The 142,902-nt window shown below is 45.3% G+C and overlaps 7 protein-coding genes across 8 annotated transcripts in view; 3 read left to right on the forward strand and 4 right to left on the reverse strand.

Moving 5' to 3' along the window:
* Positions 1 to 362: 362 nt before the first annotated feature.
* On the reverse strand, positions 363 to 13,300 carry LOC311195336 (uncharacterized protein; the record flags this gene model as incomplete). Its single annotated transcript, XM_084268717.1, has 10 exons — positions 363 to 998; positions 2,065 to 2,095; positions 2,328 to 2,422; positions 2,575 to 2,653; positions 3,269 to 3,324; positions 4,943 to 4,999; positions 6,369 to 6,458; positions 7,471 to 7,890; positions 8,941 to 9,285; positions 13,252 to 13,300. The coding sequence occupies 9 exons, from the start codon at positions 13,298 to 13,300 to the stop codon at positions 2,072 to 2,074; spliced, it is 1,215 nt and encodes a 404-aa protein (XP_084124843.1). The 3' UTR covers positions 363 to 998; positions 2,065 to 2,071.
* A 5,216-nt stretch (positions 13,301 to 18,516) lies between these two features.
* LOC311195337 (hepatitis A virus cellular receptor 2 homolog) lies at positions 18,517 to 23,480 on the reverse strand (the record flags this gene model as incomplete). Its single annotated transcript, XM_084268718.1, has 6 exons — positions 18,517 to 18,789; positions 19,135 to 19,174; positions 19,756 to 19,870; positions 20,612 to 20,668; positions 20,921 to 21,000; positions 23,234 to 23,480. The coding sequence occupies 6 exons, from the start codon at positions 23,478 to 23,480 to the stop codon at positions 18,696 to 18,698; spliced, it is 633 nt and encodes a 210-aa protein (XP_084124844.1). The 3' UTR covers positions 18,517 to 18,695.
* Positions 23,481 to 28,474: 4,994 nt separating this feature from the next.
* MED7 (mediator complex subunit 7) lies at positions 28,475 to 30,366 on the reverse strand. Its single transcript, XM_084268665.1, has 2 exons — positions 30,279 to 30,366; positions 28,475 to 29,783 (listed from the first exon to the last, which is right to left on the reverse strand). The coding sequence occupies exon 2, from the start codon at positions 29,762 to 29,764 to the stop codon at positions 29,072 to 29,074; it is 693 nt and encodes a 230-aa protein (XP_084124791.1). The 5' UTR covers positions 29,765 to 29,783; positions 30,279 to 30,366; the 3' UTR covers positions 28,475 to 29,071.
* A 10,559-nt stretch (positions 30,367 to 40,925) lies between these two features.
* ITK (IL2 inducible T cell kinase) lies at positions 40,926 to 72,083 on the forward strand (the record flags this gene model as incomplete). The annotated part of the gene is made up of 17 exons (XM_084268663.1): positions 40,926 to 41,081; positions 55,090 to 55,194; positions 58,116 to 58,197; positions 59,640 to 59,768; positions 60,424 to 60,464; positions 61,264 to 61,415; positions 61,884 to 61,949; positions 62,135 to 62,189; positions 64,399 to 64,478; positions 65,129 to 65,265; positions 66,050 to 66,124; positions 66,779 to 66,950; positions 67,663 to 67,879; positions 68,472 to 68,536; positions 68,625 to 68,743; positions 71,323 to 71,480; positions 72,012 to 72,083. Exons 1-17 carry the CDS (start codon positions 40,944 to 40,946, stop codon positions 72,081 to 72,083), a joined length of 1,863 nt encoding a protein of 620 aa, XP_084124789.1. The 5' UTR covers positions 40,926 to 40,943.
* An 11,966-nt stretch (positions 72,084 to 84,049) lies between these two features.
* On the forward strand, positions 84,050 to 127,018 carry CYFIP2 (cytoplasmic FMR1 interacting protein 2; the record flags this gene model as incomplete). Of its 2 annotated transcripts, XM_084268852.1 has the most annotated exons (30): positions 84,050 to 84,166; positions 86,158 to 86,247; positions 86,328 to 86,405; positions 89,187 to 89,288; positions 90,268 to 90,449; positions 90,779 to 90,875; positions 91,535 to 91,663; positions 92,613 to 92,717; positions 95,319 to 95,410; positions 98,261 to 98,378; positions 99,237 to 99,356; positions 99,962 to 100,087; positions 100,478 to 100,644; positions 100,899 to 101,046; positions 101,367 to 101,520; positions 102,081 to 102,237; positions 102,988 to 103,084; positions 103,650 to 103,726; positions 104,662 to 104,770; positions 105,130 to 105,249; positions 105,928 to 106,127; positions 106,598 to 106,685; positions 115,568 to 115,711; positions 116,961 to 117,051; positions 117,720 to 117,850; positions 120,813 to 120,885; positions 121,400 to 121,494; positions 125,412 to 125,650; positions 126,139 to 126,286; positions 126,851 to 127,018. In XM_084268852.1, 30 exons carry the CDS (start codon positions 84,050 to 84,052, stop codon positions 127,016 to 127,018), a joined length of 3,762 nt encoding a protein of 1,253 aa, XP_084124978.1. The 2 variants fall into 2 exon arrangements, with proteins under 2 accessions (XP_084124978.1, XP_084124979.1); XM_084268853.1 differs by lacking the exon at positions 86,328 to 86,405.
* FNDC9 (fibronectin type III domain containing 9) lies at positions 107,492 to 108,154 on the reverse strand (the record flags this gene model as incomplete). The annotated part of the gene is made up of 1 exon (XM_084268806.1): positions 107,492 to 108,154. One exon carries the CDS (start codon positions 108,152 to 108,154, stop codon positions 107,492 to 107,494), a length of 663 nt encoding a protein of 220 aa, XP_084124932.1.
* Positions 127,019 to 136,195: 9,177 nt separating the features above from the next.
* NIPAL4 (NIPA like domain containing 4) overlaps positions 136,196 to 142,902 on the forward strand; it is a gene marked incomplete at its 5' end in the record, with an annotated part of 7,780 nt that continues 1,073 nt past the window's right edge. The window contains 4 exons of the mRNA XM_084268733.1: positions 136,196 to 136,232; positions 137,870 to 138,118; positions 140,713 to 140,769; positions 141,812 to 141,902. Of these exons, the coding sequence (XP_084124859.1) occupies positions 136,196 to 136,232; positions 137,870 to 138,118; positions 140,713 to 140,769; positions 141,812 to 141,902 (434 nt within the window). The remainder of the gene's footprint in view (positions 136,233 to 137,869; positions 138,119 to 140,712; positions 140,770 to 141,811; positions 141,903 to 142,902) is intronic.

The following is a 142,902-nucleotide window of genomic DNA, read 5'->3' on the forward strand; positions in this document are numbered from 1 at the left end:
GGCCCTAAATGAGGCACCCTGGGGCTGCATGGTGTAGGTCTGCATTGCAAAGCAGGCTTCACCACAGGAGCTGCTGGTTTTTGCAGGTGGTTGTTAGGACCAAAAGGAAACTGCAGATGACTGGGAATGCCCTATGTGCATTGATGGGGGACATACGGATTTACAAATAAGTGGCAGGGGGGTTTGTGAGGGCAGATAGAAACCTTTCCCCACAGGTTGGTCTTCTGGGCATTTTCCCACCTCTGGAAATGCTGCAATACTTCTTTGGAGAGCTGAGACAGCACACCAGTCATTTCAACACCTGGGAAATAACTAATTCCTGTCCAAATAGCTTCAGCTCAGATCTGGCATAAAAAGTACAATTGCCATGGGTAAATTACAAAGTTTATTAACATAGTCTCCAAGGGTCATTGAAACATGTTGAATCACAGGCAGCATTAGTACCCCTTAAGAAATCTGCATTTTTGATTTATACTTGCAGCATTCTTGTAGTTTATTTTTGTCTTGATTGTATCAAAGCAACAAGAACTGTATTTTTCTTTTTCTTTTGGCAATCTGAAGTCAGGCAGCATTCCATGCTATTTCTTCTCTCTTCTATTCTTCACAGTGTAAGTTGTATTCAAGGAAGAGCATTAGTAAAAATGGAGAAAACCACATTCAATTCTGTAACACGGAGTTAGTAAGAAGGCAGATTCCAGAAACATCTATGAATAATGCATGAAGCATCTTCTCAAAGAAGCTTCTGCAATATGTTTTAAAGGTGACATGGCAAAATTTGCACAGAGATTTTTAAATTTTCACAGTTGAAGCTTTGGTCTTTGGTGTACACCTATTGATATTTTGATGGCTCATAAGCATCTCTCAAAGCAGCACGAAACAGGCCCTTTGTGTTTTCCATGGCGTCTCCGGGTGATGTAGGAGCTCTTCACAGGGAAAACATGCTGTTTTCTCCGTCAGCACCACTGAAAACTTTTTCAAGGTCTTCTGCTGGTCCAAGTCTGCAGTGAGAGGCACAGATCACTATGGATGGGGCGAAAGCCCATTGCTACTTCAGAGCATCCTTTATTTGTAACATTGGCAAATTCTCATTGAAACAGAGACCAGAAGCTACCAAGTCCACTGACTTCAATGATGCAATGCCTACTTTCTACACCACAGAAGTATTTACTTTGCTTGCATTCTTCTAGAGGATAGGAAAAGGCTGTTCAGATCTTACAATGACAGCCATAGGGTAACCACCACAAGATTCAGAAAAGAGTCCCTCTTTGATCCCCAGTCCTTACCTCCTAGGTGGGGTATGCAGTGAGGGACCAATCTACTGGTCCTTAGCAAAGGGATAGTGCTTCATTAGGCTACCCTGTGGTTTGTCTAAAGAAAATCTTTTCAAGGTAAGGCAAAGACATTAATTTATTGGTTATACCTGGACAGGATGACTCAGCATGTTCCCATATTTCTTATCTACCTCAAAATGGTCACCTCAACGATCACCTCAGATACTTCAGCGTGACCCAAGGAGGAAGTGAGAGGAAGCAGTGGCCCCATGAGAGCTGTAAGATTTATCTAGCAGCGGAAAGCTCGATTTGCTGCACTGCTGCAGTATAACCTTCATGGGGCCCATTCTTTGTGGATTGTCATGAATTGCCACTTCATAGAGGACTGTCCATAAATCCCTAATCCCTTTCTGAGATATTATTTTGCTTGTTGATCATCATAAATATTTATCTCTTCATTTATTTAGAATAACCCTACCAAGGTCATGCCCTGGTATTTGATCAAACAATAACGCAGATTAGGTACTTCCTTAAGCTGGGGTCAGTACATAACAGTAAGTACCAGTTACTGAAGTTCTCCAGTTCCCTGAATGTCTGTTCATCATGACACAGAAGCAGCATCTGGGATCCTCTCTTTGATTTTTCTGGGGTGAAGTTATCTGAAACTTGTTCATCACACAGCTTTGGTAGTCAGCACCACAAGCCAATACAATTACAATCAGTGGCCAATACCTTCCTGCCTCTAAGAAAAATTACATTGGAACTTTTAATAGGAAATTACAAAATTGATTACCTTTTTATTATAAACTTCTTTGTGTGTTTACCTAGAAGCAAAATAATATTAATGTCACAGTGGCAAAAAGAAATCTGCAATTCTAATGATTCCATCAAATGAGTTCAGAAGCAAAGATAGCAAGTTGCAAAGTTTCTGTGGGCTAAGCAGGAAAGAAAGAATCTCATTCTGATTTAAAGTTACACCAGTATCTGTCAGGAGCAATTCCAGGAAGCTACAGGACCACTTTATTATAAAGCAAGAGCCAACAAGATGAGCCAGACCTGCAACAAGTGAGTGAACGGGTTCTTTGCACAGGGTTCCTCCTGCTGCATCCCCACCAACTCATGGTCCCTGGTCTCCTTATGGTGACACAGTCCTGGAGTAAGGACAGCAACCCCCATAAAATGAACTGAGTGCTGTCACAGGGGCCATGGCAGATTTACAGAAGATTAACCAGAGATACAGATGGACATCTGCACTAGGCCACCATTAGAAACATTAATCACTTCTGTGCTTAGGGATACTTACGTTTCCAAAACAAGAGCATCATTGTTAAAAGAACGGGCACCACTGCAAGACAGGCAATGAGAATGGCATAGCTGGGAAACTGGAAGAGAGAAGAGAAAAACTGAAAAGGCTTTAGAAACGTGGTTACTTCAGACCTACTCATGTAGGAGTGGGTTGCCCTAGTCACTAGAGCTCTGAAATATCTGCATTGGGCTGGAGTTTCCAGAGGTTTTCTGAGATTGCCTGTGCTAATATGGAGAAGACACATCAGGTTGATGATGATAAACCACATGAATTAGCTGTTAAGTATTTAATACATGTTTTTCTGAAGCCTAGATTTATCCCACTTAACATTAGCTACTTAATAAATTGTCTAAAGTAGGAGGTTAGCCACATTCATCCTCTTGATTAGAGACAGTGAAGTGTAGCAACCCTCCAAAGTTGCTTTTTCCCTGGTCACACCCTGAGGATGCCACCTCTGCTCCTCTTACAGGATGTCAGGGAGGTGAGGTTTTTCTCAAGTGTTCAAGACAGATGGGATAGTCACAGCTTTGGCTCTACTTGCTGGAAAGATGACTAGATACAGTTCCCGAGCTTCTAAACAAAAATTCAAGCTGCTGTTTGTAAACCCTGTCCCTTTAGTATGAATACATTGAAAATCACTAGCATATCTGGCTTCTAGTTAATCACTCTTGAAACTTAGAGGAAGTTTTACCTTGAGTCTGTTATCACCATCGCTCCCAACCTCCCTCTCTGAAGTTGCTGAAATCCCTGAAAATAAAGGAGATTGAAATTATTACTGGGACTATCACCTGAAGGAGTAAAGACCATTGCTATTGTCACCACTCTAGTCAAGGAGTAATGAAATCCCAGGGAATGAGAAGGGCAATGTTTGGTCCTGAGAAGGAGAAATAAAGCACCTTGCAACCAGAAGGACACAATCTGTTTCTGCCACAAATGGTGGATCAGCCAGTCATTGGGAAATGTCAGTCTTCATCAGGGAAAGAGGCTTCCCAGGGGTAGTCCATGAAGCAAGATGGTAGAAATTTCTTGGGTGTGAAGGATTTTTCACTTCTGCAAGCATGACACGATGCCATAGAGACCAAAGGTAGTAAACAAAATACAAGTCTAAGTGGAAGAGCTGCCTCAGTTTAATTTGGGTCAGACGTGTGATTGCAGTTGGTGAAAGATGCAATTAGTACAGAAACCCACAGGAACTAACTTTACATTCAGATAACTTACCACAGATGTAAGAAAGCTCTATGAAGATGATGCAGGTTTTTCTATCTAGGTACATTAAGGATAATTCAGTTCTAGTTTTCTATACTTTGGAAATAAGGATGAACTAAATGACTGCTCAAGAACTCTTTCAGCACACTCCTCTGTTTTCACCCTACAATCCTATTCTCTTACTTTTGCTAGTGAATTTAAAGCCATAAAAAGTTAATCTGGGCTTGTTAAGGTAATCATGACCTCGTGCTACAAAGTACTGATGTATTTTAGTATTTGGAGCACTTGATCTGTCACAGGAAGCACCCAATGTTTAGCAGCATCTTTAAAACAGGAGACCCTCAGCTTAGTAAATCAAAACCTCAGCTTATATGCTATGACAAGAAAAGTTCTATGACTTCGGTCATGCCCTAATGTATAGAGAGACTGTGACGAGTAGTGGTTTCACAGGTTTGACAGAAGAACAACCACAGACCATCCATCTGAGCAAAAAGTACCAGGGACCAGATGAGTCATTTGTCAAGGCATGTATATGCCTTGGCTGCAGCCAATGGAAACCTTATATACCTGAGACACCCAGAATGTCATATGGTGATGGGGGTGATAAGATGGTCACAAATAGTACCGTTAGAAAAAAAAAAAAAAGCTTTTAAAAATAATTTTTTAAAGCTTTTCAGAATATGTTATTCAGTGAGTAACCTAATCACCCTCAAAATTTTCAGTTCTGACCAGGTCTCTGTGAGAACTGAGTTACTTGTCTCCCTGAACCAAATAATATGCTTGCATTTTATCAAAACCACAGACAAGGCACAGGCAGCTCATAAGCATGCAACCCTAGCTAGAAATTTGCACTGGAGTAGAAAAAGATTATGGCTAATAAGGACTAGAGCTAAACAAATACAGGTAATAAAACCCTAGCAAGCTCTGAAAATCCATGGGATACATGAACGCTGCATTTTGCCATAAGTCTGTTTTATGACACCCCTCCTTTCCTCTCAGGGAAGGGAAGGGGAGCAGTAGTTCAGCAGAACTACCCCCAAATACACAAGAAGTGCATATCTCACTCTGACATGCATGTCCCACAAGTCAAAATTAAACTTTCTGGCAGCATGCTGCAGCCAGGCTGGTGAGGGCAACCATTGTTCCTTACTCTCCATACCTGAAGGAGGGAGAGTGCTCTTCTGGGTCCAGAGTGTTGGTGCAGGAAAGGTTGTTGCTGGGCAGAAGGGGGTGGAGACAGAGGAGAAACTAAATCAGCAACTGGTCAACAGGAACCAACCACCCCAGTTAACCCAACCTATCTGGCAAGAATTGTAGTTGGAGATAGAGCGCTGTCTGAACCACGGGTCTCTCAGCCACAGTGCTAACATCAGTAGAGTTCAGCAACAAATTAATCTTCCCTTACGTTAGAATAAGGCTGAAGTTAGTCCATTTAGTGAATTATTTTAGAGTAAAAGGAGACTGAGTCAAGAACTTCACTTGGTGGATAGCTCTCACTAGACTACTCAATTATGCATTTTCACACATTATGACGGTTTGGCTCTTGAAAATAGCATGACACAAGTTTTTGCATAGGTGGGAATGTACATGACTCACATAGGCATGGTACATTTTCTGTTGATACTGCCTTTCTGGTGGATCTTTCTAGCCAACAACTTAAGTTGCCCTCAGAATCCCAGAGGATTCTCTCACATGTGCACCAGAGACCAGTTAAGTCCCTTCCATGACCCATCTCCAGGATCATTCAGGAACAGTTTCCTAATCTCTATTTCTGTAAGTCTCTAGGCCTAGCAAAAGAAGACCTGCCAAAATCCTAATACTGTGTTTTTCAGAACAAAGAGATTCTTGACACTAGTGGAAACAAAAAGGACTCTTAACAGCTAAATATTGACAAGTCATCTTTGAATTTTAGCCTTTCTTTTTAAGTCCACATTTGAGGGCATCTGGTGGGCAGGCTATTGCGTCTCAGTAACCTTGGCCACTCTACTTTTATACTTGGTTAAGAGACTCAAAGTGCAGACTTCATGCAAGTTTGTTCAGTTCTCAGATATGGTATGATCTTCTGCACCAGTTCCTTTTTTCTTGAAGGAATGGCTGATAGCTGTGGTAATTGCCTGCTGCTTGCCATGATGACCAAGAGCACATGTTGAGCACTGGAGAGCTGAGCCTGCAGCCACATATGAATATATATTCAGTGAGGTTCAAAGCTCACAACACTAGGGAGGATTTAAAATTGAAAGGTCAATGAACTCACAGAGATGACAAATCAAGTATCTGACATTTCACCTTGGATGGTGACAAAGACCAATTCTTAACTTCTCTCAGACCTGAGATACCCAACAGTAGCAAGTGACTCAAAATCTGCTTCCTTTGGAGGCTTAAAAACATGTTTTTCTCAGCTGTTGTAACTTCCTGATTTCAAACAATTTCTGTGTGGACCCCAGATACCTGTTACTTCCAGATGCAACGAACAGCTACCAGTACATGTTGGAACACTCTTAACAATAGTCTATACTTTTGTTTATGACAACTTCCTAATTTCTCTGCACACACAACTTCTGACCTTGCAGCGTTACTCTACTCACCTGCAGCCGTCACTTCTTCAGCCACTGGAGAAGTGTCAGGACTTTTAGTTCCCTCTGCAGTTGGAATCATAGTTGGGAATTCAGTAGTCACTGAAGCAAAGTAAAATGTTTGTAAAGATTACAGACCAGGTGGGTCTTCCTATGGCATTCGAAATCGCTTGCACAGTTCTGCATCTGCAACTACAATCTGTATTTTGGTTTTGGCTCATCCTACCCAGATAACTGATGTCCTTTGGACTAGATGATCTTTCAAGGTCCCTTCCAACCCCTAATGTTCTGTGATGCTGTGATTTACTTGCATGGCCAGTGGTTAGATGTTGTAATAGTTCAGCTAGAGGTGCAATCAATTGGTGCCAAGTTTAACTGGGGTGCATTGTTATGGCTGGAAGATGAGGGATGATACAGAAAAACTGCCCTCAGATGTTCAACTCAGAAAGAACTTCAAGTGACAGGTGACCTAAAAAATGTACAAAACCCAGCCTTGTGTGTAGACATCAACTTTTGGAAAAGTCATTGATATGGAGTAAGTAGCAACCTATGAGTGGTTAGGATGCTAATAGGTCACCGATTAACTAACTGTGAATAATAACAGCAGCCTTCATATGGAGCGGCAATGTAAGTACTAAATTTTAAGCATTTTGTTAATTTTAAATGCCTTTATTGCTCAAGCAGAGCATGCTCTAAATTAACCTTTTCAGCAGACCATTTCAGTGGTCTTTTTCAAATCAAGAAAAAAACATCAGTGCATAGTTAAGTGAACATCTTAACTGCATCCTAGGTGCAGGGCTTAGCATTTATTTTTGTTGTTCTTCATGAGGTTGTCACATTATCCAACCTGTAAAAATTCCTCTGAATGCAAGTCTGACCCTTTCCTGTCTTGGCCATTCACCCCAGTTTGGTATCATCCACAACATTCGACCTGTGTTTCCTTAGACTTAGTGAGACACACATAAAGGCATCTCAGAGAAAACTTCCCAGATATAAGTATCTGGAGACTCTCTAGACTGGACTAGAGTTCATTAAGTATCTGGAGATGCCAGAGTCAGACTAAAGCAGACCATCTCCTGCTATGCAAAGAAAAGAAAGGATTAGTGCTGGTTACCCTCGGGACCTCCGGGGAGAGGGACAGACTCTGTTGAGCAGAACATGACATCATCTTCAGTCGTCACGTCAACTTCTTGGAAACCAGTTGTAAAATCTGGGAGAGCACTGGTTTCTAGAAAAGTATCATTTACTGTCACAGCAAATGTTGTGGGATCAACAGTCGGCAGTGTAACTGCTGCTGGAGACTCGGTGGTTGCATTTGTTGCTGGAGGGGCAGTGGTTGTGAGGAGAACAGCAGTTTCTGCTGTTGTATGATTGGTAGTTGCAATTGTAGTTTCAGAGATGGTGTCTGTCAGGACAACAGTGCTTTCTGCTGTGGTTTGATTATCAGATGTTGTTTGGGGAGCAAAAGTTGTTTTTCTAAAACGTCTGGTGGAAATGGGAGCCCTTCTCGTGGTGGGTCTTATCACTGGAGGGGCTGCATGGAGAAAAGATAGCCAAGGGAAAAGCTTGATCTGAGGACTCACAACAGACCCTGAGGAGACCCAACCCAGAAACAAATGAAACCTATCTGGTGGCTAAAATACCATGGATTAAGGTGGAAAGTTGCTATTTTAAAAAGTTGTGTGATTAGCAGAAAACTTGCCCCAGCCAGAGTAATTCCCAAATTTACAGATTTGTGGAGTTTTTGGTCTCAAACACCCCCTCCTCAACCCTCTTACAGAAATTGAAGGACCAGACCTTTTTGGGTAGATCCTGAAAGCTGGCAAATGTGATTTTGCTTTTCAGTGTCCTCATTAAAATAAATACAACAGCTTGATTTTCAGCCACAAGCTTCTTATTAAACTTTTCAATGAGTTCTTTTATGTCAACTCTGGTCCCCTCAAACTCAGGGATAGAAATGGGGTGGTAGCATTTTTCCCCCACTCTCCCATTACATTGCTTTAGCACAGGCAGGCAAGAGACCTGAGACCTCAGCACCAATTGTACCTCTGAACACCCTGTAAAAGTTAGGAAGAAATTGTCATTCTGCAGTGTGGGCACCATCTTTTCCTCTGCTTTGTAGTGCTTCTTCTCAACTATTACTTTTCCTGCAGCTCAGCAAAATAATAGGAAGGGGAAAAAGTCCTTCAAGACTCTGACACATTTCTAAACACACCGGTCATGAGCCAAAAGAAAGTCTTTTTGGTGTTGGGGTGAACCCCAAATAAAACCTGAATTTCATTCCAAGGGTTCTTCAAATGATAAATCCCTTTTTATAATTCAGTATTTCTTTAAAAGATCAAACAGAGCTACACAATAAGAAATCAAATATTTCATCTGGAAGACAAAAAAAGGGTAAAAGTTACTATTGTTTTTCATCAAAACTCCTCATTGAACTGGCAACTGGTTGCAGATCTCCCATGAAAACTATTTGTTTTAGGAAAAACACTTTTTGCCAAAGCAAACAAAAAACCCAACCAAATCACACATACAGTCAGATTTTCAACTCCTAACCTGGCAGTATCAGAAAAGTTCCACAACTCACCTCTCACCACCTCCAGTCGCATGTTCCGTTTGATGTCATTGAACCAGCCCGGGATTTCCACGCGGCAGCAGTATGTACCTGCATCTTCTGCCTTCACTCTCCCAATTGTGAGAGACACATCTCCATAGGAAATATATCCCTGGAGACTGTATCTCTGGGATTTTCTGAATGTTACCCTGTTCCCAGTGGTGTGCAAAATTTTGTTGTTGCACTTTGAATTGGGGCACGGTCCTCTGCCCCAGCACATATCGGAGACGCCCTTACTTTGTGTCACCTGGTAGAAGCAAGGCAACTGAACAGATTTCCCTATTACTCCTCTAACAACATCTTCAGATGCGGCGTGTGCTGTCAAGGAAGAACAAGGAAAGACAAGTGTTGGCAATCTCCAATGCATAACTCTGCCTATGCAACATAATGAGGCAGGGAAAGAAACACTCCTGCTTGCAGACAGGCCACAGTTACTGATCCCCCAAGACTTCCCTTGGATCTTGTGGCAGCAGGCAACATCCAAGAGCTTGTAGACATTGGCTTGCTGCTTGAGAGCTCCATGCTCTGGCCTCAGCCAGCTGGTGGAGGGCTCCTCACAATATACATCACTCAAAGCATGTGGTGAGTGAAGCTGGGTCTGTTGCCGGCAGTATAAGTGTGGGCTAGACCTGTGAAAATGGAACTTGGGAACTCTTCTCCCATCCCATCTCCTCTGCTAAGAGACGGTTTGAAATTTATTCAGAAACCTGGTGTGAAATACATCTGGTTTTCTCAATCTAACAGCATCTCCTTCCAAAAGGAAATGCTGTCATAGTTGCCCTTCACTGACAGACTCAATACCAGGGTCCAAAATACCCATTCACATGTGAAATTAGGTCCTAATTAAGATGGCAGAGCAGTGGGATCTGTCTATGGGAACCTGTTCTCACAAAGAGTACTATTTTTTTTGGTTCTGAGGAAGCCCTGCCAACTGTCCCACTTACCTTGCAAAGCACACTAGCTTCAACTGTTAGCATTGTACTGTTAAAAAGAGCATATGCATGCTTTCCCTGAGCTCTTAATGACCAGAGTTACTTGGTGTTTGCAGCCAATGCCCAAACCCTGGTTTGAATCTCTGCTACCTATTGTTCCCTCTTGGCTGTTCACGCAGTTCACAGATTACACTAAAAGGGATTTAATGAAAAGCACTATTCAAAAAAAGGTTCCCATACAGGAACAAATAATTCCTAGTTTACATTCAGCTAGCCTGTGTCAGTCCTCCTACCTTGCTGTGTTTTTCTCCCTGTTATTATTTACATGTGGTGGAGCAGGAACTGAGGGACCTGGGGAGTATCCAGATCTGGTCCTCTGCTGCAGCAAGATCATCCCGCATGTCTGATGTCTGGTGGCCAGCTTGCCTACCCAAAGAGGACTTACAGCAGTTGGTGCTATTATCACCAGCTTCAGCCCTGGTTTGCCAAACATTTCTATTTTGCCAGCTGTTTGAATGCCTTTTCTTTTTGGCATGACTCCCAGATAGCAAACAGATGCTTCCAACTGTGTCCATGTCTCTTTTGTTTTGTCTTTAATGGACTATTCCCCAGGTGAGGTTTTAGTCTGTGGCAGGCTGCCTCATGACTTGTTATTGGGATGACATTTCAGCTTCATTATCGCTTATCCCATTGGCAAAGATAAGCCAACTTGTTCAGGTTTCCATAGCTCCAAATGCTAAAAGAGTGGAGACAGACAAAACAACATGCAATATGGTGTGAAGGGCAGAAGCTTTTGCAGTGAAATGAAGGTAGGATGTGCCAAAAAAATGAATTCCTGAATACAGGATAAGGCTTTGCAAGATGGTTGTTTGGTCTAGTCCTCAGAAAGGGTAGGTTCACCAGCAGTTTACAGCAAAACAAAGAGAGTAAACAGCCTCTTTCTGTGACAACAGAACAAACCAGTTCATCCAGGTGATCTCGGAAGTATCCCTAGGGGAACAGGGGGTTAGTCACTGAGTGAGTAAACTCATAGTCTTAAGTGAACCGAACACGATGTGTGTAAAACCAAGACCAGCTTTGACCTGTCCCTGGAGTTAAGGTCACTACTGATTGAGGAGAAATCGGCTTATCGTCTGTTCTTATTTCATCCCAGTCCCACATGGCACAAAAGCTTTAACAAATGAAAATTCTCGTTCTTCTCTTTGAAAGAAGCAGAACCCTGAGCTTATTTTTTAAATAAATAAATAAAAAGAAAAAGAGGGAAGACACAAGGCACCAGAATGTCTCCAGTGCAGTTTCCTGCCAGTTTTGGTGCTAGAAAATTACAGGTTTTGCAGTTTCAAATCCTCTTTTGATTTATGAGAAGCTAATGTTGGTAACATCTGCCTGCACTACAGGTTTCTGTGGAAAGCTTCAATACCGCAGCAGCCTTGATTCAACAGTATGAACCTCTGCAAGGACTAAATAACTTGCTTCTCAGTTGCAGCCTCTTCTACAGAGGCTACTACTATATTCAAATACATTACTATTTTCCAAAGAAATAGTAATATGATTGAATTAACATTTATTTGAGATTACGAGGCTCCTGAGACAATTATATTGTGATCCTAGTCTTACTGAGAAAGAGGTCCTACACTTGCTCATGCTAGTGATCCTCCTAGGCATCCAGATTTGACCCAAGGCATGCTGATCATCAACTATGCCTGGGTAGTCCCACTGATGTCTCACTGAAGAGGTTTGCCACTCTAAGTCTTTAATCTAAGCGAGAGGAAAATTAACTGCACGTTTAATATATCTTCTAAAACAGAAAGGGGCATCCATAATTGGTTGGATCATACAGACATACAAGTACTTATATACAGTATCTCTTGAACCAACTCTCAGTGACAACTGGCATTGAGCACTATGTCCAATACTTGTAGTCACACTCTCTTCCACAGGTTGGGCAAAAATATACATCCTCCAGCCAAGACAGCTGGTTGAAAAATAAATGTTTTTCTTAATCTATTTCTGGAATAATTTTCCTTCTTTGTAGAAGACACTTGGCAGCATTTCCTTAACAACCCTATTTTTTGTTATTTTTTATTTATTTGTGATGAATTTTCCTCCTTGAAGCTTCTGTACTGATGAAATTGTAGAGAAAATTACTGATAAACAAAAAAGAAGCACTTCACTGCCCATTCTGCTTGTTTCCCGAATCTCAAGACTACCAATTCTCAGCACCAGACCAAGTTCAAGAGAAGGTAAGGAAAAGCCATTGTCACCCTTTAGCAGCTCTGCATGTATGTTTTTGAAATTAAGACTAAATGTAGGTTAGGACCTCCAATTTATTTTGAGGATGAAGACATGCTATGGAAAGAGCCAGCCTGTTTCTTCTGCTGAGACTGGAAAAACACAGAAAATGCTATGGAATTCCCCAGGCTAGAGGCAAGGTGATGGTGACGCTCTGCTTGTGCAGCACAGACCGTGGAGGTTGTGTTATCTTTCCTCAGCACAGCACAGATCACCTCTTGCCCCTCTGTGTATTCCACCACTGACCAAACATTTCCACTACTTTTCAGATAGATTTCTCCTATAGATTTAATACTAAGTATTTCATCCAGTATTTTAGCCAATTAATATTTATTCATCTAAGAATTTCCTGAAATGCCTACAGGATTTAAAAGCACAACTCCTGATAGGAACTCAAGCCTCACAACAAGTGGGTGAGCCCACTGAGTTCCTGAGCAATTTGGAAACTGCATGGCTGATGCCTAAAGGCACACGCAGCAACGTAGCCAGTATCAACCACGCTTGCAAGACCCAGTCTCCCAAGTTACTCTTCTTGGAGTAACTTCCATCTTCTTGATAGAAGTCATTCTATCTCTTTTAGGATTTAGATTTCAAATGGCTGAACTGAACATGTGGGACTAAAAGGAGAGGAATCTCCAGCTGTGTTTTCCCATGCTCAGTTCACAGTAGCAGACAGCCCTCTTTATCATGTACACACATTCATTATTCTGTCAATATTTCAATTCCCTAGTTTAGGCTGTGTCAGCACTATAGCATAGCGGAGAGACAGATGAAGAAGCAAAGCCAGCAGAACATGTTTAACAGTAGTAAAGGAATTAATTAATTTGGGTGGATTTGGGAACTAACCAAGTCTATATACAGAGAAAACCCATGTTTTTTAAAAGTCTTCAAAAAAATCTCAATCAGTATTAACTCAGTAAGACTAAGAAAACTTTTGAAGTTCTGTATAAAGTTACAACCCTTTTCACTGTTTTATCTTCACAAAGCAAGTGTTGATGGTTTTAACTTTCCAAAATTTTTGTTTTCTGAGCAAGCACAGAAAAAGCAGGTGAAGACTCACCTATAAAGATCTGCATCATAATCCAGTGAAACAGCACAAAATGGGACATTTTAGCTGATGGAGACTCCAGAGCAGCTAGTGGGAAGAGAGAAAACTAGATCTTATACTTCCCATGGAGTGCTGAGTAAGCACTACTGAAGTCTCACTTCTCCATTTCCAGATACTATGTACTGCTGCTGTCCTGCGCTTCCGGAAGGAGGCGGTCAAAAGAGGTGATTATCCCGCTGTGTTCAGCACTGGTGTGGCCTCACTGTGAGTGAGTACTCTGTGCAGTCCTGGGCCCCATAGTTTAAGGAGGATATTAAGGTACTTGAATGGGTCCAGAGGAGGGCAAGAAAGCTGGTGAAAACTCCAGAAGGTATGTCCTATGAGGAGCATCTGAGGACTTTAGCTTTGCCTAGTTTGGAGAAAAGGAGGCTGAGGGGTGACCTCATGGGTCTCTACAGCTTCCTGAAGAAGGGATGTGGAGAGGCAGGTGCTGAGCTCCTCTCCTTGGGATCCTGTGCCAGGGGAGGTTTAGATTGGACATTAGGAAGCATTTCTTTACTGAGGGAGTAGTCAAACACTGAAACAGGCCTCCTGCAGTCAATACCCCAAACCGGGCAGTGTTTAAGAAGCATTTGGACAATGCCCTTAATAACATCCTTTAACTTTTGGTCAGCCCTGAGGTGGTCAGGCAGTTGGACCAGATGGTCATTGTAGGTCCCTTCCAACTGAACTATTCTATCCCATTCTACCTTCCTCTTCCAAGACACTCAGAGTAGTACAACCACCAGAGATTTCAATGCACTATTTGTTTTGCCCTCACGAGGAACTCTTAGACCCATTACAGTTCTGTAGTGCAGAGCAGCAAGAACAAGCTCTGTATGCTCTTACACTCCTAAACATTTGGCTTAGTCTCCACCTCTGACTTCATCTTCACTCACATTGTCTTGGAAATGTTTTCTTGCCAAAACAATGTCCTTCCCAAAGATCTGCAACACCAGCTCCAAGAAATATTTTTTACTCTTTTCTTTTTTTTTTTAACTTTCTGATGACCTGATAAACAAATTCTCTGGAGTTTTTCTGGAAAAGAGGAACAAAGCAAAACTAATTCAGGGAATTAAGTTCAGGAATGAAGAATTGCTGATAGACAAAATTCTGTGCAAATAAATGTTTCATGGTGTAAACAGGAGAGCAATTTCAAGTTCAAGCGATAAGATGATAAAATCTCAGTAGTGAGATTTTTGGGCTTATCATGAGTAGTCAATCTCGTGAAAATATTGCCCCTCTGCTTGGTAGCATTGGAAAAACCAATTCAAACTTTAGCAGTTATTAGTAAAGCCATAGAAAACAAAGCAGAAGACAGAATCACAGAATCGTAGGAGTTGGAAGGGACCTCAAGAGATCATTGAGTCCAACCCCAAAGATATCATTGGGCCACTGTTCAAATCTACCTTGGACTCTCTATATATTTCTAGTCCCTTCAAAATCGTATCTTAGATTTAGAAAGGGTCTTAGGATGGTCAAAAAGAATGTTGGAAAGTACAGAAGAGCTTCCACAGAAGGATGAGGTGGTAGCTCAAGATGAGTCAGTCTCGAAAAAAAGATCACCTATGGGGGACTGTGAACAGGTTTACAAAACCCTGAATATCACAGGAAGCTTGGAAGAGATTAGTTGTTGATATAACCCCCCCAGCATAAGAGAAGGACAGTTGTGCTTACACACCTGTTGAACTCAGTGGCACACTGGAGTAGGAGGCTACCCCTCATTAGCATCCTCAGCCATCACAACACTATGTTGCAGTGGCAAGAAGTAGACCTTCAATAGACTAGGCTCCAGCAAAGCCAGGGCACCTCATTTCTTTTCAGTTGAAGCTGCTGTAGCCAACTCTGTGGCGGATACAAGTAGTGAGAAGGTCAGAGACCTATTCTGAGTTTATTCTGAATTACAGTGATGCTGCAATGCTGCTCCATGCCTTTGCATGCTTCTGTCCAGCATAACCAGCAACCAGTGGGCACAGACACAAGTGTACAGCAGTGTGCTGTACAATGGTGCAAGGCAGGTTAATGAGCAACCAGTAAAATACCCAATTTGCTATATTCTACCAGATACAGTTCATACAGCACCTTGTCTGTACGGCCCCAACAGCTCTGCAAACAGAATCAATGAAACCTAATGTGTCCGATACCCTGAAGACCTCTTCTCTGCAACAATCCCAGTTTCTCCTTTGTCTCCTACCCCTCACTGTTGAGCAGAGGCTGTGAGCTGACACCCAGCTGATGTCAGTGCAGGGAGCAGCTGAATCCCATTTGGGGCTCAAATCTGAGTCCTTATCCAGCCACCAATTTCCATGAAACTTCTCAAAACAGTATGTTGCAGGTGACTAGAGGAGGAAAATGATGAACAGCATCATGCTAGTCTTGTTTCTTTCACAAGACTGGGCTAAATTCAGCAGAGTCCATCGGAAAAGGCCACCCAAAATAGAAGCGTGCTGGGAAGAACCAGAAAACCATTGCTTGCTCTGTGTTTCTGTACTGCTATCTAGTGGCTTTTTGCAAGCAGAGAAGGAAAGGCAGAGAGCTCACTCTCTCTCAAATAAAGCCAACAACTGTTGTTTGCAGCTCATTAGCCTTATCACGCTCAACTTGCTGCCAGTTTGTGTGCAGATGGATAATCTCTTAATGGGTGAACTGGCACCAGGTGCCACCTGCACAAGTCCAGGACTTTTTGAAACATCTGTTCCAAGATCCACTGACATGGGTGGAAGGAATGATAAAGCACAGGGAGCTTCTGCCCACATGTATTGGTATGTATTCTGCTGTGCATCCACGACAAAGGTCTTCTCTCCATGTGACCTCTGTGGAGTCTGTTACCAAGTAACCACAGAGCAGAAAGGAAACTTTAATCAAGACTGTGGCTATCGGATATTCCGGAACTTTAATTTACATGGAAAACTCCCTGGTAAAATAATAGACTGAACTAGTCTGTAATATTAAGAAAAAAAAGTCCTTATTCACAGAATCACAGAATTGTAGGGGTTGGAAGGGACCTCCAGAGATCACCAAGTCCAACCCCCCTGCCAGAGCAGGTTCCCTAGGACAGGTCATACAGGTTAGCATCCAGACAGGTCTGGAATATCTCTGGAGAAGGAGACTGCACACCCCCCTGGGCAGCCTATTCCAGTTCCTTATGAGCAAGCAGTTTTTATGATTAGCAGCCTTCAAGGATAGTCCCCAAACTCCTGAAGAGTACAAGTGGGTGGAATCAGATAATTTTGGAAACCCCACACTTGCCTAAACCTGATCTCAGTAGAGATTGATTTGGTAAAAGCTGCAGAAAGCAGAAATTGCTGAAGATGTTTTCTGAGGTCTAGTTCAGAGACCAAATCAGACTTCTTTCGTTTCTGGTCAGGGCCCCAGAGCCCACTGCAGTGACATGCTCAGCCGGGCAGAAGGAAAGCAATGTCTGCAGCATAGGCAGTAATTTTAGCTCAGTAAAAATACAGTCTAACACCAGTAGATCCTTTCTAGTTTCAGTATCTTCTTACACAAGGCAGCATGTGATGTGAAGACAGAAATGGCAGAGCCGGTTTCCTCCACTGCCCAGGGATCAGCAATCACCTAACGATGCTCCCACACTGACCCCTCCGGTCAGCCATGAATTCCCCTCCGCATTTTCAGCCTTCTAGCCCTGCTGCAATAGCCAGCCCCAGGGCAATGCACAGCGCCAGTGAGAATACAGAGCACCCCAGGCTTACGGATCCCAACTTACTTCCAGTTTCTTCCTTCAACAAGATGAGGAGAATTTCCCTCCTTCACAAGCCTTTGCACACACACTCACCAACTGCACTCCACCTTAGCCAGGCTCTCCAGGACTCCTGGGGTAAACCCTCCTCTCCCCAGCCAGCTCAAGCCCTCCCATCTCTACCAGCTGGTAAAAGATGGGGAGTTGCTCTTATCTTTACCAGCTGCCCTTAAAGCACAACCAGACTATGGCCCAAACTGTCTCAGCTGTTTACACAAATACCCACTGATTTTATTATCGTGCCTTTATGCCTCATTGGCTAATAAAGCTTTGTTCTTTGCACAACTTCCTTGAATATGATGAGCTCAATGATGGAAAGCTTGCAGTAAGTCTATGAGCCTTCTCTGTGGCAACAACATCTGCTTTACGTATCCCACACTGCTGCTTGGGATGAGCTTCAGGGTAAAGCTTGTACTGAGCAGTATCCTGTCTCTCTCCTGCCTGTACCACTTCTCTGCTCTTTCGGGAAGTCCCCAACCCCTGTTTACAAACGTGTTCTTAAAAGCAATTGAGGAAATAATTTTTTTCCACTTAAAGCTGATTTGGGTGTGCTGTAGCTATTGCTCAACAGTACATAATGTTGATTCAGAATCATGAGGCTACCTCCATTTATTTAAGTAAACCAAAGTGTTGCAGAGAATATAAGCAGAGCACCACATCTAACTGTGGAGCAACAGAGGAAAGGCACTAGGCCACAGACACTCCCTATTTACAAACTAAAAGCCAGCAAACAAATCCAGCATAATACAGTAGAATTCTTTGGTATCTAGAGGGATCTAAATTCAGGGCAAATTTTTAGCCAGTATTGCATGCAATGTCTGTGACTTCTCCCCTAGCTAAGGAAAGAACTTAACTCCAAAAAGTAGGGGTTTTTTTGTTCAGTTGTTTTAGAGGCATGGAAATGAGACTTCCCACCCTGAGGATTTCTCAGAGCATAGGTGGGCCCTAGAAGAAAGCCACAGAAGTGATGTACTTTGCAGGGTAAGCCATGGTTAGTAACAGTTCTCTGAAAGCAAGCTGTGAACATACAGCACATCAAAGTGCTGATCCCGTAGGCTCATGCACATCCCATGAAAGGGTGGGCATCAAGAGCTCCTCCGCATTTAATTCGGGGGGGGGCAAGAGCTTGTACATCGCATTCCTGAGCTGTTACCATGGCTGTGTATACCCAACTTCAACAAAAATTCAACTAAATGCATACTGAAATGCTAAAACTACAAAGTTGTTCCATTGTCATCTTTGCTATGACCTTGCTTTTGCCCTCGGACGGCACGGACTGCTTTAGGTGGCAGATGCAATACACAGTGACACCAAACATTTTAAAAACGGGTGGCTTTCCTTTAGTGCCATTCTGGCACTCACTTCCTCTTTTTTTTCCAAAAAGGAAGAGAGAAATGGAAACAGATAATAAATATAGCACTAACTTTTCTTGATAAGTGTATTCTGGAAACTTCCACTCAAGCCAGTAGGGTTTCTGTTTCTGGAACAGGCTGATGAAGTCTTTAATTAGAAGTGTAGCTTTTATTTGTTTTATTAGAATGATGTGAATAATGCTCCAGTAGTCCAGTCATGGTTAGCTGCCAAGCAGAGGGAGCAGCTAACATTTTGCAAACTATTTACTGTCCCAGCAAATGACAAAGGCGAGTATGCACAGTCCTTAGTGTATTACATAAATGTTTTCCTCTGCATGGACCTCATCTTCCAGGACACTGTGACTCCTTTCACTTTCTGGTCTCCAATATGCAATGAAGCTGCAGAAAAGAGTAAAAAGCATGCTGTTAAACAAAAAAACCCCAGACAATAGAAATGCAGAAGAGCAGAAAGGTGTATCAACTGGCTCACTGGAAAAAAGTAAAATATGCAAACCCACTTGTTTAAACATGACTGATAATGAATCATTTTCCACTTATGAGACAACCCACACCTGAAGTTTGCAAATTCCCTAGTGCAATGAACTGAGTTATAACTCCTTTTTGCTAACTAATGATAAGTAGCAGGATTTATTAATTACTTTTTGCAATGTTTCCTATTAACTGAAGATTTAAAAATGAAGTCAAAGTTTCACCTATTAGGTAAAGCAGAAACAGAATACTTACTTTGAAAAGCCACCCGTCTTGTTCTTGTTGTATAAATACTCTAAGGATCATCCAGAATGAAAATGAAAAAAAAAAGAAAACAAATAATTTTCTTAACACCATCAGAAGCAATGTAATGAGTTAAAAAAAAAAAACCCAACTTGTGTAAGAAACTAAACAAAGGAACTTCTAAGCAGATGCTTTCAGTATAACAAATCCCCATTATTTCCACAGGATCTGATCTCTCTCTCAGGAGAGTCTGGCACACAGAAAGAATCTTGGATCTAGTTATATGAAGCCAATGCCTCTCCCATCAGGAAAGGCTGGAACAACACAGTAACTGAGGAATGGGTAGGAAGAAGTGAGTGGGGCAGAGGAGATGGACTCCTATCACTCATCTCCTTACCAGACCATGAGTCGGCTGGTTGGTAAGCAGTCTCAGAACATAAAATGAGAAGACCATATTGGCACCTTGCTGTTCTGTGCCCCAGAACTGAGCAAGCAACCGCAGCACAGGATGCAGAGTGAGGCCATCAGAGACGTTAGCTCACTTCCCTGAAGCAGAAGGTATGTGGCATCTGCCACAGCTGTGATTTGACATACCTGACCCATCTATGAATGGGTCCTGTGAAAAGTACTTACTTCTGGTGAGGAACAGAGTCAAAGTAAGGATGCTGAGAAGTGCCAAACATAAACCAATTCCAATGTACAGCCTAATTTCTGAATATTCCTGATTGGGAAGCGAGAGAGACGTGTTCTGTCAAACACAGAACAGATGAGCATTAGTGGCACTGACAATAAGAAGTTCATACAGTACCCAAAGGCCATTTGTGTGGTTTGCAACCCTGCAGTAACAGTATACCTGAAAGCAAGAGCTTAATTTGAGATACAGGGTTAGTTTCAAGCAGTGTCACTGCAACAGTTGTGTGAACCATGCTGTGAAAGACATTATTTCTTGACACAGTCAAAGGATCTGAAGTTTTTTCAAATCCTGAAACTGGTTCAAGTCTAATACTATTTGATGAATATTTATTTTTTATTAATAAAACATCTTCATGTGTCACACACCACCCTTCTGTCAGCTTATTCAGTAGCTATTCAAGGCTTTATATCAATAAGTACATACGCTGCCTTCTTGCATTGGTCTTTATTTATGCAAAACTTCTTCTGAAGCCAGCTGTTAGCTATCTAACCCCTCGTTAGGAGCTCAGGCCTGGGAAGATGCTGAAGCACAGTGTGGTCTTAGACTTACCACCTTATGAGAGCCCACAGCACATACTGCATTGCAGTATATCACAGGAGACTTTCCCAAAGCCTGACATGGCTGATAAAATCTAGGTGATGTTCCTGCCTGTCACTCTGCAACAAGTGCTGTGGGGCTCAGCAGGAAAGACACAGAGCAGCCAGTTTGAACCCCACTGCAAGGGGAGTGCAGAGGCACTGCTCTGCTGTCAGGTACTCCCCCCACATCCCCGCTCTTCCCCTCATCCTGCCCTACCTGCAGGTTTGAGGTTACGTTCAAGCAGTCTGAGGTGCTTGAGCAGGGACCAGAGGCCTGAAAGACAATACAGATGTTGCTAAAGCTCTTCCTGCATTAGCAAGAAGTACTTTAAGCATTTAAAGCACCGTTTTTAATCCCTTTAATAATGAGCACATGAGCATTCTTCCATAAGCACTAAACATGCAAACTACAATAAAGAAAAAAATGTTCTTTTGCAATCAAACTAAACCAGTACAAGTGAACTGTGGGGATGATGCAACATCGTCTTATTGCCTAGGTAGGCTATAGCACAACAGAGATGCTTACAGTCTGAGCAGCTTCTGAAGCAGAATCCGACAGCCACGCTCCTGTGATGGTAGAGGATGATTCAGTGGTGCTTCCAGGAGCTGAGCAAAAGCAAGACAAAGATGACGTTTGCACAGTGAACCATTCTGCCTTGACAGAGAGGAATTTCTACTGTTGCACTGAGACCACCAAATTTAAATGTCCATCAGGAGTCTTGGCTTTGCACATCACAAAGAGACTGGTGCCTTCAGAGGGCATCACAAAACTCTGAGGATTGGAGCTCTGCTGCCTTTCCAGAGCCTTGATTTCTACCTAGGAAACACCTAGCTCTTGCATTTATCTTAACACGGGGCCTAGAAGGAAGGAGTTACCAAGGTAGGCATCTAGGTAGTCATCTGTCAAGAAAAGGCAGTAGATGCCTAAAGCAAATTTAGGTTATCTGACAAAAACTGATTGTTAGCTCAGGGATGTAAGAGAGCAAGTGGTGCAGAGTTAGAGAAAGCAAATGATACTTTGGAAGTCCCAGGCAGCTGTACAGTAAAGACTAAGCAAAGTGTGGTATGTTTGCATTAGGACCCACAGGATATTTTGAGGTAATTTCCCAGAGCAAAGCTGTTTGCAATATTTAAAATTAAGAGCTGCCAACACATCTCTTCCATATCATCAGTCTTGGTTTCTCCACGTGTTGTCAGATGACATACCACCCTCCTGAAAACAAGATCTCCTGTTCACATTATGACAAGCCCAGCTGGTTCCTTTGATGTTTTTAATTGTTAGCCTTATGTCATAAGCTTTATTTGGAAGAAGACAAAATTATCTGCTTCATTGTTCTCTTCCATCGGAGATGCCAGAACATGAGCACACACGTATTGCATTCTGAAAACATATAAAAATTGTTCCAGCAGTGGCTAAGGAAGATGTCACACGGTTAAGAAAACCTCAGAGGATTAAGATGAGAGGCCGTGTTTGCAACTGGAACAGAAACAGTATGAGAAAGTTTTCACTTCTTCTTCCAAAAAGGAAATGTGACTGTTCTGAGTTGCTTAGCTGAAAACATTTGAGATGGAAGGAGAAATCCAAACAGCATACCTGACTCTTCATTCAAAATCCAGGAAATAAGCTATCGTTACCCTATGAGCTCTTTTTCCAGACTGAAAAGTACCTGACTGGGAATGAAATAGAAATCTATAAACTTCTGAGTGGAATGGAGAAACAGAGAGGAATAGCCGTTCACTGGCTCTTCCACCAGCACCAAAGCATTCTTCTACCCTGCTGTATCACAAAATTACCACCATGTTTCTATGATCCTCCTTAATCACCCTCTCTTGACTGCTACTAGAGCGAGGAGCTTGGAATAGATGCACTTTTGAGATAGCCCAGTAAAACAGTTCTGTTTATTACATTAAGCAACAAATAACTTGATCAAATAGTGAGCACACCCAGCTCCTAAAAATTTGGTGTTTACTGTTCATGGGAAGCATTTCCAGAAGACAAGATGAGATTTTATACCACAAAGATAATACCATACCAAACTAACAGCTACAACATAATACCTGGGAGCAAAGTTCTTCCCATGTATATGTGTTCCTTCTGTTAGACAGTCTGTAGGCAGAATTTAAATCCACATTTTGAACACTGGTTCTATTGTAGCATTTAGTAAATTTCAGTGAAGACATTTCTATCATCTACTGTTTTGTTTCCTTCCTTAGATTCCCATCTGCAGTGTAGTTAATATATGCTATTGAGATTAATACTTGGATAAAAGTTACCTGAGGTCTGTTCAGAGGTGTAAATGCGAGGCCTTGCAGTAGAGATCCTAGCTGATGTTAAAAAATAACACATACGTTATAATTAACCTTAGCATGCATTTATTTAGTGAAAAAGAGAGAGTGTTTCTACAGGAAAAGTTTGCTAGCATCAGCTATCCCATACATTATCATGCTTAAGAGGAAAAACTGAAAATCAAAGGAAAAGTTGACTTATAATTTGTCTATACTAGTTCTGTGTCCTTGGGCTTTACTCTAGACTCAAGCAGGGAAAATGTTCTACGAAAAATGTGCAAGTGTAGCACTTGAGGTGCATGAAGCTCAGTAGTGCCATGTACAGTGAAACAAAGCACCATGTCCTTTTCATAATTACAGTGACTGCGCTGGGATAACAGCAACACCAAAGGCAGCTTAGTTTAAACAGCTCTAACAGCAGACCTGCAAAGCCCTAAATATCAATCCTGTGTGTGATTACAGAAATCATTTCCACCACAAACCTTGAAATCCAGACTCATCATCACAATAGTACCACAATAGTTCTGACACAAGAGATCATCTGTATACTCACCTTTGTTTATCACAACCTTATGAGTGTTCTTCTGATCATTGAACCACCCTGAGATCTCCACACGGCAGCAGTACGTCCCACTGTCCGTTAGCTTCACGTTCACAATCGTGAGGGACACGTTACCCTGCAGCAGGTCCCCTTTCAACCTGTACCTGCTGCTGACCTGCTCTGTCACCTTCCATCCATCAGTTTGGATAATAGTCTGAGAACATTTTGAAGCAGGGCACTCGCCACGACCCCAGCACATTGATGTGATGTCTCCTTTGCTCCTGACATGGTAAAAGCAGGGCACAGTGATGTCCTGACCAACCGTGCCCGTCACAAGCGATTCCGATAATGCGGGGTCTGGGGACACAAAGACAAACGTAGCTGTTGAACACAGTGTGTGCAAGTGGAAGTGTGTGACCCAATACCCCCCATCTCGCCACCACCCCCAGGATTTGGTTTTCCAGGAATGGGTGTGAATCCTGGCAGGACTGACACAGTGAGGATACTGATCAGGCGAGCGATTTGTTCTGGCTCTAGCCAGAGAAAGAAGAAACGCACTTCCTGCAGCCTCTGCAGGTAGGCAGAGAAGTGAAGAGACACCAGGGTTTGGATCTGCACAAGTCAGTGGCTTCTCTTCAGCCATGTTTGGTCTGTGAGCTGTTTTTTATTTAGTTAGTTGAGATTTAATCCAAGCCACACATGGGGAAACAGTAAACACTGACTTTCATTAAAACCACCGTGGGAAACTCTTCCTCCCTCTCAATGTAAAGCCACTGAATGGCAGGATTCTGCAGAACAACCACTGCTGAACAGGTTTCATTTTTTCTTGCCCAGTGAAAGATTTTTTGCCTATTCCTATCAGGAGAGCTATTTTTCCAGAGGAAATATTATCTGCAACAACCCTTTTCTTTCTCATCACCATTCTTTACTATCTACCTATATTCATCTGCAACCTGTTGTTTTCAGTGCTATTCCCTTTAGCAATATTTTCCAAGGGAAAAAAGGGGAGATCATCAATTTTATTATCAATAAAATTTCATATTGGCTAAAAAACACTAAAAGCTGACCTTTTTTCCCTGTATTTCTAAGCATTCACTTGCACAAAGCCTGAAGTTAGATCATTTTAGAAAATAATTTTAAAAGCCCTCTGCTCAGACCATTATCTAGAAAAACTGAGAAAGATGATTCTCTAAGACAAGCAGACAGTCATGGCTTTAAAATCATCACACCTTCAGCATGATTCTGTTTTAAGAAGGAGGTAAGGCCATCAGAAGACTATTGAGCCGCCATGATCAAGTTCTATTCACAATACAAAACTGCAGTTTCCATGCCGTGCCAGCGCTCTTCCCCTTGTAACATGAAATCTCTCTGCCTCCATCCGCCTCTATCTATTCCTTTAAACCCGCTTAGTTACCTGCAGACAGGACCAGAAGAATCCAGCTCATGCAGAAATAAGACAACATTGTGACCGAAGATGAGGAACAACACTCCTGCTCACCCTTCGGGACCCCACATTCAAGAAAACTCTTCTTCATCAACGTCTGATTTTACTTCTTGCTACGTCTTCAGACACAGCCGAGAGTGCCCTTCAGTGCAATCCGGGGTGCCTTTCCTGTGGTTAGTCTGTGAATTGCTTGCAGCACAGCCAGGCGCTGCTGCCGGTACTGCACGCAGCTGAACTCTTGCTGACTGTGGTTTGACTACAAGGCTGCATACAATGCTTCACAGGACTGCACAAACCTACTTCTTGTTTTTTTCCAGACCTTCGATTGTACCAGATGAAACAGTTATCAGCATCACTGAGCTGAAAACTATCAGCAATTCACTGCCCCGTACTGCTTCCCACACCTGTTTTTGCCATAGCAGATAGGATTTGGGTGTGAGCTTACATAGGATATGCAACAGACAGTGGTAAACAGGACTTAGCAAAATAACAAGTTCCTAGGAAGAATTAGTCAAACATTTAATCATCAATTCCTGATTCTAATACTTAGAAGCAGCTCAGAGCATCTTTAGGCAAATGCTATTTTCTTTTTAGGCTGTAATCTGGTAGTACTGGAAAGCTGCCCTATTGTTACACGGCTGTAGCCTAATCGAGTTGCGGTTTCCCATCCCCTGACTCTTACTAGAACTGTTCTATTGAAAAAAATATAATACGTGTAGAAAGTCACACACAGAGAATAGAGAGGGCACGTGAAAAGTAGTGTGGAAACCAAGTCTTCCCACACACAAAGCGTGACCAGATGTTGTTGAATATAGCTTCTGAGAAATGGCATTGGCTGGCCACTTTCCCTGTCCCTGGATTAACTAACTCTTCCTGAGGACACCTGGTCTTTTTATATTTTTCAGAGTAGAACTGCAGCCATGACCAAGTGCCAACAAACATTCCTTGCTGAAGTAACTCATCTACTTTAGGCTGTGTTATACAGACAAAATTAAGGTGATATGAGGTGGTACTTATCAGTAACTAAACTGGCAGAAATGCTTCCAAAACCACACCTTTATAATATTATTTTTCCTCTGCCTTTTTCTTAAACAAGGCATAAACATAGCTGTGAGGCAGATGAACACCAGCAATATACCCACAGGAAAGATATGAGAGGAGGTGGGAGAAAGGGGGATTTTTGCATGTGGTTGCTGGAAGCAGGACTCTTAAGACAGTGCTTCCTCTTTGCTCCTCTTGTTTCTGGGAAAACGAGAAGCTACAGATATCTGTTACAAGAAGAATTCTGATCACTAACTACAAGCACCTGAAACTGCTCTCCACAAATGAAAAAGGCAGGGCAAGCTGGCTCTGGCAGAAGGCAGGTGACCATGTTCACCACAGCCGTGCCATGATGATGCATGGGACCGGCCGAGGACGTGGTGGTTCAACGCTCAACAAAAATTCACACGCAGACCAGGAGTCCCTTCTGCCAGTTACTTGCCATACGTGCAACACACATGGGTCCACATGGACTTCTCCTCTGCATGGGGCACTTCAGTGCTCTGAAATAAATAAACAGGCTAAGAAACCTGTTATCACAGAGTTCTGCCTGAGCCCATTCTACCCCCTTCACCCAGACTGGTTCATTCCTACGATGAGCTGCAGTGGTTTGAGTACTGCCTGTATCCCCAGTAAAGCTGTTCTGATCACATAGTAAGCAAAGAAGCGTGCTACAGGGCAACAGTTAACCCCCTTGCTTTGAATTTTATTTCCAAAACAGGCCATATGGAATGCCTTGATATTATTTCTGAGTTTCTACATGACTGTTTTCCAAGTTCCTGGGTTTTGTGCAAGAAACAAGCACGACTTCTGTAGAAAAGGAGCCAACATCAGCTTTTTCATGCATCCCTTGAAGTAACCACACATTTTTTCTTGATTCATATAGCCAGATCATACTTTGTGAAAATCAACCAAAACACTCAATATTTAGGTAAGTTAAAGCACTGTTGGAACCTTCTCTTCATTGTACTATTTAAAGCTACAAAGTTTCCCTCTCTATCTGGTGGTGATGCACATGGCCTCTCTGCATCAAGAAACTTCTGGAACTTTTCAAGTAACCCTACTTCTGTTATTCCTGTGCTCGGTCAGATAGTGTAATAGAAGTGCTGGGCTTTTTTCTTTTCCTTTTTTTTTTAACTAAGAGAACATCTAACAAAATGCTGCTTAACATGTGATGTTAACTACATCTCATCAAGTTTCAAGGTATTAAACTAACATTTACGGGGCAGAATACTTTAAATGTTATCAGCACATTCAGGAGTAAAAATTAAGTAAGGAACGATATTGTCAGGAGCAGGTTAATTAACACACCCAAGATGACAACATTTACCTCATTCACTAGTCAGCAAGTCACATCATCCTACCAATTGCGAAACGGACGTTTCCCCAGACCACTGGTCACACACCACCCGCTGCCTTCACTGCCCCGCGTCTGCTGTTTTCCCAAGAGCAAAGTTGTTACAGAAAAAGGAGAAGCTATCATTGCTTGGACTGACAAAGGAGGAAAAAGTCATTATTTCGGCTGAAAAAGAGCCCAGGAACCCTCCAACAGCTTTCTAAGGGTTGGCATTAAACATGGGGGGGTGGGTGGGGGTGTAGAATACGATTATTCATGAAATCTTTTGAAAAGTTAATAGATTCTTAACTATTTGTTAAATAATGTGATCCCCACTTATGTTGATGGTTTCACAAAAAAAAGGTCATTGCAATTGTTGGTGGGGCCCAGCTTGTGCAGGATTTTCAAACTATGGTAGGTCTATGGAAATTAGACCCCCAAAAAAATCAACAAAAAAAGATTGAACACCTGTAACAGGTTTTTTTGAATGGCAAAAATAAAACATCTGTGACAAACCATAGTTCTAGAGTGCACAACTTCTCTTATCCAGGAGACAGTAATTTTCTTCATAATTTCCACATGAAACATCTACAAAGCAGATAGCAAATTAATTCTGCTCACTTGCAACTGTTTTAGTTACCTACCAGCAATATAATTTCAATCTAGTCCAGGGAGAAGAGAGGGTACAGCAATTAAAGGACACAAAAGCATTAGCTTTGTAAAATGAGTTATATATTTCTAAAAAAAAAAGTATTACCAAAAAAAAACCCCACCCCTAAACATGTTTCTAGTTCTTTATTGTTACTTACGGTTGTCAACACTTAAAATAGTAGATGATGTCCTCCAGTGAGTCACAGGCTTGCTTAAAAGTTCACTTCATCTTTATCTGCACTGAGCTTAATCGCCACCACCCAACAACTGTGCACTTTTGCCTGCCCATTTAAATAACATTTCTGCAAACAACAGAATTATGAAGTGAAACAGAGACACAGCTTATTAAATCATGGTTAAAACCTGAGTCTGGGCATGTTGTCTCACATACAATGTTCACCTGTTCTTTAACTGCTGTAAATACTTTGCAAAACAGAGATACTACAGTTACAGAGGCAAAGAAGCCGCTTCATGATCAAATCACTCCTTCCCTCTTGCTCTGGGGTTAAACCAACTCAAATGGTATCCATTTGATGGAATACTTGCTCATTCTTTCAAACTTAGGAGTTCTTCATTAGTATAAAGGCTAATTACCAACCAGTCTCCTTCCTGAGAAAAATGCTCAGCTGGGCAAAGGCAGAAACAAAGCATCTGCACTACAAAATTATTCACTTCATGCACATGTATTAAACATGCAGGAAATATGTTAGTCTAAACATCTGTTTACACACACACACAAAAAAAAAGACAAGTAGGCATTTTTGTAAGCTCAAGATTTACATCTAAGAAAATCAAAATCCATTTGATTTTAATTCATTTAAATGCTGAGATTCCTGACAGCATGTCTCTATAAAGCAAGATACAGCACATCACATGGGTAATAAAGGACTAAATTAATTGTTAGGATCTCTTTTGTACAGTTATATTATCACCAAACTAGAAAGGAATGGATTTTGCAGACTTCATACTAATTTTCTTTTTAATTTTAAATTATATATTCCTGAAAGGACCCCCTGAAAGTGTAAAAAAACTAGCACCTATTTGAAGTGGAGAAATTGTCAAGTGCAATTCTTCTCAGTCAGATCCCTCACTTGCTTCCTCAACATAAAGCAATTTATGAAACATGAGGCATACCCAGAAAAGCAGAAAGTAACAAACGAAAGTACAACAGAAAAAGCTAACTTTAATCTCTGCTACCACCTCACTTCTTACATTTAACAAGTATGGGTATTTTTTGTTTCTACTAATAAACACACAGCTCACAAAATACTAAACATTTTCATCTGCTCTTACAGCAGCAAACCAAAATGCAGCATGAACCCTCAGAATGCATTCTGCCTCTCATTAGTGAGCTAACAACAATAGAAAGTGGGTTTTTTCATGTCATTTCATCAATAATGCTACACATAGCTGCATCTTTGTCCAAAACCTGATCTCTCCTGCCACCAGAGCGCTGTCTCTGTTTTTCACTCTGTCCAGTACAGTTGCTGCCATCATCAGCATCCATTGTCTCCACTTTCACTCCCAGTCCTCCCTCTGAATGAGGCAGATCATCAGGCAAGGAAGCCAGGCAGTTCTGAATCATCTCTACAACTCGCTCCAAGTGCTTCTGAAATCTTTCTGCTGTTTCCAGACGCTGCCGCTTCTGCACCTCCATCATGACTCTCAGCGTCTCTCTAGCTTGGTGAGGGCGATACTCATTTATGAGATGATGAACATGAACAAAGAGCAATTTCAAGTCTTCCAATTTCTCCTCTCGCTTTATACTCCCTGGGCTCCTTATCAAGATATCCAAGAGGTCCAAAAAGTTAACCAGGATAGACATATTAAGTTTCCTTAGTTCCTTCTTGTGATCAAACTGCATAGGATGCAACCGTTCGATTCCCTGGCTCTCCAAGGGTCGAATAATCAGGTCATCACATTGAAACTGATTACCAAACATCATGTAACTGTCTTTCACAGGTGGAGGTGGCTTTGGAGCCAGACCTTTACGGATATTTTCATCAGTATATTCTTTTATATATTGCATTGGAGGTGGAGGAAGGGCACTCACTTGCTGAGGTTCACCCATTTTTGTTAGATGAAAACACCTAGGGAACGGGCCAAGAAACGTATGGTAAACAATGTGTGACATAAACAGTAACAAAGGCATTATGAACTAGAATAGTCACATAAACATGCAGAATACAGGAAGCTCCCTAAAACAGTGGCAGCTGTTCCTTACGTTACGCTTTCAGCAGGATTAACTCGACATTAAGCATTCATGGTTTGGGAAGTGAAAGGCCAGTCTGCACACAGAGCAGCCCCTGGAAAAGGACAGCTCCCTTCCCGAGCTACAACCTGGCCAGGCAACACCAGGCCCTGCGAGAGAGTAAGTACCGTGGCCCGTGGCGTGCAAACACCGCCTCAGGGGAGGATGCGGCCTGGCAACCCGGGCCCGCAGACACCGCCGACCTGCTCCTGAGCTGGGCCAGGCCGTGCTCTGGGAAGGCCCAACCCTGCCGCGGAGCTCGCCAAGCTACTGCTGGAGAGACAAGAGCCGAGAACGCGCTACGGCAAGAGCCATTCGGCGACTGACCACGTACCCGGCGGAGAGAACAACCACACTCCAAGCCCACGGCGAGCCGCCTCTCCGAGCCCGCCCGCCGAGCGGCCCTCAGCAACACTCCCAGCATCCCACTTCCGGCTAGCGGCCCGCTTCCCTTCCCTTCCATTGGCTCGTCAGTCTCGGAAAGTCACGCTCTGATTGGTTCTCCTCAACACCAGTCAAATGTTTGCTCCACTCACCGCAGGGGTTCCCTCGGGAGGTGGGGCCAAGCGCGGCAGGTGGGTCGGGCAGTTGTTGAGCGGAGTGGGTGTGTGGTGAGGGTTGCTGGCGGCGCCACTTGGACAGGGCTCCCCAGGGGGGCTGCCTTGTCCCGGCCGCGGCAACGCGCAGCCCGGGCAGGGCCTGAAGACTGCATCGCGTCTGCTGGCGTGGGGCTCCCCAGAAGCCAGCGCTAAGGCGGCAAGGCCTGTGAGGGCGGGAGCGACCGGCCTGGCGTTGGCAGGGCTGCGGTCCCCGCCGGGACTTCCCCGCTGCGCCGAGGGGAGGCCGGAGCGCCCCTGCTGCTGGGAAACACGGGCTGCCAACGCGAGCCTGATGCGTTGACCGCTGAACCACGCAGCGGTCGTTCAGTGCGTGACAGGCGGCGTGTAACGCACCAGAAGCGCGGGCACTGCCCCAGCCCTGAAGTGAAGCGTTGCCCTGGGAAGCGTTCGCATCGTGCTTCCAGCCCAGCGCGCTGCACCCGGCCGTGTAAACACTGTAACACGCACATCGTGCCCCAGTGGGTCCCTTTCAGTCTTGTTGTAGGAAGAAAAATCCCCATGGATTGCAGTTTTCTCACCTTGTGAGGCGCGGGGAGCTGGGCTGGCGGGCAGCACCTCGCCGGGGGTACCCGGCAACGGGCAGCAGGAAGGGGGGGGCTCTGGCGCTTGGCCGGCCTGTCGCGCTTCCTGCTTTTCCCAGCAGGTGGCAGCAGTGGCCCGTGTCCGCGGGGGCCCGGCGGGTGCACACGCAGCAGGTTGGCTCCTGGGGATGGGTCGTTTCACACACACGCAGCCACACACCGGCACAAATAAAGAGTTCTGGTTGAATTAACTTATTAATGTCTATAAATACCTAAAGGGCGAGAGTCAGGAGGACAGGGCCAGGCTCTTCTCAGGGATGGCAGCGACAGGACAAGGGGCAGCGGGTGCAGCTGGAGCTGAGGAAGTTCCAGGTGAATATAAGGAGGAACTTTTTCACTGTGAGGGTGACAGAGCCCTGGGACAGGCTGCCCAGAGAGGCTGTGGAGTCTCCTTCTCTGGAGACATTCAAACCCACCTGGATGTGTTCCTGGGTGATTTAGTCTGGGTGATGCTGCTCTGGCAGGGGGGTTGGACTAGATGATCTGTCGAGATCCCTTCCAACCTCCAACATTCTGTGATTCTGTGCATGATAATTATTCTGGATGCTGTTCATTAATTTCCAAAGCAAGGCAAAGAAATTCAGTGGGTTTTGACTAGAAAACTTGAAGAACATCAGCAGCTCACATTTTACAGAAAATGTAAATATTCCAAACAACACTTTACAGCTGACAATGACAGCTGTACAGCCCTGGCTTCCAAACAGGCTGATCTATTTTCATGTGTGAGCTAAGTATACTTTGGGGAGGAAACATCTTTCTTCGAGATGATCTAGCAAGCATCTGTCACATAGGAAGGCTGGCCTTTGGTGAACTTGCTGAATCTCTCCCATTATGAAGTTCAATGTTGTCATTCGCTGGCTGTGCTGTGCAGTATTTACACATTTTACATAATGTTCCTGATGACATAAATTATTATACAGTTTCTTAGTCTCATATCTGTTCCTTAGTCTGAGTTACAGGCTTGTCCATTTCCTTTCTCTGCATTCATACAGATTGATATCACTGTTGTGATTATAAGTTTAGTATTTATCCATGTATAAATATATATGGATATGGCCTACATTATATTTTCAAACATAGGCTTGATTTTATTTTTTTTAAATGCTTAGGCCTTGATTTATGCATATTTGCATATTGCCCAGAGGAGGGTGTTCTTGCCTTTGGGTAATCACTTGCAACTGTAATTTAGGGAAAACTGACAGTAAATTAATCTGGGCTCAATCTGTATTTGTCAGTAGTTTCTAGTCTGCCAGATCTGATGCTGTCTGATACTTGAAGTGATATCCTCACATTTTCTGCCCTTCATGCCAATACTTCTACTTTAAAAGTGAGGTAAAGATCCTTACACTAAGGATTTTTTAGTTCCCAGAGTTGTAAATTATTCCAGTGTTCTGGGAAACACAACCATACTGACCAAAACGTTACGAGCGTGAATGGCTTGCTCAGACTCGGGAGCCTGGGTACAAAAACCTCTTATTCTCTGTGCAGAAATATCCTCATGGGCAGCCACAGTGGGCAATGCAATGCCCAAGACATAGAACAGGATAAGGTGGTTTGCCCATGTCTTCAGTTTTCAGGATTTCAGCACAGGGATAACCATCCCTTTGGAATGCAGGAGTTTTGCTGGTACAGAATTTGTTGAGAAACTTTTTAAGAAGAAGGGAAAGCACAAAAGGTAATTTGATTCCAAAATAAATGCTGTATGCTTTAATTATTTTGACAGTCAAGAATTAAGCAAGTTAGAGAATGAAGAAGTTTTAAAAGCTGTCAGTGCTTTCCTACCACAGCTATGGAACTCAGGATCTCCGCAGACTGAAGGAGTGCTTTGGGTGCACACATGGGACTGGGTGGGACTCCGGTAGTCTCTCTTGCTTCTTGCCACGAACCAGTCATTCAGATTCTCCATATTAAGGCACAAGGTCCTGTGGAAACAACAGGAAGACTGATCTTCATTCATAAAATCAGAATACCACGTTGCTTCTTTCATCAGCAGATGATCTTGTCAGTTGAGAATCTAACCAATTTGGAGCAGAACGTCATGTACTATCAGCCAGGGGATCCAAGGTGGCTTACCTTATCTTTTCTTTCTTTTCTCTCTCTCTCCTTTTTTTTTTTTTTAAGGTGGTAGTTCTTTCCAAGTACTTCTCCAATGCATACAAACAATCATTTTGAAGAAGCAACAGTACTCCAGGATGGAGCTGCAGATCTTATCAAGGCACAGAACTGGGAAACTGAGAGCATGGTTTTCAAATGCAGGCAAGGGTACAGTTCCATGCTGTGATCGAACAGTTTTCTGCTTTGGAAAGAGAAGTCTCATCCCTTCACCCTCCTCCCCTACTCTGCCCCTGCTCTCCTTTCTTCCTTAACTGCTCCTCCATCCCCCACTTCTGTCTGTGCAGTCCTTTCTTCTCCCTGTTTTGTACCATTGCCGTCAGACATTGGATTGCAAAGTAAACTGACGCAACCCCAAACCCCACAGAAAACATCATGGCTGTAGTTTTTCTGCTTTGCATTTTCCACTCTGATTGAGTCAGCTCACTGTGCTATCCATCCTATGAGCATCGGGGAGAGCCTCTAGGAGAGGAGAGTGCATAGACAGAAGGAAGGGAGGAAGTCAGGGAGGTGGGGAGGGGAATGGTTCTTCTTGCTGTGGTAGCCAGCTCTTTGCCTCAGATCATCTTGTTACATCATACCCTGAAAGACTGGCAAGGAATAAAAAGCACCGCCTCCAGCAGTGCATGAAAAAACCCCATGCAGTAGGAGGTGCTAACACAGCTTTGGTTTTATTGGACTTTCCAGACTTTGATTTCACATTCTTCTAACAGGAGCTGAGCTTGATTCTCTGCTGCCTTGCACTCAGTGAACTGTGCAGCACCTCTGCAAAATGCTGTGACTTCAAAAAGTATAAGACAGTGGGGGAGCCAAGCACTTGTTTTTCACATGATCTCTGTGATCTTCGTGAGTGATTTTCCCAGTCTGTATGTAGTGGCCAAGGCAGAAGGGATATAACATCAGCTACTGAAAGAATAAAAACGGGTTTCACTCTTGTTCTTGGTACCATGGTTGATTCTCAGAAGACCCATGGATGACCCTTTCCAGCCTGTGTGGAGGTGGTGTCATGCGTAGCACTCTGCAGTTTGCTTTCTGCTACATTCCAGCTCTTTCCTGGAAGAGGAATGCAATCCAGTACCAGCCAACCACTGATAACACAGCACAATTCCTACAGCATCTCCAAGTTGTGGGAATGAACCTAGACACTCCTTTGGTGGGAGAATCAATACAGTGATGTTCTTTGCCTCAAAGACACTGCATCTTAATGTATTGCTTTAGTTAAAATTTAGTTTGTGTTTCTTCATAACAAATTTTAGGCAAATTGGGCATTCCAGTTCTGTTAATTCAACAGCAGTATGTACAGTGGGTGCCATTGCAGTATGCTAAGTTATTTTAGCAGAATTTGAATCCAAGCATTGTACGAGCACGGTAAATACAAACTCCATTTTCTCACAGAGCCTTAAACAGCACTGCTGTCTTCTGTGCTAGAATGTTTTTCTTCCATTTCTGATTGATACTGCAGTCTAAACAGTAAATATAAATGCAGGGTTTTTTTTCCCCATGTTACCTGAAAAATAACCCCAACATCAAACTCAGTTCCAGTCTCTTGTTCAGTTTAGGTTGAGTGTTGCATCTTACAGCCTAATTAAGCAGTGAGCTCAGGAATTTCCTTTTTTGGTGATAGCTATAGGCTTTGTTACAGAATATAACCAAAGGGGGGGGGGGGGGGGAAGAGAAAAGGAGCCTGTTGGGGGTGAAGGGGACTTAAGCAAGCTTTATGTCTCCATCTGCCATGGTTAATTCCCATCTCCTGCTGTGGCTTTGGGAATTATTGAATTTGCAGTGCAGTGCTGTGCTGCATTTTCTTTCTGACTCCTCAGAGTAAAATATCAGCAGCAGCTTATTGGTGCACGTACTAATGTAGGAAAGCTGGTTAATGTTCATGTCGGGTAAGAATCGGGGCACACCGATCTACAGTGTACATGACAGCTGAATTCCTTCTTGCTGAACAGACGGTTACCACAGGTACCTGAACAAACTAAACAGAGCCTGCATGGTTATTTAGCAAAGAAACAGACATCCCACTACTCATTAATAAATTGACATGGCTCAACATCCAGGTGCATTTGGGTAGAATGAGCCAGCACACTTGCCTGTGCTCATAGTCTTCATGTTGTTTCTGGAAGCAACTCCCCTACCTGATTATTATTAGTGCTGGGTCTTTGCTCAGTCACATATCTGTAGTCACCACCTTTTATAACTTGTAAATGAACGTGCCTCAAAAAAACATGTCTACATAGCATGAAGAAGTAATCCATGTGCAGCCATCAGCATCCTGCAGAGCTGAGAACATACTGCCAGAATAAACTCCAGGATTTGCAGCACCACGGGTTTGCCAGTGGGGTAAATCACACCTCTGTCTTCAGAAGGAAACACCAATGGATAGGAACTAGTAAGACCTAGAACAAATTCCCAGTTTGGGTACAACACGATGAAACTGGGGTTTTCTTTCTGCATTTTTGCCTTACAGAGAACAGCTGAGCAAAGGATTATCTGCCCCTTCACCATGGAAGAGCCTGTCCTAACCCTGCGCAAGTTCACCAGTATAAAACACGTTCTCTAAGTTACTGCCAACATCAGTAAGTCTGAGAGTGATTTGCTTCAGGCATTCAAATCATGGATAGTTCACTACATCCTCCTAGCAGATGCTCAGAACAAAGCATCTACTTTCCCAGGGCTCCTGAACAGTTCACAGGAGAATCTTGCTCTGATTCTCCAAGAGCAACTCCCTTGGTCACTGGGAGCAGTGTGAGCGGATTCAAAGGTGCAGTTGTAAGACCTAGGGGAAAGCTGGATGCATCTGGCTCATAAAGACTGGGCTAATTCTTCCCTTTTTCTGCAGCTTTCTGTCTTGTTCTTTGGGTCTACTGGAGACACGTTTATTGGGGTGATAATGAACTGCTGAAGAAGGAAGGCAGCTGAGCAACCTAAATAGAATTTCTCACACTCTAAAAAGCCAAGTAGCAAAATGGGGTGAATTCTGGAAGCTTGGAAGTTGAATGATAATCATCATATTGAACAGCTGGTGAAAAGAACAAGCCGGCACCCAGGCAGTAAACCAAGTAGTACACAAGTACAAGTACACAGGAGAGTGAAGATATAGTTTCAGCCTTCCGGTCTGTTTTTTTTTTTTTTACAAAAACAAAACTATATTTCACTTTATAAATTTCTCTGCCGCCTTCAGGGCACAAGCATTGATATCAGAGCAGGATGTGCGGGTGGGGAGATTTCCACAATCTGCAGTAACACAAGAATGAACTGCATAATCTGGGTAAATCCCCTAAGAAAAAATCCAATCCCTAAAATAACATTTTACAGAGAAGAAACAGAGCAATTCGCTGGGGGTAGCACGGGAAGAGCAAAGGTGATGAAAAAAAAAAGAATGAGGCCACAGTTTATAAGAAACTTTATCTGTAGCCTCAGCTTGGCCAGAACAGAGGAGTATTTAAGTGCACAGAGCAGCTCAAACTTAAATCAGAAAACCTGAAAATATTTCAGCTTTTTCCTGCATATGGATGGAGAAGTGTCAAAGGATACATGGTATCAGGCTTCATAAAGGGACCTAAATGGACAAGATGCAGGATATCTAAAAAGTGCCTCAGGCTTTGTCTCCTCTTCTTAAGGGATAGGCTGCTGATAGCTTTAAAACACTTAAGACAGTGATATTTAATTAATTTCTATTAAGGATGCAGAATTTCGGTACCCTGCAAGACATAGCAGTGCCAAAAGCCTTGAACAAAAGGAGTGTGTTCATACATTCAGTATATCACTGCAGTGTCATATGAGGTCAGGTTCCAGAAGTGAGTGAGATATTCCTGCTCACCCAAGGAGCCCTTTCCTCAAGGCTGTGTAGTTTGTGTGTAAAGCTCTAAGACTTGTCCTCACATGTTCCAGCTCTGGAGCCAACTTGATTCTAAGGAAGTGAGGTATTTCTACCTAACTCTCTCTCACACACACACACTGCTGTAGAAGGGTCCTGAAGCCCTTAAATAAATGATCGAGGCTTTGTTTAAAAGGGTTATGACATGGTAGTCACCCAAGTGAATGACTGCCATAGTGCTTTCTACAGTTCATGTCTTGAAAGCAACAAAGAATTTTGTTTTAAAAATTGGCCATCATGGTCTTTTAAGTTAAAGAAAATTCAAATATGCATAAGCATGTTACTCCCATAAATGTGTAATTAAATATTAGTTCAGTTCTTAGACCATATGGTTTTGTACATACATGTTGACCTGGCTATATGTTCATTGGAATTAGCATTCATATTGTGGTTTCAGCTTGCTACACTCAAATGTGTGTGTGCTCGCTACACATGGCATTTGGGATTAAAGTGAAAAAAGAGCATGAAGGGGCACATTTGGGGCAAGAGTGGATACAAAAACATGTCAGTCCCTGCCTTCCTCCCCAGTTCAACAGCGAAGAGTTATCAGTCGATAGAGGTATTGCACAACAGAAATAGTCAACGGCTGTCTTTGAAATCAGCCCCTATATTTATGGCACCCGTATCTGACTGGGTTGACTTGTTTTCTTCCTTATGAACATTCTTATTTTTGTCCTGTCTGATAGCATAGCTGGCCCATCATCAGCTTGAACGCGACGTGGAAAACTCAGAATGGCTGACCACACCTGCTAAATCCTACTAGATTTTCTATCACTCCAGGACAAAATCTGTGGTTATTGGCTTACAACACATGTAGAAAGACAAGCAGAATTGTGCCACATCTGTACCTTCTCTTCCACAGCAGCTCAGCCTGCCCAGTTCTACCACACACAATGCCAGATCTCATTTGTTCCCCATTTCTCTCTGGCCTTGACCCTCACAGCATCTTCCCGTCAGACCTCCTGCAACACATCACATCATACCATGTTTACACCAAATGAAGCACAGTTGCCAAGCCCCCTATCTGAGCATTTGATCAAATCACCTACTTCTTCGTGTCCCTCCGCTAACTCATCTCTTATCTCATGAAGACATCAAGCTGCCAGTCACTACATTCAAAGAATTTCTTAGCTCTCCCCCCACTACTTACCACCCTAGCTGAATCTCTTCTCCCCGCCACATCCTCTCATCTCCAGTGGTATTGCTCCTGTCAGAGGTTTACATGTTGGTGTCTCATCTCTTTGCTGTCCTGTATGCTTTGCTTTTTCTGTAGAGCTGTGATGCCACACCCTTGCATTTCTATTTATGTTCAATTTTCTGAGCAGACAAGATGTACGTCTCTGCCAACAGACTGCAACCCCCCCTTAGCCCAAACTCCAAAGACTATTCAGAACGTCCTTAATACATCAGAATTAGTTAAAGGAGAGACTGGAAAGATTAACATAGTCCTGAATAAAAGTTCATAGCTAAAAAAGCAATGACATTACCAACTGCGGTTATAAATTCATCTGTACTGACACAAATCAAGGAAGATGCTATTAAGATCAACAGCCTTTTTGGGGGGGATTCACTGTTGGCAGCAGAGTGAAGTCCATCCAGTTTGTTGGGGCACTCTGTTGTCCATGTTTTGGTTTATTAACAACAAGAAAGGATCGCTGAGCATAATTTAAGCCAGCAAATTCTCAAGTGCAAGGAAAGTTATACACAGGCAAAAGTGGTCCTACGTTTTAGAGGTGCAAGCACCTACACGACACCTGGAGGTATCTGAATAGCTACTGTTGACACAGAACACAATTTTAGAAAACTCAAACTGCATTTTTTCTATATGTGTGTGGCATGAGGCAGACTGTTTTGTAGAAGAATTGAGAATTTGGCTGGAGTATTGATCCTGGACTACAAATAGATCTGAAATCCCCCTTGGCAGCAGTGACGATTTTTCAGGAGATCACAGACTTGTGTCATCTTTCTCGTTGAACCACAAGAGTTACTTGGAACTCAGTCACTCTGCCAAGAAACGAAACAGCTTCACTAGACTGTGCACAATGAATGCTTCAATATATGCTGCATCTTGCCTTTGGCAAGACTGTCACACAGAGATGATAGGTAGGTAGGTAGGTAGGTAGGTAGGTAGGTTGGTAGGTGGATAGATATCAGCTGCACAACAGGTTCTCCTTGTTTATGTTCCACGATACATTGTCTGTAGCAAATTGTCTTATAGATGTGTATATCAACTGCTATCTTTAAATTGTATTTTTATGGCAAATGCAGGTTCAAACTGAATAAAATTGGTAAGGAACGTCTGCTGATCCCTGGAACGTATTGCCTAAACAATATAACATAAAACACTAAGGAAGGGGTATGCCACCTTTTTTGGGGGAGAAGGATAACCAGTACATCCTATTAAGAAATGTGGTTCCCAAGTCTGCCTAAGAACTGCCCTAAAAAATCAAAGTTTTAACTTAATGAGTTTGCAATTCCGGGTTTTTTTTCCGATTTTTTTTTTCTTCATGGATTGAACTTATAATAACACAGTATCTACTTTGGAGCTTGAAAACAACCCTAAAATATATCACAAATAGGGAGTTATCTCTTTATACCCTAATGCTGTGTTGAGCTAAGGGTGAAAGCACTGCTAATGGATTTAGATTGAAATCACTTTCAGAAATACCTGGTTAACGAAAATACTTATCTTGCAGTAAGGTAAGTATTTATCTTGCAGTGGTATTCCATAAGACTCCATTTCCCCAGTCCTCAGTAGCACCAGCAATACAATCCTGTATCACTGCTAAAAAAATAAAAAAAATATTAAAAATGCAAGAGCAGAAGAAAAAAAACACCTTAGAATTTAACAGCACTGTTGTACCCAGCCCATTAGGTACATATTACTTCGTTTATAATTCTATATTTAGCCTAGTGCAGACTGCCCCAAAAGGTACCCTGAGGAAACAAGTTGGCTTGGTTTGATGTTGGTTCTCGCTTCGCTGCTGACGATAGTGGTCCTGATTGCATCTGCAGAGCTCATGTTGTGGCTGAGCCTCCTGGAACATCCAGGCACAGGCTAATTAAACCTGTACCTGAAGCAGTCAGTAACCAGGAAATAGTAACCAATGATAATTCATTAATTATCTGTTGTTTTAACCATTTGTTTTTAGTTTAAACATCTAATGACTACCAATATTTACCGTTCCTTATACAAGTATATTCTGGATATAATTTTCTTTGCTTACATAGGAAGGAACTTTCACAATATGTGGGAAACTACCTAAATAGGTTGTGTGAAATCCCTGAGACTCCCAGGGAATAGTTAAATACTCTAAATGGGAAGGCACCATTCCTTCAAAAAAGAAATATGGCTTCATGACCTACTTCTAAGAGGACAGTAGAGACACTCATCCTGTACATCCATCTTCAGTCCATGCATTTATAACTGTATTTACTAGATGGCAGAGTAGGAGACAGATGCTTAATCATGCCACACCCTTTTAATTAATCCTTAATCATTGACTCACATCTACTGAATGTCCCTCAAGTGTTATTTTTTCCACAACATTTACCCCAGCGTATATTTCAACATGTGCTGTTCGTTTTATGACTTCAGAGAGGATGTGGTTATGGTTTGACAGAAAGGAAGCTTTGCTGTAGATGGGAAGATAAAGCTCAAAGCACCTACGCTGCCTTTTGAATACCCCTTTTTCTTTTTTTTTTTAAATTAACTGTCTTCCTTCTTGTGCCTCTTTCTTGGACGGGCACTCAGCACGTAGGGCGGGCATCCCATGTCCTAGGAGACAACCATTCTTGGCTCAGCCATGAATAACTGTGTGCTCCTGGAGGAACTGCTGATCAAAAAATCCCAGCAGAAGAGAAGGACTTCACCCTCCAACTTTAAAGTGCGCTTCTTTGTCTTAACCAAATCCAAGCTGGCTTACTATGAACATCGCCACGGGGTACGTCAGCCATTTTCTGTCTCACAATAGAGTAATGGAGGGAAGGATGATCTTTGCTAAATGTTATTAATTTAACTTTTCTGCTCCTTGCTGTAGCACCGTTCACGGAAAATTGCAGAGTGGTCAAATGGGTCATTTAGAGTTTCTGGGTGGTGAGCATTTGGCGTGCATGGAGGGGTAAGACTCCTTCACTGTTTTATAGAATGGATCTGGTTTTGTTGTAGGAATTTAGGACAGGCTGTTATAACCAGCGTGTTTAACAACTGTGTGAGCTGGTGCCTGGCAGTTCACATGGGTACAGGGGTGACCCAGAGTGGCGTATGGCAAAGATCACCAGCGTACCCTAACTTCACCTGTGAAAAGCCTCACCCATGGGTCTTCATTCTCTCATTCTTTTCTTCAGGGCACCAGGCTTATGGCTGGTAGGAGACCAGTCTTATGTTTTCAAATTAATTCAGCTACCATGCGTAATAAGTCTAGTCTTCAGAGTTAGCTTCAGGAGGGATGCGATGATGAGATCTCTTCTCAGACTAGGCATTGTTTCCCCAAGCTTGCATCTCCCTGATTTGCTAAATATAAAGAAAATTAAAGTCAATCTGCACACCCCATTGTGCTAAGTGCTCTAGTGAAGTGAGAATTATTTCCCTCTTCTATTCAGCTGGATGTTTGCTGAGCCTCATTGCAACTGTAAATAATATTGCTTGTTTTCCAACAGTCACTGAGCATGCTGTTAATCCATTATGTCTAGGCACTGTTACTGTACACAGACCAGTGCTGGGGATCATGTTGCCTTGGTCTCTAGCACAGCCAACTTCAGAGCACCTGATCTTCAGCTGCAGAAAATCAATTTAGAACTGAACCCCAAGAGAAAAAGCAAAGTATGATGTGCCCTTGTATTGCATCATAACACAGCTGAAGTTGGATACTGGCTTTACTGGTCCACAGTCATTTTTACTTGCAGGTTACTTCTCTCGAATATGCCCAACAAAATATTTTTCTTACTTTTATTTTATAGTCCATGTTTTTTCTTACCTCCATAGTTAAATAGGGGAATATTTATTGTTGCATACTGTCTCTGGTTTAAGACTCTCTTTGCTATCCAATCTATCTTTCAAATGCCATCATTTTAAGACGGTAAATTCCATTACATTATATTTAAAGAAATCTTTACAAATGGTTTTCTTCTGTGCTTTCTGAGTCTTGGTGATCTTGTTAATTCAACATGGACTTTGCCTAGATACTTTTGTGGAATTGCAGTAAGTGTCTGTCAGCATCTTTGGACACTAAAATAGTTCGGAAAATCTGACTTGGTAACTTTAAGTGAGGCATAGATTTCATATGCTATGTGAGTGTCATTGGAAATTTTATCCCCTTGTCTTCCTAAAGGTCAATTAAGCCAGATGAGAATTTGGTATATTGTCTACTTTCTGTTGTATATTGTCTATTATAAATACGCACACGTTATATATGTGGAGACGGTAAATGTAAACACGTGTGAGTTTAGGCCCTCGTACGCATTTGAGGGATGGTGCGTGTATCTGTAATTACAGACCTGATTTTCCATGAAATGCTGATTTTTTTCTGACACAAGCTGCCCAAATCAGGTTGTTACATCAATAGAACTGGGGAGAAAAGAGTTTGTCCTGTGAAATATTCCCAGAACCAGTCCTCAGCGTCTTCAGTGATCTTCCCCAAATTTACCATCCCAGTGAGACCTCCACATGGTCAGGTCATCGCTGTTCTGGAGAGGAAAGCTTGGGGCAAGCAGCCCACACAAGCACCATCTTGTCTTGTGCTGAGGATGGAGGTCACGGACAGTGAAAGGAAAATTGTGGTACCTGTGCCCATCCCCATAAGTGAACCGGGACGAGGAACATGCGCGGGCGTTGGAGTCGGTAGTCTGTAGTGTTCACACTCAAGTGCAGGCCCTGGCACACATTTGGCTTTGCTCTGCCTGGACTCTCTGGACAACTTGTGGGGCTGGCAGGGGTCATCACAGGTTGTCCCCATGGCCAGCAGGCAGTTTGCATGTGGTGCCCCTGCTCAGAAGGTGTAAGGCCAAGTGCTAAGGACACCGCTGTTCTCTGCTGTCCAGCTGCAGTGTTGGAGAATATCCCCTAGGCATGTGTACCGCACCACAGAGATGCGGCCAGGGCTTTTAAAGTATGTGTTTTTCAAGGGAAACCTCTGTGGATAGTCACTGCAAGAATTTTCAATGAGGTTCCTGAAGGACACCTTACCAACCTGCCCCAGGGTTTACTGTACTGTCAGAACAGTACTATCCAATGCCCACTGCTGGTTCCCAGTCAGTCAGTAACAACAGCCTGTGCATTAATCAGGTAAAACAACCATCAAACTGCTTAACAGCCTGAGAAGTCCCACCAATTTCAATCAGGTAGCCTACAGTAAAGTGTACAGTTACGGATGAAGCCCAGGCTTATTTCTTTTGTCTATATTTAGCAGAGTTAATACCCACTCCCTTTCTCTGCGTTTTGATGTTGTGGGTATAAAAAAGTGTTTAAGTGTTTACCATAGCAGTCTGAAGCAAGGAAAAAACCAGGTCAGCGGGGTAAAGGGGTAATTCTGTAAACGATACCAAAAGCTGTCTAGACAACCGACATCATAAAGGCAGGTTTTTGCAGTAACTGTAATGGCATTTTTGTCTTAACGGCCATAGCTAGACAGAAAGTACTGTTTCCCTTGGGCCAAGCACACAGTTGCTGTTAATGACAGATATTTACATATCTCATTAGGAGAATGAGCCCCCAATAACTGACAACAATAGGAAGCTGTGTTTTCTGGAATTCATTACGCAGGGCACAATGCGGGGCTGTCTCAACCTAAAGCAAAGCCTTGATAACAGGCACATGTGTGCCTCTACTAAAATACATCAGGGATGCCATGATTATAACATGCAAATCAATTCCCTGGGCAAAAATTGCTTGTTTCCAGGGTCTGATTTTATAGCTACTGTGCATGTGAGTAAATGAGCACACAGGAGTAATCATTTTAATTATTTCAATGAGGTTGATCCTCACCAGAATAGCCAACAGTGAAGACACTGTAGTCCTCTCAGGGTGCCAGTACACCTGCAGTACTGCAGAAGAAGCAGACAAGTGAATCCCATTGGAGAGGTGTCTAAGACAGTTTCAAATGTCCTTACTCAGCAAAAACACTTTAACTGGTGAGTTACCTATATCCCATTCACCTGACAGTTTTGGTAAATCCTTCAGGCTGGCAGACAGGAGAGTGAAGATAGTTTAGTATTTTGGCACATCACATACCTACCTGGATGGAGACAGACAGGAATTAGCATCTCTCCCTGTATTTAAAGCTGGCTGTAGTCTAGAAGTGGCACAGATACCTGTGGCTGATGTCCCACTTAATGAACAGGCCACTGTCGTCTGGGCCATTACATGGTCTCTGCATCAGAACAAGCTTATCTTGGCAGGGTTCAAACTGTGGAGAGTGCTTGGGTCTGTCCATGTCAACTATGAAAAAGCACTCCATATCCCTACACCACTGTTTTCCCTCTTCAGACATAGGCATCTTGCCTATACACGCATTCTGAGAAGTATTTCAGGGCTGGGAAGGTTGCACCTAACACTCAGGAAGTTCAGGGACATAAAAGTTTTTAAATTTTATATCGTCTTGCATTCATGTGCTCTTATTAATCCAGCTTTTACAGGCAGCAATGAAAGGCACTCACAGAAAAGGACAAAATTCCCTTTTCATTCACATCAGCATTATTCTTCCTACATTGTCAGATGCTCAAGAGGTCACACAGCATGAGTCAGCCTTGTCCTGGGCTCTTTCATTCGGATCTCTGAAATTCAGATATAAAGATGGCACTTTAGTGTGTCTTGAAATATGCTTTCAGTCTCTTGCTCTAGGAGAACAAAGGAATAAACTTGGCTGAAAAGCCTTTTATCAGTGTCCTCAAAATGCTCCAGCATGGTAACAGAAGTAGTTCCTCGGTCCAGCAGTCCATTCTACCTTGATTGTACCACACAGAATCCAATTTGTCCATTCTGCTCTGGAAAGACTTGGGTTTTTCCTCAAGGATCCAACATAAACAGACCAAGACTTTTCTCCTGAAGATCTCTTTTTGGGTGTTTTTTTACTTAGAGTGAGCATTCGTACCATTTCTCATTGCTTCGTGTATTCTGAATACCTTAACTTTCATGGAGCTGTAATCCTCATCTAAAGTGAAGTTAATTATGGTTAATTATGGTTTTAAAGACAACCTTCCAAATAAATAACATATCTGAGTAGATTTGTCATTCTTTATAACTTGTCACATATTTATTAACAAGTCTTGTTTGCTTGCCAGAATTGGCAATACCATCTGTCTTCTGATGCGTATCTCCAACTAATTTATTAATAAAACCCACAAAGAAATCAGGCTTGGCATCTGTCTACATCACACCTGTTTCAATGAATTTTTATGCAATAAAATAAATGTAAACTCAATAAGATGGGTACTAGGCACAAACCTCTGCCTAGTGTTAAATGAATCCTTTAGTACACGTCTCTAAATTTAAAATGGATTTTTGAATAATCCAAATTGTATTACTGGAGTGGAGAGAGGATTGAGTTCACGTTGTTTGTCACAATGAGCCTCACTTCGATTGTGAATCATGCTAATACTGTCTGGAGGGCACTTCTTAAATTCATGTAGTCCAACTTCGTGCACAGTGCGAGCATGAGATCAAAATTCAGACCAGGACTATTGCCAGCACTAGAACAAGTTGGCTGTAGTGTTGACTATCCACTGCTTGAAAACCCAGAGCAGAGATTTCACATCTTTGGGCAAGATGTTCTGGTGTGTCTTATCAAATGTTTTTCTGGATATTTTCAAAGTTCCATCTATTGCAGTTCTCATTCACGACTCCTGTGGCATGACGCAGGCTGGTGATACAGTCGAGACAAGATTGCCTTAAGCAAAATGTGGGTTCTTCCATGTCTGGTGTCTATAGCTTTTCTAAGTCTACAAATGTGAGGAAGAGCCTGATAATAAAAAGAACTTTTTGCTGTAATAACTCATTTTATCCTCCAGAATTTCATCATCATAATTTTGGGTTTGCACTTTCTGTGCATACCCCGCTCTGCTCCTACTAGATCTTTGCTGCAGGTATTTAGTGTTCTTTAATCTCTCAATACTTTTTAAAAATTACTTCTGAGCAATGTCTTCCCAGAAAATGTCAAATACTTCCATTTTCTTTAAATTACAAAGCTCAAATCCTTCTTCTGTCAGAGAACATTAAGGATGTGGCAATATCTTCAACCCGTATTTTCTTTTATATGTTTAAGAAGGAATTCCTCCTAGTTTTAATATACTACATTAAGTCAGGTATTTCTTAACAGTTACTTTTATTAGACTTTTCTACTGTGGCCATTTTTGCTTCCAGTGCCTGCCTTTGCTTTATATTGCAATCAACACTGTAACTGATTGTGTAGCAATGTCCACCTGTCGCATTATACTCTTTCATCCTTTCTGACCAAATTTTTCTGCCCTTAAAGCTCATACTTTTTAGAATGAAAAAGTGATGGCAATTATTTGATTTAATTTAGCTTCCCTTCTTTTATTGAAACCTTTCACTGCAATCCACTCCTCCCATTCTTTGCTAGTCAAGAATAGTTTTGAAGAAACTAATGTAGTATTGAGTAGTTGTTCTGTATGCTTTTAGGTAACATAAAAGACTTATTTCCATCATATTAGAAAGCTAATTTGAAAGCCAAGAATCTTCTTTTTTCCCCTTCTGTTTCTTGATGGTGACATTGATTTTCTCATCCAACCACTTGCGCTGATGTTAGGGATGCATACCTTGATAATCATCTCAGCCTGGACCTGAGACAATGTGAACGTGGGAAGTGACTTTGTCAGATCTTAAAATAGGAGTTCAGTGAAAATATTGGGCTGTTGGGGATGTGTGATGGGCCGAGAGCAAGATGCTCTTATGGCCAAATGCGCTTTTCCACCGGTCTCTTTACTTGACCATTAATACACCCATGAAAATCTGCACTGTGCAACAAGGTTATGGTTCCAACTTTCCACTGGATGTCTTCTGTTCTCAGCTCATTCCTTAGTAATTCTGAAAATCGGACACCTCAGCAAGCCTGGAGGAATGAGGAGTGGACTGGCCAACTCTTCGCTAAGTGCATGGTGTCTGAACTCTGGATCTTCATTGTAGGTCTATTGACTTCTCTGGCCTTAAAAGAAAAGGAAAAAAAGTTCTATTTCTCTGGTTTTAAATTATTTTGGTGGAAATGCAACACTGGATCTGGCCTCTAGGACTTTATAAGGACAGTAGGAGTAATTCTGCTAGAGCAGATATTTCCCAGATAAACTGAGAATAGAGCTGAATCGATCGATAACAGGCTTTGGAAACAAACAGTATTAGTCTCAGTTAACAAGATTTGTTACTGCGTTAGGTGGTTGGGAGTGACATTGTATGATGAGTGAACTGACAGCGTGCAAAAGGTGTGTACGGACAGCAGCGCCGTAATGTCTCGCAGGCAGATAAATATTTACTTCCTGATGTAGGAACCTGCTGTGATTCGGCTCCTTTTCTTAGACCTGTCCCCACGCCCTGTGCTCCAGGTGAGTGTACAATCAAGGAGATCTTTGCATGTCCCAGGAAACATGGCAAAAAGAAATCAGTGGCTGCATCTGCTCGGGACAGGTATGGCAGTAACTGAGGAGTGCAGTGGAGTGCCCGTGGATGAGTTGCTGCAGTGGAGCGCCCGTGGATGAGTTGCTGCAGTGGAGCAGACACAGCCCTCCAGCTGCCTCCCCAAATGTGCTTCTCCGCCTCTACTGCTTAGATGGATGGAGGCATCTTAGGCACCAACTGCAGCTGATTTCAGCATTCAACACAATTCAGTGCACTCTGCAGGCAGGGTATGCCCACCTCTAAAAACACCTTCCTGCACTTTAGATGTGAAAACATCTGCAAAGAAGTTATTTAGTGGGGTTTTTTTTATTTAACTAGGAGGACAAAATACTCATGACAGGCATATGAACCAAGGAGCTACATTTAAGGATTTAAATATAAACATAAGAGGGTATATTGGATATGTTAAAGCATAAGACAACAGTCAGAGCTCTCCTGAAAATCACAGTATTATCAATCTTCATCCCTTTCCAATCTTTCTTTGGAGCACTTAGTATTGGCAGGGAATGCAACATCCCTTGCAGCTTTCCTTTAAAATTTCTCAATTCAGGTTATAAATTTCATTTTAGATTTGTTTAAATTGTTTTATTTCCCTTAAAATCTCAAACTACGGGTGTTCCTAATAAGAGAGAGAACTCCCAAAATCCTGCACAATGCTAGGGTTCAGGCAAAATTTCTATCCATCCGGCAATGAGCAGTTCTCAATATCCTAACTATTAATGATAAAAACAGCACATGCAATGTGTAGATAAGAGATATGATATGATAAGGAGCAGAAAATAATTGTATCAACACGATGTTCAAGGATGTTCAAGTTCATGCTTAAATCTTTTTGTCAGTAGAAAAGTACCATAGTGGGAAAATTACCACTAAAAATAAGTCCGTCTTGTTCCAATGATATAAGCTCCTAGCTACTATTTTCTGCAATTAGCTATCTCAGCATTAACACATGAGTATGAGAGACCCATAGACTAAGGAGTAAATAAACTGGAGGCTCTGCAACATCATGGGCATAAGCAGATTTGGGCAGCTCAGAGAAATCAAGAAATACCTTTCCAAATTACTGCAGAAGCTCAGTAAGACCTGAAGAAAGTCATACCTGAAAGGCAGTAGCACGGCACTAATTTTAAGAGATGATGTTCACCAAACCACATCAGATTGAGCCCTCTGCCACTGGAAGGTGTTATATGTTGCACGGTTCTGCTTCATGTTGATATTGATCTGTCTGCGAAGAAGCAGACATGTCTGTTGGAAGGGTCTGTCTGTTGACCCATTTATTTCCTACCATGGCTAGACCTGCAATGGTGCCTCTTGTCCTGAAGCCATGTACTCATATTCTCCCTAAATTTACATTTTAATAGCTCACGAAGAGCTTTAACACTGCATGGCTATGGTAAATATTTTCTTGCAGGGTAATGATGAGAAAAAAATCAGAGCAAACAATGGATATACATTCCTGTATTATTCCTAGAGCTCATGAGAATATGAAAGTGTGATCTCAGATCACACCAGAGGTCCATGAGCCAAGTGGTATGTCTCCAGGAGTGGTCAGTACCTGCCATTTAGAGTAAAACTACAAAAATAGCCTCAAATGTTTTCCTAAAAGCTGATAGGGAAAACCTTGAAGGATCTAACCATGGAAACTTTGCTCTTAATTTGCATTTTTAAGCTTGGAGACAGCTGTATGAGAGAAAGACCCTTCAACTTTAAGTATTTTTTCAGACATTTTGAAATCAGGCTGAATAATTCTGAAGACAGACATTTTTATATTGGGATTTGCTGGTCTTTCCCCATTTTAGGTCAGCCTGAGCTGACTGCTCTCAGGTGCTACCTGAGAACATGTGCTGAGCCAGGAGCAGCCCACGCTGCTTCCCCGCTGTGACCACGTTCCTTTGCTCCTCATAGCTGGGGCAACATTTAAAATTAGTTGCTGTGCTCTTAATAGCAACATCGGAAAATTGTCGCTGTGTTACTTAAGACATCCTCCCCTGTGGTCACCGAGCCATACGTGTTGGCACTGGGAACACACGAGCCGCCTCTGGTTTTACCTCTGTTCACTCGTAGCCTTAATCCGCTGAGTGGAAAGGATTTCTGAGGTTTTTTTTCTGCCCTGTTGCTGCCCGTGTATCAACACGGTGCAGATGTTTCTGTTCTTGACAGCAGTTGGGTCCCATAGGCACATCTACTGATACAACTTGGCCTCAAGAGTCTTCATGACAGGTGATAACATACATGAAGGGGAAAAAAAGTCAAGATCCCAGGTTGAATTTACAGCACTTGGGTTAGTAAATCCAGTTTTCTGTGTGAAAGTGCAACTTATTGACAGCCAAAGGAGAGCAGCTCAGGTGGGAGTTGAGCACTGTATTACCAGCTTTTGGAAGGGGACTTGATTTGCATGATAAAATGCTCCTGAAAAGGCACACGTGAAGTTCTGCCTGCATTCAAGCACTGGCCCGTAGCAACTGCATTCCCACTGCTCCCTGAAATGAGCTCCTGCCCTCTCCTGAACCCATTCTGACCTCCCCATCACACCACAGTGCGCATATACCACATCTCAAAATGCAGGAGCACAAAGCTGCAGGTGACAGTAGTATGGTACAGAATCATAGAAAGGTATGGCTGAGTTGTATTCCCGTTAATGTCTTCTCACAGTGTGCAGCTACCATGTCACTAGTAAGAGCCATGGATGGGTGCCTAGGGAATATTCACTGTGCAAGTACAAGCCCTCTCTGGGTTTATGCTGGTCCTCTTAAGGCCACTGCCTGCAGTAGATGTAGAAGGTGCTGCTTTCACCAGCACAGCAGTCTCCCATTGCCACTCTAAAAATACTTCAATGTGCACACAAGCCGCTCTTCACACTTACATACACTTTATTCTAGTGGTGTGCAGGAGTCAAAGCTTTTGCTTTTTTATTTCCCTCCCCCCCCGCCCCCCTGCCGCCTGCTCCCAAGGGACTGTATGTAGCATTGAAACAAACAACCTGGTTTGGTTTTGCCACCTCAAGCCCGCAGAATAAGAAACCCCAAAATCAGCTTCTGCCTCCGTCCAGGGTGCACACTGAGTTCAGCTGGAGCGGAAGGACAGGTAGCATGGGACAAGCGGGTCATGCGAAGGGCCAAGGCAAAGACCCTTCATCTACTCAATCACCAAGCAAGAATGGTTCCTTCTAGTCAAGACAGTTCTAGTTCAAGTCTAGTTCAAGTCCCTTCCAATCAAGACAGTAAGTGAAAACAGGGAATGAAGTTTGGCTCAGAATCTTATAAAAAAGCCCTGATGGTACAGAGAATGTCATTAAACTCTTTACTGATGGAAATGTTTCTGTGGTTCAGGGTACGGATGACTGGAATTTCCTACCTTGCTCCACTGCAGCTATAAATTAGCTTTCCCCTACCCTCCTACCAATGGAAAATGTCCGTCTGCAACTGGGGAGCAGCAGGCAAACGTGGGCTCATGGATGGACCTCGTGGTGGGAGGAAGGACTCCATACCCAAGGGGGGACAGAGTGGGGCTGCAGAGGGGACTGTGCTCCTTTCTGCTGTGAGGTGCTGGGCTGGGTTGGTAGGAGCAGCCGGGGTAGTGAAGGAAGGGATGTGCCAGCGAAGGGGATGTGGTAGAGGGAGACAGAGCAGTGGACACAAAGACTCAGTGGCGTGGGGCAGGGGAAGCTCAGCTGCTGTGTGGAAAGCCCTTAGTAGTGACCACTGCCAAGGAGTTTGGGGCCACGTGAATTTCAATTGCTTCTTTTTCCCTTCACCAGCACAAAGGAAACAAGATACAAATTCTTATACAACTCATGAACCAAGCCAGCTTTATGAAACGTGGCACGCTGCCTTTGCCTACCAGAAAATGCTGTCTGCTCTCTCCTCTGATGCTCCTTGAGTTAAAGAATCCCATGTCCACCCCTCCTTACCTAGCATTTGACCTCCCTCCCTTCCCTCTGCTTCCATCACTGTTGGCTGCTTTTTCTGCTAGGGCCCTTTGGTAAATCCATTGGGGTTTAGGGAAAAGCTTCAATCATCCCCTGAGGGACCTTCGGCCGAAATGCTCTGGGCAGCACATTTGATGAATGGGCTTCGCAAATAGCAACAGCGAAGTGTTAGCCAGAAAGTAACAAATTCCTCAGACTGCACAACCTCATATCTTACAAGATCTTAAATATTCGTAAAGCCTGAGGGTGCAGAGCGGTGGTCAGGAAGTGTGCTCACAGCCCAGATCTGCTTTACCTGCAGCGGTCACTAACAGCTTGCTGAACTTCCCATCACGGGCTCCACATGCCCACTCCTTCCCCTGCCCCATATCCTGAGCTGGTGAAAAGTGATTCATTTTGTTGGGTGCCCAAGCTTCTGTGGTATGGACGAGTAGCAGTGTTGGTGTTTGTGTAGTGTTAGCATATGATAAAAGTGAGGTGCCTCATTCCCCAAGCAAGCATGGTGAGAATGCCTTCTTGTAGTGTGGGGCAGGGCTATGTCAACAGGACCATGGTCAGATGTCCTGGTATCTACAGGAAATAAGGACCATCGTGGTCTTCTGGTTTATGCAGTAGACAGAAACTAAAGCATTCATCAGTGAAAGAGCTGCTGGAGCTGTGTGACAAGATGAGGTGAAATATCAGAGATGGAGACCATAATGTGTTGGGCTTGTGACGCACCCAGCTCTGCTCAGAGCTGTTAACTCTCGTTCCTGGAATTACCATACTGCAAATAACGGACCAAATAACTAAAATGGGATTAACTGATCTGCAGCACTCAGTACTGCTCCTCGTGGGACAGCAGCATGCCTTGGTTATCTTTCCACACATTGCACAGTAAAGCCATTGATGGCTTTTGCTGACCGACCAGCAAAAATATCTTCTTAATTATACTCCAGGCACACTGAAAACAACAACTGGAGATCTGTCAGCCTGTTTTGTCTAGCCATTTGAGGAACAAACCTCTGAGGTTTTTGGAGATCATTTGTAAGAGGCTTTTCCTCTCCACTCCCTTCCAAATGGCCCAGTTGCTTTTGTTGGATTAAAGTGCAGTCAGGCATCACAAAGTGAGGGCTATGTTTAGCTTCCAGCCCAGTTTCTGGGTAGTGTCTGGTTTGTGAGGGGTAATTCTAGCTGTTTGTGCTGCTGTGGGACTGTAATTACTTTCTAGCAGCAAAGTCCCATCTGCTGAGACCCGCTGGGCAATGCACTAGCTGGGAGATGCACCCTGACATTGCACTGCAATCTGAGACCATGGGCAGCTTCCGTTGCTGAAATTGCATGATTAAAAGGAGCACCGTAGGTGATGAGAGCCACAGGATCACTGCACAGAGCTCCTTGAGAAGGCTGGACCCTGTCTTTCAGCAGAATCCGGAAAGGTATCAACAAAAACCAGTCTGCAGTGAAAGCGCAGGGCGTGCGACTGGCAGAGCATCACTTCCTAAAGCCTCAGAGGAGGAATGTGTGTGGTTAAGCTCCGGGACTTCAAAGGAATGAGATGAAGGAAGGTTCAATGCTAGCTAAATTGAAGGCTTTTATACGAAATAAATGGCTTTGTGTGTCGTGGAAGGGGTAAAAGTCCCAGGGGCAGAACAAATGATAGAGGACTGTGGAGAAGGGACAGAGGAAGCCAAGTCTGGAAGAAAGAAGTAAATAGACAAGAACGAAAGAAAATGGAAGGTGAAAATGGGGTGCAATAAGTCCTTCTAAGGCTTAGCAATACTCTTGATAGTTAATTGGCATTTACATTTAGGGGTATTCTATGGGTTTGGGTTTATTGATATTTAAAATCCCACTCCACCTCATAGAATTACCTGAGCAAATGCTACAGGAGACAGGCCTGGCAGTAAATCCAGATGCACTGGTTAAACTGCAGGCAAATACAAATACAAAACCCAAATGCAGCTGCAAGGACCAGAAACAGCAACATGAGACCATACTGCAGTAATTTCCCTCAAGTCCAAACGTACAAAGGCAAAATAGCCAATTGTGCGAGAATAGGGCTTGAGGAGCTTTGGAGCCTCTGTGCTGTGAGGCAGTTAAACAGTACACAGCAAACCTCACCCCATCTCCAGTGCCATCAGCTGCTTCCCTGCTTTTGGCTAAATTTAATGATGGGGCAGCAGTGGGAGTGAGCAGAGCGGTGGGTACGGCCGCTGCCAGCGTGGCACAGCTGCAGGTTCAGGGTGATGAAGGGAGGAAGGGGCAAGAGGAAGCTGGAGGGTGAAGGACACAGAGGGTCAGGTTGGGGGTCCAAGGGAGAACCGGTTCTTCAGCAAAGCGGTTGCTGCATCTCGGAATGATACCCTGTGGCAGCTACAATGCAGCCACTGAAGTTCAAGCTCTCTCCTGTTGACAGTTGCCCAGGTTTGAAAAACAGAAGCTTTTGCTGTATTTTTTGGGGGCTCTTAAATCTCACCAATTTCCGTCACGTTATTACAAAGCTGAGCTGGGAGACAGCTAGTGTTTAATCCCTACTGAAAACAAATCAAAACAGGAAACCAGTTTGCCTCCGAAGAATGAATGTGTTTGTCGTGAATCCTTCAGAAGCAGCACCAGCTGCTGAGCCTGAGCTCAGCTCCCACCGGCCATGTGCTGGCATCCGACTCTCCCCTCCCTTGCAAAAGCTGAGTGCCACTCGCAGAGAGCTATGGGGCAAGGATTCGGTAGGAAATCCCGACTACATTGAGCTAGTTGGGACACTTGGATATCCATTCCTTTCTTACCCTTTCCTAACGGCTCTCACTGTTATCTGGGGTACCAGGTATGTGATCAATAATGACACCCCAGAGGCTGCCGAAAAATTTGTTTTGATAGTAAGTTTTTTTATGATATTATTTATTTCCAAAAATCCTGTTATTTTTTCTTAGATAAAAACCCAGACACAACAAAAACTGAGAAGTGTTTGTTTCTTGGAAAAAAAGGTTACATGTTAGATAAAATGCTTAGCTTTGGCATTTTCAGTATGCAAATATTTTTAATCAAATGTTTATTGGTTTGTAGCTTTTCAGTGTAAAACAGGAGTGTTAATAGATGGAATGTTTCATGAAAATAGTTGGGTTTAGTTAAAAAGGCTTTTTGTTTTGTTGGAAGAAAGAATAAAAACCTGAAATTCAACCAAAAGTTTTGACTGGCTCCTTAAGAACCCATGCACCAAGCTGTAATATATGTACCCATATGTGCAATCCATAGAGAGATGCCATGTATGAGAATGATTCTTTATACTTTTACATTTCTTATATAATCAGTTCATTTGCTTCTGCTCCATCGAAATAGAATCTCCTGGGGACATGACAGTCTCGCCTAATTATTCACTCAACCCACGATCGTTTGCATTAACCAAGTGCTTTTCTCTGTCTTTTAGAAAAAAAGGACGTTGAAGGGTTATGTGGAACTTTCCAGGATTAAATGTGTGGAAATTGTGAAAAGTGACATCATCATTCCCTGTCAGTATAAATATCCTTTCCAGGTGAGTCTGTCTGTTGACCATACTGAGAGAGAAATCACTTCACTTTGTATTCTCCCTCACAGTGTTGTTGTTAATTAACCCAATACCAGGGTAAATAACAGCAAAGGAAGAAAAAGCAGAAGGAGGTTTGAAATGCCCTGGGGAACCAGAGACGAAGTTGCTGTTACCAGATCCATAAACTCTTATACTCATCAGTTTTAAATTGGAACAGGATTGTTACATCTTTTAAAACCATGCCACGTTTAACACAACATTCAGCTACCCCACCAACTCAGGGTCAGGGAAAGCCCACCTTTCACACCGGGCATCCACACAGGGTTTTAGCCGTTTTCCCTGGGTGGTGCTGACACTGAACCTGTTCAGTGGCCTTTGCATTAGAAACCCGTGAACGCGATGCGCTAGGGACATGATGCCAGACAAGAACAGAGGGGGCTTTTAGCAACAAGATGACTTAACGACCAAGAGGCAGACAGTGCTGGCTCTAAGATGAGGAGCACATTGTCTACTGTGAACTATTAATACATATGGGATACATTTACATTGCCATTTAAACATAAATGCCAAGGAATGTTTGCTCAGTTATTGCAACACGATTTCCCAGTTTGTTATGTTATTCTGTGTTGCCATTTATCAAAATTTTATCATGTTGGTGACAGTATTTTTCTTTATAATTATGGTATATGAATTTCAGCGAATACAGGAACATCTCTGTTCACATGTGGCTTTAAGAGAGTGAATTATCTGGGTGCAGATTTGCAGATAAAAGCTAACGATGGTGACCCATGTACACAACAAATGTTAAAAAAGATAGATTAATTTTATAAGAAGAAAAAAAGACAACCATAAAGCAAGATTTCTTTTTTCTTTTCTGTTCTTGCTATCTTAAAACCAGCATCAATTTAGAGGCTTGGCACTGTCATTCTGACAAATCATGAAGTAGCTTGTAGAGGTTTTTTTACATCCTCATTTGAACAGTAAAAGTGCATATCCGTCATGCTATAGGCTGAGCCCTGGAATATGTTACCTTGCAGATATATGAGGAAGGAGAGGAAAGAATTTCCCAAACTAGGTTGGGCCACCCCCCAGCCTCGTGTGGTCCCCAGCCAGGATCATCAAAATTTTCCTGCAGTACTTATAAAATGTTGCTAAGCTGCTGCATGATGAGGAGTCAAGGTGACTGGAGTGTTATGACCTTGTGTGTGGGGATCTGGGAGCAGCAGAAGTTGCTGTTGGATGCTGCATATGGCTTTTAATGAGCAGCCCAAGAGGAAAGCTCTTAACTGGGGCTGGGCTGGGAGCTGCTGGGCTGGGGGAAAGCTTGATGGGGGAACCTTGACTGCTCTTAACTTGAGCAAATACAGACTAGAGAAGGAACAAATTCTCAGACCTCTCTCTTTTCGCTCTGAATTTTCAAATCTCTGTCTCTGCGATGCCAATGCCTATAGGAACAGCAAAATAAAGTGAAAGTATCAGCCAGTACCGGTGGGATGGTAACGGTGAGCCAGTCATCACGGACAGTGCTCCGCCAAGGTCGTGGTAATTGCTCCTGCTTGTAGCACATCTGAATTTTTGTCCCACAGTCAGTTTTGTGGTATTTTGTAAAATGATAATGTCTGGGCTTTTTTAAAAATACCTCGGCTGCAGCAGGCTGTAAATCTGCTGTGGAACCGCCGGTGGCTTTTTGGGTTTATGTAGCTCGTTTGACAAGTAAGCCCCTTGCAGAGAGGCATGACATGACTGATTTTGTACAGTTATGCATGCTCACTGTCTTTCAGAGATCTGATTTCAAAATCTGCCTTCGATAATCAAAACATTGTAGAGACATAACAATAACATCAACAGCAGTGGCTGTAAATGAGTGGGAATTATTCCTCCCCTATTTCTGTTTTTTATAAAAGAGGTTATAATTTATATCCCCATAGCATGCAAAGGATCTGAGTCACATGGCTGTCTGTGTGTGCCTGCAAGAGCTTCAGGCCAAGAGATATCAAATGTTTCCTGTTCTTTAAACATTTATCAACATTGTCTCATCTACACCTCTGGAGAAACTTAAAAACAGCTGCTCTCTTGTAGAAACCTCTGTTTAAAGACAGTGGTCAAAGTTTTTCAAAGCATCTGTGCATCAAAGAGACCAGGACCCATCTGGAATTAAATTACTGAGATAAACACTGGAATAGAAATTTAGATTATGCATTACTTAAAATTTTAGGCCCAAATGTAGTAATCCATTTCAGTGTCTGAGTCAGTTCTGTTCTTGTCATGATTTTACTCCCTGGTCTGAAGAATTTGACAAAGGTTCTGTAGTTCTCTTCTTTCATTTGTTCATCATTAAGGCCAAGTTGACAAAAACAGCACCTTGGTTCCTAATTCTTCATTGGCCCCAGTTTATTTCTCTCTATAAACCCAGTGAAAGCTATTGAAAACTTTGAAGAACAAGTAATCCATATAATCTCCAGGGAGTTGCTTGAGATTTATAGTGACACAAGAAAAGCTAAATTTGGCTCTTAGATCTTAAGCAAAGGTATCTTACAAGAAACTGCTAAGAAACAGATGCCATTTCTCTGGAGATGCTTTAGAAGAATAAACTGCAGTCAGCAAGTACCAGGCTGAATCCTCTGCAGATTGAAATTGCTACGTCTCCATTGATTTAATGGGTGTTTCTTAACAGCATAAAATTGATCTGAAATATTGCTTGTCAAGAGCTCTTTCTTGATCAGGGCTTCTACTCTGTTTTAAACATTAAAATGTCAATGCGATTAAGAGATGCTTCTGAACAGACCCTGTTACTCTACTCCCCCACATCATCATTTTGTGTGTAATTTGTTGGTATGGGGGCTGCTATCTGTTTTCCTCAGCGATTTCTTTGTGCCCAGTGTATCTGGGATTGTTTCTAATGGCTGGCACCCTTCTTTACTCTCCAGATCGTCCACGATAACTACATCCTCTATGTGTTCGCACCCAATCGTGAGAGCCGGCAGCGATGGGTCTTTACACTGAAGGAAGGTAATAAACCCCCTGAGCCCACCTAATTGTTGAAGTTACTTATCCCAGACAGTTTTCTTGCAAGCCATAAGGCAGGGAAAACGTGCAAGGGGAGTCGTTGTCTTGTATCTGAGCACGCAAAGTGGTGATGGGGAATGAGGTTATAAAACCAAACTGCTTGTAAATTTGGTGGGTGTGCTTTCAGCAGCAGTGGAAAATTTGGATGTGGAATGCTTTGTTTGCCTCTTTATAGGATAAACTGTTAATATGCTACTGTAATTTGAGGTTTCTCATTCAGGAAGGGATAAAGATTTTTCTATGGCTCATTTTTTCAGGACATGAATCTTTTCCGTGTAATAGATTTTTCAGCTCATATTCGATGTTTTGCTTATATGAAAACTTTCTTGGAGAATGATGATTATTAAGAAACATTTTTGTGGGTTGCTTTTATTTCCTGTTCACCTTCTGAATTGTGCTGTGGTTCGCTATGAGGATTCTGAAGTGAGAGCACAATAACTAACCACGCAGGCAGAAACAAAGCATAATACTTGACATAGGGAAGGTGTTATTTAGTTACACCAGGCTACCTCATAGCTTTTCCTGCTTCGTAACACAAGCTGCTGCATTGTTCACTCTGAAAGCATTGTGCTTGATTGAGATAATATTGAATTCGTGCATTGGCTCCTGCAACTGGTTACTCCCCTCCTGGTGTGCGCCGGCTTCAAAGCTCTACTCTTATCACCACTTCTTGTTCAACATTTTGAGACTGTCCCCTTCCTTGGACAATTTTAATAATCTCTTGAAGCAGGCCAGCAGAAATTGTTTTGTTCTTTTAGCTATAGAGAGCCTGAGCTTCAAAAAGAAGGACCTTTTGAAGCCTGAGCTTCAAAAAGAACGTCAGCTCATGCTGACTTTCAAGATGGGTATTTACACCTGCAGAAATGTTTAATGCTGGTGAATGCCAGCTTATAGAATCATGGAATCAGGGAACCATAGCTTGTGCAGCTTCTTCTGAATGCCAAGTCAGAGCAGCAAATGTCATGTCCTACATCAATACATACTGTAGAGCAGTAGTATATGGGAGTTGTCTGTATATGGCCTGACAAGTTTTATTTCTCTTTGAGACCTTCCTTCTGTGGTTTTGGTGTTTATCAGTTTAAAGAGACAGTCACTTTGGTAGAGATTTATTTCCCCACAGTAGAGAGACATGGGTGATGGAACCCATGTTTCTAGATAGAACCCATATTCCTCCACATTGATGGTGGCAGTCACTCCTTTTGGGAGTAAGGGAAGCATCAACAGAGGAGGCTGATAGTATTAACCAAAGTTTGGTTTGAAAATAATAAGCAGCTTCTTTAAAGTACAGATTATTTCAAATCAGTTCTAAATGTCTTTCAGAGCTGATGTGCATGCAAATAAATTAATTTTTTACCCCTCCTTTGTCTTCCTCTAAATTTTTCCAGAAACCAGAAACAACAACAGTTTGGTTTCAAAGTGTCACCCAGATTTTTGGTTAGATGGCAAGTGGAGATGCTGTGCTCAAACAGAGAAGATGGCACCTGGCTGTGTGGAGTATGACCCCACCAAAAATGGTATGGCATTTGTTAAGAAGTCTATCCTGACCTTGAAAATACTTTTTCTTAGCAAAAGTAAAGGATTGCATCTGTCTCATTCAGAACATCAAAGATTACTGTGTCATATTTCCTTCAAGAGACACATTGGGACATTTCTTGCTCCAGCTCATCTTTTACTGTATATGTCACTCTTCATTTTGAATTAACTGCTTTTTCTGTGTGATGCTTGGTGCTGTCTTTGGAATGAGATGGAAAACTAAGAACTTGATCAGCTGTGCTCAGTCAATAAGCCATAACAACTTTCTTCAGATATACACATTCAACCCTGTGTGTCCCATTTTGTACTAACTGTATTTCCTCCGTGTTTTCAACAGCCAAGCACAACCTTTACTGTGCTGAAAAACATGTAAATAATCAATCATCTTTCACCCAAGATGCTTTCCCCCTGTATCTCAGTTACTCCTTAAATAATCTGCACCTTGGTCTCAAACCCATGCTGTGTATCTGAGCACCACAGTGTAGGTATGGGCTGTTAGCACACCTTACCCTAAAAGACCAGGGTTTGCTATTCACTGTGTTTATGTCATCACAGTTATCAACTCATTACCTTGGTGGTTTCACCCCTGGTTTTGTCCAGATGTACTTCCAATTAGCTTTCTTGATTTCATTTCAGCCTCAAAGAAGCCTCTTCCTCCAACTCCTGAAGACAACTGGGTGAGTGCAGTGAGGCACACTAAGCTGTCCTTAGTGCCCTGGGTATTTAACCAGTAGCAGTGCAAATATTCTCATTAAAGTTCATCACGGTGCAGTGACCTAGAATATCACCTGTAACATTTCCTGGAGTCTTCTCTTACCTTTCCATATTTTTTCATTAGCCATAAACCAGCAGCATCCCACCAGAATTAGGTTCAGCCCTGCAAAGACAGCTTGCTTTCACAAATAACTTCCCACTGACAAGTGAAGCTTCAGCTATGGGGTGGGTTGTTGTGGTTTTCTTTCAATCTATAGAAAGGGGAACTGGGGAAGTAGGAGTGATATGAGAAGAGCTGCTGAGGAGGAACAGAGAAGTGATTTTCCAAACCCACTCGTGGATGGGACAAAATGTCATTGGTTTACTCAAGGGAGAAGCACGGGGGTTGTTAGGGCTGGGTGTCACGGGGCAGGGGGTCACTGGGACAGTCCCTCTAGGGAGGCCATGGAGATTTTATCGCTGGAGGCTTCTAAGAGGAGTTTGGGACACATCTGTGAAGAATAGATCAGACAGAGGCAATCCCAGCCTAACAAGGAGTAGATCTTATTTTCCCTGTACCTAAATGTTTTATTATGAAATTGCTGAGAAGCCTCATTGTTGCCACACCCCATGAGACACCCTGGGGTGTTTTCCCGGCTTCGAAGCAGTGGGACACCAGTGCTGCCAGGGAAATATCATTCTAGAGAGCATGCTATTGCTTTTAATAAATATGATTATGAATGTGAATATGAATATGAATAGCCTTTTTCCTAATTTGTGCAGAAATTGTTGCTAGACCCAAAGGAAGCCTTAGTCATGGCCATATATGACTATGAAGCCCAGAATCCACAGGAGCTGACGTTACAATATAACGAGGAATATTATGTGATTGACAGCTCTGAGGAACATTGGTGGCTGATTCAGGATAAGAATGGGTAAGTGAAATTTCAACAGTCAATTTACAAACCTTTCCTAAATCAAATTTGTTCTCCCATTAACATATATGTGGGCCTCTAGTAAAATTCTGGGAAGTATCTTATGCTATGTAGGAAGAGGGTGATGGAAGGTGATTTACACTAAGTTTCTTCCCTTTAATGTAGCTTGCATCCAAGCAGCTGAAGAAAAATCATCTGAAAGTTCATTTTAAAAAACCCAAACAACCAGTTCTTAGCTCAGGCTGGTATTTTCTGTCATACATATAGGGAGAAAACTGTGAAAACTGTGAAATTCTCCAAGTTCCAAGGTGCAATCAGTTGTTTCCTTCTCCCAGTAACCCTACTAAGTACATAACAATCAGCATTTCTGTCATGCAAAGAGTAAGCAAATCTTTCAGGGCTGACTCCCACAGATGCAGAGAAAATCTCATCTCTCTAGCATACTCACACTGCATCACATTTTAACAGGCATGAAGGCTACGTGCCAAGTAGCTACCTGGTGGAAAAATCACCCGAGAATCTGCAAATATATGAGTAAGTTGTGCCTGTTTTTCTTATACCTCTGAGTATCTGGCTTTGTTATAGAAGCTACAAGCCTCCAGCATCCCTACCGCATATTGTGTGTCATCGGTAGCACTGGGGACACCCAATTCAGAGGCTTTTCAGCAGAAAATTTAACAGCCTAGAAATGCTGACTCGGAGTCTTTTGATGTTTTCAGGTGGTACAATAAGAACATCAGCAGAAGCAAAGCAGAAACACTCCTCAAGGATGAGGTAAACCAGCATTACGTGCGGGGTGGATGTGCAGTAATAATTAATTAATGACAAATGAGGAGAAGCCTGTGAGGGTTTCTTTGTGTGAGAGAACTAAACCCTGGTTTCCTGCTGTGTCGCTGTCCCTGGCTGCTTTTAGTATGCGATGCAACAAAAAGGACCATGAGCAACCCCCGTTTTCTCCACAGCAGCTGAGCGTGGGCAGAAAGCTGTGCCATCCTTCTTTGGTCAAACCCAGCCAAGAACTGGAGCTGATAGAAAACAGTGTTTCAGAATACCGTGGTGACCGAAAACTGTGATTTTAGTTCATCTTTTTTGTCTTTGCAGGAGGTTTGTGGATACTAGTAGTCCTCTGAAAATCCAACCAAGCTCATGCTGAAATATTTTGGGTGAAAGCCAAGAGCATGGGGTTGGGTAGGGGTTTTGAGGTTTGTGTGTGTGTGTGTGTTTGCATGTGAGCACACATCTTTAATTCTGCAGTTGAGCCAGACTTTTCCAGTCAAGACTGTAGTGAAAATAAAAAAAAAATACACTTGTTCAGATTTTCCGCACAAACACAACCTGAGTTTTTAAATCAGCTCTTACACTAACAGTAGGCACCAAAAAAAGGTGTTGTTTCTTGGAATGATAGTATTTGATGGAAATGAAAGCCTTTTTGTGTGGTTCAAAAATTCTTCTATTTCCTGTAAACTCCTACGGGACGTGTCCACTCATGGCTTAGCAACCTTATGTTTCCTTTTGGTCCTACCAGCACGACTTCAGTGCGGCAGCTACTCCCATGTGGCTGCAGAGAGTTCTAGTTCAAAACCTCTCAGCCCCCACAGCTCCTCCAAAAATGTGTCCAAGGTCACGTGTGATCTTTGGGCAGGTTTGCTGTCAGGTGAGACAGAAAGGCAAGAACAGAGCTTAAAGGAACTGAGGCAGGATGCTGCCTCCAATACTTGCCCACCTGTGCGAGCAACACCACACTGCCAACGAGACAAGTCTAAAGCCCTTGCTGTGCATGATACAGATGTTTCTACAGCAGCACCTGGAGACCCTTTTTAGAGCTTCCCTGTGTTGTATAGTGCAGGTATGGTAGATGTTAGGCATTGAAGAGGCAACCCTGGAAGGCTTATAGCTCAGTGGCCCTGTCCCACCTGAGCAGAGATGCACACTGAAAGTCAGCAGTTCACACACAAGGGATGCAGTAGCCATCTACCCCTGCACGAGCCAGGAGCTGAATCAGTCCACTTGTAGATTGGGTTTGCACCAAGTGTTGTGGATAGAGAACGTATGAAATGGAGGAAACCTACCATGTAAAGCAAAGGAGGGAATGAAATCATCAGGCACTTGGGATGTCAGAGGAAAAGCATCTTTACCTGCAAACAAAAGAAAAATGTGGAGTTTATTATCAATATATAGGTCAGCGTATCACATTACATCTGAACTGTGATGTGAAATCTTCTCTGCCATCTGATCCATCAGTGCCTGGACCTTCAGGATCATGACCTATGTTTTTAGCATTCAGATGAGGACAAAGCAATTACAATGGAAAATGAAAAAGGAAAATTGTTCCATGAGTGCCAGCGAGGAGGGGGGGCTGCTTTTCTACACATTTATGTTTAGATACTGGATAACTGGAAAGTTAGGAAAGAGCAGGATCATGCCCAAGCTTTTCACATTTCTGGCACATTGGTAAATTATCTTTCATACATACCCATTTGGGTTCCCTGGTGTTGAATAATTTGTACTCTTGTGCTGTAGCTGCTTTCTCAATGGAGGGCACTCAAAAGGGTTTACCTTTCCACTCAACCACATAGTTCATTGAACTTGTCTGAAATTAATATCACCACTGCTGTCAGATGGGGTTGAAAGCAGTCAGTGGTTCAAACCTTCTATAGGAGAGGCTTGGAGGGACAAAAAGGCACATGCTCATGTACCCTCAACCACACATACCTAGCACGAGCACACAAGTCTCATTTCCTCAGGAAACTGAGGTAAAAATACATAACACCCAACAGAGACCATGTAGGTGTACCTGCAGGTCCTGGCCAGCCATCAGAGCGGTGTGTGGAACAGACCACGCTCTGTCAGCTAGCTGATGCCTCTTTTTTTTCCCATGTTTAGCACTTCCTCATGACTGAAATGAGCAGAGCATTGTCCCCAGCTCACATTTTTACTTCTTTTATGTCTCTAACCAGTTTTCTCTCCTTTGCTCCTGTTACAGGGTAGGGAAGGTGCCTTCATGGTGAGAGATTCAAGGCAGCCTGGCATGTACACAGTCTCTGTTTTCACCAAAGCATTAAGGTACAGCTGAGCTCAGCAGCTTTTCACATCAATTACATCAATGAAATGGCTTCTATGAGAGTGTAATCTCTGTAGTTGTTTTGGCATTAGAAAGAGAGAGCAGAAGGCTCCTGAAAATGATAGAGGGAAACACTTCCAAAAAAGGAAGAGTAGTTAGCTGCCATTTGCAAAGTGTATTAAAGGCTCCACTTCTCCCTGTGTCTACATGTATGCCTATAAATAGTCCCGTAAACATCACTGGGGTTGTAATTTTTATGAAGTTGTCCCTTCAGTTCAACTGTTGGTAGCATCAACATGGACTATATGCTGGACTCATCAGGGGTGGGTAATGTAAGACTAGTGAAAGGGTTTCAGTGATGGGGCAGAAAGTTTTGTTTCAGAAAGAAGAGGCAGAGAAACTTAGTACTCTAAGTTTCTTCTCATGAAACCTCAGCCTCTCTAGAGATGACACCACCTATGAGCAAGAGGGAGAACATACAAGTACACATACAGCTTTCATTAGCATTTCCAGCTCACTCCTTGCTCCTCTACTTGTTCTGCATAAGAAGCGTTCTTCGCTCTGCTTGCCTACTCCTCTTCCTTTTATACCCCACATTCCTGTCTTTTTGCTGCAAACCAGTTTTCCTCAAATAAACCCTCCTTGTTTCCAGCACGGATAACAATCCCGTTATAAAGCATTATCACATCAATGAGACAACTGACTTTCCCAAGCGATACTACTTGGCAGAAAAGCATGTGTTTGACTGCATCCCTGAGCTCATCAACTACCACCAGCACAACGCGGCAGGTGAGTGAAGGCTGACGCTGACCAGAGAAGTTATTGTTTTACCATGCAGCCAGGTGATTATTTTGAATGAAGCAAGGGTCCCAAGCCCTCTATCCTTACAGCACACTGTTAAATGGCATCACCTTTTCTTCCACTTATCCTGGCACTTGGATGGCAGGAAAATTAGCATCTCGGGCCAGCTTCCAGCACTACATCTTCATTCTGGCAGTCCTTCTAAGGCTGACATGACCAACACAGATATCGTAATGACATGCTATAGAGAACACTTTCATTCCTGGGAGCCCATGGGGGTGTGTCACCACTGCCAGACCAAGCTACCTGTTTGAATTATGCTGCAGGGCCTGCTTGCCCAGGAGGTCATATATCCCTGGGCCTTGATTTGACACAAAGTTAGGGACATGGTCAGGATCCATTGCCAGACAAGGGAGTCACCAAAGACTCCCATCCCTATAGCCCAGGAGTACCAAGGGAAACCCTGGGCTTCAGAAATACCCTACAAATAAAAGGTATAATTTAGAGTTTCATCAGGAGTTAATAAAGACTCACAGCTCCCATTTGCTGACAGACCAAAAATGGGAAATAAGCTGAAACTACTCAGAATTGGCTTCCTTTTAGCAGGCAGGAAATCGCAGTCTGAACAGAGGTTCAGCTGCCCTCAAGTGGAGCTGAGAGCTCAGTACAATAAATCTGCTTCCAGTACCCAGGCTGCCTTCTGGGGTAGTGACAGCCACACCTCCCTTGACTGTGACAATAACTGGATCCCATCTTTTCCTCTGCCGTTCAGGTCTTGTCACTCGTTTGCGGTATGCAGTCTCTTCTTGGAGAAAAAAGGCCCCGATCACTGCAGGGCTGAGCTATGGTATGTTACTCTCATGGGAATCACACTCCTCGCTGGTTGGCTGGGTGATCCTGAATAGCCCCATGGATAACGGATGAATATTCATGTGACTATGACCACAATGAATATCTTTCTTCAGATCTCTACACAATACTATTCACTAGATTATAATTTTAGTCATTACCATTGATAACTGAATGAGCTGATCATGCAATGCCTTAAGGGAGTTGATGAGAATCCCTGGGTCTCAATTAAGTCAACATTAAATATTGAAGTCAATGCTGGGCAAAGATGATGGGAGTAGGAGCATAGCATAACTTGACAAAAGCTGAGTCCCTCCTGAAAGATGCCTCCATTTGCATACAGTTGTCTACAGAATTTTGTTGGTATCATCTTTACTGTATTTCTTTGGAGACATCAAAGACACTCAAAACCATGCTGTGCTCATTAGTGTAAATAGGCATGATAGAAATGATCCTCTCTGAAGAACTGGATAGACAAGATAAATGGGGAAAGAAAGAGGATGTTGTTGTTCCTACTCAAAGGTCAGACAGACAATTTGAAGGAGAGCCAGAAAGTCTCACTCCAAGTCCTGCCTCAATGTTTAACCCACAAAAGCCTTTTGTTTGACATTTTACTGCTAGATCCTTACTCTTTCTCCCTTGCAATCAACAGGAAAATTGGTCATTAATCCATCTGAGCTCACCCGTGTACAGGAAATTGGCAGTGGTCAGTTTGGGGTGGTCTACCTTGGCTATTTGCTGGACAAGACAAAAGTAGCCATAAAGACCATTCGTGAAGGAGCAATGTCTGAAGAGGATTTCATCGAGGAAGCTAAAGTCTTGATGTAAGTAGTAGATTCACTAAAAAATCAGACCCTGTAGGATTCACAAGACTGAAGTGTTGTGATAATGTTCAGGAATATCAATGGGGAATTAAATCTTGGATTATGTACCATCTATCTACATAGTAGAGAGGGAAAGATCAGAGACCTCCAGTGGTTACAGAAGGCGGCAATTCAATATGTAGATGAATTGCTGTGCTTGTAAGTCTGTCAATATTGGGAATGGTCTTCCAGACCTCTGCCCTGGAAGGCAGGGTAATTGATGGTGTGTTTGAGATAGAGGAGTGCTTTTGTCAAAAACAATTACATGAAGAAATCTCATAAAATTTGAAGGAAATTTTTTTGAAAATCCCTACCTGTGCAATTCTTCCTTTGTTTATGTAACTGAAAAAATTTCTCTTTGGTTTTACTGACTGTATTTTTTTACATTTCCCTCCCTTCAAAATAGACAGAAATGGATTTTTTCTGCTTGACTGATTGATTGCATGGATGATTTTCCATGCATAAAAATCTTTTGCTGACCATTACCATTAAAATGGTACTTCGTGTTACTTAACATTAGACTTGGTCTACACATTTTCTTCTTTCTGCTTTCATAGTTGGCCTTTGCAGACAGGGCTGCACATAGACAGCTGTATGTAGCACACTTACTGTAAGGGAAAAAGACACTGAGCCTATTTCAGTCTCTTTTACACCTTCCTTCCCTATCCCACAGGAAGCTGTCTCACCCCAAGCTAGTCCAGCTTTATGGTGTGTGTTTTGAGAACACTCCCATTTGCCTGGTGTTTGAGTTCATGGAGAATGGATGCTTGTCTGACTACCTCAGGAGCCAGCGGGGCAGTTTTTCAAAGGAAACCTTGCTGGGGATGTGCCAAGACGTGTGTGAAGGAATGGCTTATCTGGAACAAAACTCTGTCATCCACAGAGACTTGGTAGGTTGGTCCCACATTGACTTTTTCTCTGCTCCAGCTGGGCTTTTTCCTGACCTTTCTCCATTCCTTTATTTCAGCTTTTGCTGAAATAAACTCCTCCTACCTATCTGTTGACAGGGGATCCAGTATCTCCTCTTATTTGAGAAGAAGCATCAATACTTTAAGGGAAAAAGTATGCCCTGGAGTGCTGATTAATCTATTTCCCTTAAGTGTGTTTGGGAGAGAAGAAGAAAAGACATAAAGTTCATCTCTTTTTCTGAGTGGTCTCTTTTGCTCCCCCAGAGCCCCAGCTCCCATGGTTCCCAGGGACTGACCACTCTTCCTGTCTAAAATCAGTGAAGATGCAAAATATATCTGGTTTAATACATGCATAAGCATGCATGCCTGATACAATACTTTAGAATACAGGAGCATGATGGCTGTAAAATGTACAGAAAACATGAAAACATCAAATTTTCACCCTTCTTGTACAGTATAATGTCTACTTTGATTTTTCTTTTTTAAGCACTGTCTGCTCTGCCAGGCCAAAAGCAACAGAGTGGCTATGATAGCCTTCCAGCTCTGACCTGCTTTCGCCCCTCTTCTCTTGCAGGCCGCTAGGAACTGCCTGGTGGGGGAATCTCACGTGGTCAAAGTGTCTGACTTCGGGATGTCGAGGTAATGCTGCTGAGGCTGTGTACACTCCCTGCAGGGCTGTCAGGGGACAGTGGGTCACTCAGCAAGCTCCCTTCTTATCCTTTTGCAGGATCGTCCTCGATGATCAGTATACCAGCTCCACAGGCACCAAGTTTCCCGTCAAGTGGTCTGCTCCAGAGGTTTTCTCCTACAGCAACTATAGCACCAAATCTGACGTTTGGTCATTTGGTAAGTATCAATTGTCAGAACAGAAAAAAAATCTCAGAAAAGCCTAGGGGCTCAGTCCTCAAGTAAACTCTCCTGAACATTTACATCCTCTGGGCTCCAAGGGTGTTTTGCTTGAATAATGGCTTAGGAAAGCAAGCCTAAGTCATTTAAGTGAAACAAAGAATAGAAACCTATGCAGCATTGTGTCACACCAAATAATGAAACTCTGTTTCGTGGTGATGTAGCAGGAGTGTCCAACAAAAGGTTGGAGAGGCACTGATGAGATTATAGAAGAAAGGAAAAATGTTTAGGCACTCCACCTCTCTGCATGTCAGTCCTGGGCACTGATGCTGCACTCAAACCCTCTGCCTTTCCAAGTTTGCTCTGCTGACTCCATTTGCTTTGTGCCAATCTGAAAATATTATTTCACTGCTCACATTCTCTCCCCTCATTTCCTGCTCCCCAATGCATTGTTTTGTGATTTGCGTCTGTTCTTTGGTGTCCCTTCTGGGCCCTCAGAGATAAGCAAGCCATTGTATATTTTTTTCCCTGAAGCCATCGGTGCTGGCGATAACAAAGGCTATCCCCGGCCTGCTGCTCTGGCACACCAAGCTATCTGGCCCACCTCCAGCTAGCATGCAAATCGTGGTACTGCAGGGTGAATCAGTGCACTCAATGGGGTGCCACTCAGCTCTGGGCCTTGCAGTAAATAATGCAGGATTAGAACGCTTGCTTGTCTGTGTTTATGAGTGTGGTGCTTCCCGTGCCCGTCACTGTGCTCTGCTGTCGAGCTCACACTGGATCAAGCTGATGCAGTCCTGTCATTGCAGCAGCACGTGGAGCTGAGTGCTCAGACCCACGCAACCACCTTTGCCTACCCAACTGGAGATCTTTCAGTGGGCACCATTCTTTTTTCCTTGTCCCCTGGCATGCGGAGGAGGCTGCCAGCACTCACCACGTAGCAACAAGTGACGGCATTTGCCAGTGGAGCTGTCTCTGACACCTCAGAACAAAAGTGGCAGTGACATGGGGAGAGATGCTACTTCAGTGAGAACGTTCTGCTTCACAAAACAAAACTGGCCTATACACTGAGAGCCAGGTGCTTCCAAAAAGGGTGCTCAGTTGGATTCATGGCCAAGCCAAGCCTGCTGAAGTTGGCTTGCTCCAGTTTCAGGGCTGAATGAAATACGGGTGAGCTTTGTTTGAATTGGTCAGTCCTTTGTGAAGCATGCAGACAGCAGTGTAGTACATCTGCCAGACCTGTTATCTCCCCATCCAGTGGGGTTTGCATAAGAGGATTCCTCTGTGGTGTCATAGTCTCATGACTGAGAGAAACTTTCAGCTCCACTACTCTGCAGCCCATTCGTCTCTTCTGCCAGGCCTCAAATCCTGCCGTGCCTGGTGGAACAAAATGGGTGTGAAAAATTCCCAGTGCAAGAATCTGCACACTGGGGGAGTAAAACTGCTTTGCTTATCTTTGGGACAGCCAGTGTCATTAGTGAGGAGCTGCAATCTCTATGCATCTCCCTAGTTGAAGTATTCAAAGCTGGAAAGCAGGCACTGCTTAGCAAAGTTGACTGTGGAGTTAGACAGCTTTATTTCAGATCAGTCTGTCTTTCTCCCTTCTCTAATAAATGTGAATGCAGTTTACTCAGTCAGTCATATTAGATGACCAAAGAAATTAAACCTAAGAATACCACCACAGATGCCTTGCATTCACTCCATTGGCAGAGCCCCTCTGATGTGGTGGCTGACCACAGTCTATTCCACCGTCTTTTTGTCTTTGTCTCTTTTCCACCACACTGGAGAAGCACAAATTTCTGCACTGGTCTGAACACTAATCATAGGAAAACATTTGACTGCTTAGGAAAAGAGGAAAAATGTGTTGCAGTTCTTTGAAATTCTGGTCATTGCATGTGAATTCATCCCAGTGAATCACACCAGCTGGGACATTTTGGACACCAGTGAGGAGTTCCCAGTACTGAGGCTGAGCTGAATACCAGGAATAGGATATATCATATTGATTTCTTGCTCCTGAGCTTCACCAAAACACAGATTCTGCTGTAGAACACACTGCAGGCAGGAACATCAGTGACACTTCTCTTGTATGTGATTAACTAGAAGCAAAAATAGATAAACTGAATCAGTGACCAAAACTGGGTTCTCTTTCCCAGATTATACATCTGGATGGAGCACAGGTACAAGCATTCTGTCTTCCTCACAGTTTGGGAGAAGACATATGACACTGCTCTGCTTTTTGACACATAACAGACTTAGACTTCATCTGAGTCATGGGGAAAGATGTCCCTGTCATGCTAGACTGTCATGAAGCAGGATGCAGAGAAATCAAACTTGCAGAGCTCCAGACTGGTATTTTCCCACAGCCCAGTGCCCAGCAGAGATCCTAGTTGGCATCCTCAAACTGTACAGCTATGTTAGGGCCTGATTTTTCAGATATGGACTGAGAAGCCAGGTGAAAAAGCTTTTCCAGGTAATACACACCACCACTGAGCTGCAGATAAGAGCAGGTGGAAGGTGGCCATGGGCCTGTTGAGGATTTTATTTGCTTCTTTGTGATTTTACTCATTTGTTTGCTTTAGGAGTGCTGATGTGGGAGGTCTTCAGTGAAGGTAAAATCCCCTATGAGAACCGCACCAATGGAGAAGTGGTGGAAGAAATCAACGCAGGGTTTCGGCTCTACAAACCAAAGCTGGCCTCCAAGGCAATTTATGAGGTCATGAGCCACTGCTGGAGGATGGTTAGTATTGTACTGTAAGAGCCCTAGTTCCCAAAGGGCTTTCTTCCCCTTGACATTTAGGAGAAGAGAGAGGTATACACTTCACATGCTAACACAAGATAAAATCCTGGAGGTGAAGCACTTTGCTGCTTTCATCTGCACTAGCAAGCAGACTCCAGGCTCTTTACATTTTCTTTAAGCTGCTGTTTCTATAGAGTGTGTTGACTTGACTGAGAAGTCTCTGTAGTGCACCTAACTCAAGTCAACAGCACCTAAGAAAGGTGCAGATCTGTGGGGCTGAGTTTTAATAGCGATGGTAAAAATGATAGCCCACCTATTACAAAGCCCTTAGTGTCCACTGGGCAAAATTCACTGCTAGTAGAAAAGAAACACTGCGCAGAAGGAAGCTCATTCTTCCACCAGCCTCTTCTCTATAACTATAGATGTTTTTTTGTTAATACTCAGTTTCTTCACAAGGTTTTGCTTCCTAACCTTTCCATTCCTCTCAAGCTGACATTAATGTTCTCCCTCTTTCTTCTTTCTCCTGCTCAGAGGAAAGACGACCGACCATCCTTTTCACTTCTACTGTACCAGCTGAGTGAAATCTCTGAGTTTGATCTGTAATCATGGTGCTGGCTGCTAAGCGAAGCTAAGAGAGTCCTGAGAAGGCAGATAGCTGGATTTTCCCCACACAAAGCATTAACAGGAATCCTCTCACCATAGACACTTGCCATATGCCTGGGAACAAGGAGAGGGCAGAGGCCGGTACTTCCAGACAGACAAGATATCCCCAGGTCTTCCAGAGCCCAGACAGACACAGGCTTTGGTTTGGCCAAGAATGTGGTTTGCATCTAACAAATAATTGGACAGAGTCCTGAACCATACAACCCAGCAAGTGTATTTCTCCTGAAGATACAGCCTCAAAACTCAGAGAACTGACATTGCTATTCCAGTTCTGTGAACTCTTTCATCAAGGTCTTCCCTGGGGAAAAAAATCCTGTCTTTGAGGAAGAACATTTAGACATTCCCATGGCACTCTAATTCAGAGTGGGATGGACCTAAATGCACTGAACAGGAATAAGCCTGGAACACAGTGGGGGAACAGGCTGGATTTAGTGACTGCATTTCTGACGGTGGCATTTCAAGGTGGTTTCGTTCTCCCTTTGCACGGGGCATACCAGGAACAGGACTCTGGTACCCAGGAAGCTGGTGAGGTGTCTGCGTGAGGATGCAAGTTTGTAAGGAAAGAAGAGAAAAAGCAACGTGCTGCAGAGTCTTGAAATTCTCTCAAATTGCCTCGTATGGTGAGTGGGAAAATGGGACTCTGATGCAAACAGAGACATTCTTGGAGGGGGAGTTTGTATTAGTTTTTACTTCAGTCATCTACATCAGAAGATAAATACATGATCCTCAGCCAATTTCTTTGAACGGAGTATGGAGGACTAACCAGTGCACAGTGCTATGGCCTCCGGTGCAGGACAAGACAGGATCCCAGGACCTGATTATCTGTGAAAGGCACAGGAAGGTTCTCCTGAACGCATGTGTTTGGAGGGAAGGAGCCGTAGGGCTTGGAAGAGTAGCCATGAGGAGAAAATATGCAGGGTATGTACTCAGTGCACCAGTGATAATGAGAAGAGTCTTCTCTTACTTCAAAGAGTAACTGAATCATCACAAGTAAAGACTTTTCCATCTCTTCTGTGAACAAACTGGTGAAGCCTCTAGAGACTGATCAAAGAAGAAGCCCTGTGCGAATGGACTGTCTGGGTACTTCCACATGATGTGGGGACAGCAGAAGAAGGTATAAACAGTATCCATCTCCTGGCACTTCAGTGAAAATCTACTTTTTCACCTCAAGACAGAGACACTGTTTGGGCATGACTGATCTCAAAGCCAAAAGTGGGGTGTTAGTGTCCTGCAGAATTTGTAAATAAGATCAGGACTTTCTGCTTAGCATTACTGATACCTAGAGAAGTCTTGAGGACTCACGGATGATATGTGTATACATGCAGTATTTTTTGGATGCTTCTCTGTTTGGGCAGGAGAGAACATGGGTAAACGTTACGTGACAGCAGCATACCAAAACTCTAGGGTGCAGACTTCCAGCAGCAATCTCTCTCGTCATCACAGAAGTCAGTTTCAAATATGTTTGCCAACAAAAATGGAACAAGGAAATAATGTCATCCCATGATCTCACATATCCCGTGTTGAAATATTTCTTTATAGAAGGAGGCTTAATTTTTGGTATTTTTCAGACCAATGGTTGTAGGGTAGCTTTTAGGAGCCAGAATATCTTTTCACATCTATGCATACAGGCAAGGCATTAGTTCCTGCCTTGTACATCTTCCCACTTTGCTTTGATTTCACATTATTTGCTTTTATTTACAACTACAAATATCAAGCAGAATGACTGTCCCAGGCACGTCAAATCCTAACATTCAGACTGGGGGATGTCAATCCTAAATGTGGGACCACAGTGCTACCTTCACAATGCTGCCAAAATCTCTTGGTAGTCTGAACCTGTACGTGGAATATGAGCATCTATACACAGATTGAGAAGTTTTGCCTACACTGAATTTAGGCAAAGTTTCTCTTTGTCCCTCTCATCCTTTAGTCTGAGTTGGCCTGTTGTCCCATTCTGGTGATGCTAAATTTGGCATTTATCCAGTAAAAGCTTCAGTAGCCTTACCCATACTAAACTGCACGTCTCCAGCTAAATTTGAGGACAGCTGGACACAACCCTATTTTTACCCTCTTCTCCACTGCACTTAGACAATCCATACAACCACAGGATACTGTGAAACACTTCTTCCCTGAGAACAGACACTCTGGCATGGGCATCTGGAGGCTCACAAAGTTAAGCTTCTGGCTTGCTGCCCCCTCCATCCTGGGAGGAGCCAGGGGTCTGTGAAGCTTGAAGAGGTTGCTATTAAATTGCTCCACCAGGTAGTGTTTCTGAAGTTATATTTATATTTGGATAAGTGTAATATTTATTAGCTAGTTGCACAAATATATTAGTTGCACAAAATAATATTGTGATGTTTTATGTTTTTTCTTTTGCAGTATTTCTATGTACATAATACCTATTTTTACAAACAATAAACTCACTGAGTCCCAACTGTGGTCTTCATTATACTTTAGCAAAAATGCAAAAACCATCTTTGTGCACTTATAATCATACAGCTTGCTCTCCCTCCAAATTCTGCCCACCAAGAAGACATCAGGCTTCTCCTGGCTTTCTGAAATACCTCTGTTCCCCAGAACTATAGCTATCTTCTGGGGCTAGATTATATGCTGGGTTTATGTGGGTAGGAAGTATTCAGAATCTCTCTGCTAATTGGGTAATTTACTATATGGACAGACAGATTTTTAAGTCTAAACATCCATTGTGGTGGCTTCAAATTCTCTGAATCTTCATAAAATGGGGGTAGTAATATTTGAGGCTCCAAAGGGCGTTTCCCCGTGATTACTTACAGGGTACCCCACAGATCTCAAAAGGCCAGTGCTGTACTGTGATAACTGTGTGTTAATACCCCACAAGAGTCTTCTCCCACCATAGCAGTTGCTAAGGCAACTTTTGGCTTGTGCCCTTCATGTGGCTTAACTGTTCTCCACAAAGTAGAAGTGAGACCATCAGCTGTCTCCTGCCACAACCTGAATAACCCTTTCTGAACACCCCTTCTCTGTCTCCTCGGAAAGTACTTGAAAGTGTTCAGTGCTTAAACCATTCCCCCTTTGCCAGTTTGACCCCCTTTGCTTGGCTGTAAGGCAGAAAGGAGGGAGTTTATGCTTGTCCCTGCTTCTGCCTGCTGGCTCTCAGCAAGGGGTGGGTACACAGCTCTGCTTATGTTGTGCATTTGGCCAGAGCCAAGGCCCAGAGCAGTGTCCCAGCATGTCCCCAAACTGCTGCTGCGATGGCCAGGCACTGGCACAGCCAGGCTGGCATCCTGGCTAGGAAGGGCAGTCAAGCAGTAACCACATCTAAAAGGACCAACTGATGCTTTTCAGTGGCGACCGGGGGCTGAAGTGCAGCAACGTCAGCCAGGAAAAGCTCTTTCCTGGGCATGTGTTGGTTACCCTGGGGAAGTGGGGGTTGTGGGTGTTTGTTCCAATGTCTAATTCCCCTAGAATTTCTTAAAACATTTTTAACAGACACGTTTCTATGTGGTATTTGGTTTTGTCCTTTCTGAATGCTGCTCCCTACACCACAGCAGGATTCAGGTGGACAGCTATGCTAAAATTTGGCAACTTCAAATTGGTGTGTGTTCTTCTGTTCAGCTCACCTCACCATCATGTTACATCTCTCCTCCACCCATAACCAGTGATGCACACGCTCCTGCAGCTGTGGCCACATGGGCCCTGCCCCTTGCTGCCATTCTTCCCAGCCTGCTGAGAGATCTGCAAGACAAATGTAGAGAAGGTCCTACTATTATCCTATAATCTAAGACAACACAGAGTTGAAGATCAAAATAATATCACAACAGTCGTGGAATTCTCATCACCCAGAGCCTGGCTGATAACAGGAGCAGATCAAACTGTGCAAAAAATGGTCCACAGCAGTTTTCACTGTCAGTTTGCTTGAGCTGACCCTGTTTCACCCACAGCCTCAGAGCAGTATTAGCTGTTAAACCTTTTGGGTCTGCAGTAACAATGCTCACTGACTGATTTTTTCTGACTAGGACTAAATAGTAAGAAGAGGAATGATGGCTACAAAATTTTCCAGTCAAAGGTGAGATAGACAGACAGACAGACAGACAGACAGATAGAAGACAACAACACAGCAGTTCAAAAGACTCAGGATTGGTCACTAATGCAGGAGGGACCGCATGGCAGATCCATTTTTAGCAGAGGCTGATGCTCGGGAAAGGGCCACCAAGGAAATATGTCTAGACCTGTATCTAGACAGTCAACAGTCTTGGGGTATCCATCAATGTCTTCCAACAGACAGCAGCATCAGATGCTGAGAGGGCTGCAGAGAAGTGAAGGAAGACCATGTAGAGTGTTTCTATCAATCGTGACAAGGCAATGATCCTCCAAAAGCTGTAAGAGGTCCAGTTTGGATTTCACAGTAGATCTGAAGAGCTGTGTTGGAGCTTTAAAAAGAAGCATGAGCAGAAGGACTAGAAACTCATCCCTGAAGAAATGACAGATGCCAAAAATGCCAAAAGGAAGATTTTTTGGATGCGGTGCTGACTCAGAAGAGGCTTGGAGCCCTGAGCAAAGGCATTGCCTTCTGGTTTTGGTCCTTAACATGCTCGGTGATCCAAGGCTTTACACCTATTCTGTAAATAGGGCTTGCATCAAAATGGGAGGTAAAAGCAAGGATGGCACAGGTCCTCTGAGGGGAAGAGAGGCTGAATATCTAACAACCCGGGTCAGCAGTGGTGCGATGGGGGCACCCAGCCGCGACCTGCCTTCTCAGGGACCCAAACACCTGCACCCAGCGTCAGGCCTCCGGGGGGCTGCGGCTGCCGCCCCCGACCCTGTCCATTCCGTGCACCGGGAGGGAGGCTGGTGGCCTTCCCCCTCCCCGCCAGCGCCGCACCGCCGCCACCCCAACCTTTCCTCCGCGGAGCTGCCGCAGCAGGAGACCCCGCCGCGGAGGGACGCAGCCCCCGGCCCCGCCGCGCATCCCCCGCGCTGCCCGGGGGAGGAGCCGCCCGCACGGCTCCAGCCCCTTCCCGCGGCGGGGGCCGGGGCTCCCCCCGCCGCCGTGCGGAGGGGCCGGCGGAGAGCCGCGGAAGTGCACTTGCTGCAGCCATTTCCTGCTCTTTGTGCGGGCGGCGCGGAGCATCCCGCGGCGCGGAGCATCGCACCCCGCGGAGCGCCAGGTGAGCGGGGCGGGGGTGGGCGCGGGGGCTGCGCGGGGGCTGCGCGGCCGCACCCCCTCCCTTCCTCCCTCCCTCCCATCCGCCTTTCCTTCCCGGGGCTGCGCCCGCCGCCGCCGAGCCCGGTGCCCCCTCGGCCGTTCCAGGCGGGCGTAGCGGGGGCGGCGGGGGGCAGCGGCGAGGCAGGTGCTGCCGCCCCGGGGCACCGGGAGGGCGGGAGGCCCGGCCGGGCTGGGATGTGCGGGGATGTATCCCACAATGCTTAGAGCTACCTGCAGCGTTCAGCCTCCCCGCAGCCGCTGCAAGGCGCCGGGGGAGGAGGGGGGGGATAAAATAGCGCAAAAGCCTTTCTCTGCCCCCGCCCCGTCCCCGCATCCCGGCTCCGCGTCCCCAGGACCGGGGGAAGGGGCCGAGCCCCGGGCCCGGCGAGCGCTGCAGGCCCCACCGCGGGCAGCGGCGGCAGCGCTAAGCGGAGCCGGGGTCGAGGCGATGCTTGGCGCAGGAAGAAAGGATGGAGGAGATGGAGGAGCAGCGGCGCCGGGCCAGGGGCTGAAGGTGGCCTCAGCGGGGGCTCCCGACCGGCGCCCGCATCATCCCTGTCGTGAAAATATGGTGTCCCTGGGGGAGGAGGGGGAAGGAGGAAGCGACGATGTTTGAGCGATGGGCTGGGATCTGCGCCGCAGGTTCGTGCTTTGGCGTCGGCTGGAGTTGGCGACACCTTTTCCCTTCCCAAACGCCGGGTTTCCCGTGCGTGAGGCCGGTCGGGGCACGGGGCGCCCCGGGAAGCCTCTCCTTGTACCGAACTTTGCACCCGGAGATGCTGGAGATGTGCGGTGCCGGCACATCCCACCTGGGGATGGATGGATGGATGGATGGATGGATGGATGGATGGATGGATGGATGGATGGATGGATGGATGGAGTCCACAGGAAATTGCCATAGGGTGGGAGGATGGGGAAGGAATGAGCAGAAGAAAAAGAGACACGTACTAAAACCTCCCTCCCTGCTCAGGGTTGTTTCGGAGAAGGGGGAAGGGTGACGGTTGACGGTTGTGTGAGCTGTCAGAGGACACTGCCGGCAGCAGAGCTTGTCCCCCTTCGCCATCTGCTGCTTTCCACAGGGGGTTTCTGACTGGGAGGGGGGGTTGGATCACAAAGATCTCAAAGAATTAGGTTGAGCTGTTAAACCCTCGTCGTCCTCCTGCCCTGCACAGATACCAACAGAAAAAGCACCCTCCTGTTTTGCACGATGACAGTTGCCTGTGGTTAGTGACTGGGATGGGTGACTGGCCCGGTGTTCTGCTGTCTGTCACAGCCGTGTAATCCTCGTGCAGTTGCCCACAGTGGATAATTCTTGTCTCCTTTCCTCTGTCCAGTTAATTGTTGTTAGTGAAGCCTGAAGAATATGGGAAAATCTTCCATTTTCTGACCAGGGTCCCTTGAGCAAAGTAGACAATGCTGATTTTGTGATAATTTTATTAACAAACAATTACCATCTTTGCATGAAAAATGTGAAGATTGGGTTTGGAAGATCAATAATCGGCCAAATATTAGCAGTGCTGTCCTGTATTTTTTAATTTCCCAAGAAACACTTTAACTGTCAGTGGTGGGGCTGCTTGTAAACTTGCTCTGAATTCCTCAGCTGTATTGGAGATGTAGCTTCTCATACCTGCCTCCTTCCTTGACCCTCTTTCTTTGGCACTAGAAAAACAAAAATGATGCAGTTGCTCTAAAAGAATGAAACTCCAAAATACTTGTGTTGCTGAGAGACAAGGACAGTGTAAATTCCTGGAACTCAGTGCTCATGGAGCGGCAGAAAACAATGAGTGGAGATAGAGAAAAGTAGCTTGAGGAGTTGTGCAGCTTGGCTTCCTTTTTTAAGAGGAAGGGTAGTTTCATGGTTATTAACATCTGTGTCCATGTCGGGTAGCAGCCCAACGCTGCCAGCCTCACTCATCCTGGCTGTGTTTATTTGCTCCTGCAAACGACCTCCTGACTGTGGTGGTGGTTGCAATTATGAGTAATTCTTACATCATGAGAGAAGGGTTCATGACACGTGTCCTAAAACACAGGGGACTTTAATCCTGTGCTTTTTAGGCAAGGGTCAAACTAACCTTTTGCACCCTGAAGTTATTCTCGTGACTAAAAATACATTGATGGTCAGGAGCATTTATCTTCCTCTTGCTGTGAGGCAGCAGGTACCAGAAATGCTCTACTTTTATGTACCTGAGACATCAGTCTGCTGGGGTACTTGTTGGGCCAGGATGGTTCCTGACCACAGGTTAGATGCTATTTTGGAGTAATAAGGAGAAGCATTACCACATGGGCAAAATTAAATTAAGTGACTTTCCCAGGTTACCCAGGGACTGGGCATTAGTGTTGGAGAAGAATCCCAGATCCTCAGAAGGTGAGCAGAAGTTTGTCCTCCTCCTTCCTATTGCCATCACCCCAGCAAAAGCCATTTTGCTGCTCATCTCACTCCAGGCTTGCAGGGTTTGGACTGTGTCTTACTGCCTGGTCAGCAACACACAGGCAGTCCTCATTCTTCTGGGCAAAATCTCCTGGTCAATTCCCATTTTTTCTTGCCTCTTTTCTTGCTGCCAGTAGCTACTGCAGCTCCAGTCTGAATGTCTGCTGTGGGAGCAGGAGAGCTGAAAAAATGAAACAGCCCGTGCCACTTCCCCAGAGCTCTCCGCTGTGCAGCTTCGAAGCCAAGTACACATGCATGCAACATATTCATTATGGCCCTGCTTTTAAAAGTCTTCCTTTGTTCCCCCAAGCTGAACTAACAATAAAGACAGCTTTGTGCCTTCCCTTGTGAAGAGGATGGTATTGCGCCGATACTTCTGGGCAAGTGTTCTGGTCGGGAAGGTAGGACCTGCCCTGCAAGTTCAGACATCAGGGATGAGCATCCTTGCTGCTTCTCAAAGCCTTCCTACGCTGTTAAATCTGGCCTCCGAGATGCTGCCACACTGGAGTCACCATGTCGGGACCGTGCTTTGGGTGGTGGGGCTGTGCCCTGTAATGGACCCTGTATGGCTGGCGCTCTGCGGTGTCTGGAAGCCCCGGTGCCACAGTGTGGTCATTTGTCTTCCGAAGGTGTGAGAGGTGGCCAGAGGGATGGCGATTGAGATGTGGGATGGGCAGAGGAAGTTTCTGCAGCAGATGGGTAGAAAGTGTGGGCAGCACTGCACTCATTAGCACCAGTGCTCATTAGCAGAAGAGGTAATCAGCCCAGTGTCTGCATCCCTCTCCAGGGTTTCACTGGGGCATGGTTGGCTGCTGCCAGGCTCATGTTCAGTTTTGCCAAAACACGTAGGACCAGAAGGACTTCGGTCTCTCTGACCAGCAGCAGGATATATAGAAGAAAGCAGTGTTGTGAGACAGCTCCCAGCAGCGAGCGTGACTGTGTGTGTCGCACGGGCAGGATATGCTTCCTGTGTGTGAAGGAAAGCCTCGACCCGCTGTGCGTGTTACGGCAGCAGAAAGCCCCGGTGCTGGGCAGGCTGCCGTGCTGCTCCCCTCAGCCACGTGTGCCGAAGCGTGATCGGCAAACTCCCGACATGGGCCGACTCTCCTCTTCCCAGCACAGTTGCCCTGCCCTGAGGCCCAGGTGGTGGTTGGTGGTTGAGGCTTAATGAGGACTTTTTGATGAGTGTCCCCAGGGATCCGCCATCTTCCCCGGGCTGGAGCCACTTGGTCACTGCTACGCTACCTAACAGCTGCCCCGCCTCATTGCTGGACTGGGGGGATGAAGCTGGATTTGCCAGGGTAGCTCCAGCACCTTTGTGTTAGAGATCTGTTTCCAGGAAGGTGAAGGTGGGCAGTGTGGGTCTGTTGCAGTGGGACTTCCCCTTTTGTCTCTCTCATGCAGCAGCCTCTGTGGTGGGGAGTCACCACACAGTGCCCTGTGAACAAGGCCAAGGAATTGCTGGTGCCTTCGGAGCCTTCCCCAGCCTTTGTACTGACAGTTAGGTGCTTACAGCTGGCAGTGGAGCCTCGCCTAGAGCAGGGTCCCTGCTTCAGCCACCTAGCAGAGCAGGTGAACAGCCATGGCACAAGTAGATGGGGTCACTCAAGGCTACTCCTCTGTGCGATCTGGGGCGATGATCCAGGTCTGCTAGCTCTGGACCAGTAGCCCTCCATCACGGGCTCTGGCTGCAAGGTCACTGTCAGTTTCAGCGTGCTACAGTCATGAGACATGGGGAAGTCCTGGCAGACCACACTTTTCCTCGCAGCCTCCGCTGGTTTTAACAAAGCGTAGAATGGAACTTGGGAGTCCCCGTAAAGACTCATCTGTTAAAACCCTCAAAGTCTGCGTAGTTTTTCCATCTACATCTGGATTCTTACAGTCTGCCCAGCCGTGGCAAGGCACGGGGTGGGTTGACAACGGATTGCACCACTCACTCGCTGTAGCTCGACACTTCCTTTTCTGTTCATGTACTTCTGCAAGCTGCCTCTCTTCCTCCAAGTGCAAGATATTTAGAGCAGGGAGTGCCTTAGTCCTGCCACTTTGTGCACTGCCTGGCACAGCAGGACCCTGGTACTGTATTTGGGCCTGCATCTCCTGGTATGGCCCAAACAGCAGCAGTTTGTCCCTTGAGTTGCTGAGCTTTTTGGGTGTCATGGGGCTATTGGGGGACACCTTTGGTTACAGCAAACTGCCAACACAGAAAAAAATGGACTTAGAGAAAAATGAGAAAAGAGCACAAGTAAACAGTATGGAATGATGCATGTGTGAGTAGCAGGGGTGGCGTTCTGGGGACTGGGAGGAGAGTCTTGGAGCTCCTGAGGATGGTGTTGGGGAGTGGTAGATGGCTGAGGTGTGTGGGGTTGGGCACGTGGAGCTGCCTGCCTGGTGCCCAGCAGCACAGGGTGCTTGCATGCAGGGAGGAAGCTGCTGCTGCCCGCGGGGTGTCAGCAGCCAGTCTGGTTTTGACAGTTGCTACAATTTGTATCAGGAAACCATTTCAGCAAAGAGAGGTGAAGAAGGAAATAGAAATTTGAGCGTGTGGGGAAAGGGCTGCTTCAGATTATTTTTTTTCTCTGGGCACTGTTTTCATGGTGCTTCAGCTGCAGGTACAACCCAGCCTGTTTCTCAGCTGCCTGGGGAGCCATTTGAGGAGGGCGAATAGGTTTTACTAGGCTCATACATATTCTTACAGTATAAGAAGCAATAATGACAAAAGGCACAGCAGCAGACTCGCCTCTCTCATTATCCAACATGAAGCTGGCCCAGGACTGCAGATAACATGCATCCCCTTGGCTGTGGTCCTTGCTGCATGCATGTGTCTATCTATGGATGTCAGAAAGCCATTGTCCTCCCATGCTCCCAGTGCTGGCAATGAAAAGCAAACTTACATCCTTGGAAACAGTGACTTAATTTTAAAAAAATATGTGAGGGATTTCAAGCAGATAATCAGCAGTGTGAGTGCCTATGGAGCTGCTGTTGTGACCAAAGGAAGGGGTGTGATTGTACACAAGGAGGGAGGTTACGTTGCTGTTGTATCCGGCACTTGTGCAGAGCTGCTGGAGCCCCGTGTCCTGCTATAGCGTCTGCGCTTCAGCAAAAGACTTGCAAAATTGGATCAAGCTTAGAGAACAGCCAGAGAGGTGATTAAAGGATTGGAAAACATGCTCTGTAACAAGCAGGCAAAGAGCTCAGTCCACTTGCCTGAGCCGAAGAGAAGGTTGCAAGGTGTTTTTATTGCAATGTGTATCTTGATGGGAGTAATAATAGTTCTACTGTCTTGCAGATGAGAGCGATAGAACACGAAGGCTCGAGTTTGAAACTAGACAGGTTCTGTGTGGGGAAAGAAGCACTTGGGGGGGAAGGAGTGAGTTGCTAATCAAACGACATGTCAATATTTTAAGTGAATTCTCTCTCTGCAAATGTTTAAACGCAACAGGGTGTTTTTCTAGCAGACACAAACTCTAGGTCAGCCACAGGTATTGCATGTGGATTAGGTATTAACTGGGGAAGCCCTGTGGCTGTGATTATATGAGCACTCAGCCTGGGTGACAGCAGCCATCCCTCCATGCTTGTGTTCTTAGAGCAATAGGGAATGACAAAGGAGATAAGGGACACAGAGGTTTGTCCTGAGGTTCCTTTTGCGGTGAGTGCCAGTGAGCTTTCAGAAACGTTTCTGTTTGCTTTTTATTTCGTGTGCAACTGGCACCATTGGCAGCCCCACGGCAAGAACAGCAACTTCTTTTTTTTGCTGCTTGCAGTGCCCCAGCCTGTCCGTGCAGCACTCCATCCTTTCTGGTTCACCTTTGAGAATGCAATTTGTTGTTTACAGTTCCCAGGGCCGTGCGTGTGTCTTGAGAGGGAGTGCGTGTGAGTGTCAGCATCAGTCATACTTTTCTAGTGGGGCTGTCTTGAGAGGTATTTTCGATCCTGCCGCTTTGCCTTTCAGAGCACATGCTTTCACTTGGGGCTGCTAAAGCTGCACTGCAGCACCCAGCTGTTCTCTGTCTCAAGCAGTTTTGCATAGAGTTAAGCAGAGAAGGGCATGGGTGAGTAGTTGTGTTCCTCTTATTCTGCATTCCAACTCTGCTGTTGAATCACAGAAAGAGAGATGACACAGAGATGTAGGTTAAATACACACAAAAAGGAAGACGAGCTAAGCTGGGATTGTGTCTCCTGCAGTCCAGCCAGTCGTGATTGTGGTTTTGTCCTTTGGTGCTTTCCTACTCAGTCTTCTGGCTGCTATCACCCTCTCTCCTCCTTTGGATTTAGTGCAGAAACTGAACATCCGGAACCATGACTACTCACGTCACGCTAGAGGATGCCTTGTCCAACGTGGACTTACTGGAGGAGCTGCCTCTTCCAGACCAGCAGCCATGCATCGAACCGCCTCCATCCTCCATCATGTACCAGGTACCTTCAGCTCCTGGCGGCAGCGGGGCTGGGAGGGTTGTTCCGGTAGCTCGTGCAAAGCACTGGGGCACGTGGTGCCTGTGAGAACTAGCTGAAAGTACCCTGGGTTCACCATGTTTAAGAAAATGTTCAGAAGAAATCTAGCCACAGATCTGTTCCCAAGGCTCTAAAAGGAAAGTGCTGGAGGTTGGTCAAAGGGGTCTTTAAGGCTGAGCAAGACATGGGGAAGTTAAAGAATGAGGACCGGAGTGCATGAACGGGTAAGAAGCAGGAGATAAGATTTGTGATAACAGCAGAAAGTTCTCAGTGAAGTTCTATTATGCACATAGTTCTGTGCTTCCTTTTTATGGTACTGCATAAGTAGGTCAGAATCAAAGTTCTGCCTGACTTTGGCCAGCCTGTGCTGCTCACACAGCTGGAGCCGCTGATCTGGGGAGCCAATGGCATGTGAGGGCAGTCACTGCAATCGCTTCTCTGCCTTGAATGATCACCGATTTAGCTGCAGCTGCACTGAACAAGCAGGCTTGGCATGAGCCCAGCACGCAGCTCAAACCTGCCTTTGAATCCACAGAGGGATGCCTCGGCTGCCTGGCCACCACACCACACCCTGCCCTACAGCACACACCCAGGGTTAAATATAGAATGGGATCACTTTCTCCGTCCTGCCACTGCTGAATTCATGACTTACCCATGACAGTGTATAAATACACCCAAACAGTGATTGCCCTACGCAGGGTCTGAAATTACAGTATCTCTTACAGCAGGTCAGGCCACGGGCTGGTTCAGTAGCTCAGTATCTATACGGGTTATCAGGCCCAAAGGCAGTTATGGGCTGTTCACATTTCAACTCACCCTGGAAAATCATCAAATCATCTTTGCTTATCTCTTCTTTAAATCACTTTTTTACTCTCTGCTAGCTTGTGTCCTGTGAGGGGCTCAGGGTCTGGCCTTATGGCACAGCCTCCTTTCAGGGCCATGCTGTGTGCACACCACTGGGGCTAAAAAAACCCCCTCATCTAAACTGGGTCTAGAGGTATTGACCAAGCCTCACCATACCTGGTTTGTATGTAGCCCTCTCCCTAGCTAACCAGAAATGCATATGCAGCCTCAGCTTTTCCTGCTGCATGTGATGTCCTGGAGGCACTAAGAAGAGCAGCCCCATGGCCATGTGTCTGTGCTCCCAGCTTTTCTACTCAGGAAATCAGTTACTGCGTTGAGCACAGTCGCTGCAATGCTAATGTCATTGCAAGGAGCATTTTTGAGCACCTGGGACTTCTGTAGGCTCTGCTCTCCAGCCAGCCTTCACAGAGAGTTACCCAAGCATGAGAGTGGCACTCAGCACAGAGAGGCTGAGGACCTGCTTTTTCATCCACTTTCTTTCCCCACTGTCCTAACCCAAAGCAGTAGCTCAGCTTCCAAAACAACAGTTCATCCCAAAGCATCTGTTTGCTGGTTCTGATAGAGCATCTGGATGAGTGCTGACTTTCATATGTATGTTTTCCAGTCATCTCACTCCCTGCCCTTTCTGTGTGTTTATTCTTTGTGATTCCTGCTGACAGGATGTGGTCTTTCCCTAGCAGACAGGGCATAAATAGAAATTAGTGAGGCTGCATCTGTCTTTGAGCTCCCAAGCTAAAATCCTTAGCATAATTTTTTTTGCTCTCTGGTGTGGCCACAATTCCCTGTAACTCATCCCCACCTGGTTTGGCTAGATTTTTGTAAGGCTTTGCCAGCCTTGGCTGCAAACATTTTCACATATATAATCTGGAGGATTTCCTCTAATGAACACACATGCTTCCAAGCATCTCAGGCTGCATGTATGAATCTACTTCAGACTTAGAGGTGCAGCACCTCAAATTGTTCATATCCTGCTCCCATGCCCCAAGAGACCTACTGATTTTGCTGTTTGCCAACACATCCCATGCTGGACCATACCAGGTGAGCAAATGACTAGCTGTATTTTAATCCCTATCTCTCCATTTCACCCTTAGGCTAATTTTGACACAAACTTTGAAGACAGAAACGCCTTTGTGACCGGCATTGCCAGGTACATCGAGCAGGCAACGGTGCACTCCAGCATGGTGAGTCCCCCAGGCACTGCCCCAGTGATGCTGAGCCTTTGATGCATGCCCTGCCCCAACAACACCTCTCTGTGTTTCAGAATGAAATGCTGGAAGAAGGCCATGAGTATGCTGTGATGCTTTACACGTGGAGGAGCTGCTCACGAGCCATCCCCCAGGTACTCAATCTCTTCCCAGGCAGGGATGTTCCCAGAGCAGGTGTTTTTTAATTCAGCATGGGTTAGTTTGGACTAGTAACAGAAGAACAAAAAAGCAGAGAAGATTGAAGCAGACAGAAAGGTTGAAAAGAGAGACCACTGACTCTTCAAACTGTCCTCTCCCCACCAAAGTCTCAACCACTGGCCTCAGTATCTGGGAGCCATTTCAGAAGCAGATCTGGGCTGCTGGGCTAGCAAAGGGTGCTCTGCACTCTGATGTGTATGAAAGCTCTGTCCCTGACATCTCCTAGCAATGCCTCTCAGCTCAGCCACACTCACCACAAGCTGACTGCCTTATATACATTTCCTGGTTTCACGAGCCTCTCCCTTGATCCCCAAAGCAGTCGCACCCAAAGTTATTTCATCTTGGCAGGACCAGCTTGTTTGTCCTATGGCTGCTAACAGGACTTAGCTGAGCTTAGCCCTGGTCCAGCGTGGCACTTGGGATGGTGCTGGGTTTTGTCATTTGGGTCTTTAACCACTTCTCTGTCAGGAGAATGGGTAGCCTTTGCGTTAATTAAAGAGGTGTGGTTACTTCCTTCCTGGTGCACCTCTCGAATATTTTTCACTCTCATGTTGTGGGGAGATGGAGTTTGCTTTAAGCAAAGGCAGTTAGGTTTTGGAAGCTGAAAATAAAATCGTCAGATGTAGTTTATATCACACTTTCCTGACATTGTCGTATGGCACGATACCATTACATGGTATCAGGAACTTCTGCTTCAATTAAAAATTGCCCCAGTGCCAAGTGGGACTCTTGCATTGTATGAAGAAGGGAGCTCAGGCAGCCCGGGATGAAAACAGCAAGTCCTCTTGAGATGTGGCAGACTCTGGCTCTCCCTGACTTGCACAGAGCAGATTAGGCAGCTAGGGTAGGTTTCAGCATCCCAGACAGATGCCCAGACTCGAGGGTGTGCTCCCATGGGAGACCCAGAATTGTAGGTGTTGTGCGAGGATGCATGAAGGAGCAATTCAATACACCAGAAACAGATCCCCAAGTGCCTTTTTTTGCTGCTGATACACCTGAAGGTCCTGACCTACCCCTGCCCCCCCCTCATTTAATCATTCTCCTCCTTCACTGTTCTGCTTCAGCTGTTTTCTAGTCCTTCTCTCTTCAACCTGACTTTTGGTGCCTTCAGCCTGCAAATACCTACAGACATGAGTAAGGTTCCCTGCATGACCCACTGATCATGACTCAGGCTCAAGCTCAGAGCTTGTCTTCTGCAGTGTGAACACGTGCTGGATCACCACAAAAACCTCCAACTGACAGTGTGTTGGGGTGGGTGCAGTGCATCTCCATTAACCCTGCAGATAAAAGGGTTTGCAGTGCTCCCATGGAGCCAGGAAAAAATATTTCCACATGGTTGACAGTGCCCATGTTTGTAATTCCCCTGGAAAGGTCAAACCTCAGTTCCCCTCGGGTTATACTCTGCTGATGGTCCCGTGAGACCCAGCCATGGAGATTGCTGCTGCTGATTGGACATTTGCTTATCTCCCATTTATATTTGATGCTTTGCTGCTCTTGCCTCTCCTGGCTACACTAACAGAAGGCAGGCTGTGGCTGAGCTGATGGCAAGATGGTGCTACAGATAATCTGTTCTGGCATTTTAATAGCCTCCCATCCCAGTCGCCCCGTGACATTTGTGCCTCTCCAAGTGCAGCTTGTGGGGTCCCTGCGCTCTGCCCCATCCTCCCCACTGGAGCTCCAGGCAGTGCTGCCTGTGACAGAGGAGCAGACACCACCACAGCAGAGGGTTCATTTACAGATTCACCAGATATGATCTTGCAGTGACCCCTGCCCTTTGCCATGGGGCACATGGCTGTGGCTGGGGGTGGTGTCCTATTGTCAGCCCCCTAGTCACATACACCTCCCTGTGCTACATCAGAGACTCGTGGTTTTACAGGTGAAGAACCTGCACCCAAAGGTGCACCACTCCTCCCTACTGCCTACTGCATGTCATGGCCATCAGTATTGCCTGACTGCAGCACGAACCACCAGGGCAGGGACATTAGATTCCCTGCTACAGAGGGCAAAGCTACATTTGTACCTTCCCACCCCATGGATCAGCTGCTGAGCTACTAATTTTGCACCAGAGCTGTCAGCTCCATCACAGCCTTGTGTCAGCAGCAACTGGAAACAACCAGGGAGGAAAGCAGGATGCCTTGGGCAGTTGAGGTTTTCCCTAAAAGTTTGGTGATGACTCCAAGTAACTGTTTGGAAATGAGATGGATAGCAACTGAGTAAGTCCTTAAATTTAGCTTTCTAGGATTCCAATGAAGGTGACTCACTTCACTGCTGCTTGACACATACAAGACCAGTGAGTTTTAACGCATTGGCAGCAGAACCAAAGTTATCCCAGCGAGGCTATAGCAGAGCTGTAGCCTGGAGCCTTGTGTGTCCATGGGACTTTGCAACACAGAGTCTTAGATAACCTTATGATATAACATTCCCATGTCCAGGCTCCTTATTGCACATGTTCTACCCCAGACAAATGCATTAGAAGATTTTTAATTCTCAGAGTCAGGATTGTGCCTGTTTATAATGCATGGAGAGAACTTCACATCTGAGAAATGGCCCCTTTTGCTGTCACCTGTTGCCTTGAGAACAAGCTCCCTCCTGGGTCACTCTGTTGCCCTCAGAAGGGGACAGGATTCCCTGTGAAACAAGCAGAAGATGGTGGCCGTTGCAGTCCACAGCTGTGTTAAACTCTGATGCTACAAGGATGATTTGCCTTTGCAATGCAGGTAAAATGTAACGAGCAACCGAACAGAGTGGAGATTTATGAGAAGACAGTGGAAGTCCTGGAGCCAGAAGTCACCAAGCTTATGAAGTTCATGTATTTTCAGGTAAGTGGTCAAAGAAGGGGGCAGAAATAATTTCTGACTTCAGTGTTAACTTATCCTAAGCAGGGCTGTGCTATCCTTGCCTACCTGGCCAGCCTGGAGATTCCCACAGCCCCCTGATAGGTCTCTTCCTTGCAGCTACCAGCAGATACCTGAGACCTGTCCAAAGCAAAGTCTGTGCCATGTGTCTTGTTCAGCTGTGAAATCTTGTACACAGATTGGGAATGAGCACACCTCAGCCCTGAAGTACATGGTATGCGGAGCTGATGGGTGCTACAAGCTCCTGTATTTCCAGGAGTGGTGGATGTGAAGAGCTGTTCTCCACCAGCACAGCTCTGTGTTCTGCTTTCCTCTCTGAAGCAAAGCCAGGAGGAGCTGAGGGCCGGTGTTGCAGCTCATGCCTGGGGTGGGATGAAGCTGTGTTGCTGCGCACCCTCCTGCTTTGTCAGCAGGAGCAAGGATGTGCTCACAGCCCCCTAAACTCGGAGGTCTGCTGGCAAAGGGCACCAGAGATTAAGTTTAGCAGTCGCTGCACTTTCAGGCACTTCAGAAAATAATGTGCTTAGATCCTGACAGAACAATAACCACATGGCAAACAGAGCTGCTGTGGGTTCCAGGGACCTCTTCCCATCTCCACTTGCATTTACTACTAGTGGCAGCGGGGTTTCACTGGTGTCTTTAGGTTTTATGTCCTATGAGGTCCTTATGCCCCACCTAAAAAACTGAAGCCTGACTTTACAGAACATGCATCACATAGTGCAGGGACAAATTGAGGGTTTGGCCCCTCGCCTCCCCTCCAGCATCAAGGACGTTTGTCTGCACTGGTTTGTAACGCTGCTTCATTTCATGGCGACAGCTTTTCCCCAGCACAAAAATGCTGTTGTTAAAGGAAGGAGATGGTGGGTGGGCAGAGTAGAGTCCCATCGGTGGCATGGAAACTGCACACAGGCTGCTGGGATGACCCTGTCCTGCTGCCTTCCAGCGCAAGGCCATTGAGCGGTTCTGCAGCGAGGTGAAGCGCTTGTGCCACGCTGAGCGGAGGAAGGACTTCGTCTCTGAGGCCTATCTCCTCACGCTGGGCAAGTTCATCAATATGTTTGCTGTCCTGGATGAGCTGAAGAACATGAAGTGCAGCGTCAAAAATGACCACTCTGCCTACAAAAGGTGAGAGGGGGCGAAGTGGCAGCATCAGTACGGGACTGTGCCTGGTCTGCAAGGGAGCACCAGGTCTGCCCAGCAGCAAGCTCTGTTGGACCTTGGGAGGCTGGGGGCTGGGTTTCTACACTGTTGCAAGCTCTGTTTATGAGCTTAAGGGAATCTCAGCCTCAGTGTGTTTTGGTTCTGTCTTGGTAAAATGAGGAAAGAGCAGAGCTGCACTGCAGAGGGGCTCCAAGGCTGCTGCATTGCAGCTGCAGGTGAAATGGGGGACATGGGTAGGGAAAATCTCACGTTGGGTGAGTGATCTTTGGTGATGTTGGATTTCTTCCTTCCAGAGCTGCCCAGTTTCTGCGGAAAATGGCAGATCCTCAGTCCATCCAGGAGTCCCAGAACCTCTCCATGTTCCTGGCAAACCACAACCGCATCACACAGGCAGGTCCCTTTCCTCTGAACCATCTTTTCTGTGGGTAGAGAGGCAATGATCTCACCAGGGCTGAGAGTGCTTCAGACGACTGTGGTGATAACTGCCTTGCTTTTTGGGTCATTGTGACCGACCCTGAGGATTTTGGGTGAGGCTCTACAATTCTATCAGTATCTCCCCTCATGGGTCATCCTGCATGGCTTTGAAGATCTCTTTATGTCAAGACAAGGCTGAAGGTCAAAAAGGGATTTCTGCCAGAAACTTCCCTTTTTCCCCCAGCAAATCCATCCAGTCAATCTCAGCAACTGCATGGGAACTGCAGATCAGACCCAGGACCCTCCACACTCCACAGGCTTTATAGCTTGGGCTCATTAGGTAAAATACTGACAGAGACAGGAGAGTTAGAAAGTCAGTGCCTGAGGCATCTTTCTTTACCTCTTGCTGTCTGACATCACTGTTATGATCAGTCTGAAGGGGAGCCCTGTCCTGCACCAGGAAGGTTGTTTCATACAGGCAATACCATGAGGTCAATCCTCTGCCTGTAACTTAAAAGCACACAGGCAAGGCCTGAATGAAAACCATTCTGCTGTTAATCCTTCAAGTATGTTTCTCCCTTGGTTCCTGCTGTTCTCTGCCTGTGTGGATAATGTGGCCCATGTTGACGTTTCAGTGTCTGCACCAACAACTAGAGGTTATCCCTGGCTACGAGGAATTGCTGGCTGATATTGTCAATATCTGTGTGGATTACTATGAAAACAAGATGTATCTCACTCCCAGTGAAAAACACATGCTCCTAAAGGTGAGATCTGTCAGTGCTTGAATAGCTTCTTTTTTCAGCAGAATTAAATTCCCTTCTGGGAAAATGTTTTTCTTAGTTTTCCTTATTTTTTTCTCCCTTGGGTTTCATGCATCCCTTTTCTGCAGGACCAGCACCCCCTGGACAGGGGTTGCTATGAGATGGAAGGCTCTAGCAAAGCTGCCTTCCTTCTTTCTTGTTTCCTTTCTGATCCTCTGTCAGCTCTTCTTTATAGCTAAAAGGGGTTTTTCTGTTGTACATGGATGTATAGTTGACCTGGGTAAATGTACAGGACATGCCAAAATTACCACCATTTTTGCAAACTGAATTTTCTTCTTGATGCCCGTTCCCAGCAATAATTCCCTGCAGATGGCAAATTCTTCCAGGTTTGGTTCCCTGACTCTGAAGAGCCCTCAAGATGAACGCGCCAAAATATCTGCTTGTTTTGTGTATTTGTCCTCACTGTAAGTCAGTTATTACAGTGATTGCAGTCACTATTACCTTAAGAACGTCATTACCACGTTATGAGTCAGCCAAGGTTCTTTGAAGAATAATGTGGGTAGTTTGAATATCTGTAATGATTTGTATTGAATTAAAGGGAAAAACCAATTCAGGAGAATATTGTAGATGTTTTCAATTCTTCTCTGGGAGCAGATGTTCGCCTTTGGGTGGAGAAGACTTTTGGGTTGTTGTTATGTGGGATGGAGATGGAACAAATTACCAGAGTGAGCGTCATGTTTTCTCACAGAAAACAGAATCTGTCCATCATGTGTCCTCTGCCTGCCACATACACCCTTTGCAAATGTGTGCACATTTTATACAGTCTTCTCATGAGTGTCAGGTGTACAGAAGCCTGAAATGGTCTTTCCTTACGCTCAGTGATGGAGAACTGTCTTTTGACTTGCACTGCTGACTTCACCCTACTGAAACCTAGCCTTTCCATCTTTTCCAGGTGATGGGGTTTGGCCTGTATCTCATGGATGGGAATGTCAGCAACATTTACAAGTTGGATGCCAAGAAGAGGATCAACCTTAGCAAAATAGACAAATTCTTCAAGGTCAGTGACCTGTCTGTGTGAGGCTGGAGTTTATTGCAGACCAATGAATTAGCCACCCATGTGCTGCAGGTGCTGCCAGCAAAAAACAAACCACAGGAATCACTTACAGGTCCAAAAAACCCAAATGCCTGAGGAATTACTTGGATTGAAGGATCAGGGATGGGATTGCTGTGAACATGCCTGGGGTGAGATGAGCGATGCCAGCCCTCGGTACCAGCAAGGCTCAGGATGTGTGAGCGGTGCCCTGGGCTGGCTCTGCTTCTGTGCTGCTGGTGCTGGAATCGGGGAGCTGGTGGGAGCCAAGGGCTCTGCACGCTCTTGCTGGGCAGCTGCCTGCTGGTGCAGCTCTGCCTGTCTCCTGCTGAGGAGCGAAGGATGGGGATGGCACAAGAGATAGCTTGTGTGGGTGAGGGAAGGGTGTGCCAGACTGATGTTGCTTCTATCTCTTTGCACATTTCTCAGGCAGGTTTGCAGTCTCCTGAGGAGCACTGTCATTTCAGGCCACTGGCAAACCTGGCTGGTTTGCTGGCATCAGTGTGGGTGATGGTTGCACCCTCCTTTCCCTTGGCGAGTGTCAGGGGACACACAGCTGGCCAGCCAATGTGTGATCTTAGTTTGCAGTCTTAGTTTTGATCTTAGTTTGCAGTCTTAGTTTGTGTACACACCATGCACTTCGTAGAACAGAAAAAGCTTCTTGTGTTGGATGGGACCTGGAGGTGCTCAGTGAGTTCCTTGAAGAACTGGTGGTTTGATGAACAGTGTTGGTCTTATCTGAGGTCTGGGTTTTGGGGAAAGGCCCGTGAGAACTGGATGCTCCCAGTGACAGGGTGTGAAGCAGTTGTGCAGCCTCCCTCTGCCCATGCATGTGTGGGCTGGTCCTCAGCTGGGTAGCAGGCTGCATTGCCTTGGGGCCAGCAGGAGGACAGTAGAATAACTTCCCAAATGGAGCAATTTGGGTTTTCTTAAACCTGCTTAGCTGAGCAGTCTTCTGGAGATGGAAAGATTAGTTTTTGCTCTACATCAGTGAAAATGAGAGGAGGAGGATTTCTGGGGGTGCACAGGCCTCTTCTTCCCCATCACTTTTTCAGCATAGCATCTTCTCCCTGCTGCTTTACCTGAAGAGCTGCTGAGGAACCTGAAAGACAAGGTTGATGGTGGTGGCAGGGTATAGGATGCCTCCCTGCTTATCCCCCAACTTCTAGTTTATCAATGATGTGCTGGGTCTGTGCAGGGGGATGGGATGGGCAAGCCCAGAGAGCTGGTTTCATGAAAGATCCATGTACCGGCTGCTGCATCCTCACCCTGACCGAGTGGGGACCTATTTGTCCCAGTTTGTGTCATCTTCTGGAAACAGCTCTGAGAGTGGGGTTCCAAGTCCCACTTAGGAAACTATGGACAGATGCCACACCTCATGGACAGGGTGATAATAAGGTGGGTAAATACACTCCTCACTGGGGGGAATGCTGAGGACACCATCCGTTGGAGTTGTCTGAGTTTTCCCTGGCTCAGCTTTGCTAATCCAACTGAATCTGAGTTTAAATCAAGCCCGCAGTGTAATCCAAGGAGTTTGGCCATCTTGGTGCTTCAGACAGATTTGTTGTTCATTGCAAAATGCTATCGGCCATCAGAGAGTCAGGTAAAATATCTGTTGCATGGAATAACTTTCCCTTTCCAGCTTTTATTCCATTTGCACTTCTCTAAGGTCTTCTGTGGTCTCACCTAATCAGTTAAGTACTCCTCCAGACTATCAGATCTCAATAAGAAAAGGCCAGCTACTCCTCTACTACATCTGTTTATTGCCTTCTGATTAAATTTCTAGTGGATAGATCAGGAATCTGCGTCGTGAAAATGAACTACCCCTTCATTTAAAGCTGTTAGAAAGCACCACTGAGAATCCCTAATGACACCATTGCACATCCACCACAGAAACCAGCCTGAGAGGAGAAGCATGTGATAATAGGACAGGGAATTTGCCACCATCTTCCCTGAATTTTGGGGCAAGGCTTTTGTAGCTGGTTGAACTTGAAGCTTCATATTTTATTGAAGAGCTGTTGGTAGCTCCTGGTTGAATTTTTTGTTTCTGCAGCTGAAAGCTTAGTGACATGGGGACCTGTCTGAGCTTGAGGTACATTCAGTGTGCTTTGAATCTGCTTCCCAACTAAATCTCCCTGAGATGTAAAGGGTGAGCTAAGCCACGCTGTGTTGCAAGCTGTGTCTTTCTCTTCGTGGAGAAGTTTTAAGGCACATCAGCAGCCCCTGCTCAGGAATACACATCTCTCTCATTGTTGTAGAAAGAACCATTCCTCTGGCCAGGTACAGCACTAAACCATTCTGGCAATAACCAGCCTGGCATCAGCGAGCCCTCAGCTCCAGAGCACTCGCAGGGGGTGATTTTCCTCACACAAAATGCCATGTGGCCATTTTCAGTCACTTCCTAGGAATGCAATGACCCTGGGTCCAGGTTTGCACCGTGCTTTACACAGCCTGACACTTGCCATAGCTTCAGAGAAGCAGGATGCCGTTTCATAGTCCCTTGCATCGCGCTGGGACCACGGGCTCTCTCTCTACCGTGTTTCAACCATCTTTTGTTTTCTTTTCCAGCAGCTGCAGGTGGTTCCTTTATTCGGCGATATGCAGATAGAACTGGCCAGATACATTAAGACCAGTGCTCACTATGAGGAGAACAAATCCAAGTGAGTGCCTGCCATAATGTCTCTTGGCTTCTGTGTGTGTCCTGAAAGCCATGGGAGCTGCAACTCTCCGGCGTGCGTGAGGTCTGTGCACGGGTACCTGTGTGTGTCCCTGTGAGGTGTGAGTCCCGGCGTGCCAGCTCTGTGTGCACGTGTGTACCTCCCTGTCCCTGCATGGGAAGATGATGTCCTCGCCGGCCCCTTGAGTGCGTGCCTGTGCAGCCAGCTCCGAACCTACACATAACCGCGCCCCTGTGTGCAGGCAGGGCAGTGGGCATGGCTGTACGCCTGCTCCTGCTAGCGAGGGCTGGGAGGGTGCTTGGTGGCGAGGCAGGAGGAAGGAAGGGCGGCTGGCGTGCCGATCGGGCGGTCGCTGAGTGCTTGCGAGGTGTGCGCGCCCGGAGGTGTGTGAGTGCGAGCAGCGTGTCCCCGCTCTGGAGAGATTTTAATCCACCTTTTCCATCCCAGGGACAAAATCCTCCAGAGTGTGAACACAGCAGCAGATCTCTCTGCAGTAGCCAGGGCATCTCCATTAGCTCAGGCAGGTTTTGTGAAGAAGCAGCAGGAATGAGGGTTGAACCAGGGGCTCAGGGGCACTGGGAATGAGTTAATATTGTGGGAGGAGGGCAGAAATGGAGTCTTTACAGGAGTGCTCAGGGGTGTAAATCACAGCTTCCCAGCCTGGGTGCACAGGCAGTTTGCTGCTCCCATCAGCTAGATTCACAGGCGTTGTTTCAGATCGCACCAGGTGGGTGCAGGGCCCTGCTTGTCTTTGTAGCTTTGCATCACGCTGAGTTATTGCTAGAAGAATCGGTGTTAGATATGGATATCCTTGGAACAACATTTCCAACCACGTGTAAGCAAAGCCTCTCTGAGCTGTGTCTGGCAGTAATCACTGGTGGCAGCCTGGGACCGTACCGCATGGAAGTCAGCTTTCTCCAGCATCTGCGAGCAGCAGCCTAGCTGAGCTGTCTCTTCGGCAGGACAGGAACTAACGTGCAGGCTCATCTCTCCACTTCTGTTTGCTCATCCCCTTCCACCCTGGAGGGTCCAGCTTCTCTGCACACCATGTGGCTCACTCAGGAATGGCCCTCCCCTGCCCTCCGAAAGGCTGGTTGAAAAGTGCCGATTAATCGTTCAGGAGAAATTTGAGAACAACATGGCAAAATTTCCCAAGGAAAAGGTTTTCAATTAAAAATTGGGAAAAAAAAAAAGAAGAAAAATTAAAATTCTACAAAATGTAAATTTAAGAAAAGATTTTCTAAAACTCAATTTCAATTCTAAACTTTATCCCATACCGTTTGGAAAGCACATTTCAACGAAACATGTGTCAGCTGCATTCATTTTCTCATCTCAAACCCAAGGTAGCTCATGGGCTGTTTACCTGTGCACAATTTTAATGTCTGTCTTGAAATCTGTCTGCCAGGTCTGTGTGCTGTACCTTACTAACTGATGTTTCCTCCTCACTCACTTGCTTTCCCAGCAAATTGCATGGGATTCCCAACACTAACTCTGCCAAGATGTTTTCATATAATCCCTGTTTCTTACTAATACTGGTTTTTGTCACTTTTCTTCCCTCCGTGTCTCCATGAAAGTGGAATTAATTGGTCGTTTTTCCTGCATGGCGCTTTGTTTCTGCACTGTGGACTAGGTTGTGTGTGGCAGGGGGGCTGGTGCAGCCCTGGCCACTCCTGCTAACCTGCCGATTGTCCGGTGGGCAGCACAGGACATTGGAACGGGTAAGAGTCGGGGGGACTGTGGGAGGATGGATTTCACAAGGGATGACATGACCCAGTACTTCCAGGACCTGCTACCATCACAACTATTGGCAACAAGTGCCTTGCAGTTAACTGTGGGAATATGTCTTCACGTCTGTGTCCGTATCAGAGGCAGGTTTCTCACCTTCCTTTTGTACAGCCAACCTAGATTGGAGAATATGACTATTTTATATATACATATAAGATACATATGTATCTTTTTTTATATGTATATATCTCTATACATAAGATGGACAGTTATTTAGGGGGTAAAAGGCAAGATCTGAACATTTACCCTGTGATGACAGAGCAAGACGTGAGAGTCTCACAGACTTGCTTGCACAAAGCGTTTTGGTGGAGTCACTCTGATTCCACATCTGTGGCAAATACAGAACAGGGAAAAAGGAAATGTTAAATGAAAGAGACCCGATCTGCACCATTACTTGGTATGATTGTGCCTTTGGAAGGGGAGCGCTGCCTTCTCTTACAGCCCCATTACACTGTTACATGGTACATGTGGCTCATCTAGTTCATTTAGTAATGTTCCGCTCGTCATTTACACTCAAGAGTTGTTCTCTGAACAGGTAGTGTGAGCCAGAACCAAAAAACAGAGTGGGAGGGATATTTCCTTGCTGACCCCTTGCAGGGTCTTTCCTTTCAGGAGAAGGCAGCATGACCCAGCCCTTTCAGACCTGGAGGGATGACCGCTAAGGGTATGAGTACCCTCAGGGTTAGCAGAGAAAGGATGCATATGATACCAGTGCTCCACTGTTCATCTTCCCTGAAAGCTTGTCCAGTGGTGGCCTGGGAAATATTCACCACTGCCCTTGGGGGTGGGTGAGCCCAATATGGAGAGCAGCCTTCAGGGTGAATGGAATAGAGATGTTCAGGCTGAAAGATGAGGCAGGAAATCCCATTGTGTGGGATCACCTGTGGAAGACCTCACAGCCCCAGGGAACATGAGAGAGCAGACATGGTCTGACATTTGCCCTGAAGGTGGCATGTCTTGAGCATATTGAGCACAAAGCGTTGTCCTGGGGGATGTCTGAGTCAAACCCCATGTCCTGGTCCTTGAAACTGTTGCTTTTTTGCCCAGGTGGACATGCACTCAGAGCAGCATAAGTCCCCAGTACAACATCTGTGAGCAGATGGTCCAGATCCGAGACGACCACATCCGCTTCATCTCCGAGCTCGCTCGCTACAGCAACAGTGAGGTAAGCTCAGCAGGTAGTTGTTGTAATCAGGCTCGTTAGATAGATGAAGCTGGGAGAGGACAAATGTGGCAGGAGTATGGTCTGACAACAACATACAGTGAGGAAGGAAGGTCACAAGTGAAAAAATCCCACTTCTCTATACAGCAGTAAAAGTCATGAAAGGTCCCTGCAGGTGCAAAATCACGTGCCCGGGACCATCCACTGCAAAAACTTCTGTTCTTTGGCCACAAATTGGTTTAAATAAGAAGTAGAAAAATTTTTGCAACTAAAGGTTTATTGTCAGCCAGGTGACATATCACCCATGTCTTGCAAACGGGTCTTTTCTGTTACACAGAGGTGTTGGTCAGGGCTTCAGAATAAGTTCAGGACAGCACCACTGTTCTTTTCATTACTGAATGGCAGAGCCCTCTCAGATGTGATTGTGACCGATTTGCAAATGTCTGATCCCCATTCATCACTGTCAGTTTAATGAATTGCTAATGAATTGCTAGCATTCTCAGCCCTTTTCTTTTTGCCTTTGATGAGTGCTTATGCAAGGTTTAAATCAGGAAAGGACTAGCAAGGATTGCAGTGGTGTTAGGCCATTGCAAAGGCATGGGAAAGTGGAAGGAAAACTGTTATTTACTCTGAGATCACAAGTCAGACTCATTTTTCTGTAGGAAATAAATTGACTGCCTGGGTAAAAAGGGTCTCACCAAGTTACACCCCTGTTCTGAGGGACAGTGTATGCTCTGCGTAATTTTACCTTGATCATAAGGTCACATCACAGGGAATTCATTTCAGTTGGGATCTGTGGCTGCTGTTTGGCTCCGCAGCAAGTTGCTGAATGTAGCATTGACATGGTGTGATCTTCTCCAGGTAGTCACTGGCTCGGGACTGGACAGCCAGAAATCAGATGAAGAGTACAGGGAGCTCTTTGATCTCGCTTTACGGGGACTGCAGCTGCTGTCCAAGTGGAGTGCCCACGTCATGGAAGTGGTGAGTGTGTAACATCCTCTTGTTCCCAGCTGAGTGGGAATGTTATGTAACAGACTGTGGAAAGGTGAGCTTACTGTCATGCCACCTGACTTTAAGCCATTAACAAACACATTAAAATCAGGCAACTAATGACTCAGAACACCCTCTGTAACAAAAGGAGAAAGAGAGTTTGATCATCTCACCCTGGACCTGAACTGCCCTTTGCAGGTGCTGGGGTCCCCCCACCAGTGTTAGAGCGGGTCTGGGTGACTCTTCTAATCTGAACTCCTCAATTAAGTACTGAAAGCTGGTTGAGATGAGTCTGGGTCCCGGGCGACTAAAACTGTAATTCAAATCATCATGGAAATTCTTAATGTGGAAAATTTCAACTGTATCTCAGCACAAGTCCATGGATGTCAAAAGCACAATATGACTGGCAGCCTCCCAAATAAACAAACTCAGTATTCATGAGTGATAATAAATCCAGTAAGAAGCACAGATTCTCCCAAAGGAATGTCAAACAACTGTAGCAATGTACAGGCAGTGTTTTCCCGCCATGGGATCCTCTTCAGTCTTTCCAGCCTTGCTTCTTACTCATTGCAATGTTGTCTCTTTCCATCTTCTAGTATTCTTGGAAGCTGGTTCATCCCACAGATAAATTCTGTAACAAGGATTGTCCTGGAACAGCAGAAGAGTATGAGAGAGCCACCCGGTACAACTACACCAGTGAAGAGAAGTTTGCATTTGTGGAGGTAGGTGCCAACTGTACAAGAGTAAGAACAAGTGAGGGATGGTTTCCTGTCCACGTTTCTCAGGTCTGTGCAAGCCACACAGCTGCACCTGTGAGTGCAGCAAATGCAGTTTCGTGGGATTGTGTGTTATTAAGGATATCAAGAGGTCAGGAGTGGAAACAGAGCCTGCCAAGGGACAGGGGCTGTTTGCAAGAAACTAGTGGTGTAAATGCTTTCCTTAGCTTGTTGTGATCTGTAAAGCAGCTAACAAAATAATTAGCCTCCTAATTACTGGACCTAAGTTGCTTGAGTAGAATTAATTTAGTCCCAAATTGTCTTATTGTTGAATTTATGGACTTTTTCATACAATGGAAAGCTAGCAAGTATATCTGGTTTTAATTTTCACTTCAGGTAATTGCCATGATCAAAGGTCTGCAAGTGCTGATGGGCCGGATGGAGAGTGTCTTCAACCAAGCCATCCGCAACACGATCTACGCAGCCCTGCAGGACTTCGCCCAGGTGACCCTCCGAGAGCCCCTCCGACAGGCAGTCAGAAAGAAGAAGAACGTTCTGATCAGGTCAGTCTGTCCGACTTGAATGTAATACAAAGCCCACATTTGTACTGTGTAAGCATGTGGCCTTACATAAACCTCATGGTAGACATAGCTTGGGCCAGCAACCAAGGTAACTTTTGGGCATGACCCCCCCCAGTAACGACAACGTACGTCCTCACCTCAGAGACTTTTCCTCCCATGTAAGCACAGCAGTGATTATTTTCATCTTGAAGTAAAATCAAGCTTAAGCACTACTTTCCCTCTCCTACCCACTCCAGCGTCCTTCAGGCAATTCGGAAAACAATCTGTGACTGGGAGGGAGGTCGAGAGCCTCCAAATGATCCTTGCCTGAGAGGTGAGAAGGATCCTAAAGGTGGATTTGATATTAAAGTCCCACGACGAGCTGTAGGACCATCAAGTACGCAGGTAGGTAAATCTCATGTCTAGGAAATTAGTGGCCTTAGACCCATGTAGGAGTCTCCCATCCAGCTGTTTCTGTGGTCTCTGACACAAAGTCTTCATGCTCTTGTGTGTTAAGTGTTGCTTTGATGCCTAGTTCATTGTATAGTTCCCAAAGCCTCCCTTTTTACAGCTGTAATTACTTCTAGCTTGGAATGGTGGTGTCTTATGGATGCAGAGAGTAGTAGCCACCTGGGAGAAGTGTTATTATTTTGTTGCAGAACACCATGGCTGTGTGCAGTGGTGTCTCACTGGAGATGGTAACTTTGTGTTAACTTTCTTCAAAGCTTTACATGGTGCGGACCATGCTGGAGTCCCTCATAGCAGACAAGAGTGGTTCAAAGAAAACTCTGAGGAGCAGCTTGGATGGGCCAATAGTCTTGGCCATTGAGGAGTTCCACAAGCAGTCCTTCTTCTTCACCCACCTTCTCAACATCAGTGGTAAGCTTATGGCAGGTGAAGGCTTAAATCCAACTCTTGTATGCTCAGACAGGCAGAGGCAGAGATCATCTTTGCTCCTCATTGGCCAATGCAGAAGATTTTCCTTGATTTTTCTCAAATGTTCTACTTCTGCCTGGTACAGGCACGTTTCTGGGTAGTAATCATTATGTGAATAGAAATGAGTCATCAGTAGCAAATAACTGCAACTGGTAGTTTAGTTTCTAGGACTGGAGTTTTCTTTCCATCCCAGACAAACTTCTGAGCCAGTGGGCACAGAAGAAATCTTCCAGAATAACTCTGAGCCAATGAAATGTTCTCCCTGGCGGTCTAGAGCAAAAGGAACAATCCCTTCTTTCTTCTTCCATTACAAAGTGCTCAGACAGGCTGGACGTGGTCTGGGTTTAAAAACAGAGACATCCCAGAAAAATACTGCACACTCAAACCCAGTCCAGTATGAGGCTGCAGCAGCTGCCTCCTCTGCCTGCTGTGCACCTCCCTCGCTGCCATCCCTGTGGGGGTAACATGGGTGCCCTCCCTCTGGGGAAATCTCTGCCTTTCAGAAGCGCTGCAGCAGTGCTGCGACCTGTCCCAGCTCTGGTTTCGGGAGTTCTTCCTGGAGCTGACCATGGGCCGCCGCATCCAGTTCCCTATCGAAATGTCCATGCCCTGGATCCTCACGGACCATATTCTGGAAACCAAAGAACCCTCCATGATGGAGTAAGAGCCGATGGGCTGTGGTGGGACACTGCATGTGCAGGGGGGCTTTGGATTTTGTTGTGGGGAAGGGGGGGCTGGTGATGAGCAGTCTCTTTGACATGGAGAGGAAATAGGTGTTTCTTGACTTGCTGGGATATTAATGTGTGCTGTATGAACACCTCGTTCGCAGACGCATGTGGGTGGCCTCCTGGCACTGGCATGCATTTAATGTGCTGGAAACCAGCAGTTGGCAGCTGCTGTGTTCAGAGGTGGGCACAACTTGGTAGTACTGTCATCTGCATGCAGCATTCAGACAGCATGTGCAACTACAGCAATGTGGGCCCTGGCTAAGGCACCTAAACACTTCTTTTTTTATATATAAGTTATAAATGATGAGAGGAATTGCTGTTGTATATGTGTAATTATGTTCATATTATCTTCTGTATCAGGAAAACACTGTTTTCCATTTTACAGCCACTGTCAGGGCACTCTGTGGAGTGAGGACAGCATGAAAGCTTTCTAAAGAGCAGAGAAGAAGCAAGTGTTGATTGAACAAGTCACAATTAGCTCAAATCCAGATGTGTTCTAGCTGCTTCCAGCAACTCTGACATAGGGAGCAAGAAGGAATATTTGAGGGCCTGGAGTGGGTGGATGTGATAGGGTTGAAATCAGAGAAAAGCTGTATTTTGCACCAAGCCAGGCACATGCACTGGCTGCCATTTGTGCTGTTCCAAGGTTAATTTAAGACGTGATCTGTCTTCTCATCCTCAGGTATGTACTGTACCCCTTGGACCTCTACAATGACAGTGCATACTATGCCTTGACCAAGTTTAAGAAGCAGTTCCTATATGATGAAATTGAAGCTGAAGTAAGTTCTCTTCATCTTTATTGTATGGAAAGAGCTCGCTTGGGTCACATTGCCCTGTTTGACAGCCCAACCTACCAGTTCAGTGAATTCATTATAGGTATCTCCTGAAAAAAATACCTCATCAGACTGAGAAGTTTTCAGAAGATCAGAGTTTCCTGAGAGCTTTACAGACTACACTGCCTAACAGCTTCAGCTCAGCTGTACCCGTGGGGAGCAGTGCCAGCCACAGGCTGCCAGACACTGGGGGTATGGGCAAGGCTGTCAGGTGGGCATGTTATGTGACATCAGAGGAAAATGAGAAACTGGAGATCCCCGAGACAAAAGGATGATTTGGGATGGGGGAGCAGGACCTGCAATAACATTTAGAAACTGTAAGAGGAAACATAACTGCAATTTTCTGCTTACCATTGGCATGTGAGAACTGCAGTGCAGCTTTTAGGTGGCGTGACATACATGTGTGTATTAAATTAGAGCTCTGTATTGAGTTGTACTGATCTTGCATGCATGGGAAGGAGCTGCTCTGTGTTGGTGACACTCTCATGATGTCTTGTTTTTCCTCCCCCAGGTGAATTTGTGCTTTGATCAATTTGTGTACAAGCTGGCAGATCAGATCTTTGCCTATTATAAAGCAATGGCTGGCAGGTAGGAGAACCTGACTGCTGCTGCTGAGCTGCATCCAAACTGCTCTTAACCCAAAGTTCTCCCTCAGGGAGTAGCCATTGCAAGCAGACATAACAAAATAAATCGTCCCTGTCCCATATAGCTGGCTATTCATGTCAGACCAGTGTAGAATGGCAAAATGAATTAGTGATGGCAAGGAGACGTGGTTAAAAGTAAAAAAAAAAATAGTAATTGACATCCTAAGTAGCTGTCTGAGTACAGTTTGTGAGAACAGCAGAAAAATCAAACTGAGCCTACTGAAGACATGTCCTTGCTTGACTTTGTGTACCAGGCAGATGAGAAGCGGAAGCTTCCCACCTCTAAGAAAGGGGAATACACACTTGCCCTCCCCCTAGGAAAGCAGCAGCACTTAGAAAGAACAGAAGGGTGCTTAGTGTCTTGGGCCACACATCAGACCAGCTGGCTCTTGGACTTCTGCAGAGGCACTTGCTCCCTCTGCAAGTGGGGAGATAGGCCCTTTGTGACATTTCCTTCTGACCATGTAAAGAACATAGATGAACTCTAATGAGAGTCCTCTTCTCCTGTCCCCAAAGGTGAACTCTGCAAGGAGTTTTGTCTATAGGTCACATTTGGCCTTAGAGGAGAGCAATCGCCATCAGCAGCCAAATATTCCCACAGCAGATCCTCAGGGAAGGGAGCCCACCTGTGGGAACACCCCAGTACCTGGCACTACTGATATCATTCAGCACAGTCTTTTATCTTTTTGAATGTTTTAGCCATAAAAGCCAAGAATAATGGGCAACAGCATGGCAGTCCCCAGATAACAACCACTGCTCTGTGATTTAGTAGTGAACATTAGTATGTGGACATTTCCTGGCATTCAGAGTGAGATAAAAAGAGGGATGAAAGGAAAAGATCCAGAGAGGAACTGATAGTGTATGTTTCTTATTTTTCAGTGTTTTATTGGACAAACGTTTCCGGGCCGAATGTAAAAACTATGGGGTGATTATTCCATACCCACCATCCAACCGCTACGAAACACTGCTCAAGCAGAGGCATGTCCAGGTACAGTGCAAGCAGTAGACTCCAGTACTCATTGTTTATTGTCCTTTTGTTGGGGTCTGGCATCCTAGTGCTGGGCTCAGTTGAGGTCAATGCTGGAATGAGAAGTACTGAACCTCTTTTCTTGACACACTGTGTTCAGGACGTGGGTGTGAGGGGAAAATGAGTTATGGTCCACATTTCCTTCTTTCCCTCTTAAGTAATGGTAAACTCAGCCGAGGTGTTTGCATCACCACTTTCATTTAAACAAACTTGGATGTTTGGGTTCAATTTGTGTCTGTTTTAAAAAACAATAACTTTTAAAAAAGGTACCTTTTCACCATCTGTATATAACATGCAAATATCCTCTCTTCTTTTCCCAGTTGCTGGGTAGATCAATTGACCTGAACAGGCTCATTACCCAGCGTATCTCAGCAGCGATGTACAAATCGTTAGACCAGGCCATTAGCCGCTTTGAGAGTGAGGACCTGACATCCATAGTGGTAAGAACTGTTATTGACTGCAAGTATGAATAGAAAGAGTGATATACTGCTATGAGTACAACAGCCAACTGTCTTCCACTACAAGTCCCACCTACAGTAGGTTTCAGTCAGCCATGTATTCTCCTTTGTGCTGAGTCTTTCCACTTATGCAGCTTTAATTGCATTATTATTGGATCATTAATTATCTGAGAAAATCATAAGGTGACAGACAGCAGTTAGATTTTGCAGAACACATGTAAGAGAGTTCTGTAGCCTGGGAAAAGGAAATCTTGACTTTAATTCCCCCGATGGATAAAGGTGGCTGAGACATCATCTGTATGTGTACAGGATTTGCTGTCTTTGATATGTTACAGGAGCATCAGAGTCAAGTAGTGCAAAATTACCGGTTTGCACCTTTGAAAGATTCTGATGTGAAAGCCAGCCACTCCTCAGTGGGGAACAAATTTATTTTGCTTCCTGCAGGCTTAGGAGATCCTGGACCAGGAGCCCCTTGTGTAGAAGTGTAATTGGCCTCAGCTATTGAGTTAAACTGGTATCTTCAGTTTTTGTTACATCCTCACCTGGAAGATTCTGTGTGGATGTGGATCCACACATGTGGATTTCCCTGGCAATTAAATCAGCTGTTTCTATTGTCATCTTGGTAATATGTTGCATTTGCTGCTCTTTTATCTGCTGCAGGAACTGGAGTGGCTCTTGGAAATAAATCGCCTGACTCACAGGTTGCTGTGCAAGCACATGACTTTGGACAGCTTTGATGCCATGTTCCGAGAGGCCAACCACAACGTCTCTGCGCCCTACGGGCGCATCACCCTCCACGTTTTCTGGGAGCTCAATTTTGACTTTCTACCCAACTACTGTTACAATGGATCCACCAACAGGTGAGGAGGAAAAGTGAGGTGGAGCACCTGAATACCCTGCTTCATAAAATTCGCATGCATTGCCATGAATCCCTATGGGATGCAACAGTTACAGTTAAAATTAACTTAAAGCCCACCAGTGCCCCTTGGTCTTGAAACCGTTAGTAACAAATTCAAGCAACGAAGTTGGACAACAATTGTAAGCAGCTGAGCTTGCTTGATTGAGAGGGCTGGCTTACTGATCAGCAAAGCCATAGTAGCTGCTCATATGTGGGTTTTTTGCCTGCCCCAACCTCACCTTTGGTAGGTTAAACTGACATTTTACACCACCAATAGATTGGGGCAGGAGTTTCCCTTCCAGTTGTGCAGCTCTGGTGATGAATTGCCAATTAGCCTGCAGCTGCAGCTCACCCCATGCTGAACCATGTCTGCACTCAACACAGCTAATGGGCTCTGACCTTTTTCCTCCCCATCTCCCGTGCCCGGCACAGGTTTGTGAGGACAGCAATCCCGTTCACGCAGGAACCCCAGCGGGACAAGCCAGCCAACGTTCAGCCATATTACCTCTACGGATCCAAGGTCAGTCAATGAGCCACGGCAGCCAGAAGGGGTGGATGTTGGAACTATTTATTTAGGAGGAAAGAAATGCAAGAGCGGGTCCATTAACAGAATGTCGGGTGCCAATGTGCAGGGTCATGTTGCTGCGTGAAAACAAAAAGCCATGCAAGAAGCAGATTCCCTGTGCTTTTGCTATTGCTTTCCCATGTTCTTCTCCATACTTGCCTGTGTTAGGAGATGCTGACACTGCTCTGTGCTCAGTGTTGGCACTAAGACCAAGTCGCATCCATCTAAAGGTGCAGAGAGGGGATCCTCCCTGAGGAAGGTACCACTTCAGGAATCCCATTTGTAGTTCAAAATGGGAATTACTAAAATACTCGTGTGAGCAAACACAGACTACTTAATGCTGACAAAAAGCTCTTTAGTCAGGCTGTGCTGACTGTTTATACAAGCGTTTTGAGGGCTCGGGGTGTGATGCTCATGGAGGATCACTCAAGTGTGAAACTGCTTGAGTGAAGTTTATTTCTTGTGCACATTGATTGATGACTCTGAAGTGAACCTACAGCACAGATGCAGATTAGCTAACGACACTGCAGTCAGCCAAGCCTGGCTGTTCCCACACAGCTGACTTAGTTTATTTTTAAGAAAAGAAATGAGAATATTTTTTGTCACTTGACAAAAATCTTTCTCCCTGTGACCATTGTCCCCACCTCATGTCCTACCCTGGGACAAACCACCCATGTGACACACAGCCAGTCCTGTTGGCAGGAGCTGGGAAAGAGCAGCATGAGCCGAACTTCTAAGCAGGGTCTGCCTTTATTTTGCTCTCACTGAAGGCCATGCTGTGGCAAGATGGCTCTTTTATCATCGCTGTTTTTATAGGAAAAAAAGCAGTGGGGGGAGCTATACGGACTCTCCCTTATGAAACTGGAGCTCCTCATTAGCACAGTGGTCATGGGGACTTCCAGAAGCTCCTCTCTCAGTCCGTCGTTCAGCGGCCCCTCTGCTGAGCTGCTCCCTTCTCCCACTTCTTCGGGGCTGGCATCAGGATGCTTCAGCCTTGCAGCCCGGTGGCATCTTGCAGACCAGAACTGCAGGCAGCCATAAGCCAGGAGAGCAACGAAGCAGAGAAGCAGCAGGCTGCTCACCATCCACATGGAGGTGGTAGGTTCATGCTTCGAGCCACCAAACACCAGGGGAGGTTTGTCTAGGGTGTGGAAGGTGGTGCAGTGGTTGCTGGAGGGGTATGAGTTCTTGCACGTGATGCAGAGGACGTAGATGGTGGATGGGGTAAGTCGGTGGAGGACGAGGGAGCTGAGGGGGTGAGGAACTCGCTCCTCACGGTGGAAGTTTTGGCGTAAATAGCCAGCGAAGACGCTGTTCCAGTTGGGGCGGTACATGACATGGTAGTAGTTCTCTGGACAGGGTTTGTTCATGGCCCAGGAGACGGTGGCGCTGGTGTAAGTGATGTTGTGCACTTCGATATTCATCGTGCTCCTGAAACCAGATGTAGGGAGAGGCTGAGTTTCCCACTTTGTGTAGAGGCTCGAAGGCCACTGATGTCAGAGAAGTCTCTCCACAAGCTTTACTAGCCCTAAATGGGGCTCAGGACTATGCCTGACAACCTTAGATTAAATGCTAGATTTCAAATAGCTAAAGTTACAAAAGTTGAATCATGCTGGTGCCCAGACTACTGTATCACCTTACTTCATAATGAAAAAACCCAACTGGAATATAGGGCATACTTTATGCTCTAGATTTTTAAAAAATCTCATCTTTCTGACTAGTTGTCTATCCTGGAAGCTTTTTTTTGCTTGTTTCCCATGGAATAGAAAGGGTACTGCAAGTGTGAGTAACATAAACGGATCATTAATCTCCATAGCTCCAGCTTGCCTTGCAGAGCTGTCAGTAGATATTTTGATTTTACACCTGAATGCCATTTTAAAAGCTGCATAATGATTGATTCACTGGTTTAAGCTATTGCTGGATTTTCTGTACCTAACTTGTTGCCTAATAGAGTAGAAACTCTTTCTGCTCCTACAGCATCTCATACTGGAATATCAGGACTTTAAATGTGAAATCTAGAGGCTGGTGAAATATAAAATCAGTGCCTTTAGGGAAGTACAAATATATGAATAGCAGGTACAAAAAGCTCTCCCCCAGATAAAGGACACTAACTACTAACAAATTACTGTTCAGCAACAGCCACAAATTGCTTCAGTACATCACTCATTAGAACCCCAAAGTGCTCTCTGAGCCTCTCCCAACTGAGGAGCTGAGAGCTCTGAGCAGGAGCTGCATGCAATAGCCCTGGTTTCTTTTTTCCTTCCTTTTTTTTTCCTTGCTTCTAAGATAACTAACTTTCCTTTAATTTGCTCAAGAAGCAGTTCATCTTAACGATTGCTTTAACCATTCTTCTGTGAAGAGGAGAACAGCCCATGTGCCCATCAGTGAGCCCTCCCAGAGCCACAGGTAGCCGCTTACCTCCCCGGGCAGGTCTGCGGTGGCCCGTCGGTGCTGGTGAGCAGCGTGGCCACAGGCAGGTAGCGCCTTCCCCTCTTCCCACTGCTCGCCTCTCTCCTGCCTCTGCTCAATCCCTTCCCCGCGTGCTGCCTTGTATTATACCCGTCTGGGGCTCCGTCATCTCTCACCATAGCAACCAATAAAAAAGGATGGGCAGGGATCTTTCAAGTGATTTGGGAATGTTATTCCTGAAAGCTTCTGCCTGTGAGAAGTATGTGTCTGAGGCGGAAAAAGCAAGCCAGGTAGTTTTGTTTGCTGGCTCGTTTGGGTTGCTTGGGGTTTTCTCTTTTTTTGCCCTGGTCCTCAGGCACGTGGCAGAAAGTCCATGATCTTGCCCCACAGTACACATTGATAGGTTGGTCTTTAATTCTGTGATGATCTTCAATTGCACATCTAAACTACTGATTTAAACCAATGCCAGCAAGCAGTAGATTTTCACCACTGAGTGATAGGAGCTGGGTGTTCAAAGACCTCGACCTCGTGCTGAAGTCCTGTGGGATTAAGCCAGGGTCTCCTTTGGCTGCCCTTGCCTTATCAGTAGGGTACTTGGGGGATGTCCCCTGTCAGCCTGGTGAGAAGGCAGGAGGGAGAGACAAAGCCGGTGCCAGTGATGTTCAGGAGAGCAGCTCCGGTCTGTGGCCAGGAGGGGACAGATATGGCACTGGGGACAGATGTGGCACTGGGGCTGGTAAGGAGAGGCACTGAACAAATGACTTGCTGCTCTCTGAAACCAAAATGTGTTTGGGAGAGGAATTTTCCAAGAAAAAATGATCGTTTGGGGTCTGGAGTTACTCATTACATATCGTTCTTGCAAAGGTGCTTGCGGTGTTTCAAAGATCTAAATACCTACCGTGGTGAGAGGATGCAAACTGCATCAGGAGGGTATAGTACAAGCCTGGGGATATATGTTACCCTTGCTTTGGATTTACATTTTGTAGTTCTGTGTGCTTCGAGTTTCATCTTCCAAGGTCTGTATTCCCTTCTGTCTCTGTGAGTGAGCTGCTCCTGCCAGTGAGCTGAAAACTAGGAGCTGAGATGAAAATAATTAGGGACAGGGATGGAAATGGAAGTGCTCCCAAGTGGCTTCCTGCTGTTTACATAGCTTTGTCCTGCTTACAAGAGCAGAGGGAGAGAGAGCTCTTAGCTGGTCCCATGCTGAGAGTAAAGTACATCCCTGCCTGGAGGGAGAGAGCTGAGGATATAAATCCATGCTTCAGAAAGGTGGATTACATGAGGCAGTAACATGAGAGAGCTGCTTTCTTACAGCACTTGGGTTGTTGAGTTTATCAGCGTTCACAGTTGCTTCGTAATTAAATTTCAGTTGTTGACAAATAAGATGTGTTAGCAGGAAGAAAGGAAACCAAGGAAGATGGGAATAGCTGGATTAGGCCACGAAAGGGTCCTGCTGACCCTTCTTCATACAGTGATAATCCCGTTAGCTCAAAGGAAGACACAGCAAAGCTTTCACCACGTTGGTATAGCCTGCTCTCAAAATCAAGCTTGTACACTGGTGATGAGCTTGAGATTCTCATTTCCCAGGATGAGAAGATGCCAAAACTGTTCCAGTGCTAGGACTGCTCCAGCGCTGGTGTTCCCCATAACATATCTGCAGGTGGAGCTGGCTGTGGTCCAGCCTGGGACCCTCACTCCTCAGCACAGGATGCAAACCACAGGTGCTCCAGCAGCCATCAGAAACCGAGCCATTTTCTGCCATTCAGCCACTTGTAATAAGCAGCAGGTAGCCAGGTCCCCTACAAAGAAGCTGCAAAATTACCACCAACCCACTAATTACTGCTCATTAACCACTTCTTAGCTCTGTAAATGCTTTAGATTGGCCTTCATTTATGTATTCTCATGAATGCTTCTGTTTTTCTTGGAACTGCCGGACACAGGGTTATGCCAGACTCACTGGAAATCCCCATTTCCTTCCCCTGGCTGGATTTGTCCCCCCTTTTTTTAAACAACCATGCAGGCAGATGTAACCTGGAGGACAGAGCCTGCTGCTGGCACTTTTAAAAATAGTGATGGTGTGTGAATGGGATGGAGCTGTGCTATTTTCTGTTGCCATGTCTGCAGCGGCGGCACCAAGGCGTTAAGGAGATGCGGTGGCTGCGTGGTGGTGTTGGAGCGGGGGCTGCTGATCCCCTCCAGCAGACTGTGTGGGCTGTGCTGCCCAGCCTGCCATGGCCATCGGCTCGTTGTAAGGAACAGCAGTGTGTACAGTCACCAGAAATCAGCGGTCGGTGTAGCGAGGCGTCATGCTGGGACACGGGATATATACCGACTCAGCCTCTGCACACAGAGCACACACAGACACAGCCTCAATACAGTATATAAACATGCCTTCCGCGCTGTACGTGTCCTCTCCATCCCAGCTAGGGACTGTGTTGGGATTTTTTGCATGAAGGTCTGCAGCAGCTGGCTGACAGAGCTGAATATGGTAACAGCTTCACAGGGAGAGTGAAGTCTGCTCGTGGCCCGGGAAGGAACCAGGCCATATTCAGGCTGTCCAGCTGGAGACCCTTCTCTGACAGTTCTGGTCAGAATTGTTTTTCATGTTCACAGACACCATCTCAGCTGTCACACTGAAGTGAGGTTGGCTGGGAGCCTGGACTAAAATATTCCTCTTTCATTAGCTCTTCAGTTTCCTGGCACAGGCAGTACTATCTGTTGTCTCCCTCTGATCTGTTTTATCAGATCAGCCCTTCCCTGCCTTTGCCCAGGTGAGCTCAGACAGGTATGGGTGATGGCCAAGAAAAAAACTCAAAGACATGGAAATGTGCTGTGTTTTACTTCATTTGTTGCTGAATATGCTCCAGAGCATCCATAGTAACCTCATGAGCTCCCAAAACAATATGGAAACCATCCTCATATGCTCCAAAGTAATGGCTGCCCCTGAGACCTGGATGCAGAGTGGGACACCTGGGCTCCATGAGACACTGGGAACTTTGCCCCATGCTGCAAATCCCAGCCTGCCAGCACTCCCAACCTCCTGGCACCAAAACCTGCTCATTTGGCCCCAAACCAAAGGTGAGGCAAACCTCCACAGTGTCTACAGCAGCTGCTGCTCATGAGAATGGCAAAAGCTCTCGAGAGGGGGTGAGATTGGGAGCTTTGCTCCAGCTCTCCAAGGGGGTGGAAGCAGCCACCCAGCGCGGGGGAGCGAGCCGTGCCGTGCAGCCAGCTTGTACCTTCAGCTGTTTCGTCTTAAAATACCCACTGGTGTCATTTTTTACATCCTACAGTCTTTACCCCAAGCTGTGTATCTCACCCTTAAATGGAGTTATATTTTTAATTGCTGGCAGAGTATTATTATTAGATGCAAGCCTGCTGCTAATGTGCTGTGTGGCTCTGCAGAGCTTGATGAACCTACCTCATCTTGCAGACAGGCGGGGATGAATCATCCCGCTCATCTGCAGCCAATGCACGTCCTAAAATGTGTCTTCTCCCAATCAGGCTTATTGCTGGGAGCCCCACTTGAGGGAAAAGCCCGCTTGAAAGCTGCTCTCCAGCCCCATTATCCTGCTGAGAGGTGAGGGAGTGCTGTGAGGTGGGCGACTGCAAGGCAGCATCGACTGCTCATTGCCTGTACAGAGAATGTCAGCCCCTTTGGAGGGAAACTCTGACCAGTTGCTCCACAACTGGTTACTGGTGGTAGCCCAGCTCAGAGGACAGTGTTTGCGCAAAAAGAAGACCTGCCTCCCAGCCGTGGAGTAGCCAAAGAGGCTTCCAGAAATAAGCTTGGATTCATGAGCCCACTGAAGGGGGGTATTTGGTTGCTCCCCCTAGTCTGGATGAGCCACCAGTGTCCTATCTGTCCAGCACAGGGCCACCAGGATGATAGAGTGGAACACCTTCCTTATGAGGAGAGGCTGAGGGAGCTGGGCCTCTTTAGCTTGGAGAAAGGGAGACTGAGGGGTGACCTAATTAATGTTTATAAATATGTAAAGGGTGAGAGTCAGGAGGACAGAGCCAGGCTCTTCTCAGTGTTGACAGCAATAGGACAAGGGGCAACGGGTACAAACTGGGGCATAGGAGGTTCCATGTGAACAGAAGGAAAACCTTTCTCACTGTGAGGGTGACGGAGCCCTGGGACAGGCTGCCCAGAGAGGTTGGGTAGTCTCCTTCTCTGGAGACATTCAAAACCCACCTGTTATTCAGCTGTGTCAGTGTGTGTGTCTGGTGGCTTTGGATCAGTCTCTACCAAACATATTTTTGAAGACTTGGTTACATAGGGATGCAGATAGAAACAAAGCAGGATGCTCAAACACCATTCTCTTAGCAGGAGTTGGCATCCAAGGAGCTTTGAAAACAGGCTTCTGTCCACCCAAATGCCGCAGTTGAAGGCATAAATAATTTTGAGACTCTGGCCCATACTTACTCAGGGCCCTTTTGTTTAGTGATGTTTGTTTGATGAGAAAAAAGAGTTCATGCTTGTTGAGAATGAGCACACTACAGGCTTTCTAACTAATATCATAGAATCATAGAATGGTCTGGGTTGGAAGGGACCCCGAGGATCACAGAGTTCCAACCCCCCTGCCACAGGCAGGGCCACCAACCTTCAGGCCTGGAGCTACACAAGGTTGCCCAGGGCCCCATTCAACCTGGCCTTGAACACCTCCAGGGATGGGGTACCCACCACCTCTCTGATCAGCCTGTTCCAGCCCCTCACCACTCTCTCTGTAAAGAACTTCCCCCCAATGTCTGATCTAAACCTTCCCCCCTTTAGCTTTAATCCATGCCCCCTTGTCCTGCTAGCTCTGCTAGCTCTTTCAAAAACCACCTAGGAACAGTAGGCAATAAGCTGCTAGACCAGAGTGGCAGGGCTGTAGCAAAATGAGGGACAATTAATTAATTGTTTAAAGCAACTGACAGGTTTATGGAAGAGCAATCACTACATCGGTCACTGGAATTCTCTATCACAGAGCAGAAGAAAGTAATTCTCTGATTCTTATGAAATTACTTCACTTTGTAATTCATTAGTAACTCAAATGGAGTGATAAAGTAAATCTCGAGGAAGTGAGTCAGAACTGGAGGACAACCCAAGCCTTCAGCTGGCTGTACTGCAGATGCTGGAAGCACCAGTGTTGGAGGACTGACCACGTTTTGCCCTGTTGCACTACTTCACCCCTTGCTGCCTTCACCCTGAGCTCTTGCATGCTCTGGTCCCTCCGTGCTCTGGGCTCTGTGGCTGGCAGGGAAGGGAATCCCTGTCCAGTGAGGTCTGCAGTCAGGGAAGGATGTGGGAGGATGCCTCTTACAGGCAGCATTCACAAAGCCAGCCTTGCACGGCACAATTGGGGTACAGCTTCATTTGGTTCCTTACCCTTGTTTAAGAAAGGATCTGCCAGTAAGTGTGAGCCAGGGGTTTGGCTGTGTTTTGCTGGAAGGGGCACTTCCTGCCAAAGTCTTTTAAAGAATGTTCATTTTTTTGCTGTTTACTGAGGCTGCAGTTATAGCTGTCATGGGGGGAGACAGCAGCCCTTCTCTGCTGGGCTGAGTCATGACGCCAGCACTGGTATCACAGAGCCCAGGCCAAGCATGTGGTGTCTCAGCTAAATCTGATTATCAGGATTTTTTTTCCGGATCACACAAGTGAATTAATTCCCCCTACTTCTGTCTCCCTCACACCAAATGGATCCTAGAAATGTTCCAGAGATAAAACATTGCAATGATTTCCAGATTTCCAAGATTACACTCATAGAGAACATTCATCGAAATCACTTTCCATTTTCTGCTGCTAAAAATTGGGAGGGGTGCTGAGCCCTGGATACTCTTTTCCCTAGACCAGGGTTAGATTCTCACCCTTTTCACAGTCCCATGGAGATGTCTGTTAAGTACAGAGGGTTCTGTAGAGTTTTGCAGGGTGCTAAAGGATTTTTCTATGAATCTTCCAACTGTCCTTAGGAGCAGATGCTGCAGTTCCTACTTTTCTTAATAAGCCTCATTTAAAGCAAGTGCCCATAGGGAAAAAAAATGTATGTCTGGTTAGCAGTATATAAAGCTTCATATAAAGGTAGTAAAGTAGAGAAGAATTTGGCTTTGAAGAAGCAAAGGTCTAGTGAACTGAAATCTCTGATCAGGAATGGATGGGAGAGTAAATTTCCTTGGAAATGAAAGTGGTGTTGGCACATAGGAGGATAATAAACCTTGTGACGTGCCAGTGTGTTGAGATTGGATTATGTCTGACTACATAGGAAGAAAAGTAATCTCTTCACCACAGTAAGTAGAAAAAATGGGAATTGTCATGGGTACAATTATTTCTCCTTCCCTATCTTAAAAATTATTTGAAGTGATGGAATATAATACAGTGATAAGAGAGTTACTTGCAGGTCTGGTAAATGCTTCTGTCTAACACTCCCTGTGTTTCATTTCCTCAGCCTCTCAACATTGCCTACAGTCACATCTATAGCTCCTACCGCAATTTTGTGGGGCCGCCTCATTTCAAGACGATCTGCAGGCTTCTTGGCTATCAAGGGATCGCGGTGGTCATGGAAGAGCTGCTGAAGATCGTCAAGAGCCTGGTAATTCTGAGCCTAACACTGGCCATGGAGAAACCTCAATGCCTGGAAAGGCACAGGTTGGACAGCCTAGGCTTTGGGTTCAGGGTGTTCCCATGTGGGTGCCTCTGTGTCCCTTCATCTACACTGAATCACTTGTATTAGCGGTGTGACTTTCACTGTTGCTGAGGAATCCCACTGATTCCCGTGGGATGACGGAGTGTTAACTGCGATCAGCCACCTACCTCTGGGGGGTGGTGGAGTTGGTATGCTGCTTTGCTAAAAGCTAGTGAGGCTTTATAAGGGAATTCCTGCTATGGGTGAGTCCTTATTGAAGCCACACCATCCATTTCCATCAGATACCCAGAAGCCAGGCTGCCAATAGCCCTTCTGCTTTCTTGTCCTCTTCTTTTTCAGAAGAGACATTTTTGAGGTCCTGCTTTTCTACTGAAACCCTTGCTTTACTGGAAAGATGATTTTCACTCATTATAAATATTTAAATTCTGTTTGACTGCAATGATGTCATTTTGAACCTGTCTCAAAAGCAACATAAAACTGAGATTCTGCAGCATATATCGTTTCCCTACTCTAAGCACCATCGTTACTGAAGGTGTAATTTGTGTCACTTAGCTGAGAATGCTGGAGCTGGTGAGCAAGATAAGACAGCATTCAGCACAAAGACAAAGATTTTGTGTTTTGCTAAATAGTTTAGTGCATATTCCCATATAATGTGTCTATGGGACGCAGGTGTATAACTCCAGGTGACAGCAAGAGCTTTCAACTAACAAATGTACTTTGCTGTTGTCTACATTAGTTCACAAAAATCAGATCTGCAGAAACTTGTTGTACATGCATGTAAATTCTTTTCTAAGTGCACATTCCTCAGGTGGAAGGAGCATTTCCTGCACTGGGGAATGACTCCTGAATTGCTTTTTGGGTTTGGAGCACAAGTCCAGCTGGATCCTGAGACTAAGCCTTGTTTGGATTTCAGCTGCAAACAGTGCAAACACAGCAAGCTGTATTTTGAAGTTGAAAATCCCTGCAGCTGTGATATATTATTTGGGAGGAAGCTGTAGAAGCACTCTTAACTCTATACACTCAGGCTGAATTTTTTATTTGGCTTAATTTACCAAATTAAGCAAGTTCTTCTTGGACTCCAGCTGAAGTTTCACCCTGTGCTGTCATATGTGGACCTGTCCACAACTGGTTCTCTTTCAAAACCAATACCAAGAGACTCACTGGTTCCAGTTTAACCTTCCTTTCTCTCCGATAGCTACAAGGCACCATCCTGCAGTATGTGAAGACTCTGATTGAAGTAATGCCCAAGATATGCCGCTTGCCAAGACATGAATATGGTTCTCCAGGTGGGTGCTACAGCTAGGTGCTTGAGCAGAGCTTGCTCATGTGTTGGTACAGCATTTCCTGAAGCACACACAGGGAATTAAACAAGGTTTGACACCCGACTTGTCAGTGCAACATGCAGCAAGGCTCACTGAGATACTGTCAGCTGTTGTGCTGTGGACACCAGAACATGTATAGGAGACTTTTCCAGGAGATCTCCTGTTGGAAATTCCCCTTAAAACACACAGATGACTGACAAGGGAATGGCTTCTGGTAGCTTATGTTTTGTTTTCAGGATTTTGAGAGGTTTTCTTATTGTGGGTTCACAGATATTTTGCAAAAGCTCTACTTAGTTGATATGAAGATTGTTTTGCAGCGTGATTGCAGTCTGCCACTGAGCTCAATGGGGAAACTGGTGTATGTGAGTCGGCACCAGGACATCTATTACAGTCTTGAAACTTTTTTTTCCACTGATAGGGAAATCTAAGGACTTCATATGAATTAGTCCCTTTTTCTCAAGGGTTACTGAAAGCAGGATAAGACGCTGATGCTCGTTGTCACCAATGCCACTCTACAGCTACAACTTGTAATTTGCAGTTAAGGAAACACCAACCTCTGATTGTTTTTTGTCCAAGTCATCAGAGGGTGATTCTGGTCTTGTTTTTCTGACTGTCCTTCCTTGTCTTTTAAGGAATCCTGGAGTTTTTCCACCATCAGCTGAAGGACATCATTGAGTATGCAGAGCTGAAGACCGACGTGTTCCAGAGCCTCAGAGAAGTGGGCAATGCCATTCTCTTCTGCCTCCTTATCGAGCAGGCTTTGGTAAGGCAAAACCCCCTGCACCAACAGATTGCACTTGAAATTACCAGCTCAAGAGTATAAGTGGAAGTGGGTTCTCCAGCAGAAGAGTATGGGAAATGTTTTCTTTCCAGCTTCTCATGTGCTTAGGGTCTCTCTGGGACTCTTACTAGGGTCCACAGGCATGTCCATGGGGATGGTGTGCATTGGTGCTCGGTCACTGACATCTGGGATTGCTGAAGGAGAATCTGAATACTGGAAGATCTAGATTTAATTCTTGGATCCAAAGCTACCCCATATTTGCCCTTCTCAGAAATAAAACCAAGTGAGGCTTATTTCTAGATTGTAAGCTCTTTGGGGCAGGGATCATTACCTTTCTATACACATACTTGTACAGCGAGAAGGAGATTTGAGCCCCTTGCTCTTTTGGGGTGCCAGTGCAATGGAATACTGGTTCTAATGGCAATAAGGATAAAGAAATCCAACAGGAAGGAAATCTCAGAAGCTGATCATATATATCCTGTGATTTTCCTTCACTGAAAGCCTAGCTGGAGTGACAGCTTGGTATTGCACCCTGCACAAGTGTTTTGCATGTACAGAAGTCTCAGCCTCTCAGCTGATGTGATGCCCTTTCTGGTGTGGGGCAAAGGCTATGACCAAGTGCCACACATCTTCCTATCGTCTAGTTTACTTCATAATGAATTTATCTCTCAGTTTGTCCTAGAGACAACTGAGGAACGTTCAGCAACGCAATTTTGCATTAAAAATGCACATTTCATGTCATAACGGTTTAAGAAGGGTTGTATGAGTTTTTCCAGAAATATTTCAGAAAGACTTCCCAAGTGTAAGATTCAAAGCAAAGCCAGAAAGTTTTGTTCAGAACAAAACCAGAAGAAAGTTAAAAAATCCAACTATAGAGCACAGGGAAAAACAAAAATCTCTGCATATCCTCAAAATGTTTATTTCTGCCCTTGCCTTTCCATTTTAACTCCAGATATAGAGACTTTTAGCTCCTGATATGGTGTATCAAACACATTCAGTGGGCAGAAGTTGCTTATGATTAAAAAAAAACTGGAGAGATGTATAGCACACACTGGCTTTATTTTATAGAATGACCAGAGTTGCCACCTATATCTCAGTGTTGATGTACTACTGCATTTGCCTTTTTTGTCCCATCTTTAAAAGGACACTTAAGAAACATGGTGGTTTCTTTTAGAAATCCTTCATTTCAATGCAAAAAATGTGTATTTTAGAACAGCAGAAAACAAAGAAAAGAAGATGGTAAGAATTTGGGGGTCCCTTTAGGAAGGCTGCATCTGCCCACTCTCCATGCCAGCTAAAGTCTCTCCCTCTCCACTCCCAAATTCTTCCACACAGAAATAGAGTCAGAATATAAAGCCATGTTGCACACAGCAGGCACTGGTTCTCACTCACTGGAAGATGTCAGATGCATGGAGCCATCACCTAACAAGATTTTCCCTCTAATGGAACTCTTATGCAGCACAAGCAATTGCTTTTACAGTGCAGTTATCTTCATAGCTGTCAGAATGATCTAAGGCTGGTGGTATTTGCTGGCAGAGGCTGCTCTAGTGAAGATGTGCAGTCTGCTCCATTCTACCCCCTTTTTTTGTTTAAATTTGAGGAATGAGAGGTTGCTTAGGACTAAATTTCTGAGCGGAATTCTTACATTCAGGTAATGGGCCTTGGGAAGGAGATCTATTAATAACATGGCTAATTTGGGGACAGGTATCAGGTGAATGCAGGCTGCAAACGGTGAAAATGCTCTCTTATCAGAGGGAAGCAGCAGTGAAAGGACATTCATCTAGGAACCAATAGTGTTTTGCAAACAAAATAACCAAGGTGATAGGCACACACCAGTAGCATCAGCATCTCTGTACCCATGGAGGGACGCCGGGCTGTTCCTGTCCCTCCAGCACTGTGTCACAAACTGCACTCCCACAAACTCGCTCTCATCCCAGCATCCATATGCCAGTACAGCCTCCTGCAGCTCCATGCTACACTGTCCTCTTGGCTGGAAGGTGGGGTATCCACCCCTGCATCCCAGACAGACCCAGCCAAGTCATTCCATCTGGCCCTGAGTACCTTCTGCTGCGCTGTCATGAGCTGCTTTCGAGTGTGTCTAAATCTCCACAGTAAGCTCAGAACTGGAAGCATGTCCTAGAACTAGACTTTGGTAGGAGCAAACTAGTGCCTTGTTGTGACGCAATGCCTCTGTGTTACACAGCTTTGGTTCCCTCGCTGCTCTTTCCCATTGCAGACTCGTATACAATGTACTGTCAGCCATCGCTCCTCAGTCTCCACCTGCCTATTTCTAGGTTTCTCCTCCTTGTGCATCTGTGTTTGGGATTATTTTTTCTCAAGTGCATCGGCATGCATTCTCTCAGGTGGCATCTCATGATGTTATTCCTCTCTGGACTTCTGTATTATTCTCCCTGGTGCCTGTGCCACTGGGATTCTGATCTGACAGCACTGGCTGAGAACACCATATGAACAACCAAATTGTTTCAGACCAACCTATTACATTACCTATTTGCAGTAGAGCAACGCAGCAGCGTATTTTGTGTGCACACGTCCTAAAATAGTTAAGCCAAAGGGTAATTTCTACCTGGGCACTCTCTGTAAAAAATAAATCAGGGTGAGATGAAACTGATACCTTCATGTTCTTTACCTCTTCTTACTTGCAGTGTTAGTAAGAGGGACAGAAAAGAAATACAAAGTTCTGGCCTTGTACAGGCAGGAAGTAATGTCTCTGGGTTATGGAGACTGCCTGGCTTAAGTGGAGAGGCATTTCTTCCAGTTTCAATTCATTTAAGTTCAGACCACTGGAGTTACTACTGAGCTGGGTTGGATTTGAATAGGTGCTGTAGACATGAATTGTTGTAGCGTTGCCCAGGTCCCTGAGCCATACACTCAACCCCTGTAGGTATTTTTTAACTTACTTTATCTTTCTTTCTTCCTGCCTCAGTCCCAGGAAGAAGTTTGTGATTTGCTGCATGCTGCTCCCTTCCAAAATATTTTGCCCAGGGTCTACATCAAAGGTAAGAAGCTGAGAGGGAAGCAGTGGACAGACTCAGAGGTCTCTGCCCAGAAGCTGTTTCTCTCCCATCTCTGCTGGGGGTTTGTTCTGGCCCTGCTTCCCCCTCCAAATAGATAAGTGGATACAGCCCAAAGTCAGGTGGAAGCAAATGCCAAGGGTGCATTTTCTATAGCCTAGTTACACAGTGAAACCTTAGTCAGTTTGGGGGTTCCCTTAAGGTTTTAAAGCCATTTTGCAGCCTCTTTGAAGAGTGACAGCATGAAATGTCCATCTCAACAGGAGTGATCAGTAACAGGGACATGCTTTTGGACATGTGTGATTTAAGCTGCTGCTGAGACTGCAATCGCACATCCCTCCCTTCTCTGCATCACTGGTTTCCTCATTTGCTGTCGGTTTGGCTCACTGATCCAAAGGCTCGTTGGATGGTTGCTGGGGGGCAGCTCTGAGCAAACTCGGCGGAAACTGCGGGTCTCCACTTCCTCCTCTCATTTCACTGTTTGCTGCTCGCTTGACAGAAGGAGAACGCTTGGAGGTGCGCATGAAGCGTCTCGAAGCCAAGTATGCCCCACTTCACCTGGTTCCCTTAATAGAGAGGCTGGGCACTCCGCAGGTAAGGATTTCATTGAAAGGGATGGCTGTTGAAAGTTGGTAGCAGTCCCCAGGTGGCCTGTTTGGCCTCGGGACAGGGATCCTTTTCTTTCTTTTATTTTTTTTTTTCCTTTTTTTTTTTTTCTCTTTTTTTCCCAAATCATCAATTGTACAAGAAAATCAGAGTCCTTGCCCTGGCAGACACTTTGAAGGGATATTTGTGAGCGGTTCCAGAGATGGTGTGTAGCTGCCTCCAGTCTGGATTGCTGGCTGGGAGCTGAAAGGCAAGCATGCTAGAAACCAGCTCAGTATGAACAGCTTGGAAAAAAATCTTTCCTCTTCACTTTAAAAAGATGGAGAATCTCTGGGGTGGTTCAAGGGGAAACTTTGCAGGGCTGTCCCTGACTCAACCAATTGCCATCACTTTGGGGAATTTCATTTTAGGTTGCCATGTGGTGTATTTTTTAAGCTCATCCCTGTCAAGGAATACATCTGAGAATGGTTCCCCTCCTAGCACATGCTTAGAGCTTCAGCACATGCTTAAAATTACAGCTCCATTTAAGTGTCTTCTTGAGGTGGGGCTCAGCTTGGGAAAGATCTCTTTTGTGCAGATATTGAATGCTGTTAAAAATATCTTTGTAGACTGATCAATGCAGTGGGCAAAATTTGAGGACCATTGATATCAAAAGCCAAACTTCCACTGCCTGCTTAGTGGGGTTGATGGGATAAAAATAATTCAAAGTATTAATGAATCAATGCCCTTTTCCTGTAACCTACTGCCAAGGGAATGGAACAAACACATAGATGTAGGCAGTAACAGATCTGTGGCAGGCAGAGAGATGATAATATCTTTTTTCTTGTTTTTTTCTGATGGATCAAGGACATTTTGAACTTTGCTCCATTGGAAACCATATGAAATAAATAAATGTGGCCATGTAATTGAGGGCTTTGTCTTACTTCATAGACACTTCTCTCACTTCCCATTGGCTTCCTTTTAAAGGACACACTCGAGAAAAAGAATTCACCTCTGTGTTTTTGTGTCTTTGTGTTGGTCTTTCTATCTCTCCTTCTTTCCATGCAAAATCATCATTGAAATCTGCTATTAGAGTCCACTCGTTGCTTACCCCTGCCAGAGATATGATGATGATGAAAACAAAAGGTATTTCATGTCCTGCTAAAAGTTAATTTTTCTGTAAACTCCCAACATGCATCACACAGGTACAGTTGAGTACCAGACCTTTTTTGAGCTCGGGTGTAAATGAACATATGAGTCACTTTCTCTAGGTGCCTTCATAGCTTCTAAGCTTGCTCTGTATGCAGTTTTGGACATGCATTTTGGAAATGCAGTTTTGGACACAGGCCATACAGGAGTTTTTCTTGCAGAAAGCATAAGTGCCTTTGAGTGACTGTCCAGAATCTGAACAGAAGTTGCCTCTTCCAAAAGGTGGCCCTATGCATTTCACATTGTTACGTGCTGTGAAAGGGCTGAGCCAGAGGCTGCTGTAGCTAGTGGGGACCTGTCAGTGTTTGCAGGCTTTGGGTACGGCGCTCACAACCTTGCCAGTTAGCAGGCTGTAGAAGAGGTAGGGCCAAGCTGAATTTGTGTGATGGCAGAAAACCCGTTGGTTGTAAATAATTTGTATTGTATTGGGAATCCAGCTGTTTGATAGGTGATTCATAAAGAACTAGCAAGGTCAAAGTGGTTCACTACAGGAATCCTCTCCCTTTTAATGCTGATCGTAGGGCTATTTAGTAAGGTTGGTCCATCTGATTTTTTTCACTGGAAGAGGGAAGCCTTGCCTTTTGAAGACACAGGGAATCACTGAGCCAGCACAGTAGCATCCTTTGACAATTCATCTCAAGAGCACCCTTCCACTCCTGATCTTAGAAAGCAGTGCCACCCCAGACTGTGAGGCAGATCTGGCTACAAGACCAATAGCTCTCCAGCTGCCTTCACCGTGTTAGGTATCTACTAGGTAGTAGTCCTGTATCAAAGACTGGTCCTATGGTGATGGATTTTAGAACCAAATTTTGTCTGAATGTGCATACCTGAGTGGCACCACATCCTTTGAAAGCCAGATACAACCCTTTCTAGATGCAGAATATTGCTTCAGAAACAGTGTACTGAGATCATTGGACTAATTTATTCTCAAAGGTACCTATTCTGTCCCTGTATCTTGGCAAACAGTAATGCTAACACCTCATTTCTCTGTGAAAGGGCTGTACTTCTACTGTGTCCCCAATTGCCATCACAGAGTAGTGTGTGCAGAGCTTGGAGCAGGTGAGGAGAGAGAAAGCATACAGCCCTTAGCTATAAAAACAAGCTGGGTAAAATAAATCTTTACTTGCTAAGCAAACATATGCAAGTGTGTGCCATGAAACTAGTGATACCATTCCTGCATTTAACAGATCCAGGCGTCCCAGACCCAATCCAGCTTCTGCACAGCATTACAGATTTCCTTTGGTATTTGCTATTAGTTGAACATTAATTAATCAGAGATTTACAGAATGTCCTTGAAATTGTGGCACAAGCAGGAATTGTAATGCTTCTCATTTCAATAGCCACCAAACTAAAAATTTTTGCTTACTGCCAGCATAAACTAATAGTCAGGAAGGGAGATGTTCAGGCATGTTCATGGTTTTTTACACTAGAATAAAGATGCCCCAAGTATATCAAGCATAATTCATGTTCTTCATGTCTGGCCAGGACACATGCCTGCCTGGTGTACCAGATGCTCTGAGCCCCCATTATGATTCTGATCAGGCATTACAGGGAGAGCTGGAAAGGGAGCAAATGCTTAGAAACTACTTAAAGCTCCAGGAAGTCCCCTGGGCTAGGCAGGGGGTCATTAAATGTCGTGTTTGCTCTGCATGCCTCTGCCAAAGTGGAGAGAGGGGTAAAAGGCTCTGTCTGTGGGGCCAGGGCGCTGTGGCAGCTGCTCATCTACCAGGTGAGCACAGCAGAGCTGGAGCCTCCCACCTCCACGGGCATGATTCTAACAGCACTCAGCTCCCATTTCCCATGTTATTTTTGGCAGCACTGCAAAGAGACATCGATAATGCCACTGGAAACAGCAAGCAATGAGGCAGCTAAGAGGACATCAGGGCAGCAAGCAACCTCTGTGCTGGCAGCCCAGCCCTGTTCAGTGGGGTCAGTGCTCCCATGCCAGCCCCACTTGGTTATTTAAAATACCCTTTCCTTTTTCTCCAGGGGAGCTGTGGGGCTGAAATGAAGTCAATTCTCTCTTAATTTTCCTCTAATGTAAAACCCAAATGAACTCTGCCCAATGGAGCCATTCCAGATTTGTATGTACATCTGAGCACAGATGTCACAGAAATTCTCTACACATGTAAAACTTCCACATCTGGAAAAAAATATTTGACTTCCTTATAAACTACAGGTTTTCCAGTATTAAGGTTCCAGTGGCTTCTCATTTTCCTCAGAGCTGTTTAGTTCCATCTATGAAAGAAATCAAGAAAGCCATAGGAATAAGCTATCTACATTTCAAAGAGATGATGGCAATGTCCAGGGAAGGAAAACGTCCCTGTTCTGCCTTTTATTTTCATAATCTTCAGATGTTATGAAATTAAACCCATCAATGCTGAGTAGCACTGATAGAACAAAACCATGCTAGCAGAATTAAGGATCAGTGTTTCTGATCAGAGCTTTGCCTTCAACTTTTGTTCTCTGACGTACGTAGTTATTTCAAAATACACTTAGGTTGGTGAAATATAATTGAGCACAATATTAAGTCTTCTTCCGTTTGAGGGATGAGTATGCTCTGGTGGGGAGTGCCATGGGAACAGCCATCAGAGGTAAGGTTGGACCTTGCATGGGATGTGTGTCAACTTTGAAAGAGCTGGGGAAGCATTAAGTCCAGCAAGACTCCATCTGTATTACATTGTCACTTCTGTTTCTTTGGTTGTCCTCCTCCTCAGCAAATAGCCATCGCCCGGGAGGGTGACTTGCTGACCAAGGAGCGGTTGTGCTGCGGCCTGTCCATGTTCGAGGTCATCCTGACACGAATTCGGAGCTACCTGCAGGACCCAATTTGGCGTGGGCCACCCCCGACGAACGGGGTCATGCATGTGGACGAGTGCGTGGAGTTTCACCGGCTCTGGAGTGCCATGCAGTTTGTGTACTGCATCCCCGTGGGCACCAACGAGTTCACTGCAGAGTGAGTGTCAGACGGCTCTGCCCCTAGCGCTGCTCATGGGCTGGCAAGACCAGCAAAACCCCTGAGATGCCCTCAGCTGCAGCCATAGCCTCAGCCACGGTAGAGGGGGAACAAAGGACTTTTGTTTTGCATGGACATAAAGAGATGCCCAGAGAGCTTTCTGTGTGAACAGCTGGGAAAATGAACAATGTAAAGGGACATGCCCAAGGTGACATGCAGAAAGAGATATGTAGGTGGGCCAGTGACCTAAGTCAGAGGGTAGGTTCTCATCCATTTTGCCCTGTGATGCACCCTGCAGCCGTGGTGTAATTCCACCTGTCTCCTCTGAGTTCATTTTCTCTAGGTGTATACCCACTCTCTAGGAGTAGGACCGAATCTGATTTCCCTAGGAATTCACCAAAGAAAGTTCCTGGTGCCGTGTTAGGACTTCTCTTACCTAACTCTATCCTGTCATCTCTCCCTGCCCCATCATCTTGTCCTCCTTCCAGGCAGTGCTTTGGAGATGGTCTGAACTGGGCAGGTTGCTCCATCATTGTTCTCCTTGGACAGCAACGGCGCTTTGACCTCTTTGACTTCTGCTACCACCTGCTGAAGGTGCAGAGGCAGGATGGAAAGGATGAAATCATAAAAAACGTGGTAAGTGGAAGGGTGAGGTCTCGAAGCACCTGCACCAGCACATTTGTCTCTCTGTTTTCTATCTTGCTTTGTGCAAACTCATAAATTACACTCATACCTGGTGTTAATCTTATTCGGACTGGACACACTCACTGTGGGATTTCCATCTGTAGTCTCAGCAGAGGCCAAGGTTTTAATTGGCTCAGCAATTGAATATTTTTTTCTCCCAGAGCTTTTCCCTTCTTCCTCAGGTTGGGAAACGAGAGGAGAAGCTGGTATTTCAAGCAACCATCCTTTGATCTCCGTGACTTTATCAATAAGCAGTTGGGAGTCTAGGCTTTAGATCGGTTAACTTAGGACCACTCACTGACCTTGTTAATAGTCTTGTCTTGAGTCATCAAACTTTATAACAAAGTGAGTCACCAGTCCCTGGGAGGTGCTAAGTGGAATTGTGGTACGAGTTATAGCTGCTTTGCTTTAGCAGACGTTTCCCAGGAGCAGGGCAGAGGTACTGGTACTTTTTAGCTGGTCAGATGACATAAGACTCTCTTCATCTGCTGTTTTTCTCCCTCACCATCCCTCCAGCCCTTGAAGAAGATGGCCGACAGGATCAGGAAGTACCAGATCCTGAACAACGAGATTTTTGCCATCCTGAACAAGTACATGAAGTCAGTGGAAACAGACAGTTCCACAGTGGAGCACGTGCGCTGCTTCCAGCCCCCAATCCACCAGTCGCTGGCCACCACCTGCTAGTGTGGACACTGACCCCATGTGGGTTGGGAAGGGAGAAGGGACTGAACCCAGAACAGCTGGGAGGGGTGAACTCGACGGCATGAGACCTGGCAACAAAGTAAGACTGGGTATGCTTACCACATACAAGGATGCATCTTCCCACCCGGCCCCGTTTGAGTGCATGTTCTTCCGTACCATCCCTGTGACCGGTTTTACTTGTAGCTTTCAGACTTGGGGGTGGGTGGGGGCAGGCGGGCAAAATGTGCTTTTCTTCCATGAGGTGGTTGGTTTTTTTCCCTGTGAATCATCCCATCGAACACATCACTCTGAAGCCATATTGCAGCCCCAAATGTGGGGGTCCTGGTGGAGGAGCTCCGTGTTTCCGCAGTGCCAGGAGTCCGCTCTCCCTGCAGAAGCAATGGGGCAAATCGACCTCCCCCAGTGACGTGTGCCAGCAGCCATGGAGCAGGAGGGTCTGAAGACAAGCCCCTGATTCACTCTCTGGGGGGGGGAAAGGGATGAAAGCAGGATATTGCCTGTTGCAGCACCCTGAGGATCAAGTGATGAGCACAGAGGAGCCGTGACAGACTGGTCTTGCATGACAGCACGCCCCAGCCTGGGGCTAGCTTCATGCTCTCTGCTGAGTCGTTGGCCTTTTTAGCATCTTTTACAGGGAGCTTTGGCACAAGGGTTTCAAAACAGCAATGATCTAGTCGCTGAACAACTCCACAGCGCTCCAGAGAGCTGGGGAAAAGGAAAATGCCAGGCATTTTCCATGCATGGGATATCCACATATTTTAATACAAAGGGTTCTCCCCTGAAGACACATCTTCCATGGACTAAGCAAGATTTCTTAAGGACTACAGAAGAGGCAGCATTCATAGGAATGTGCTCTTGGACATACTAATTTGGGTGGAAATAATCACTGGTCCTGACAGGAGACAGGAGTAGTTACCTCGAACATACATGATGTTTACCAAGGATGAGAGCTGGGATGTGTAGTTTGTGTCTGTTCTGGGATGTTATTTTCCCTTGAGACGAATTTCTAGTGGCACAGTGACCAAATGTCCTTCTTCAGAGAATGGTGACTATCATCAGGGCTTAGGAAACTTCCCATCCCTCAGAAATTATGTGATTGTTTAGAAGAGGTAAAATACAGGATAAGCATTAAAAAAATACCCAGAATTTCCCAGGTTTAAAGGCATTCAGAGGGAATACTGGAGTTTTGTTTCCTTTTCCCACTTGGCTAATCTAAGATCCCTGGATACTGAGAACAAATTCAGTAGGAACTTCAAGGAGGATTTCATAACTGATAGTCTTCCCTGCTTCCTCTCAGTAGTGTCACTGAAGTGGTACAAATGCTTGTGCTTGAAGTTAAAGGACATCAAATCACATGCTTCAAGAGAAAATGATGCTAGCCTCACCACTGGCAACACTTTAATTTCTCAGCTTTCGCCAGGTCACAGCAGAGAATGGCTGTTCCAGTGTACAGATGTGATAATACACATTCCTTTCATGCATTCATCATGCCTTGTAAACTGCATGCTATTATAGATGTTAAAAAGGCAGAGCCTGGGCATTTATTCTCTGGGAGGGAACATATAATTAATTAGTAGAAATGGCCCAGCTGGAGTATTTTGTCTTAGGAAACAACAGCCACCACACTACTGTCAGCAAGAGGAGATCTCGCTGGGTGGGCTGAATTTGTTCTCCCAGACACTCATCACCTACTCCCTTGATAATCAATAAATACTCCACATGTGAAAAGTGCTGGACATTTTCACACCTTGAGTTTCCTTTAATTAACGAGACAGACATTTAAACTGCAGGAGGGGAGTTGAGCTGCACAGTAATCTGAAAGTAAAATGAAATCTCAGGAAGTCTGGCTGAAACCTTTGAGTGGCAGAGAAGGACCCAGCCCAGCAAGGTGAGTTGTTCCCTCTGTGTCATGAGAAAGAGCAGCAGAAGAGCATCTGGGACTCAATGACACTCCTATTCTCTATTTACTCTTCAACTAAGGATGTCACTTCTGGTTTTCCATCATGTTCCAGCACTTCTAGTCTGCTGGAGTGAGGATATCTACAGATATATATATTTTTAAAGGAAGAGGAGAATCAAGCACTTTATTTTTTGTGAAAACAAGATACAAGGAAAATAGATCCAACTGAGATCCTATTTTTCCTGACCTAAATAGTAAGTGCTTGTTATTTTGGTATGAAAGTGTTGCTGAAAAGGTGGCTCAGGTCCCTGCCTGGCTCTCAGAGCCACCGCTGGGCACAGCACAAATTAAATGTCCTACTGCATCCGACATGTCATGGGATGTCAGAGCCTTCTCAGACACCAGTGTGAGCAGGACGTTACTACAGAAGGAGGAACTGTACCACACGGCCCAGTCTCAGCTACCTACACAAAATAGGATACAGGAAGGTGAATTGAAATGCCTGTTTTCAGCTGTTCAGTTCTGGAGCGAGTCATGAGATACTTTACTGAAACACAAATATCACTTTGCATTCTTTTGCTGTAGTTTTCCCATAGTATTTCTCTGAAACCCTGCAAAACACAGTTGTGTGGACCTGAAGGATCAGGTAGATGAAATCTCTTTGTTGCCCTCAGATTTGCTGGCAAAACCACAAAATCCTGTCATACTCTGAGGGCTGAAATGTTTAGAGGGAAACGTCCAAAGTGCATGAACAAAATGTGAAGTGTTTTTGACTGTAGAGTGTATGCAGATGTTTTGCCTTGTTGCTCAAGTAGTAAGAGGTATCAGCTAGGAATAATCTTACGCTCTTCATTTCTGAGATTTGATGTTATTGTCCTTTTATTATCTAAAGGATGCAGGTAGTCTTTAGCTTCAGTTCCGTAGCCCTCCTTGATTGTGTATGAGAAAGAGGTCCAGGCTTAGGCCTTTAAAGAGCTCCATGAAAATGGAATTTTATTTCCTCCTATCCTTTTTTTAATGTCATAATTGTTAATGGAAATAGGAAACAGATTTGTAACAGTAGGGCTAAATAGTAACAGATTGCCACAGGGTCGGGCATATTCTCCATGCTTGCAGGCTCTGTGCCAAGATTTGGGTATCTCCCTCACAGCCATGCTCTAATCCTGTAGTTTCAGCCTTTTACAGTCTGCAGACCCCTAATTTATTTTTCCCCAGGGAAATGCAGACCCCTGTCTGGATACTTTAAGTCCACTGACTACTGGCTTGCTTTTTTACCTATGTTTCCCCACTTACTCTGAAGTAGCCTGCAAACTCCCTGGGATTTACAAGCCACCATTTGGAATATCTACTTCAAAGACAAGTTGTTGGCTGGAAACAGGAATTACGGGGTGGGGGCAGGGAAGGATGGCCTGTGTCATGAAGTCAGACAAGGTTATTTTAATGTTCCCTCCGGCTCTGACATTATAAAATGTTATTATTGGCAGTGCACACTCCTTGCTTGGATGATGCTACACTTGACTTTCAGTGAGACAATAGAAAGGGGAAGCAAACTACTTCAAGCTCAGCACTTCAATGGTTTTCCTTTTAAACCCTGACAGCACTTATTAGCATTGAACACGTTAGTCCTTTTTCTCCTGCATTACTCCAGTCCAGTAGGTTCATGTGTGTTTGAGAACAAAAGTAAAACAAATTGAAGGTGTAAAAAAAAAAAAAACCACAAGAAAATATTCTCAAAAACTCTTGTCAAATGTACCATATTTGTATGAAAAGCTGCTTGAGTTATTTTGTACAATGAATTTTATTTATGGTGAGGTATATTTACGCTCGTGATCTGATACGGTGTTAAATTTTTGATCCATATTTGCTATGCAGCTGAAGATGATATTTTGGGTTTGTATTATTATTTTTTGCTGTTGTTCTAAAATTCAGCTAACAGAAGCTTCCATCTCCATTAGAAAATGCTTCTGCAAGAGCAAAGCATCTGGTACATGGTGATATGTCCCGTGACACAGCAACCAACAGTGTGTACAACAAATGTGGGATGACTTTTGTGATTAAAAGAAATAAAAATTGGGCTCATTGATGAAATGGGCAGACTTTACCCTCAGGTGTCATTATTATTGTGGTAACAATTATTTGGGGAGAGCCTTTGATTGCACCTGGCATAAAGAAAAAGCCAAGAGGAATAATGGCAGCATTTTACTGAGGAAAAAAAGCCTAACTTCAAAACCAAAGGGGAAAAAAATAAGCTGTGTAGGCAACACCAAAGCAAGCACACAAATTATCCTATCAGAAAGTTGATTTTTGACAAAAAGTCTTTCCACAATAAATTTTCATTTGAAAACTTGGTTTAGAATAAGAGGGCTTGAGGGAGGGAAAATGATATTTTTTTTAATAGAGTATGACGGGTCCTACCCAAAACTAAACCAAGGAGTTAATTTCCTCTCATTACCACAGCCTTGTCAATTTAATAGGGGTCTTTTATTCCAGGAGACTCTCCTTGCTATTTATTTCCAAATCTCCACTTGCACCCATTCTTAGATTTGTGTTACAAGCATCCAGGGAGAAGCCAGCAGTGGGAACTGAGGGGAAAGGACCTTCTGGGAGCGAAGGAATTAGGGTGAAACAACTGTCCTGGATCTGTGGCAGTGGGAGCACCTTGCACTTCACCAGCTATCAGCTCTAGACAAAACACTGTAACTGATGTTCCCTTTCAGAGCTTCTTCCCAAGGTTTCCTCATGGGAAAAGCTTAAGAGGAATGAAAATACAGTGATTCTTTAGATTCACAACTGGAAGTGGACCATGACCAGGCAGCCCTGTTGATCTTTCTGATGTGCTTTAAGTCACAGGGCACATGATGTGCCTGCAGCTCTCTGTGCAACATGCTGCCCTGGATTTGCCTGACAGTTGAAAGTTGCCCAATGTTTACTGATTTCAACATGGTTCTGCAATGGGCAGAGAGGAGCATTTTCCTCCTGACTCTGCCACTGATCCTAGGCAGGTTGCTTGGTTTTCATCCTTTCCTCCATCAATATTTCTTTGTTTTTCCACTGATTTTAGTTGCTGTCTTGTGGACATCCCAGTACTAACACCAGCCCTAAAAAGTGTTGAGAGCTCACAGGCTGTACAGCTTTCCCTGGAGCCAGAGGCAATACTTTGATTATCAGGGTTCAAGAGTCTGAACTTGGCACACCCAACTATAAGAGACCAGCATCAAAGATAGAAGCCCACATCTTTCTTCTTCCTGATGCCTCTTAAGTATCTTCAGATTGAAGGGATTTCAGCAATGCAAAGAACAGTTCATTAATGATTGTTTTATTCTTTCAAAAGCATAGCAAAATGACCCTTTCTGTGACCCCTTCTGCAAGCCAGGAGTGCCTTTCACATCTAGTTTTGCTTGGTTTAGAATTCTGATGCAAACACCTGGCAGATAAGAGCTCTGCAAACAATCAATCTGCTGATTACATGGTCACTTCACCTCCTGGCACCCACTGCAGCTCTGATCTATTAGGGTCTCTGTTGCCCTCTGAACATCCACCACTCCTGTTCTGCATGTACCAAACATGGTACAACAAGGGTGGGAACCCACCACGGCTGTGACTGGCTTGGGAACTCTCCACATTGGTGGTGTTTTCTAACTCTGACAACACGAAATTACATCCTCAGCGACTGCAGAGTTACCTTGATGTAGGCAGACTTAAAGTCTGTCTGTTCAGCAAAGTCCAGTCTTTCAAGCTTTGAGCATCCTTTCATGTAGTGCTTCAATCACCTGAACACCAGACAATTCCCTTAACCCCTAGACAATCAGGTCATTGTCAGAGACAGAGGATTTACCCTCTCTGAAGCAGCTAATGGTTCCTTGTAGCCCTCAAACTATACAAAGCCATAGCAGAATATTACAACTCTTCTGAAAGTTTCCACAGGAGTGGTGCCTAGCAGACTACCAAGGGCAAAAGTTTCTATCACCTGTTAGCAGGAGAATTCCACCATCATTTGTAACATAGGGCAATTTATACCCAGTATTTTTCCATCATTTTTTCCAGACCAGAAGAGGTGAGCAGAAAAGAGCAGGGGAAAGAAAAGGCTTTTGATGTTGCTACAGAGGTTATTTGCATGCAAAGTTGTCTTGCTCTACTCTCTGGATTCCAGTCAAGGTTTTTGGCCCGGAAACCAGTATTTCAGGAGGAGCTGCATTGTTAGAAGATGAGTTGCTAAGGAAGACTCCCTGATTTCTGATGAGCTATTTTTAAGGAAACATCTGATGGGAGTATCAACCAGTGATGTCATAGCTTGGAGCTGAATTCCCTTAATTACAGCCTTCCCATTAAAATGAGGATATGAACCAATAGCAGAGGCAGTGGTTGCATCCCTGGTTTATTGTTATCAGTCAGAACTTGCCCTTGACTCACCATAGTAGGCAATTCCATGCCAATCCTACCTGACTTTTAACTCCCATATTGCTGTACACAGCCTTGCTAAATCCATCAACTGCAACTCCTGTGAGTTAGTGGTTTTATATACCACACCCCCACAGCCCCTGCACCACAGATAAAGAAATACATGACACACTCGTATCCCGTGGTTGATTGCAAGATCTGACTGAAGCTTCTCCCACGGTGCTGACAGTCAGGCACGCTCCTTCCCTGGTACCCAATAGCATCAGGTCATGCTGCGACATGCCCTTCTTTAGGGCTGCGTGTCCCCTCTTCCCAGAATTGAGAACAGCTTCTCTTGGAGATCTCACCCCTTGCCAAATCTGGCAAAAGTGGCCCATGGGGTCAAGTATCTTTGGGGATGAAGAGCAGTAGATAAATGCAAGTGTATGTGGTCCCATTAGCCCTTTCCTTCAGGAAATCAAGCTGACAGGGGAAGGTAAAGCTGTGGTCCAAAGTGCCTGTTGCGTTTGACTGCACCACCCCCTCTACTGTGTCAGTAATTTATGAAGCTGCACCATGACAAAGATTATTTTAACCCCAGATCCCTTCTATAGACCTTTGCTCCCTCCCAAACATCTGTGTGCTTTGGGGAGCTGTGCTCTGCACAGATGTCCACAACGCTCATCCACAAAGGCTTGGAAATTATACTGGATGCAGTTTAACTACCAATAACACCACCACCATTAGAATTCCCCAGCTACGAGGAAGACCTTGGGGTGTCAGAGAAGGTCCAGCAAAGGGAAGAGCCCCACAGTGCCTCTGAGCAGGCAGAGCAAGTAGGTAGAGCATCCTGGGAGGTGGCAGGGGACACGAATTCCCCCAGCCAGCTGCAGGAAGTTGGTACTGCAAATACACACCACTTGTCCTGCTCCACCATCACCTCAGCTTCTCCAATCAGCCTCATATTCACACACTGCACAAATAGCTCTTAGCTGGCATCAGGGAGTATAATTACTAAATAAAGGTCAAATCCTGCTATCCTTTTCATGCCCAGGGTGCCTTCTGCCTGCATAATATATAACAGCAGCAGAAGTTACTCCCAGATCACCGATAAATCAGCACACGTTTCGTTTCCCTCATCAAACCCCACTGCCACACGACTTGGATTGATTATCAAGTGCTCCTGTGATAAAGGGAAGGACATGGGATTTGGCTGGCACAGTCCCAGTGACCTGCTGGTCTGTGACTGATGAAGCAAGGAGTGAAGGAGACACACACACAGTGCTAGCAATGCTGCAGTTTCATGGTCTAAGGACAATTTCTCTAGTAACAGGTAATATATTTTATGGGGGAGGGAAAAGCAAATTTTCAGACCTATTCAGATGCTGCATATCTTATAGCTTTATATTGCCTCACGACAGATCCCATTTCTACCAATAAATGTGGGCTGGCTGAAGAACAGCCATTGGTTTCACTGTTGGTTTTACTTATCTCTGCTGACCTACTGTGAGATCTGGTTAATGGCTCCTGCTGCAACAAAAGGGGTTTTGTATTGGCAAGAGGTTTCTGTGTACACAGGGTCACTGTGCAGGAAGAGAGGACATCAGCAGAGGAGGATGAGGACGAAAGCAAAATGCTGGTGTGCAACAAGCTCCGCAACACTGAGTTGATAGAGAAGCTACAGCCCCTGATCTATAGTACAGGCTGAACCATGCAGCAGAGTGAGACCTGCAACTAAAGAGTGACAAAATAAAAGGGTGTAAAATTAAAGTGATGGAGGAGCCCATGGGCTAGAGCTGACTTTCTTGGAGCTGCAAATCAGCACAGAGGCACCTAAGACTTAAATCACAGCTGCTGCTGGTGGTGAAATTGCATTCTGGGTCTCTGATCTCCTTTTACACAACACTTCATAGCACAAGAGTGCCCTTGTCATTACACACTCATCTTTGTTTACATTTATTTCTCAAGCACACCTTTGCCTGGAGCAGGGCCTTTCCCACTACATCTCGAAAGTCAGGAGCATCTATTAACAAAATTTAGCCTGACCTTGAGCAGAGAACATGCCTTTGTACAGCGAGTGCGTGACACAGAGAATCCCTCACCAGCTGCAAAATTTCTAGGATATAAACTCCTTCCCTAGACCTCTACATGTTTCTCAGCACCCCCAGACTTTGCTTTACAACCTCCCGCACAGGGCTGCAGTGCTAGGGGGGGAATAACACACACCAGCACTTGAAGCCACAGGACACTTTCTGCAATGCCCCCCTGCTTTAGTGACTGCAGCTACAGACTTTCAGCAAGGGAAAATATTTTCAGGAGTACAACCACTGCTCAGGATTTAATTTCACTTGTTTGCTATTAATTTGTCCCACCACTCTCTCTGCATGTTTAAAGCTCTCAGCTTTGCTGTGTGTGCCCAGGGCCCCTCTGCTCAGCTCCTGCAGCCGGGCTCATGCACCAGGCAAGTGGAACCGCAGCCTTCTGTTCCTCAGCACCTTCTCCCAACCTCTGCAAGAAGAAAAACACACTCCAGAGGAGAAATCCCTGTCCGGGACGAGGCAGGGGAGCCCCCGGATCTGTACAAGGGCTGTCGAACCCCTCGCTGCCCCCACCATGCCCTCCTCCTCTCCCCTCCGGCCCCGAGCAGGGACACGGGGCCGGGGCAGCAGCGGGGCCGGCGGCTCGCCCAGAGCAGCGCTCAAGGGGGGTGCTCGGGCACCTGCTGCCGTTGCACCGAGCTCTGCCACGGGCCAGCCCCGTCTCGGAGGAGGAGCCGTGCGGGAAGCCGTGCTGCCAGCCCGGCCCAGCCCTGCCCAGTCCCGCCAGCAGCGGCTTCTGCCCTCGGCGCCAGGATGCTCTGAGCTGCGCGGAGGACGGAGGAGATGGAGCCGCTGGAGGCGAACAGCAGCTGCAGCAACGGTGGGTGCACCCCGGCCCGGTCCAGCAGCGCGGGGGGAGCGGGACAAGCCCCGGGCTCAGCCCTAACTGCCCCGCTCCAGCGGCGGGAGGGTCCCAGGGAGGGGGCTGCACCCCATGGCCTTTTCCTCCCTCCCGGCTTTGGGGCTGCTCTGTCGCTCCGCTGTTCTTCTGGGTTTGGGGTTTCTTTCCCTTTACTCTGAGGTCTATAGAGGAGTAGGGAAACTCGCTCTATCCACAAGCCCCACCGAGCCTGCACTGCCAGCGGCAAGTACTGCCCGGCCCCAGCCTCACGGAGAAGCGAGGCTTGGAGTGTGGACAGGTTCTCTTTAAAGATTGCCCGATCGAGCCGGCAACCCCCACGTCCCTCCGCCTTATGCTTGTGCCTGGTAACACACAGCAGAGGCTTTTCCCCAGCCGAGGCGGCAGGACGGTGCCCCTGTTCCCCAGGAACATTCCGACAGCCAATGGAGCTTTTCTAGTAGGGACGGAACCTCTGAGGGAAGCTTTGGAAACTGATCCAGAGAGCCACTAATCCTCAGCCACACGTGCAGGGGACACGGGGTGCAGCTACAGAAGGTCTAAGCCAGACTTTCTGTTCAGGAAAAAGGTGGGATCCCGACCCAGGCTGCCAGCAGTACTGCAGGCAGTTCAGCTGTCATACACCTCTGCCTACAGCCACACAAGAACTTGCTCCATAAATCCTACAGGACTTCAGGCAGAAATATGAACGTTTTTGTAGTACAAAGGGAGTTTTGTGACACCCCACCTGGCTGCTGCGCTCCCCACTGCGGCAGTCACATTGTCCTTACTACACTCGGAGTGAAGATTGCAATAGAAAGATGTGCTGGGTGTGGTAGGAGCGTGAGGGTAAGCAGAAACTCAGCAGTTTTCCACCCACACACAGCAACACACCTTGGCTGCAGACACAGGCCCTTAGCGCTTCTGGTGTTAGGAGCAGAAAGCTGTGCCTGCTCGCAGTCCTTCCACACTGGCAGGACTTGGCATGCTTTACAAGCGCTCAGAAACTCTACCAATAACTAGAATAAAAACCATTAGACAGGAGGAGCAACATATAGATGAAACTTTGGTCCAGAACAAGCCTATTGTCTTATGATAGTCCCATGGCACTCCTCACTACACAGAGCTGGAACTGATGCACAGCTACAATATACAGACATCACTCCACATTAAACCCAAAGCTGTAAGCTACAGACAAGCTGGCAGATGCAAGGATTAGTTGTCTGGAAAGCACCAAAGCCTTTGAATCAACAAGGCTGAGTGTTGATAAGGTGTGGCGCAAACTCATAAACTTGGTGTTTGGTGGAGACACTATGGCATAGATATTTGGAAATTCAAAGTACAACATTCTAGTGGTCCTCACAGCCTTCAAGTTCATTGTATAGCCTGGCAGACACAATGCCAATGAGCTGCTTGAACTGCACTCCACAAGTCTGCTGCTTGCCATTTCCACATGTGAGTCAAGAGGCTTCTTGAGTTTCTAGGAGCTGGTGGATATGTGCTTTTTTTGGGAAGCTGCACAAGTGGCTCTTCAGGGAGACATCTGAATGAGCCCAAAGAGCAATAGAGGCACTATTTTGTCAGTAATTTGATGTTTTATCTCCACGGTGGTCTCACAGGGTCTCTGGTCACCCTTTCATGCCTTTCCCATCGGGTCGTGTGCCGGGTGATCGGCGATGCTGACCCAGCTGACATTGTCCAGGACAACGCGACTTCAGATGACTTCTGGGTAACTCGTCTGGAAAGCAGTTATGGATTCTACATTGGCCTGGGCTTGGCTGTCTTCTCCAGCTTCCTCATCGGAAGCAGCGTCATCCTAAAGAAGAAGGGGCTGCTGCGGCTGGTGGAGAAGGGAGGCACGAGGGCAGGTAAGGCTTTTGTGGAGGCTATTTTTCAGGATGCTTAACCAGGAATTAGAGATTAATGACAGAAATTCACAGCTGACAAACTTGAGTTCTTTGGGGGGGGGGGGGGGAACTGAAAATGTCAGTTTTCCATCAGGAATGTAAGACAGACCTCTTCTGCACACATGTTTGCATGTGAGACTCGGGGTAGTGCTGTACTGGAGCTGAGGAGCTAGTTTACAGAAGCCTTCACTGGAAGTGCTCTGCTAAAAGCAGCATTCATATGCCTTGCACCTCAAACCAGTCACACACACTGTGGGAACAGATGTGCCCCCACCAGAAGAATAATACATCCCCATCACAGCTTTTCAGGGGGAAAGTGTGAGGCCAGGAGGAAGCAGAGAGTTGAAAACTCTTTGAAATATGCCCCTGTGCACAAAGGTGCAAGTCATCCCTGTGCCAGAGACTGGAACAGAACAGCATGGCTCCATGACCCCATTCTTGATCCTATCGACACACTAGGCAGCTTTGCCACCAAGTCACCGAGACAAAGATGCAGCCCCATGTCCTTCAGTCACATCAGAAAGAGAGGTTTATTCATGCAGAACTGCACACCTGCCATCTGGGTGAGCTCTGCTTGTGGTTTTCAGAAAGGATGCTTAGGTATGTTGCTCAACAACGTGCAGATAACTTTCCCCTGGCACCGAGCTCTTAGGGCGAGGAGTGTGTGTTTATATGCACATATATATGGATGGGAAAGAGGGAGGAGCACAGCCAACCACAGAATTGGACACATCCCATCCATACTACAAACATTTGTTCTAGCAGCAGCGTCCTACCTGACAGCTGACCTAATTGCATAACTACAAAACAGAATAATTATAATTAACATACTACTGCTTCCCAGTTCTGGGCTGGGAACAATCCTTAAATCATTTTACAACGGAAGTCGGTATCACCGTCCTCATTTTATTGTGCCCCCATATGAGGGCACAGAGGCATGAAATGATGAAGCGATCACACAGAGCCAACCAGCAGGTGAGCAGCAAAGCCACCAGCAGTGCCTGAGCCACAGGCCAGTCTCAAGCCCCCCCCTCCATCCCCTGCCATTAGGCTGGCTGCTGAGCTCACATGGGTTTGCTTTTCACCTTATATTTGCACAACGAAATACTGGTATTGTTTCAGTTGTAGATGTCATCTTTCTTCCTCCCCTCCACAAACTCCTCCCATAACAGAGCCAAGCATGTGAAACAAGAGCAAACCCCTCCCTATTTTTCAGGATGCTTAACCAGGAATTAGAGATTAATGACAGAAATTCGCAGCAACAACAAAAGCCTCAAACAACTCAGCAATTTCTAAAGGAACACCAAAGCATAACATTTGAACTTGAGCACTTGTCAGCTCAAGGAACCAGAAGAGGATGAATTCTAGCAAATTCCTGTCTGCCTCCTCATTCCCCCTTCTCCGATATTACCCCTTAATCACTCAGTTCCAGTGTTTCACCCCTGCTATCCAAGCATATCACGTTTCTCCAAGGCAGGTCAGACACCATGTTATTGACAGCTCTGCTCAGGTCACGCTCACCAAAACATGGGCCCTCTGTGACCCACTGAAATCAGGGGTCACAACGTCAGCAGGCTTAAGCTCTTTACACCTGACAGCTTGGGGGGTAAGGCCAGAGCTGGACAGTATGTCCATGTTTCATCACTGATATGCACATTGTCTTTCATCATGCTGTTCCAATGTCAGGAATCATTTTTTACTAGGAACAGTTCTGTAGCGACTGCTCTGCATGATGTTAGCATGAGGATTCCTGGCAGTTCAGGCTGAGCCTGTGCAATACAACTACGATACAAGGCAGCACGTAAAAGGAGCAGATAGCTTCTGGGACAGGAGGCAGGAAGCCTTCACCACAACCACACAGCAACACAAACTAAGACCCCACATGCCTGCACAGAGCAGCAAAACAATTTCCTCCTCCCCTTCACCTTTCACTGCTGTAAATCCCCCTTGAGCTGGGTTTAGAAAAACTCATGGCCTTACCTTAGTGCCACGTGCAAGACTCCACAGCAAGCTGGTACAACGTGAGGTGAAGCACAGGCTCTCCATAGGCAGGATCCCAGGGATCGGACTTTGGGTGGGGGGCACCAAGCACAGAGCAGCCCCTGCCATTCCTCATCCCTCCATTCCAGGAATATCCCATAACAAATGGGCAAGTGGAACATGCAAGGCAAAACATGACCAGTCCATGGAAGCTCAGTTGGGGTGTTCACTGCCAGGTTTAGGGGCTGATGCTCCCTGACAAACCAGCAAGGATGACCACAATTCCCAGGGCTAAAAGGCAGCAGGAGCTGATAACATCTGTGGGTTTGGGGCAGCAGGTGCAATTCCCATTGCCACCCAGGATTAAACAACTGCTTTTATTGTATTTGCATTGTCCAGTCCTAAGTGCCAGCTCCAGTTAATCCCATGACTATGTAGGATGGCACATCTGCATATTCTGTCCTTCCAGGCTGTTTGTCACATTGTTCCCCTTCTTATTCCTCTCCAAAGAGACATTTCTCATCTCTTACTCCAAAGAAAACGGTTGCTGATATCTATGTACTTTGTTTCCACAGGAGATGGAGGTCACGGCTACCTGAAGGACTGGCTCTGGTGGGCTGGCTTATTAACCAGTAAGTAGAAGCTGTTTCCATGGGCTTGCAGTTCTTCCAGGGTCTGTCCCTGTGAATCAGGTGTGGAGCAAGCCCAGCACCTGATGGGCTTAAAGCCCTTTTTCTGGCAAGTTCACCACCGGTACCTTGAGGAGAGCAGAGGCAGCGAGCCACACAGGACATCCCTCAGCATCCTCCCACAGGACTGGTAGGACTGTGCTAGCTCAGTTTTACCCCATCAAAAGGACAAGAAGCCAGGTTTTAGTCAGGCAGCTGGCTAGCCTGCCCCATACCCAGCAAGCAGCCTCCCATGCATGCCTGGGGACTCAGGGACTACAGCTGCAGCGCAGGGGACCTAACAGCGCATCAGTAGCAGCTCCTGTCTCGAGGAAAACTCATTTTCCTTTAATCAAGTCTTAAATCTTTTTTTTTCCATGCTGCAATGTTACAGTATCCTCTCAAATTGGACTCAAAGCTTCACAGAGAGCAGCCAATATCTCAAAAGGTTTTCCAGAGCAGTCTTTTCTGTCTTTCATCACTGCCACAGCAAAAGGTGCCCTCACTTTGCGCTGCCCTTGCAGCTCCTGCTCAACAACCACCATAACACAACCCACAAGCAAGGACATAATACTCACTGCTCAGGAGACAAGGCCAGCTCAGCCAGAGGATACCACCACAGCCCCAAGATAATACCTTGTAGGCAAAGAGTAACCTCCCAGCACTAAAGCTCCCAACTGCCCGCCCTTCCCTCATTAGCCTCAACACATCACAGCTGCCCTAATGAGTTCTTAGGGGCAGCTGCAGCATGGCCAAGACCTGGCACCCCCAGCCCTTCCCCCAGCAGGTGTGAGGCTTAAGGGACCCTTCCCTCCTTGCATTAATTTCTAACATGGAGCTTTTCATCCACTACCTCATCCTGTTCAGAAGCAGCACGAGACTCCCCCTCGCCCCCATAATAAAGCCCACTCTCAAACTGATGTCTTGTTAATTTGTGAGGCCACAAGAAACAGTGCAAAAAGTATCCTATAACTCACTGGTATTTATTTCTCTTGTGTTTCTTTAGTGGGTGGAGGGGAAGCTGCCAACTTTGCCGCCTATGCCTTTGCTCCTGCAACTATTGTCACGCCTCTGGGGGCTCTGAGTGTGCTCATAAGGTGATTTACGTGTCTATAGTTTGCAATTTGCCTTTTTATATTTGCCTGTTTGTCTTGTAAGACAGAAAGACTTGAAGTGATGCAAAGATGATTTATTCTGCTGAAAGGAAAAAATGTGCCAGAGCTTTCTAAAAAAATGCTGTAAGAGTTGTCATTTGGGGGGTGATTTGAAAACCTTGGAATTGAGTAGGATGCCCTTCTGGAAATGCTGCATGAGAGCAGCCACATACACCTCAGGTTAGATTATTGTAAACACCAGCGTTACTTCCTTCCTTAATCCAGCTCTTTAGCCAGTTCAAGGTTGCAGGTTTGTTTGGTTTGATTTTGTAGTGAGCAGCATTGAAAATCTGAAAGGGTCAAAACCACCAAGCTTGTTTTTAAACTGTCTTTCACTTACCTTTTATTCTCTGGGCTTCTAGAGTGCTCTGATATTGTGGTTTCATACTTCTGTATGCTGCCAAAAGGGCTGAAAACCCTTTTTTATTATTACTTTTAAAAAGGAGATTCACATCAAAATACCTGACTCCAGGTACTGAGGGTTTTACAGAAGGATTGTTATTGGGAAATGCATCAGCAAACTGAGAGTTGGGACTACTCTGGTGTCCTGCACTAAGTTTTTATGGACAACTAGATGGTTTTGTAGATATATCCATGGCCCCAGTACCTCCAGAGTTTCTCTGGGGATTAGCAGGTCTCACAATTGAGTTAAAATTAATGTAACTCTTTTATTGTCAGGTAGTTGTTTTTTTCTGTTTCTCTGTACACTGGTCCTTGAAGTCATTTTGTGCTTCCTTGAAGCACTAAAGGCTTCATAATGCCCAACAGCTCATGAGTGAACCTGGAGACCTTGAAAATATTTCTGAAGATGTGCTAAGACACTCAGTATTTTTTCACCTTGTTGATACCCGAGCTGTGAGCTACAAACCACACCTGCATCTCTGCAGGTTCAGCTGTCAGTAGCTATAACGTGATTGTGTACTAACATGCTGGAATCCAACAA

The sequence above is a fragment of the Gallinula chloropus genome (genome assembly GCF_964237585.1).
Source record: "Gallinula chloropus genome assembly, chromosome: 10".
Lineage (NCBI taxonomy): Eukaryota > Metazoa > Chordata > Aves > Gruiformes > Rallidae > Gallinula > Gallinula chloropus.

What these genes read in the sequence shown, in the direction of transcription:
- MED7 (XM_084268665.1), bottom strand. Translation starts at nt 29,764, where the DNA reads ATGGGTGAACCTCAGCAAGTGAGTGCCCTTCCTCCACCTCCAATGCAA.